Source organism: Mesoplodon densirostris, chromosome 16 (genome assembly GCF_025265405.1).
Source record: "Mesoplodon densirostris isolate mMesDen1 chromosome 16, mMesDen1 primary haplotype, whole genome shotgun sequence".
In the NCBI taxonomy this organism is placed as follows: Eukaryota; Metazoa; Chordata; class Mammalia; order Artiodactyla; family Ziphiidae; genus Mesoplodon; species Mesoplodon densirostris.
Window position 1 is genome coordinate 21140943 of NC_082676.1, and position 136805 is coordinate 21277747.

At 45.9% G+C, this 136805-nt stretch overlaps 2 protein-coding genes and 1 non-coding gene across 6 annotated transcripts; all 3 read right to left on the reverse strand.

The window, feature by feature from the left end:
- Positions 1–29673: 29673 nt before the first annotated feature.
- DHX35 (DEAH-box helicase 35) lies at positions 29674–104349 on the reverse strand. Of its 4 annotated transcripts, none has more exons than XM_060078805.1 (22): positions 104287–104349; positions 97721–97854; positions 92684–92776; positions 84675–84752; positions 79009–79113; positions 77220–77281; positions 76085–76154; positions 74103–74162; positions 67117–67229; positions 66063–66159; positions 64800–64919; positions 62060–62270; positions 57010–57134; positions 53479–53533; positions 50404–50499; positions 48262–48356; positions 46533–46610; positions 44887–45016; positions 40697–40778; positions 38069–38140; positions 36792–36903; positions 29674–31102 (listed from the first exon to the last, which is right to left on the reverse strand). In XM_060078805.1, exons 1-22 carry the CDS (start codon positions 104324–104326, stop codon positions 30983–30985), a joined length of 2148 nt encoding a protein of 715 aa, XP_059934788.1. In that variant the 5' UTR covers positions 104327–104349; the 3' UTR covers positions 29674–30982. The 4 variants fall into 4 exon arrangements, with proteins under 4 accessions (XP_059934788.1, XP_059934786.1, XP_059934789.1 ...); XM_060078803.1 differs by having other exon boundaries at positions 64800–64958; XM_060078806.1 differs by lacking the exon at positions 29674–31102 and adding an exon at positions 31657–32862 and having other exon boundaries at positions 64800–64958.
- A 6401-nt stretch (positions 104350–110750) lies between these two features.
- LOC132477189 (small nucleolar RNA U109) lies at positions 110751–110885 on the reverse strand. The gene has a single exon (XR_009530212.1). It is a non-coding gene; the product is annotated as a small nucleolar RNA U109 (small nucleolar RNA).
- A 2574-nt stretch (positions 110886–113459) lies between these two features.
- Positions 113460–130418, reverse strand: FAM83D (family with sequence similarity 83 member D). Its single transcript, XM_060079023.1, has 4 exons — positions 129917–130418; positions 121998–122165; positions 117788–117912; positions 113460–115174 (listed from the first exon to the last, which is right to left on the reverse strand). Exons 1-4 carry the CDS (start codon positions 130391–130393, stop codon positions 114265–114267), a joined length of 1680 nt encoding a protein of 559 aa, XP_059935006.1. The 5' UTR covers positions 130394–130418; the 3' UTR covers positions 113460–114264.
- Between the last annotated feature and the right edge of the window lie 6387 nt (positions 130419–136805).

Consider the following 136805-nt stretch of genomic DNA (forward strand, 5'->3'; position numbering starts at 1 on the left):
GGGACAAAAATGCCAGTTAAAAGCTAGTTGAAGGGTCTTTGTCTCAGGCCCTCTTCTCTCCTCTCTATAGAACCTCACCCCTCCCCTGCCTCTAGACAAAGGCGCCTGAAAGCTCTAGTAAGGAGAGGACTGCAAGTTCCCACACGTTTCTAGCAGGGCGGCTGCATTAAACAGCAGGGCATCATTCACGTCGAAGTCCATGAGGATGGCACACCCCGGAGGTGTGCTACTCTACACAGAGATACAGGCTAGGACATGGGGTCCTAGTGGAAGAAGGGAGGCAGGGGAGCTTAAAGTGTTTGCTGATTGGATGGCAAAGAAGAGATGATGCACATCTCGAGGGCAGACTAAAGAAACTGGACTGTCAGAGGGACAAGAGAGGCTAGTGGTTTGAGAGAGGGCTGTGAGACTAGGGAGAGACTTTTGTTAAGTTGGGAGAGTCTTGATGGGAAGGACCCAGGAGAAGCCTCAAGAAATCAGGAAGCATGAGAGAAACTAGAATCTCATCAGGATTTTATAATTTGTTGATGACTAGTTTATGAGTCAAGGTTCTCTAGAGAAACAGAGCCAATAGGTTCTATCTAAGAAGATATAGTTATATATAAAACAAGCTTTATTATAAGGAATTGGCTCACAGGATTATGGAGGCTGACAAATCCCAAGATCTGCTTGTTGGAGACCCAAGAGAGCCAATGGTATAGTTCCAGCCTGAAAACCAGGCTCAAGCCTCAAGAAGAGGCAATATTTCAGTTCAAGTCCAAAAGCAGAGGGAAAAATTATGTCCCAGTTCAAAGGCAAACAGAAGGAGTTTTCTCCTACTTGCTGTAAGGGCAAACTTTTATTCTATTCAGACCTTCAACTGATTGGATGAGGCCCACCCACACTGAGGGGGGGCAATCTCCTTCACTCAGTCTACCAATTCATGTATTAATCTCATCCAGAAGCACCCTCACAGACACACCCAGAATAATGTTTGACCATGTCTGGACACCCCATGGCCCAGTCAAGTTGACACATAAAATTAATCATCACAGTTATTATGGTTGGAAATGTTTTCCTGTGCTTCAGAGATATTTATATTCATTCTTTGATGAATTATAGGGTTTTAGCCTTTGGCCATTCTATTTATCGCCAGTGATTTTCTTTATCAACTTATAGACATTAACCTTTTGTCAGGATGGATGTCAAAAAGGTTTCTTCAGTTTGACCTTCAACCATTGCTTGGTTGATATGTCTTAAAATTCAGGCATGTAAACATTTTGCAAACTAAATCTGTCCATTGTTTTCCTTGGCGGTTCTATCCAAGGTCAAGGATAAAACCCTCCTGTTCCAGAGACCAAATAACTCTCTTTTTATTCTTTATCCTAGCCTTTTATTGTTTTATTTCTTTAACTTTCAACTGTTTCACCCATCTCTTTTTCATTTGTTGGATTCTAGAATGAGATGAAGATCTAAATTGACTGTTTTCCAAATAACCAGATTTACAGACAGCTTTACTGAATAATCCATCCCTCTTCTATTGATATGTGACCCTTCATTTCCCATGAGTTCTTATTCAGGACTATCTATTTCACTCCATCGATTTGTCCACCCAGTCTTATGCCAGTAACATACTGGTTTTATTATTGTAGCTTTATAATGCATTTTAATACTTGGTAAGGCAAGCCTTTCTCCAAATCGATTTAGGTGTTCTCATCTTGGGTTTTTTTCTCACATGCACTTTAGAATCTGTTTTTACCCTTTTTTCACTTGTCATCACAGGGATATGACTTTGACATCCATGGGAGGGGGGGGTTTGTGAGGACACCCCAACAAGCTCAGCTTCCTGAGGTCCCTAACTTAGGGGCTGTCCTCCCCAATGAGAGCAGGTGGCCTGAGGCTCACAGACTCATAGGGAAATACGGGCTATTGTGGCCAAGAAAGCAGGGGTAGACCTGTGTGTTCCTTCTCCCAACTACTTTAGTGTTTCTCCTAAATAAAAGTCCATTTTTATTCTTATAGGAGCTGAGCTGGGCGATGTTTTACACCCCAGTTCTCACCCGCCATGATCTATGTCCCTTTTACAAACTTATCTCTGGGTTTTTGCTCAGTTTATAAGCGAGGGGCAATCTTTCTTCCCTAAAGCCTCCTTCCACCACAGTCTGGAGGAACCTTGAGATTTCCTGCCGATGATTTAAAGGGCTATAACACTCGCAGGCTAGATTTGTTTTAGTGTCCATAAAACTCAAAAATTTCATAAAACAATTGGTGAAAATAAAATTACCAAAAAATGATATAGTGCCAGCAGACTGTATAATAGTTATGGGAGAAATGGAGACTGTGATTCACTGGGGGATAAAAATGACAATGTATTTATTGCAGTGCACTGACAAGAAACTAATTTGTCCCTTTTACTTTTGAGACAGGGCAAGAATTCCAATTTTTCTCTTCTTGCTCTGACTCTGACAGGGGAGCAGAAGATGGTAGCAAATGGTTCTCGGCTTCGGGGGCTGTGTGTGTGTTTGTGTGTGTGTGTGTGTTTGTGTGTGGACTAACATGAAGGGTTTCAATAAAAACAAAGCTGTGTTTCTTGCCTTACCTTGGCCTATGTCTTTCTGAGCCTCAAAAGTATTTCCTTGGGACGTCCCTGGTGGTGCAGTAGCTAAGAATTCTCCTGCCAATGCAGGGGACACGGGTTCGATCCCTGGTCCAGGAAGATCCCACATGTCACGGAGCAACTAAGCCCATGTGCCACAACTACTGAGCCTGCGCTCTAGAGCCTGCTAGCCACAACTACTGAGCCCACATGCCACAACTACTGAAGCCCACACACCTAGAGCCCGTGCTCCACAACAAGAGAAGCCACTGCAATGAGAAGGCCGTGCACCACAACAAAGAGTAGCCCCCGCTCACCACAACTAGAGAAAGCCTGCACACAGCAATGAAGAACTAACACAGCCAAATAAATAAATTAAATAAATAAATAAATTTATTAAAAAATAAAATAAAATAAGTCCTATAAGAAAAAGTTTCCTTAACCTAAAATATATGTGTGTGTAAGTTTGTGTATTGCATGTATGTGTGTGAGTGTATTGTGTATGTGTGAATACGTGGGTGTGTGTGTGTGCATGTGTTTGTGTGCACATGTTGTATGGGGCCATTATCTGCAATGGTTGAAGAAGGTAGGCGGTAGAAAAATGAATACTGTTTTACCAAGGAGATGTGTGCTCTAAAGAAAAAAGGAAAAAAGAAATATGCCAGCAAAAATAAAATAAACGAAAACTTAGGCTGAGGGAAAAGGATAGAAATCAGACCAATGGCTGTTTAATGGTGAGGGGGTATGTGGGAGGTTTATCACAAGGGAACTTGAGGGAGCCTTCCAGAGTCAATGGAAATGTTCTGTGTCTTAATTGGTGTGGGGTTCCATAGGTGTATACATTTGTCAGAAGTCATTGACCCATAAACCTAAAATGTATGGATTTTATTTGATGTAAATTATACCTCAATAAAGTTGAATTTTTTTTTAAAGTCCTTAGACTAGAAGACAGGAGTAAAGGGAAGGAAGTTGCTTCTAACCTGATGGATAATGATCACACACAGTCTGAAACATTGTGGAGCCCAGAAGGCAGTCCCTGAGTGAATGAGTGAATGAATGAATGAATGAAGGGCCAAACTTAATTCTCCCCAAAGATAGAGTCCCCTGTTCAGGATGAAGTAATCTATGGACCATGGCCTCTGGGAAGGTCTTATTACACCCACTTTACAGATGAGGCAACTGAGGCTTAGAAAGTTCACCTGACTTGGCGGGTCACGCAACTGAGAGGCAACAGAGAAAGTGACCCAGTTCAGCTCGGCCCAAATTCCTCACCCCAGTGAAGAGAGGTGGGGTTAGCTTAGGGTGACCTCTTCCAGGCCGATTGAAGCCTTCTCAGATCACAAAGTGTTGCTCACATCTGCTGGTGCCTGAGGGGTAGGGGACAGTCCACCTAGACTCTCAGGACTGGGCTACCTTCTTGCCTACCACCCCCCAGTTGGCTGTCTACAGGAAGCCCTTTCAGCACACTCCCCTGGGATTCTGAGGAGACATAATGAGGGGACTGTAGGCAGAGGTGTGGACAGGACAGAGGTGAGGGCACTGGGCGGGAGGGGGCGTTGCTGCAACTATACACCTGAGCTAACCCCAATCTCTGCACCTGAGGGGCGAGAGAAGGTAGGAACAGTGCACTGGAATGCATCCCCCCAGGAGGGCTGCCTCCATGGAAGAGGAGCATGGCTGCAGGGAGGAGCAGCGTGCAGGAGGAGGGACCCCAGCTGTCTCTCCTCCTCCCCTCCAATCCTGCTGGGGCTCCTTTAACACACACACACCCCCATTTTGGAAGCAAGAGCACAAGTAGCCTAAGAGACACAGTTCATGGGGGCAGCCTCCCAGGGCCCAGAAGAGGATGGAGTTGGATGGGTGGGAGCACAGCCCTGATGGAGCTGGGGCCTGTGCAGGGAATCTGGGAACAGGCCTTCCCTGGATCCCCCAGCTCTTCACTTAAGCCCTGATGAAAAAATAAAAGACTACTTTGGGGTGAGATACAGGCAGGCGAGCCACATAACCTACTCAGAGGTAGGCATAAAGGTCATTCAGGGCACAGAGAGGATGTCCAGTCAGGGTTCTGACTCAGCCCAGCATGCTCACCTGATAGACGGTCAGAGCTGACCTGCTTGGTACCTGCAGAACTTAATTTTATGTGTCAACTTGACTGAGACCCAGAGTGCCCAGCTATTTGGCCAAACATTTTTCTGGGCATTTCTGTGAAGGCTGTTTCTGGATGAGATGAACATTTAAATCAGTAGACTGAGTAGGGCAGATTGCCCTCCCTAATGTGGTGGGCCTTGTCCAATCAGGTGAAGACGTGAATAGAACAAAAAGGCTGACCTTCCCCCAAGTAAGAGAGAATTCCTTCTGCCCGATGACCTTTGGATTGAACATGAGCTTGTTTCCTGCCTCAGACTCAAACTGAAATACTGGTTCTTCCTGGAGCTTCAGACTGGAAAAACACCCCTGTCTCTCCTGGGTCTCCAGTTTACAGACTCACTCTGTGGATCTTGGGAGTTGTCACCTCCATAAGAGTGTGAGCTGGTTCTTTTAAATAATTCTCTTTATATATTATGTGCTTGCAACGTATGTAAATTTTACACGCACACGCACACACATCCTGTTTCTGTTTTTCTGGAGGACCCTAATACAGTGCTCCTTGGTGATGAGGATGGGAAAAGGGCTGGATAAGGTTAGGGCAAAATCTTCCACTCCAGGCAACCAAAAAAATGGTGTCAGGGCCAAACCTGAGGCTGGCTTAGTGAGCAAGCTCCCGATATTAGCAGTCAAAGAGTCAGTGAGGAGGCAGAGATGAGATGGGATCTGTGGTCCATACCTATGGGTCCTGCCTGCCCCACTTCCACTGCTCTTTACTCTGGTTCCAGCACCCGATTTTATTCTGAGCACCAGCCCTCTCTCACTCTCAGGTCATGTGGTTTGTGTGACTCAAAGCTCAGCATGAGCATGGATACATGCCAGTGAGAGAGACAGTCTTGGGATAGTTTCTGGAACTACCGTGAAAATGTCAAAGTCTTCTTAGCTCTGGGTTGTTAAACAGTGAAGGTGTAAGTCTCGGACTGGAGCAGGCATTTTGGCTGAGAGTCAAGAACACAGAAAGGAAAGGAGCACTGAAAGGTAAAGCAGAGCAGATTCCTAATGCCACTGGATCCAGCTCTCCCTGAAGGCAAACATATTTCTAGGTGTCTCAATTATACAAGTCAATAAAGTCCTGACAAACACAGAATTCAGAGCTCAAACAGAACAAGCAGAAACAGCACTAAAGCAAAGGGTAGAGGTGAGAAGCCAAGAGGAGGACGAGGGATGGTCCTGAGAGATGATCTTGAATGGGGAGGGATTTGGAGGGAAGGGGTGCAGCAGGGGCTGTCCTCCAGAGTCTCAGGAGGTCAACATCCAACTTCCCAGAGAAAGCGAGCATGCAGGAGACGTACTCTGCCCCTTTTCCTGAAAGCCGCCTCTCTGTAGCTAAGGTTCTGCTTGTCCTTCTGGAAGATCATCAGTGTGCAGGTATCATTAGCACCTTGGAGCCAGCCTCCCAACCCCAGACCGGGGATTAAAGCCACTACATTAGTTAGTCACATGCCAGGGGTGCTCATTATCTTCAATGAACCTTGCAGAAAAGATGCAGGTCTCATTTTCCCTCATTCACCCCACCCCTTACTTCCTCCTGCCCAGGCTCCCCATCCAGCCCCCAGATTTAATTCCCCTAACCTTTGTCAACTCAGCTTCCTAAGTGTCCCTCAAATCTACCTGCACTTCCCTCGGTCCCCACTGTCTCCCCTGAACCTAAGCCTCCATCATCTCTCCCTGGACCATGTCAAGAATGTCCTAACCCATCTCCCAACTGCCACTCTTCCGCCTGGCATCCTTTCTCAGCCCCAGCTCCAGGACAAGCTTTCCTAAATGAAAGCCTAAATATGGTATTCACCCACGTATAACCTCTCGAGACCCTCCACTGCTCACCGGAGAAAGTTCAGCATCTTCGATATGGCTTGTCAGTCCCCACGTGGTCTGGTCCCTTCTAATGCATCAGCTCTACCTGTCACCTTTCTCTTCTCCCTGCAGGAGCCCCAGGCATCTTGCCATCTGATTTTCTCTACTGTCTTTTTGTTCGGTTCATTTTTTTTACTCAAGAACAGTGTACACAGGGCTTCCCTGGTGGTGCAGTGGTTGAGAATCCACCTGCCAATGCAGGGGACACAGGTTCAAGCTCTGGTCGAGGAAGATCCCACATGTTGCAGAGCAACTAAGTCTGTGCGCCACAACAACTGAGCCTGCACTTTAGAGCCCACGAGCCACAACTACTGAGCCCGCATGCCACAACTACTGAAGCCTGTGTGCCTAGAGCTCATGCTCTGCAACAAGAGAAGCCACTGCAATGAGAAGTCCACGCACTGCAAGGAAGAGTAGCCCCCGCTCGCCACATCTAAAGAAAGCCCGCGCACAGCAACGAAGACCCAATGCAGCCCCAAAATAAATAAATAAAATAAATACATTTTTTAAAAAAGAATAGTGTACATACAGAAAAAGACAAATGTTGTACATGTAGAGTTTCACAAAGTGAACACATCCATGAAAGCATCACCCAGATTTTAAAGGGGAGGCAAAACATTACCAGTTCCCCAAAACCCTTCACATCCCCTTCCCGTCACTACTGGACAAGCACAAACATTTTCCCACTTTCTATCTGTAGATTACATCACCTGCTTTTAGAAATTGACATACAGACTCACACACTGTAGCATGTTTTGTTTCAGCTTGTTTGTCTCAACATTTTGTCCACCAGATTCCTTGTGTTGTATGTAACAGGACCTCATTTGCATAGCTGTGTAGTATTTCTGGTATGAATGTGTACCACAGTGTATCCATTCTACTGCTAAAAGACATTTGGATCTTTTCCAGTTTGGGTTATTATGAATAAAACTGCTATAAAACATCCATGTGTATGTGTAGGTTTTTTGATTGACATAAGCATGCATTCCTCCTGCATCCTGGCCCTGGCATAGGAGCTGAGGTCATTTTGCCTAGGAAAGAAGCTCTCCCCCTGGGTTTCTCAACAAGAGTTCCAGACAGTGTATCCTGAGCTTGAGGATAGGTTCAGGAGGCTTTGCCTGCGTGATACTGCAGCTCTAATAGTTTGATGGTGACCTCATGAAAGACCTTGAGCCCGAGGCATCCAGCTAACTCAGGCCCCGATTTCTGACCCACAGGAACTGTGAGATAAATGTCCATTGTGTTAAGCTTCCAAATTGGGGGAAAATCTTACACAACAATAGGTAATTAATAATCCTAGTATGCAGAGCTACCCATCCAATGTGTATATCTGTAGGATACGCCTTCACTGTGTGTATAGCTATCTATGTGTCCATGCAGGGCTGTTAGTTATCATCAGTTAGGTGTTGCCACAGTACAGTGCATAACAAATCACCCCAATACTCAGACATTTAAAATAACTATTATTGCTCACAGGTGTGTGGGTCAGCAGTGCCTGCTTATGTGTCTGGTCAGCTGCCAGTAAGGTAGGGCAGCTCTGCTGAGCTTGGCTGGACTCTCTCAAGTGTTTGCCAGGCATTTGGCTGTAAAATGGTCTAGCATGGCCTCAGCGGGGATTACTGGGCTCTCCTCCATCTGGTCTCTAACGTCCCTCATCCTCCAGCAGGCTAGCTCAGGCTTGTTCCTATGGCAGCTGGGCAGAGTTCTAAGACAGCTTGTGGGAACTATGAGTCATCCCGAGATCTAGGCTCAGAACAGGTTCCTTGTCCCTTCCACCTCATTCCATGGTCCAAAGCTAGTGTCAAGTGCAGTCCAGTTCAAGAACTGGAGAAATAGACTTCTCCTTGCAGTAGAGGAAATTGCAATGTCACATGCAAAGGGCATGGATTCAGGCAGAAACAAAGGAGTGGGGACCTATTTGCATCTCTCCCAGTTACCAAAATGGGTGGTATATTTATCCAAGCCCTGTCTTCATCTCAGGCATCTCTGACCTATATTGTGATTTTCATAGCAAGGTACACGTGTCCACACGCAGACATGAGCACAGCCTTCTCGAGGACAAACGCCCTGTTTGAAAACAGAATGTAGTCCATGTACACAGAGACACGTAAAGACACAAACAGGACTTCCCTGGTGGCTCAGTGGTTAAGAATCCGCCTGCCAGTGCAGGGGACATGGTTCGATCCCTGGTCCAGGAAGATTCCACATGCCACGGAGCAACTAAGCCCATGTGCCACAGCTACTGAGCCTGCGCTCTAGAGCCCGCGAGCCACAACTACTGAAGCCCGTGTGCCTAGAGCCCGTGCTCCGCAACAAGAGAAACCATCACAATGAGAAGCCCGCGCACCACAATGAAGAGTCGTCCCCCTCTTACCGCAACTAGAGAAAGCCTGCACGCAGCAACAAAACCCAACGCAGCCATAAATAAATAAATATATATATATATATATATATTAAAAAAAGATACAAACACATTTGCTAGCTATGTAGTCAATGTGCACACATGCAGACAGGCAGACACACGCAGGTATTCCTTGCTTTGTTTACAATGTGTACACCCAAGGTTATCACACGAATGCACGCAAGCAGACACACCTAAGTTAGATTGCTCGGTAGAAAAGGTGCCCACACATGCAGACATACACAGACGTGGGCACACAGCTTGGGGATCTGTATACAGTGAGCACACAGTAACCACTCACACACACACAGGTGTCCTGGCTGAGAGAGGTCTGCTTGCTGGACACGCACTGTACACTCATTCCCACACCATGAGTCTGCACGCACACACGTTCCAGGTAGGTGAGTCCCTACCAGTGTGTGAACACCCAAACAGATCCACACGGGAACGGTGGAATCGTCTCCACTGGGCGGCTTTCTGCTTCCAGAAAGATAAATGTCATCCTCTCATAGATGAGTTGCCGACCCCACAAATCACTGCTCCTCGGCTGCGGTGCCCTCCCACCCCCCGACCCTCCCCCATTACTCATCCAAAGAGGAAATGCAAAGAGTAATAATAATGAGACAAGGACAAATCACTGGGCTGGGTTGGGGATGTCTCCACTCAATAAAGGGCCGTTTCCTTGGCAACCAGGGCAGGTCCTGGGAGGCAGGGGGCTCTGGGGGCCCCCGCAATGGGTGCGTGAGGGGAGCTGCAGGCCAGGACTCCACCCCTGCACCGTGTCTAGCAGAAGTTTAGGGAGCCCTGGATCTAGGGGAGCAACCAACCTCAAGTCCAACCTCAGTCCCAGGCACACGCATAAATTCAGCTTTCAAAGCACACATGCGGTGAAACGGAGATTGATGACCATCTGTCACATCCTGTATTCTACATTAAACGGTGCAAATCTTATCTTTTTTTTTTTTTTTTGCAAAACCTTATGTTTTGCTTCTAAAGAGTTAACATTTCTAAGAAAAATATTTTAAGATATTATTACATGTGCTAGATGCTTGTTTTTCAAAATTTAAATAATAGGAAAGTATCCAAAATAAAAAGTGAAAGCCCCTCTCTTGTAAGCCCAGTCTATTCCCCAGGTAGCACTATTACTCTAGAACTTTCTATGGGCACATACAAGTATAGATACACCCAGCCGGGTAATAATCGATCTACCTCTTCCATAGCACTGACTATGTGCCAGGCACTGTTTAAGCACTTTATGTCCATTAGCTCATTTTTTTTTTTTTTTTTTTTTTGGTACGCAGGCCTCTCACTGCTGTGGCCTCTCCAGTTGACGAGCACAGGCTCCGGATGCGCAGGCTCAGCGGCCATGGCTCACGGGCCCAGCCACTCCGCGGCATGTGGGATCTTCCCGGACAGGGGCACGAACCCATGTCCCCTGCATCGGCAGGCGGAATCTCAACCACTGCGCCACCAGGGAAGCCCCCCCATTAGCTCTTTTAAGACTCCTAATAACCCCATAAAGTAAATACTATTATATCCTATTTCCGGATAAGAAAGCTGCAGCACAGAGTCCAGTGAGTAGCAGAACCAGGATTCAAACCCAGGCTCTCTGGCTTGGAATCCAAACTCTTATCTACTGCACTCTACTGCCTCTTGTAACCCCTAAGATGCTAATTTCCATCTGGGCTTTTTGACTTTCTGTGCAGACGCCTGGAGATGATAAAGCTGGAGGGTCTGGAGGGGGTAGGCTTCCAAGGCTTCTAGCAGAGAAGGGAGGCAGGGAAAGAGGGACGGGGAGCTACAACCTGGGAGGGAGGGCTGGAGGGTGCCCGGGGATGCTGGCATTGACTGCCACAACCTCAAAACCTCACAAAGGGACCTGTGCCCCGGCCTGGCATAGAGGAAGTGGAGCTGCCCATCTTCAGATAAGCGTATGGTTCCGGAATGCCAGCAGAGGCCATCTGGATGGAAAAGCAGCCTTCCTTCCCATTTTGCTGGGCCACGTCAGCCTTGGGGGCTCTCATCCATTTCCAGCGGAGGAAGCACGCCCCCACTGCGGTACCAGTAGGGGCTTTAAGCCAAGCGTGTCTGTGAGCTGCTGGTTGTCCGTGTGTAGCCACCCCCATCCATTCTCTGCCCGGCTCTGCCCCAGGAGCCGACATCAATGGACAGCACCCGCGCCCACTGGTTTCTGGAGGAGACGTGAAAGGCATCCATCCCCAGCTCCTTCTCTGCCGACCCTCGGTCTGTCTGTCCCCTCTAGTCTGTACAGTCTCAACGGGAGCGATTTTTCCCCCAAGGGGGTGACCACTGGTTCTCAGCGAATGAAAGCCTCACATATTACGATGGCTTGTGACCTTCCAAAGAGCCTCAGCACAAAACCAGATATTCAGGACATCCGTGATATCGACATTTTATGGGGCAAGGAGGGAAAAAATCTCCAAAGGCTCCTCCCCGGGAGGGGTGTATTGTTTCCCACGGTTGCCGTAACAAAGTAGCACAAACTGATGGCTTGGAACAACTAAGTTTGTTCTCTTGCAGTTCTGGAGGCAAGAAGTCTGGAATCAAGGTGTCAGTGGGACCGTGCTTCCTCTGAAGCCTCTAGGGAAGAACCCATTCTTACCTCTTCCAGCTTCACGCGGTTGCTGAGGTCCCTGGTGTACCTTGGCTTGTGGCAGCAACACTCCAATCTCTGCTCCCTTCTTCACGTGGCCCCCTTCCCTGTGTCTCTGGGTCCAAATTCCCCTCTTCTTATAATGACCAGTCACTGGGTGAGGGCTCACCCTAATCCAGCATGATCTTGTTGTGGACTGAATGTTTGTGTCCCCTCCACCCTCCGCCAAAATTCATATGTTGAAGCCTAACCTTCAATGTGATGGTATTAAGAGGTGGGGCCTTTGGGAGGTAATTAGGTCTAGATTAGGTCATGCAGGTAGGACCCTCATGATGGGAGTAGTGTCCTTATTAGGAGAAAACAGAGCAATCTCTCTCACTCTTCATGAGGAAAGGTCATATGAATGCACATCGAGAAGGCAGCCGTCCGCAAGCTAGGAAGAGAGTCCTCACCAGACACCAAATCTGCCAGCACCTTGATCCTGGTCTTCCCAGCTCCCAGAACTGTGAGAAATAAATGTCTGATGTTTAAGCCCCCTAGTCTATGGTATTTTGTTAGAGCAGCCTGAGCTACCTAAGATAGAACTCACCTTAACTTGATTACCTCTGCAAAGACCCTATTTCTAAATAAAGTCACATTCCTAAGCATTGGAGGTTAGGACTTAGGCATATCCTGGGTGGGAAACAAATCAACCTACAGTGGGACAATGATGAATAGTGGTTGAGAAGCACGGTTCTGTGCCTACAGCTCCTTTGAGGAGCCCCACTTCCTGTCCTCTCTGCTCTTCTCTCCCTGTTGTTGCTAGTGCCTGGATGCCTCCACAGCCTTTCCGGGCTCCTTTAATCCTGCCCACCCTCTCTAAATAGTCTCTCCATTAGATTCTCTTAAATTAAACCCTAGCACTGTTCTAAGCCCTTTATATACATCACTTTCTTGCCAGGACCTTGACTGATACAATTCAATTTCCAAAAATGGTGATGTGGCACTTTGGAAACTCTCAGACACGGCAAGTGGGGCTGTTCATTGGTGCAACCACTTTGGAAAATAGTCTGGCAGTATCTGGTCCAGTTGAAGATATACATGCACTGTGACCCAAATCTCCTTTCCTGGAAATTTGCCCTAGAGAAAAGGGGCCCATGGACTTCAGGAGACATGGAATAAAAATGCACCTGGCAGCATTGTTTGCAATAGCCCCAAACTGGAAATAATCCAAAAGTCTGTCAAATGGAAAATGGTTCAATTATAGCCATTGTCCTGTTATTAATAATACAGTAGAGCCATACAATGTAATAATACTCAGCCAGGAAATGAACTGCAACAACACACAAAAACACAGATGAATCAAAAAAAAGCATAACGTTAAATTTTAAAAAGTAATATGCAAAAGAATATATATGATATTATTCCACTTATATAAAATTCAAAACAGGCAAAACTAAACTATATTATTCAGGGATACATACTTAGGAGAGGAAAAGTATAAAGAAAAGCAAGGATAATGCAAAATTTCTCATCAGGACTCTTCAAAAGTTTCAAGGTGATGAAAAACAAGGAAAGATTTCCTTGTGGCAGACCCAAGGAAACTAAGGTGACATGACAACTAAATGCAATGTGGGATTCTGGACTGGCTCCTGGAACAATAACAAAAAAAAAGAACTTGAGTAGAAAAACTAGTAAAATCCAAATAAAGTCTGTAGTTTGGTTCACAGTATTGTACCAATATGACTTTCTTTGTTTGACAAACATACCACAGTTATTGAAGATGTTTTTATTAGAGGAAACTGGGTGAGACATACATAGTAACTCTTGGTATTTTTTTTGTAGTTATTTTATCCAACTTTTAAAATTGGTTTTAAAACATTTTTTTAATTGTTTAAAAATGAAAAGATTTTTTAAAGCAATAATGATTCTTGTAAAATTAAGGATAATAGTTACCTCTTGGAGGAGTTGACTGGGAAGGAGAATACGGAGGGCAGGCGCTCTTCAATTCCTTGACCTGGATGGTAGGTGCACACGTGTTTGATTTAAACTAGACATTTATGTTTTATGCATTTTTCTGTATATTCGTTATTTCTCACAACATTTTAATATTAAAAAAAGACAAAAGAATGATATCACTTCTATGTGGAATCTAAATATGATACAAATGAACTTATCTATGAAACAGAAACAGACTCACAGACATAGAGAACAGACTTGTGGCTGCCAAGGGGGAGGGAGTGGGAGAGGGAAGGATTGGGGGTTTGGGATTAGCAGATGCAAACTATTATATAGAAAATGAATAAACAACAAGGTGCTACTGTATAGCACAGGGAACTATATTCAGTAGCCTGCGATAAACCATAATGGGAAAGAATATGAAAAAGAATGCATATATACGTGTAACTGAATCACTTTGCTGTACAGCAGAAACTAACACAACCTTGTAAATCAACTATACTTCAATAAGATACATTTTTTTAAAGAGAAAAGACAGTTTTTAAAAACTACTATTAAAAAAACAAAGACAAAAGAGATTATCACTCACAGCAGAGATGTGGATTAGAAACCCACAGCTAGTGAAAGAGGAAAGAATGGTGATGAAGGCGAATAAAAACCTCTGTCTGGTAAAGAGAGAGGGAAGGGGACTTCCCTGGTGGAGCAGTGGATTAGACTCCACACTCCCAATGCAGGAGGCCCGGGTTCAATCCCTCTTCAGGGAACTAGATCCCACATGCATGCTGCAACTAAGAGTTCACGTGCCCCAACTAAGGAGCCCACCTGCTGCAACTAAGGAGCCCACCTGCTGCAACTAAGACCCGGTGCAACCAAATAAATAAATATTTTTAAAAAAAGAGAGAGAGGGAAGGAGGGAGAGCGGGAGGGAGGCAACATTGCCTTTACCACAAATGTCCAGCAAATTCACACCCACTCTATACATACAGGTGTTTTTACACAAACAGTGCAACCATGCATTATTCTGCTCCCAAGACAATACCTCATCAATATCTTCCAAGTCAGCGCATGCTCAGAACAGGGCTCATTCTTAATCCCATCCCACCTCCCATTCCCAGATGGATACTCAGGTTGTCCCCGGTGTCTCTCTGAGGCACACCAGGCTGCTACCCACCCGCCTCTGTGTACACAACCCTGTACACCTTGGCGAGGCTTTCTAGAGACTCAGTTTCCCCAGGTGGAGGGTCTGTTCAGGGTCGGAAAGCTGTTGTCAAGGATTCATCAGTATGGGACTTTTCTGCCCTGTTGCTTTTTTAAAAACTTTTTTTTTTTTTTTTTTTTTTTTTGCGGTACGCGGCCTGCTCACTGTTGTGGCCTCTCCCATTGTGGAGCACAGGCTCCGGACGCGCAGGCTCAGCGGTCATGGCTTCACGGGCCCAGCCGTTCCGCGGCATGTGGGATCTTCCCGACCGGGGCATGAACCCGTGTCCCCTGCATCGGCAGGCGGACTTTCAACCACTGTGCCACCAGGGAAGCCCAACCGTTTTTAAGTGTACAATTCAGTGGCACTGATAACTTTCACGATGCTGTGCAGCCATCACCACTTTCCACCTCCAAAGCTTTATCCCCCCAAAACTAAACTCCCATTAGCAGTAGCTCCTCCTTTCCCCCTCTCCCCAGCCCTGCTCACCTCTAGTCCACCTTCTGTCTCTAGGAATCTGCCTGTTGTAGATATTTCCTAAGAGTGAAACACAAAGGGCAAATATTATGTTAACCCTGTTGCTTTTTATCTCCCCCACCCCAGACACTCTCCCACCCAGGCACCAGCCTGCCAGAGGGGGCTGAGCAGAGGAAAACCAAGAGGGGAAATTCTGGCTTTTAGGTTCAAGAGGAAAGATGCAGAAGAGTGTCTATTGAAGGAGTATTTCTTCCTGCACCCAGGGAATTAAAACAAGGAAAATGGTCTAAAGTGGGAGGAGGGGAGGGGTCAGAGAGAGGAAGGGAAAGTTAGAAATGGATAGAGGATATGGGGAGGGGGAAGGGTAAACTGTGACAAAGCGAAAGAGAGGCATGGACATATATACACTACCAAATGTAAGGTAGATAGCTAGTGGGAAGCAGCCACATAGCACAGGGAGATCAGCTCGGTGCTATGTGACCGCCTGGAGGGGTGGGATAGGGAGGGTGGGAGGGAGATGCAAGAGGGAAGAGATATGGGAACATATGTATATGTATAACTGATTCACTTTGTTATAAAGCAGAAACTAACACACCATTGTTAAGCAATTATACTCCAATAAAGATTAAAAAAAAAAAAAAAGAAGAAGAAGTGGATGAAAGCCTCCGGGAAAGGACACACATATTGCAGACTGCTTGGGGTTAGCGCTAAGTACGGGACCCCCGGTGAGATTTGGGATCTGAAAGCAAAGGCGACCTGGGCCCCATTTCCGGTCTGCAATCCTCAGTCGCCCTAGCAGAGTTGGCAGAAGGCGACATATATCAGCCTGTATATCACTCTAAGGCCACAACTTTTCATGGCTGTGGAGTAGCGTGGAGGAACAGTCCAGTGTTTCTGTGCTTCTGAGAACAGAGCAGTGAGCTGTCAGACAGAGCGGGGGTCTCAGAGCTGAAGACAAATCCATCACTGGCCTCAGACACCGCCACAGACACCATCCTGAGGGGAGGGGTGACGACCAGCCAAAACTGACTACATAAACACCCATCAACCCCAAATACAGTGTCTCCCAAGGAAGAAGGGGGTTAGAGAAGAAATTTTAATTGGCTGAGGACCCCCTCGAGTGGTGAGTTTATCTTGAATTAACTGGAAATAATTTTCTGCCCAACTGGTTAATTTTCTGCATAATTGGGAGGGAGGGGGTGGTATTGGGACAGAAACCAGATTCAGTTACAGAATAACAAAAACTTGCATTTCTTTCCCAGCTGAGTTTTGAGGGCTAAGAAACCCAAAGCCATCGCTCAGATTTTATATCTCAATGGCATTTCTGAATTTACTCCATAAGCATTGTAACGATTTGTGCTCCCCTAACGGACATGCAAGTATCACATTTCCCTACACCCACGCCAACACACCCATTGCCAATCTGAAAGGTACATGTCAAAAAAAAAAAAAAAAGTTCACTTCTTTCTTCCCGAACAATCAGTTACATTCACCTGTCCATGGCACGATGAATCCTGTCCACACCAGCTCTTGGTGCAGAAGTGGGAAGAGAAGATCAAACCAATGTTGATGGATTTGGAACGGCAAGTTTCTGGTTGGGAAAATATCGTGGTTCCGGGAGAGGTGTTGTTCCTTTGGGGGTTGTGAAAATCATGTCCAAGGCAACAACGACATGGAGATGACTTTACTGGAAGAGAGCTGGGATGCTCTAGGACAGAGCAAGGACAGAGCCCAGGAGATGCTCCACCCGCCCAGCAGCCAAGCTCTCAGCATCCTCCTCTCCTGCAGACCCGTTTTTCTACCAAGGATCATCACCATTGATCAGGATACCTACCTGGGCACCCACTCTAGGTCCTCTGCCATCAGCCGAGACCTTTACTTCTTTCTTTGCACCAGTGCACAGACTCTCAAGGTTGGAGGAGGCTCAAGTTCAACTATGTAACAGATGCTTAAACTCCTCTGTGGCCGTATCAGTGATGGAGTGCTCCTTCCTTCCCAACACAGCCCATCCCAGCCCTGAAGCCCTGATTGTAGAAAGTCCTCGTCACTAAGAGCTGGAGGCTGGGTGTCTGTAGGTTCCACATTCTTCCAGGGACACAGAGTGAGTGGAAGCCCCTTTCACAGTCAATTCTCATTTCTTCGAGAATGGCATTCTACCCACATATATGTTATAAGATTCCTAGGGCTGGCATAGCAAAATACCACACACTTGATGGTTTAAAACAACAAGAAAGTATTGTCTCACAGTTCTGGAGGCCAGTCCAAAGTCAAGGTGTCAAGAGGATTGGTTCCTTCTGGAGGGTCTGAGGGAGAATTTGTCCCACGCCTCTCTTTGAGCTTCTGGGGGCCACTGGAAATACTTAGCGTCCCTTGGCATGAAGATATGTCACCCCAATCTCTGCCTCTGTCTTCACATCCCCTTCTCCTCTGTGTTTCTCCTCCTTTTCTTATAAGATCACAAGTAATTGGATTTAGGGCTCACCCAGGTAATCCAGAATGATCTCATCCTGAGATCCTTAATTACATCTGCAAAGGCCCTTTTTCCAAATAAGTTTATATATTAGTCTGTTTGGGCTGCTATAAGGAAATGCTACAGATAGGGTAGCTTATAAAAAACACACATTTCTTTCCCACAGTTCTGGAGGGTGGAAGTCTGAGATCAGAGTGCCAGCATGGTTGTGTGTGGGTCCTCTTCCTGATTCATAGCCATCACCTTTTCCCATGTCCTCACATGGTAGAAGGGGCTAAGGAGCTCTGTGGGATCTCTTTTATAAGGGCACTAATCCCATTCATAAGGGCTCCATCCTCATGACCTAATCACCTCCCAAAGGCTCCACCTCCAAATACCATCCATTTGGGGGGTTAGGATTTCAGCGTGAATTTGGGGGGGGGACACAAACATTCAGACCATAGCAGGTCACATTCACAAGTTCCTGGTAGACATACCATTTGGGGCTCCATCATTCAACCCAGTACACACTCCAAGCTCTTTATTCTGCCAACAGAGCAGCCTCTGTCTTCCTGCTGTTCCTCACGTTGCAAAATGTCAAGTCCATTCTAATCCCATTGGTACTGGTATGGTCCACCTAATTGCGCCATATACCAGTAGACATTTTTCTTCACTTTTTTTGTCCCTCCTCCTTGCTTTCCACATCTACATTTTTTCTCTCTGTTGTACATCTGGGTTTTTTAGATACAGTTTTCCATCTCCATTTTTCTCTCCACTCCCCCCATAATAATCATAACTGTCATTACAAATGTTGCATCTTTGGGGCTATAGGCAGAAGAAGTGGCGACATTAGTGAAAAATGCAGAAGAAAGAGTTTAACCCATAAGTACACATGCTCCTCCCTCAAATGCACACAGCGTGTGCTATTGCAGGTGCACATACATGTAGCAGATGTACGGCCACAGGTATGCACACATAAGTGCTGTAATATGCACATGTGTACATGCATGCCACGTGGCCATGATACATGCTTGGCACTTGCACATGCATGCACAAACATGCAGGATGCCTGTGTATGTATATGTGCTGCAACATGTCTGTGCATGCATGTTGTGTGGATGTTATACATGCTATAGTATTGCACATGCATGCACAAACATGCCCAGGCACATTTGTACACATATGTGCTGTAGTGCATGCATGTCTGTGCACACACATGCCATGTGTAAATGGTGTGTGCCATAGCCAGCGCTCGCGCTCACACACACACAGGCTATGTGGGCCACGGGGTTCCATGGCCCAGGCCCACATCAAGCCAAGAGATGTGGGTCAAACAGCAGCCAAGCCAGGCCTCCCCCTGGCCAGTCCTCCCTCCCACGGGTCTCAAGAAACAAAGACAGTTTAGCAAGAACTCCCCAGCTAAGCGGTTTTTTTAAGACCTTCAGCCAGCAGCTGCCTGGCTGAGCTGAACGTCTCACTTTATTAGTGAGTTTGGCCTTGGGTGTCTGGCTGTTTGATCAATCCTGCCGGGGGTCAGTGATATTTCCTCCGGGCCCCCCGCCCCCGCCCCTGCATCCCTGCACACCCAATGAACAGCGGTGCCCCTGGACCGCTGATCACCTATTGATTTTCCAGCTGGAGGCTGCATCCGCCGCCAGCTGCCATCTCCAGCCCTGTCACCGGGACCCCTTGGTGACTAACGGATCCCCCAGGCCCCTCCCCAACCCCCCCTCACTTCAGACCCAGCTCCCCTCCCCGCAGGCCCACCCTGCCCAGCTCGCTTTGTCTGTGTTCAGGCTCTGCCCTGTCTCTCAGGGCTGAGTACTAGGGCCACAGACACCAAAGTCAAGGTCTTTTCCCAGTGACTCCCTCTGACCAACTCCAGCAACATGGCTTTGAATCCCAACTGTGTGACCTTGGGCAAGTCACTTCAAGCCCCCTGTGCCTCAGTTTCCTCATCTGTAAAGCTGGGGCATATTAGGACCTACCCATCCTGTGTATAAGCCAGCAGTTTCTAAAGTATGTCCTGTGGACCTCTGGGGGTCCCCTCCCAGAATGTCCCTCATAGTTAAAACTATGTTCATAATAATACTAAGATGCTACTTATTTTTTTTTGCTCTCAATTAAAGATTTTTTTTTTACTCTCAGTGTAGTGTTCCAGTGACTACATGAAATATGATATCACAAACCTTGAAGGCAAAAGCAGGTATGAAAACCCAGCTGTTTTCTATTAAGCCTGACATTATAGAGATTTGTAAAAATGTAAAACAATGCCATTGCTTCCTTCTCCCTAAAATGTTTGTGTTGGGAAATATAGTTATTTTTCATAAAATATTTATGTTAATATGTAATGTGTTTATTATGGTGATTTTAAATAAATAATGAACAAATATTCTCAGTTTAACTCCTCGAACGGTAAATAGTGACAGATACAGCCCACATTAACAAAAGCTCTGAGATCCTCAATAATTTTTAAGAGTGTAAAGAGTTCTTGAGGCCAGAAAGTTTGAGAACTGCTGATACAAGAGGCCAGCACAGCACCTGGTCACTGCAGTATTATTAGGATTATGACTGAGTAATTATCATTGGGGGTAAATATCAAGGGGTGATTTCCCCCCCCTGAACTGGGGGTTCTCAGGGGTGTGGGATGGGGAGTGGGGGTTGCTGGAGACCCTCGTTAGGGATTTAGTCCCTGCAGCCAAATGGCAAATGTGGGTCCCCTCTTCTGGCTCCGAGAGCTCTCCATCCTCACCTGGCACTCACTGTCAACTTGGGGTGCTCGGCCCGACTGCCACGGGAAGGGAACACCTGGCTGGCCTGTGACCAGGCACCTGGTGCTGCCTGCACCACGTGCTGCAGCCGTGCTCAGAGGGTTGAAGTTGGTGCCAACAGGGCAGAGGAGGGTAATAATAATAGCTCTTCCTTGCTTAGCATCCAGGTATGTCAGGCACTGTCGTAAGCATTTTAGAAAAGTTAAGTCATTTGATCCCTGCAACAATCTTATGCGGTTGTTTTAAAATGTGCCTGGGATTTTGTTGTAATCAGGTATGCTAGCTTGACAGACAAGGAGGCAACGTCTTAAAAGAAGAGTTTACTAATCACAGTTTCCAAGAGGAGGGGGCATGTCCCACCATGCAGGGCCACATGGAGAAGCACCAGAGTCAGTCTGGAGGCAGAGGAGGGAGGGGAAAGCAGGGGCCAGAGCCTTTATCGTGGTTTGCACAGGAAGGAATGGGCGAGACAAGGTAAGCAGTTCTGGGTTGGCTGGTTTGAATAATTTAGTGGGCTCCAGGCTACAGGGGCTGTCACTAGCTGTCTGATACCTGTACCTGGCCCTGGGGTGATGGAGGGCAGGGAGAATATCAACTTGGTGCGTAAGATAAAGGAGATGATTGGGGTGTGGGCTTTGGATTGATGTACCTGCAGGTGAAAAGTGTGCTCCGGCTAGTTGTTTACTAGGAATTACCTCGACCTGGGAAAGGCAGTCCCTCCCTGGGCTGCAAGGTACCAAGATGCCAAAGCGTCATAAAACACACACACACAAAGGCATGAATAATACAGAGATGTACTATTATTATCTTCTTTTTAAATCAAGGGGCTAAGTGTCCTGCCCAAGACCCACAGCTGGGAGGCGGTGACAGCAGGTCTTGAACCCTTGCACTGTGGCTCAAAGGCCAGCACTGCTCACTGGCTGGTCTCCAACAGACCGGGACCTGGACTGGGCTGGAGCCAGGCCCCAAGAGCCCTTGGCTGTGGCCATAGCCTCAACCTCCTGGCCCTGGCAGAGACGGGCACCGTTCTGTGGTCAGGCTGTAGATCTGAGCACCATGACCTTGGGCAATGCTCCCTGGTGGGTGCTATTCCTCCTGTACTTGGGCCACTACACAGGCACTTCGGCCACTTCAGGCTGCAGGAAGGATGGCCACAATGAACAGAAATGCAGACAAGGGGGGGGGGGGCGGTGCCCTGGGATGCTCTGCACGTCCCACTGGCCCCTCAGATTTACTACTGGCCGCCTGCTCCCCATACCACGTCCCCAGGTCTGCAAGGACCCTGACGGTGGGGCAGGGGGCTCTGAGGGTGGCCACCTCCCAGAGGCGGGCCTTACACCCTTCCTCTGCCTACCCCAACTCGACTCTGAAGGATCCTGGCAGGCCCCGTCAATAATTAGAACTCCATAAAGTTTAGCTGGTACTAGTTGATTTCTGTTGTTTGTAGCATCATGAACCGTAAACTGGGGAGAGTCATGTCTTACTCCGGAAGGTGGTCAAGATTCAGGGACCTGCGCAGGGCAAGTCCAGCTCTGAGCAGAGTGGGCAGAACAGGGGACTCAGTCGTGGGCGGTGCGGGGGAGGCTCCTTCCTTTCCGAGGCGCTCAGGCCGGGACCAGGGCAGCGGGAAGTGGGCCCGGTGGGTAGGTGGCCAGAGTGGGCCAGGCAAGGACAGGGGTCTGGCCCGCTCTGGGCACTCCCCGCCTCAGGACCCAGAGCAGGACTGGCGAGTCCCTGCCGCGGAAACGCGGGGCGCCAGCCCCACCTGCCGGCGGCAGCGTGCAGCACCGGCCCGAGCGTCCCTCCGCCTCCGCCTGCGCTGGGGGCGCGCGAGGTACCCTAGGCTCAGCAACAGGGGCCGGGACTCGGGGCGGGCACAAGCCTCGCCCTGCGCAGGGACCGTGGCTCTGCAGGCTGGCCCACCGCCGAGAGCACGGGCAAGCCCGGGGAGTGGGGAGCCAGCGCGATATGCATCCGCCTTGGCCAAGGCCCCTGGCCCTTGAGCCTCAATTCTTCCTTGCAAGGAACAAAGGAGCAGGGGATTATCTTCCCCCAAGGCTGTGTCCTTGCAACCTTGTCCTTGACGGTGTCCCTGCCTTCCCTCCTGTCCAGTCCGGACCCTGCCGATCCCCGACCCCACGTGCGTGACACTTTTGTAATTCTGAATCTCAGTATGTCATTCCTCCACTTAAGACCCTTCAGACGAAATGGTTGTCACATAAAACCTTGCTTTCCTGTTAGAATAAACATGGGTCAAACAGACCCAATGTGGCAGAAAATGGAGCTGACCAGCTCAGGGCCACCAACCCCTTAGGAATCAAGGGGGCTGGAGGCCCCCAGAGCTTCAGGCTGCTTGGCCAGAAGGGGACCCATTCTCCTAAGGAAATAGCCTTACCAAGGTGGGTTCCATTTCCAGACCAGGCTTCAGAAGCCCATTTAGCCCGTCATGGTCTGGATCTAATGTGGAAGACTGTCTTGTTCTGGGGGCTGCATAAGCATCATCCCAAAACTTGGTGGCACAAAACTACCACTTTATTATGCCCACAGGTTCTGTGGGTTGGGAATCCAGACAGGGCACAGTGGGGATGTCTTGTCTCTGCTATCTGGGGCCTCAGATGAGGGTGATTCAAAAGGGGCTTGGAAGATTTGGGGCTGGAGGATCCACTTCCAAGATGATGTCTTCACGGTCATCCTGGCCCCAGACTGGGATGGCTGAGGCTGGGCTCCACCTGTGCCTGCTGGCTGCCCTCTCCAGCATCCTGGCCTCAAGTAGTCGGCCTCCTCAGGTGTCAGCTAGATTCCACCTCAGATTCAGGATATGGGTCCCATTATCCCAGCTGGAGGGAAGATGGCTGAGAAGGAATTCCCTGGACCAGTTACAGCAGCTGGGGGCCATGAGGATGGTGCCGTGGGAAGCCGTGCAGGAGACGGCTCAGAAAAACATCATGAGTTGGTTCAACTCTCACTTTTCAAATCCAGGCACTTATAGAGAATAGAGAGACATGCAGGAAATGACAAGGAGATCAGGGCACTGGGGCAGAGTTCTTCACACTGCCCTGCCCCTCCATGTTTGCTCTGCCGGGGTGAGGGAAGCAAGGTACCAAAACACATCCCTTTCCCCTCTGCCCACTTCAAGGCTGGGAACGCCAGGTCCGGGGAGTCACTGCCTCCATGTGGCCAGCAGAGGGCAGCACAGCCCCACTCTGCGGCGACAGACGCTGAGCAGATTGACAGGACCAACCGCGGGATGGAACTGAGGGCCACACTGAGGACCCTCCACATCTCTGGCCAAGGATGGGGTGCAGCCTGAATGTGCAATCATCTTCCAGCACGTGAGCTCCAGGGAGCAGAGACTTGGCTGTGTTCACTGCCATACCTCCCAGGGCCCCATCTGAAGAAGACGATCAATACGTGTTAGAATGTAGGGGTGAGTGGGGTGAGTGTGCGTGCAGGTCTGGGTGGGTCTGTCCCTGATGCCACCACTCACCTGAAGGGTCCAGCAGCCCCACACAGCTCTTGCTCACACTTGCTCCCCCTGGGAAGACCCAGGGTCCCGAGCCCCAAGGTCAGGGAGGCTCCACTCCAGGCCTCTGTGGACGCCTCACACACCCACATCCCTCCCCGCTGCTCAGACTCTGCCCATCTGGGCGGCCCTCATCACTGCAGCCCCTCCTTTCCTGGGGTGTCTTTGCACCTCTCTTATTTAATGAGATGAGGCCTCCTTGACGAGGGTGTGGGAACCTGCAGATCATGGCAGACTGGGGAGGCTAGGATAGGTATGCAGGGAGGGGGCAGCCGAAAGCCTCCTGGGACACAGTCTCCCTGAGAAGAGCAGAGGCCCCAGGCCACTGGGCAGCTCCTGGCCCGGGACCTTCCTAGAGCCCCACGATGGCGCTCACCCCAGCAGCACCACACACTTGACTGACTGATGTTCTAAGTGATTATCCTCATTGGACAGATAAGGAAACTGGGATGAAGATGGAAATTGTATCTTATCAAGGGTCACAGAGTTGTCTGATTGTGAGACTGGGAGTCTTCTCCAGACACAAATGAGTACATTTTGAATTATTCCATTTGTATGAAATTCTAGAAAAGGCTAAGCTAATTGATAGTGGCAGAAAGCAGACTAGTGATGCTTGAGGCCAGGGGGGTGGGGGTGGGGAATTATCTAGAAAAGATCAGGGGGGAAGTCTTTGGATAGAAGTGTTTATACTTGCTTTTGGTGGTCATTTGGGGTTTGTATATTTGTCAAATCTCATTGAACTATCCAAATAAAATGAGTGCCTTTATTATATGTAAATTATACTTCAGTAAAAGTTCTTCATTTTTTGTTTTTTGGGGTTTTTTTTAATTTTTTAACTTTTTTTATGGAAGTATAGTTGATTTACAATGTGTTAATTTCTGCTGTACAGCAAAGTGACTCAGTTATACAAATACATACATTCTTTTTAATATTCTTTTCCATTATGGTTTATCCCAGGATATTGAATATGGTTCCCTGTGCTATACAGTAGGACCTTGTTGTTTATCCCTTCTATATGTAATAGTTGTTTATTCTATATGTAATAGTTTGCATCTACAAACTCCCAATCCATCCCTCCGCCCCCCTGGCAACCACAACTCTGTTCTCTGTGTCTGAGTCTGTTTCTGTTTCATAGGTAGGTTCATTTGTGCCATATTTTAGATTCCACATATAAGTGATATCACATGGTATTTGACTTTCTCTGACTTACTTCCCCTAGAATGATAATCCTTAGTTGCATCCATGTCACTGCAAATGGTGTTGTTTCGTTCTTTTCTACGGCTGAGTTGTTTTCTGTTTTTAATCCAGGTCTTCTGACTCAGATTTCAGTCCACTTGCCCCCCACCACTCAGGAGACATCCAGTCGTGCTATCACACATATGTGTTGTCGTGGCCTGCAAGAGTTATTCATGGGTGTCAGAATGGCATCTGGGCACAAACCAGGAGAGCAGTCAGCAGAGTCAGCATGAAAGCAGGACCCTCTCATCCTAATTCTGGCTGGAACAGACTAATCAATTGGCAAAGATCAAATGTCAAAATTTTACACCGTGTCCCCTCAGAACTGGGCCAGGCATTGTCATAGTTCAGGATGGCTGACCTTGGTTCATAAAGCTGGGAACAGGAAACCTGCCCTGTTTCCTTGGCAGATGGGTTTCCATGACCCGACTCTACCCCCTCACCCCCCACCTCCCCACCCTGCGCCTCCACCCACCCCCGCCCCTTTGCCACCAGGACAGGTAACTCTTCCAGAATCTCAGTAATTGGGATGAGTAACCGTTCTTCCTTCTGAGTCTGCAGCCCAAGTCAGGAACACCCAGGATGGTTGATAACATCCTTTCTCCAAGCAATGAAAAGTTTAGAGTAAGACTTACATTTAATAAGTTCCCTGGTGGCCTCTTCGAATTTGCATGTTGCCTCGTTAACCGGGCCCAGATTTCTCCCCCTACAAGGCAATTCTTAGAAAACCAGGTATTAAACTGCTCATTAAACTGGTTCTAAATGTCCAGCAAGCCAATAACAAGGAGAGAGAGAGCCCCACCTCGGGGCAGCAAACACCAGCCGAAGCTCACAAGCTCCTCAGATGATCAAAGCTCATCAAAGGATTTTCAAAGCCTTGGCAGTATCCTGTTATTTTGGCCTCCAGGCTGACTCGGGCAAGAAGGCTCAAGAAGCACAGTGCCAAGAGCTGAAATGGAGGATAACAGTCCCTGTGGGCTGAGAGCATCAATTCCATCTTAAGGATGCTGATCAAAAGGAAGGACTGACAAGGATATAATCTGTCTTTGAAATATGGCTAAGCTTTGCCCAGAAAAATCCCATGAGCTACCATCCACTCTGGCGTCTGTCTATTCATAAATTTGGGGAGGGTTTTTCCGGTGAATTCATTTGCCTCTCCTGAGAGGGACCACAGGGGCTACATGACTCTCCTTCCTTGGTGGTCATCCAAGGCCCACTGCTGTTGCAGGTTTTCAGATGGCCAGTGAAAACTAACTCCACAGTGGAGGTATGTAGAGTTTTCGTTAAAAGGGTGTCACAACGAGAACAACAGCTGAGTAGGAAATCGCTGTGATGGAGAATGTAAGCATTAAGGCAGGTCATGGTGGTCCTTGGAGCATCACATCCAGGACAGAAGAGGTTCCAGCACAGATCTGAGCTGGAAGGCCAGCAGCAGGCCCACTGAGGTCAACACTGGTAAGGGTGGCCAACCCTGCATACCTGCCATCGGCCTGGGCCCTTGAATAAGAAAGGATACATGTTAGGACTTCCCTGGTGGTGCAGTGGTTAAGAATCCCCCCGCCAATGCAGGGGACACGGGTTCAAGCCCTGGTCTGGGAAGATCCCACATGCCGCGGAGCAACTAAGCCCATACGCCACAACTACTGAGCCTGCGCTCGAGAGCCTGCTAGCCACAACTACTGAGCCTGCGTGCCACAACTACTGAAGCCCATGCGCCTAGAGCCCGTGCTCTGCAACGAGAAGCCACCACAATGAGAAGCCCGCGCACCGCAACAAAGAGCAGCCCCCCTCACCGCAACTAGAGAAAGCCCGCACACAGCAACAAAGACCCAACACAGCCATAAATAAATGAAAGAAAGAGGGGGGGGAGGGAGGGAGGGAGGGAGGGAGGAAGGAAGGAAGGAAGGAAGGGATGGATACATGGCCTAAAGCCCAGGTCTCTTGCAGATGAACACATGAGGTGACTTCTTCCATCCTATCTTGCTTCATTTTGCTTTTCATTTTCTTTTGTCCCCATTCTTCACTCCCATCCTCCCCTCACCGCCCCCACAGGCAACCCTTCTAATGTGCCTCTTTTCATTTGTACAGGTTTTTGCAAACGCTGTATTGTTTCTTGTGTGCATGTATTTTCAGCGTCTGTACATGGTACTACAGCATCTGTTTCTTACTTTTCTCACTCAGCTGCTTTGAAGGTCTGTGCTATATGCTGTCTGTGGCTTGAAACGGCCCCGTATACTCCATGACTCCACGCTGTCATCCACCGAGTTTTCCCGCACGTTCTCCTGGCGATGGGCATTCCTCCACCCCACCCCACCCCCGCCATCTCCAACGCTACCGCCCTCCCACCACAACCGCCGTGGGCGAGTGTCCTTACACACGTCTCCTCATGGACCCAGGTGAGGATTCTGTTGGGAACATTTATCCAGACATGGGATTTCTGGATTGGGGGACAGGCACACACTTCATTTGATGAGTTGTGCCAGATGGTTCTCCATCGGTCCTCACATCCCTGCCAACACCTGGCATTACCCACCTTTGCAAGTTTTGCTAAACTGATGGGTGCAAAGTGATACTGGATTGTTGCTTTAGTTTTGTTTCTCTGATGATTGATTTGAACAGCTTTTCATAGGCTTGGTAGACTTTGGGGTCTGCTTCTATATTGTTCATTCCCTTTTGCCCATTTTTTCCTGTTGGGTTGTCTTTTTCTCATTGTATATTCCTTGTACATTCTTGACAGTGAATCTTTTGCTGGTTTCAACCATTGCAAACATCCTCTCTCCCACTCTCACACCTACTGTTAGGCCTTTTGCCAACCACAGACACAAATTAAGCAAACTAAGATATAAAGGAAGAAAGTAACTGAAGTAAAATGAAATGGGAAGTAAATTGTTAAGGTGAGTTTAAAACTAATAAGTTAAAATGAAAAAAATGAAAATAGTTGGAGAAAATATTTATAGAACAAAAACAAAAAAGTGAATGAGATTTTTTAACCTAAAAGTACAAAATAAAACTGAAAAACAAATAAGTAGAGTGTAAAGAAGACCAAGAAGTTAAAACAAATGTGAAGAAAAATGCTTTTTAAAACACTATAAACATGAAGCAAATCACATACATCTATATTCTTTTTTAAACTTCATGGCAAAAAGGGAAATAATGCAGAAGCCAGAGAAATAAAGGTTAAAGGGACAAAGCATACACACACATGAAAACAAAAAACAAAGAGCTAAGAGTAAACACAGTCAGGGCAGGTACTAAGAAAACCCGACTATACTTCAGAACTGAAAACAAAGCAAGTGGAAATGGAGAGAAAAAGGCTCAAAGGAACCAACTGAAGGCAGACTGGTAATTCCTTACCAGCCAAGTCCTGCCACTGGAGGCCCTGGGGTCCAGGTGCAGTGGGCCAAAAGCAGGGTCCTGGGCTGCCTTTGGATCATGTAATGGTTCTCCCCATCAGTCTGGGGCCAGGGAAAATCCTGGCCAGGACCTTTGTATTCAAAGCCACTGCCTAGACCATGGTTCATGGACAAGTCGTGGGCAGCAGCCCGTGCTGCACCTTTGCCTGGCTATGGAGATTCTGGGGCATTCTCCCCAGTGAGCCCCTCACCACCACACCAACTGCTTCGTGAATCTCCCAGCCTCTTTGGCTCACTCCCTGCCTTCAGCTGAGCCCACAAGTGAGGCTGAGGCCACACATGCCATAGGGCCAGGGAAAATGATGCCCTGGAATCTCTTTGGCAGGCAAGAAGACAGCCTGTTTGAACAAGTTCAATACCACCCAAGAACACAGAAGGCAACATCTCTGTGATTCATCAGAGGTGCCAGAACATCCCCCTGGCTTGCCAGACAGAGCAGTGGCCATGAGGATCCAGGGACAAGCCCTCTCCAGGACACCTCCACCCAGACTAGCTACTCGCCCCGAAGTGGTCAGCTTGAGTATGAAATGATTTGATTGGCTATTTCCAGTTCCAATGACAGGAAAAAATAGATTAAACAGATAGGAAATCCAGAGTTCCATCATCCTGTTTCAGCACAAGTTGCAAGGCTGAGGAAACATCCAGGTGATTCATTGGAGAATGGAAAGTATCTGATCTTATCTAAAGGTGAAGTAAGGGATCTGCAGGCTGGGGCTGCTGCCTTGAATCCTTCCAATTATGTAAAGACAGGCAGTCCTCCTGCTGCTCCAGAAGTTCACTTGCAAAATTCAGTTGCTTGGCAAGGCAGCCCATTTCCCCAGAGCTATGATGCTTGGTACTGATGTTGCCAGCTGGCCCACACAGTCCACTTAGCCCACAGTCCAGTGGTTCCTGGACTTGAGGATTTCATCAACCAGTTTTTGTTTTTATTTTGAATTGGTTTTTAATTGGGAGACTGAAGTAAGATTGTTGATGTTTTATTTTTCCAAGGAAAACATCTTTTTTAACTACCATCTAATATCACCATCATTTTCTAAAAGAAAGAACATTGTCTAAAAGAAAGAACATTTTGGCACACACACAAAAAAAACCTGAAGGATGGGACTATCTTTTATATAGAATAACTTTAAGCTTTACGAAATGCTTATTATTACATTTGTCACTTGGAGAGGGCAGTCGGGAAAACTCACCGTGGGCTGACATTGGTGCCCACCATCACAACCTGCCTGGAGTTGAATTCCAACCCCACTGATCAGAGCTTTAGGGGAACAGGCCAGTGGTCTTGGGGTGGATCCTGGTATAGGTTAGGGTACCACCTGTATAAAAACTGTCACTCAAGTCTGATGCTCCTCCTGGCTGCCCAGCTGGTGGCTCACCTCCCTCCCTGGGTTGATGTCCTCATGACTTCTGTCTGTTTTATCAGTGGTTCCCAATCCACCACATGACTAGAATCATCTGGACTGGAGCTTTTCCAACTGCAGACTCCCAGGTCCCACAGTCAGAGATCTGGTTCAACAGCTCCAGGATGGGGTCTCTCGGTCATCCGAATTTAGGCACCTCAGACCAGTGCCGCACCACTCAACCCCACGAAATGAGTGACCAGAAGCCGTCAGCACTGCGTCCTGAAAAACAGAGCTGGGAACAGGGCCAGAAGGCAAGGGAACCCAGACTGAATGGAAGCACATGGGCCACCAAGGGAAAACAGCGCTGGTGGCAGGCTGTGCTGATGCCAGAGCGTGGAGCTGGGGGACTGGGGGGACTCTCCACGTTCATTGCCAAAGTGAAAGGCTCAACTGGGAGGGGACAGACAGGGCAGCAGAACGTGAGCACGATCTGTACGTTCACAAGGAAAGGGTCTTGCTGTGGGGAGGCTTCTTTTGGATGTTGCCTGGCTTCTACCTTCCGCCGTGGCCTCTGCAATCTCTCAACACTGTCATCCTCGTCCCCTGCCTCCGTGCTGGTCCCCTCACCCAGTCACTCGTCATCAAACATCTCCACCCCCATCCCTGTGCCATGCACGCAGCCCAGGTGCTCAGCCGGCATCTGATGACTGTACTGAGATGGGCAGGAGCACTGGCTGGACCAGGGGGCTCCTAGTGATGGCTCCATCCAGCCCTCAGGAAGACCAGCTGCAAGAAAGAACCAGCGGAGTGTGAACGAGCACAGAAAGCGCCCATCCCTGCGCCTCCAGGACACCACTCCCCTCCACCGTCTCACCCGAGCAGCTGGCTTCAGGAGGACACTGCAGTACTGTGGAAATTCCACTAACAATATCTGAAAATCCATGTGGGGCTTGAGGGGACTCATTCTTGTCGAATGACTTGGGGACAAAGTCTTGTGAGCTTGCTAGGCCATCGGGCCCTGCTGGCCTCTCTCAGCCAGGCTGGGTCATTGCTCTCTGATGAGGTCACGTGGTCCTGCAGATACGCGTAAAGAAGGCCCCGGGCCAAGGCCGTGATTTCGTGGTTGCAAGCCTCTGACGGTGATGGTTCCTCTCCACACACGAGGCTGCGACGTGAAACAGGGTACAAAGCTCAGAGGCGTGCCCTGGTGTGGGTACAGGGGCACAGATGTGCTTGGGCTCAGGGACGCACAGGCAGAGGCGGCCAGTGACGCCGTGCTGGCTCCGGGCTGCACCCAGGACTGTTGTAGTTGATCTCCTGTTTTGATCTGTGGTCTCACCCACTGGAGGATGTGGATTCTGCACCTTTTCCTCCTTCCACCCCAACAGGAGCTCTTTAGGATCAGCCCTGGTCCTAAATTCAGACTTTATAAAAGTATTTCTGACCTTTCTCCACAAGGATCCCGATCGGAAACTGGGAGGAATTAGCACCTCCTTGGGACCGCATCTAAACAACATCCCATGTTTGTTCTAACAAGCTCTGGAGGGCATTTGGTCACATGATCTTGCTTTATGGGGCTTCCTGTGGCCATGTGACCCCCCAAAGCTGCTGTGTGCCAAGCATCTGGTTTCTTAGCTAATGTCAAGCTCTCAGTGGGAAGAATTAATTGGACCATCTTAAAATACAGACCACGAGAACCATGGATGGGAGGGAATACATTTACTTTAAGTATAAAGGTTTACTATTATTAACAAGTTATCACTATTATTTACATGTTTATAAAACGGAAATAAAAATGACATACACATTTGGTGCCAAAAGTGGCTCATCCAAACTAACATCAGTACAAAAATAAACTTTCGAGCTACGTGTTTTTAAAATAAATGTCATTGAAACGGTAAGGGGAAAACAATCTGTATCAGTCATGGGTTGAAATGCAAACATCATCACAGCAAAGCAGCCCGGGGGACAATGACAGCAGTGTCTGCTGGAAGAGCCCCTACCCCGGTCTGGCATTCTCGCAAGAACCCAAGGAAACAAAAGGCAAATGTACAAGTTATGTTCCTGAGCTACAGAAGCTTAGAGCCTCTAAACTGTTGTGAATTTCTGCTACAGAGGATCCGGGATGGGGTTTGAGCTGATGAGCTTTCACTAATGGCATCAGGACATGGTACCGTGCACGGAGGGGAAACTAAGCCCGCTTGTGAAGCAGAGAAACCCTGTGTTAACAAAGCACAGCACGCATGGGTCCTCTCTGTCAATCGCCAAGCCTCGCAAGTCTCCTGACCACTGACAAGTAGTGACACGGGCAGAGGGAAAACAGAAGCTGCTTGGTTTGGGGGCCCCTCTGCCCACCAGACACGCCCCTGGGTGATTCTGACAGAAATCCACCATGTTTCCAGGGTCTCAGGCCTTCATAGATACACGCTTGTTCACACCTGGCCGCGGACCTCAGTGGTCAACGGAGCCGGGACCCCAGCAGGGAAAGCAAAGCCAGCCCAGCAAACCCTCTGCCCGCCTCCACGTGGTGCTTCAGCCTGCGGCAGCCCGCTTTCCTCCTCGTTCCCCACAAAGCTGGGCCAGGACTGCGTGCCTGGTGGCAGTGGCACGCTGGGCCAGGGAGGGTGCTGGGTGAGCAAAGAGCGCGGGCCTTCCAGCCCCCGAGAGGCAGGATGCCCTCCCAGGCACAAACTCCTCTGGGATCCCAGTGAGGAATGCAGATGCTGAGGGGTGGGAAGGGGCTGTGAACGGGCTTCAGCCCACTTAAGAGCCGATGAAGGGTCCACAGGAGCCGACACCAGCTCTCCAACCCTGGGGCGGGGGGCGGCAGAGTGGAGGAGAGGGCACCAAGCAGCCCCTGCAGCGGCAGCCCAGCTCTGCTCACTGGTCCTGGACCTTGGCCCTCTTGGCTTTTAGGGACAGGTGCTACAAGAGAAGAGAAAACGTCATCGCTGGGGTTGGTCAGACAAAGGAAACAGACTTCAACGTGGTTCCCACGGAAGTGACCAAATCAAAGCTTCCATCTGGCCCACAGCTTCTCAGTAAATGCCCTGCCCCTTAGGCAATAGACGAAAAAAGCCCAAGTGACCAAAAAAGGAAACCGGCCTTCAGTAAGCCACACAGCCCAAGGTCAGGCCACCCTGGCTCAACCTGGGCCCCCGGGGCTCTGCGGGCAGCTGTCAGTGAGACGCGGCTCTCCCTCCACCCCAGGCCCCCCAGCCAGCACTGCAGCCCAATATCCGTGCTACTCTGGGGCCTGGGCTCGGGCCACCGATCGCCTCGCGTTTCCTAGAATTTCTTGAGAATGGTCAAGGGAAGGTCTTCTCCCCTTAGGAACAAAGAGGTCAGCCAACTAAAGTCAGGTACCTGAGCTCGAGGCCCTACTCTCATAGAGCCCTGCGCAAGAGTGGGGAAGACACATAGGAAAAGGACACTTCCTGGTGACACGTTTTTCTTTTAGAAATGTCACTCTCTACCAGTATAAATAACCCAGGAAGCATAACATTATAATCATGGGCATCAGATAATAGGGCTGGGGGAGACAAGTATTCTTTACACTCTAAAGTAAAGCCAAAAGCGCTAGAAATCCTAAAATATGCATTTGAGGCAGGGAGTATAAACGGAGGATTTCAATAAAGGTCCTCTGTTCACCAACTGAGGTATCCCTGATACCCCCTTAATAATCATAAACCAACAACCAGGAGATATCCCAGATGTGCTCCCCTAACATGCAGCAGGATCTTCACATGAGGAATCCCCAACCCGCCGACTGCCAGCAGAGCAGGACCGCCAACCCCAGCACACTCCGTGCCCAAACCCCATTTCTTAGTGCAACTAAAATGGCCTCAAGGCACCCATCCCCCTCGCCGACAGAGAACTGCAGGCTCTGAAAGAATGCAGGTGCAAAAGAAGATGAAGCACCCCACCAAGCACGACAGGATGAGTGGCCGAGTGAACGGGACACAGGTAAACGAGCTGCAAGAAGCCATACTTTCTAACCGCTAATGCCCAAGAAAGGACCAGTATGGATTCTTGCAAAGGCCCTGGTGAAGAGGGATTTCCCTAGATTCCAAAGGTATCTCAGAATCAGGAGAAAAAATGTAAGGACTTGAAAGGTAAATCTCTGAACAGGTCCCCCTGTCCTTCTCCTCTCCAGCTGTGGGTCTTCCTGAATTTCTCCAACTTCCCTCCTCTGTGCACTTCACCTGACGTGACCCCTCCCACTAATGGTAGACACCCACAGCCTTGGCTTGGGAATGGGGGGTGAGGTCATCATGCCTGTGGGACCATTTCTGGTGCTCATTTCTGAGGAGAATGTTGAGTATAAACAAAGCTGACTCTGGACCATTTCAGGCCTCTTTAGAGGGTGAGGGCAACACTCTGAAAAACAGTGGTAATGGAAAGTCCCCAAAGATGCCAGGAACAGAGCCGGGGAGGACCTGTGGGCTGTGCATGGTTGCGAGGTGCTACACTGCTCAACGGAGGACCATCCACCATACACGGGCAGCCACTGGAGAGCAGCAGGGCTCTTGGAGAAATCAATCCATTTTGGACAAGTTAATAGCAGAAGTGCCTTTGGACTGTTTAGTTAGGGAGGGACCAAGTTTCTTGGGGTGTGGGAAGGGTTGGGGCCCTCGCCTGTAAAATGAGGTCGTCGACCTAGGTGATTTCTGAGGTCCCGGCCTCTCTAAAAATACTCTGATCACAGGCGGTCATCAGAGTGGAGCGGAAGAGCTGAAAAACAGGCGTTTGGAGAAAAAAGACAAAGTTGGCATTGGCATTTTCTCCAAAATTCTGGGGCAATCTGCTCTTTAACTTTGTGTTCGACCGAAACTGTCATTTTGACTCCGCTTCTAGGTTAATTCTGTTCTCCAAGAGTCTAACTGAACCCGAGGCCACTTCAGAATCACCCTTCTCTAGATGCCTGATTCCTGCTACTCTAACAAGCACCCTCACGGTGCACCCTTCTCCCTAACCTCTCGTCTGCATTTCTAATGGCTGCTCTTGGACTTCTGAAGTCTGCTGCTTTCCACCTGAGTGGTTTGTTGGAAAAAGATTTTCTGTCACTTCAGGTTTATTCTTATCAGCCCAGTGCAGCAGAGACAACACACCGTGTTTTTCTCAGTCCCTGAAATTGATCTCATTTCTAGCTGAAATATCTGGATGAGGATACGTGAAGAATGATGCAGGCTTAAAAGGTTTTTCTGTCATATTGTTTAAGAGTTAAATATCATACTGTTTGAAAAGGACAATTTCCCTTAACATTGCTGGAGGGAGAGGGATGTGAAGATCCTTCCATTTATAGGATCACAACTCCCATGTTTTGAAGCGTTGAGCAAGTGAAATAAACAAGCGAGGCAGGACCTGGAGAGAGTCACTCACCCACCGCAGGCAGCCAGCCATTCCTCAGCCCCTGCTGATTGCTCCCAGGCAGTAACTCAGGCTCAGAAACTCAGCAAACTGAACATTTCTTTCAAGAGAATCTTGAAATCCATATTTAATGCGAAATCTCCCAATTTTAAAATATACCAATCAAGCCAAATTTTGGTGTGAAAACACGGTAGTCTGGTTACAGCCTTGATGAAGTAACAGGTTGTGGTTTCCCTTCTGTGGTAAACAATGGTGAAACTGGACAAAATATCTGAAGCAATCATTTTCAGGCACTGGGTAACAGCACAGGGCTGTAATCCTTGAGAGGAAGGAAACACTCGAGGTGAGCTTTATAGTCATCCCAGGTCTCTGCATGGCCCTCCAAACCTTGTCATAGGGAAGTGAACCCTAAAGAGAGAACAGTGTAGCTGGGCAGAGGGAACACAGATCAGAGTTCAGAGCTGCTGAGCCAGCTGGAATCTTCAGGACAGGGCATCAGAAAGGAGGAGTTCCAGAACCCTACATAGAGCTACCACCCTTAAGTCTTTGGCTGAAAGCTAAGCTGCACATGTGAAGGCCAAGGTTCCGTAAGGCTGGCAGAGACTAGTTACTGGGGAGTTGTGACCTGATATGGAGATTTGGAGGTTTGTACAGTGCTGGAGACACTGGAGCTCTGACCAGCCAGAGTGCAAAGGCATCAATGAATATCCTAGGCATTCAGTTGAGGCATCAAAAAGCCCATGTCTTAGGAGTAGGGCTGCTCTAGACCTGCCTGAAAAAGACTAAAATCGGGCCTTGGTGGAATTAAACTGATCTGCCAGTACTGTCTACTAGGAAAAACCTCAATATTCTATAAATACAACAAAACCAACTTTTCACAACAAAGCACCTATAATGTCCAGCATACAACAACAAATTACTAGACAAGAGAAGCAGGAAAATGTGACCCATAACGAGGTAGAAAAACAGTCTAAAAGCACAATAGATCAGAGATGACAAAGATGCTGAATTAATGTGCATGTCTGCCGTGGAAGAAGAGCATATACCATATACACAGCGATGTCGAAGCTCAGCATCTCCCACCATGTGTTTAAACTGCCTCGGGTTTAAGCTTGCACATGTGTTTACCATCTGGGCGAGGCAATCCTCATCAGAAAATATTTGTGCTGCTTCCTGTGAACACAGTCCAGTGTGACAGAACTTCTTTGGAAATGGTTTAGAAGAGCAGAGGGAGAGAGAAAGAGCTGAAGAGACATTCTCTTTTTTCGTCGTGTAAGTTGGAGGGACTTATGTTTAAATGCACTTCACCACGAGCAATGGTCTGGGACCATGCATGGTAATGGTCTTTCACCCTATGTACCATTGTGGGGTGGGGGGAGGGGACAGCAAGTTTAGGACATTAAACTGGAAAATAAATGTGTATTTAAAAATACAAAGAGGCAGGTAACAGGTGGTTCTGGGGGACAGGCTAGGATCATTCCTACCGTTCCTTGTTGATAAAAGTGAGGAGCCAGCTCCAATAACCAAGCAGATTCGATGGCGGTCACATCTCTCATGTAATACTTGGAGGTTTGGATAACTTCATTGTAGATAACCCTGAAACAAGAAGAAAACATGAGCTAATTTCCTATATCTTATGATGAGAGTCAGAACCACAACGATTAGAGATGACTAGTTTTTTCCCCTTTACCTTTAACGTGTTTCTATCTGTTCTGTGTGCCAGGCACTACACTAAACAAATGCATTCATGCTGCTCACTTAAGCCTCATGACCTGAGTGGTGGGTACCAGTGTGTCCATTTTACAGAGAAGACTCTAAGTCCTACGTGATTTCCAGGACATCTCAGTTATCAGCACAGGACCCTCTGGATCCTTATGCTTTTATTTACAGAACTCTGAACAGAGCCTAATGTATTAGAAAATGCAGAAACAGAAGCAAAGGCTCACTGATTCTGAAAGGAGCTGGGAATTAACTGTAAAGAGACACAAGGGAACTTTCTAGAGAGATGAAAGTATTCTATATCTTACTAGGAGTACGGGTTACATGGGGAACACAGTTGTCAATACTCTTCCAATCTACATAAATTATACTTCTATTAAAAAAGGCTTGCCTGAGGCTGAGGTAACAGACACCAAAGAGCCAAGAAGGTAATTTAAATCCCCAGATTTTAGGAGTGCATATATTAATATAGATATCAGTTTCCAGGGACTTCCCTGGCGGTCCAGTAGACCGCTTCCACTGCAGGGGGCATGGGTTCAATCCCTGGTTGGGGAACTAAGATCCCGCGTGCTATGCCATATGGCCAAAAAAAAAGATATCAGTTTCCAGAGCAAGTATTATCTCCTCCCTGAAGCAGCCAGCCCTGACTCGCTGGCACATGAAGTGCCAACCTCAGCCACCTATCTAATACACCCCTCTATCAAAGCCTTTCTCCCCAGGTACTGGAACCCATCTGTGTCTGTCAGGCTGTGGGCTGGGACCTGAACTCCTCTCTGCACAACTGCGCCCAGCGCAAGGACAGAGCTACTAGTCCGTGGGTGAACGTGAACGTTTGCTGAGTGGGTCAGTGAGCAGAGGAATAAGACCACTGGCTTAAAGGGACCCTTGATAGAGCAGAAATTCTACAGCCGATCACAGTAGAACAAAGTCAGCAAACGTGTACTGGGCACCTGTACTCCAGGCACTGGGGTCCCAGAGACGAACAAGAACTAGGCCTTGCCTTCAACACGCTTATGAGACAGAGGAGCAGGAGGGGGCTTACCAGCGGGGCGGCTTCTCTGCGTAGAGGACCGATGCAGGGTGGATGTGCAATTCATGATCGTCACGGATGGTCCTTGGGAAGCAGAACAATTTTGTCTCAAGTACATTTTAAACACTTACAGCAAGACCTTCCCACAGACGCGTTTAACGTCATCACAAATGCATGTAGGTTGTACTTCACACAAACAAGACTATTCTCTCCATCTTCTCTTGTGCCCTTTATGATCCCTCTCCCGCTGTCACTCTAGAAATCAAGAATAAATCACGCGGGCTTCCCTGGTGGCACAGTGGTTGAGAGTCCGCCTGCCAATGCAGGGGACATGGGTTCGAGCCCTGGTCTGGGAAGATCCCACATGCCTCGGAGCAACTAGGCCTGTGTGCCACATCTACTGAGGCTGCGTGTCTGGAGCCTGTGCTCCGCAACGAGAGGCCGTGACAGGGAGAGGCCCGTGCACTGCGATGAAGAGTGGCCCCCACTCGCTGCAACTAGAGAAAGCCCACGCACAGAAACGAAGACTCAACACAGCCAAAAAAAAAAAAAAAAAAAAAGAATAAATCACGCAAAAAAGGGAGAAGAAAAGCAACACATGGACATTCAAAAAAATAACCGAGAAATACACTGCTCTGCCTATGTTTATGTTTATCTTCTGTAGGTTCTCTTTCAAAAATTTCCTTGAGGACAGAAATAATATATACGATTATGTCTATAAACTTTTCTATTAAACAAGGTTAAATAGTAAAGACTGTCTAATGGGGGAGACTATAATAGGAGGAAAAAAAGAAAGCTCAATATTGGACTATCCACTTCTCTGAGATAATATGTCAAATTCCAACTCAGACTTGATTCAATTTAATTCAAAACAATATTTACCACGCACACAACTATTGGTAAGATGAGCTCACAAGAGAACCTTAATGGATTAGGATGCTGCTGCCCAAACCATAATTACAGAGCGCTTCTGTGGGTGCCAGGGAACTATGTGTCAGGCAAGTGCCTCAAGGCCATGACCCAGCTCATCTCTGGCGCTGAAATAAAGCCAGCGCCTGGGGTCCTGGCTGTCCTATCAGGTGATTGTCACTGAACTTTGTCTCAAAGGGACCAACCACCGCGAAGCCTATTATGTAGCCTGTATTTTTGTTGAGGACACTGGTGAAAGAATTCTGTAAATGCTAGTAGGAATTGCTAATTAATACTCTTGAGGAGAGCGGGGCAAGCAAATGACAACAAAATGACGGCGCTCACTGGAGAAGATCACAGGCCTCTCCAGGGCTGCCTCAAACAGGGACCACTCATCGCTGGGAGGGGGAGCTCATACAATGGGCAACAGAATCATGATACTGATAGGCTAGACTACTTGGCCTGGAGTAACAAACAGAACACACTAGAGACAAATGTAAAGTGCTACACTGAGGATCAAACAGTCAGCTACTAGGATGCTAGATGGAGGAGACCGAGCTGCCAAAAAAAACAAAGAAGCCCGGGCTTCCCTGGTGGCGCAGTGGTTGAGAGTCTGCCTGCCGATGCAGGAGACACGGGTTCGTGCCCCGGTCCGGGAAGATCCACGTGCCGCGGAGCGGCTGGGCCCGTGAGCCATGGCCGCTGAGCCTGTGCATCTGGAGCCTGTGCTCCGCAACGGGAGAGGCCACAACAGTGAGAGGCCCGCATACCGCAAAACAAAAAACAAAAAACAAAAAAAAAAGAAGCCCAATGCAACACTGGGCTCATTAACAAAGCCCAGTGTCCGGGACGGGACATCATGGTGACTGCAGGATCACAGGACTGTCATATGTTCTGAGAGGAAAAAGCTAATGACAATATATGGAGGAGATCCAAAGACAAGCTGGGGAGAAAGCCTTTTGACTGCTCACTTATTAAAGAAGAGATCGTCATGATCACTGTGCTTTAAACCGGCTACAATGAAGTTATGAGACTAAAACGAGCTCAGAAAAGACAGACTAAAAATAACAATTCAAAGAAATGGAATGATTCAGTTAGAGAAAAGAGGCCTAAACTATGTGTTAGCTTTTACCACATCTGAGTATACTAGAGGTTATCGGAGGGCATCAATGCTCAGTGATTTTTCTATGCCTAGAAAATGGAACTGGAAGAGACAGGCTGAAGTCTGTAGCAGTGGGAGGGGTGGCCAGCACATGAAGAAACACTTGCCAACATTCAAATGTGGCCACTATGTATCTGGGTGGCTGCAGTTCTGCAGATCTCTAAAAACAACAGGAACTGCCCAAGGGCAAAAGTAACTTCTCTAGGAAAGATCAGTTCCCTCTGGTCCTATTATTCTCTGAAAGATCATCTTTAACAGTTCCCTCTGGTCCTATTATTCTCTGATTAGAATGGAAATATTACCAGCTTCCAGACTTGTAACTGTCATCCTCCTACACCACGGAGATGGGCTGAGTATTTGAGAATCATTTCCATAAAGTTAAGACATTTCACTTAAAGCTATACAGCTAACCTCAATGCATCTTTAGAAAGAGGCATGATACAAATAAAGAAAAATGATTTAATTTCTCTACTTTCCCTGCATGTCACCTTGCTATGGGGTTTGGATTATTTTTAAGATTTCAATGCCTTAAGTGACTTCACAAATGACTTCACAAAATATCATGTTACCTATAAGCTCCAGTAGAATGAAACCTCGCAGCATTTGCAAAAAATCCGGAAACGATGCACCTCAGAACCGGATCTGGATCACCTACACAGGTAGCAAAACAGAGTAATGGATGAGACTTCTTCTGCCCTATGCTCTGTGTGCTCAGGCCTGTGCCGTGAGGCCCATCCCAGGCTGCTTCGAGCTACCTCACCACCATCTCCTGGACAGGTCCCAGCCCCACGCTTCCCAGTGCTGGACACCTGCCCTGGCACCATCTATGGAGGTCCCCACCCTCCCACAATGGCCGCTGAGGGAAATACGCTGGACTGTTCCCTTAACCTGGGGCCCCCAACCCCTCCCCGGGCCACAGACGACAAGACCAAGGCTGAGCACCAGAACCTACAGAGTACTCCACAGGCTGGCCAGTGACCTCGGAACTCCCTTTTAGGACAGCAGTTTGCAGGAATGATGTTCCTTCCATAAGACACAACCTGGGACGCTAACACTACAATATTATTTCTGTGATTATAGCTACAGTTTGTAATTCTTCAAAATTTTCAAACATCTCATTTTAATTGGTGGCTGTGTTGCTACAGTAAACATCTTCCAAGGATAAAGCCGGCCCATTTATTAGATGATTTCCACAGGATATATCCAAATTATTGTGCAAAACGATAATGTCATCTATATGGCTTATGATATATATTTCATCAATTCTAAGACCCACTCTTTTTTACACTTTAACTCACTGAAATCAGGACAGCAATTGTATTACAATTGGCAGCATTTTTTTCTTTCTTAGTGATACATAAAATAATGGTGTGTCTTACAAATGATGGTGTCTTGGATCCAATAAAATACAGTACGTTGGTAAATAGGTTCCCAAAAGGTGGTATAATTTACAAAGCCATCAACAATGTATGAGAATGTCGGTTTCACTGCATTCTTACCAGCAATGTTCTAGCAAAAAGGTACCCCTTCTTTAATTGTACATTTATTTGATTACTGTCTACATTTCTTCTTTTGTGAATTTTCCATTCCATTCCTTTGCCCATTTATCAACTTGGAAACTAGTGGGTTTTTTTTTTTTTCTTAATATGTTAAACAGGGAATTCCCTGGCGGTCCAGTGGTTAGGACTCTGTGCTTTCACTGCCAAGGGTGCGGGTTCGATCCCTGGTTGGGGAAACTAAGATCCCGCAAGCCATGCAGCACGGCCCAAAAAAAAAAAAAAAAGCTAGAACATTATTAAAAGATATGTTAAATAAACTCATTCTGTCATAAAGTTTTTAACTTTTTATCTCATATCTGCTGAAAATATTTTTCACTGTTTGCTTTCTTTAACATCTAGAAGTTTTAAATTTGCATGTAATTTATTGAATTTCCATGATTTTCTCTATTGCTCTTCAGCACAGAACTGATAAATCTCAAATCTACATTTCTAACCACAGTTTGATCCTAGATTCAGTCCCTCCTCTCCAATTGCCCAAAAGGAATTTCTATGTAGAACGTGCATTGTTATCAGGACGGTATCACTTCCAAGGGATAAAAATGGGCTCCTGAGGGGAGGGTAGTAGGGAATCTTAGATATTACAATGATTGTGGCCCTCCAGAGCTCAACCTTACCTTACAAAGTGTTATTCCTTAGTATTTAATTTCTCTCTTTAGGAAGAGTTGAAATTCAATGTAACTTTTCTCCTGGGTGAGGGGTTTAATAGGGACAGAGTAAAGGGACAAAGGAGGTGATTAAATAGTTAATCCTCCTAGGGGATTGTAAGTAGAGAAAAAGTATGGGAGACCCCTGTAAGTTAAAGATCACTCAAGAAAGCAAGTTTGCTTAACCACAAAACCAAGCCGGCTTGCTTAGCAACAAAACCGTGCAACAGAAGCATGAGGCATGCCCTAAAACAGTAAAACAATGGTGGAAGGAGACCCACATCCTGCCCAGAGAGCTCAGTACGTTACTGAGTCCTAGGACATGCTTCTCTGCGCACACTAAAAACAAAAATGTCAGGACAGGTGACATTATACTGAAACCTGAGATGATTTACCCTATTTTAGTATACGTTACCGCCTTTTTGCTCATTTCCACTGCGCCATGACAGTCCCAGTTCCACCATGTAGGGACAAGAACACTCCCCTGCCCGACGTGGAGGAGGAGCTGGTGATGGAAGCCTGACGTCTACTCGAGAATGAGGAAGAAGGTGGTCTCCTCCCCCTCCCCACTTTTCCTTTGATTATAAAACTGTAGCCCACTAAGTTCTCGGCGTGGCAGCCTCTCGCCCGCCTGCCTGTAAGCCTCACGAGCGTCCTACTCTAATAAATCACTTCTTATCATGTTGCCTCTCACTGAATTCTTTCTGCGCCGAGACATAAAGAACTGGAGCTCCTCAGAGCCTCTCAAGACACATTTCTGCTGTTTCAGGTTGACAATGAAAAACAGGTTAAGAAACAAAGATGCAGATGCATGTTGTCCTCTATCTGCTGGGCGACAGGTGCTTGACCGGCTTCTCCCCAGTTAGTTGCCCCTGTGAGCTTCCTGTTTCTATTGATGACACCAACTTTACCCAATCACCCAGGTTTCAACTCTTCCCTCTCTTGTGAGCTTGGTCATTCATCAATACTCTCTGAGCATCTTATATGCTCCTCTATCCCAGCACTTGTCTCCACAGTCCTCCCTGCCTAGCAAGCCCTTTGCCACTGGTTTCTAATTCAACCAGTAAACTCCACTGGACTTCCGCCACCACTCGCAGCCCACTGTGAGGCCTCCCAGGCCGGAGCCCCAACCTGGATTCCTTCTTCCCTGCATTCCTACTAGAGCCCCCTTTGCTGTCCGCCATGATCACTCAAACGTCTACTCCTGTAGCTTCTAAGACAACTGATAATCTCATACTGCACTAGTGGGTCTCTGTAGGAATCTCTCCCTTCACTGCCCTGTTTCCTGAGAGTAAGAACCATGTCTTTGTCATCATGTAATTAGTTGCTCTTAACATAAAGGCAAAATAAAGCTCTGGAATAAAACTGCCTGAGTTCTGATTCCACTGTACACTCACTGCATGGGACCTTCGTGCAGCAAGTCACTCGTCGCCTGAGCCCACTTTTCTCATCTGTAGAATGGGGATAACAGCATCACATTTTCACTGGAGTGTTGTGAGCACTGAATGAATTCACGTATGACAACACTGCCAGGCCTCTTACAGGTGCTTCAGAAACGTTAGTGAGCGCTAGTGGTGCTGAGAGTGCGGTTGAGGGCCTGGCACCCAGGAGGTGCTCGAAAGACAATTGCTGAATGGCTGAGCAGACACATCACCCCCTCAAAAGTCTGAGCCACACAGACCTGGCTTCGCTGGTTACCAGCTGTGTTGTCCTGAACTTAAGTTAACTTCTCCCTGGGAGCTAACAACTCCTCTGTAAAATAAGGATAACCTCACCCACACCTCAGAGTAGGAGATTAAGTAGAGAATATTAAGTAGAACCCCTGCCATGGTGTAACCTGGTGTGTCCTCAGTAGTCACTGTCACTACTAGAGGCCAAAAACTGTGTCTTACACAACACTTCCATCTTACCCCAGTGCCTGCCTAGGCTAAACACAGGGCACTTGCTTTAGTAATACCTGTAACTGAAAATAAAATGCAGTTTATGTGGAATGGCCATAAATGTTGTCCACTTAAAAGTCATTTTTCTGGGCTTCCCTGGTGGCGCAGTGGTTGAGAGTCCGCCTGCCGGTGCAGGGGAAGCGGGTTCGTGCCCCGATCCCGGAAGATCCCACATGCCGCGGAGCGGCTGGGCCCGCGAGCCATGGCCGTGGAGCCTGTGTGTCCGGAGCCTGTGCTCCACAACGGGAGAGGCCACAGCAGTGAGAGGCCCGCGTACAGCAAAAAAAAAAAAAAAAAAAAAAAAAGTCATTTTTCTTGCAAAGCCCACATGGGATAATTAACCATGTAATGTACAATGATGTGACTGTTAATGATTCTTAAGTGTTGTCAGGGCTTGTTAAATTTTTTCCCAAGAATGGCCCTCAGAAATAAAAATGGACCTCCTTGGGGGAAAACATGCTACTTTCACATGCAGCTCTTCACCAACACGGGCAATTCAAAACATGAACCCGGTGTGGGTCCAGAGTACACTGTGCCCAGCCTAAGAGTTCCAAGAATGCAACTACACAGAGCAGGGAAAGGGGCGTCACTGGTGGTGGCGGCAGTGTATCCTTACCTTCACTGGATTTCTTGGGCACTTGAAACTTGACAAGAAGCTTTTTCAATTGCTCCCTCACTGTCACGGCTCTGACGAGACCCTTGTAATTCAGGAAATACGCCTGACACCACTGGGGGTTCTTATTGTGCTACAGGACAACCCAGATAGAAGGAGAGTGAGAGGAGCACAGGAAACTTCTCAACTGAGGCTACGTGGTGGAGGCCATTCACCTCCCTGCCCCCGTCTGCTTACTCAATGGGACAAGATCTTCAGATCGTAACGGGCCCTTGTTTGCCCCATCTCTCTAAACAGACGTTGACCACCGTGCTCACCACCTGACTGCTCTCCAATCTCACTCTTTGTGCTGAAGGGCAAGTGAGAACTTAGTGACAAGCCGAATTGTTTTCAACCTTCAATACCCACGGGAGTGGCCAACTATCAGACAGAACCCCTTCCCTGCAGTTCTTTGCAAATCAACGTTCCCTCTCTGGCAGGCTTGAATTTATCACTTTGACAACAGGCAAGTAATACGACACTTGCCAATTGAGAAATAATCTGCAAATTACTATTATTTAATCCCCAAAGTATGATTTTTCTATCAACAGTACTTAGTTTTGTTCTATATTCTGAAGTATGATCATTATATCCTAAATTATTGCTGTGGGAATGTACCTCTGAAATTATAAGCGAGGGAAGAAGGTGTTTTTATGTTAAGAAAATATAATTCAAAGAGGACTTTCCCAGAAGGCAACTATAGAATAATGCACTGTAGCCCTGGACCCGCTTTCTGCTGGTAGAGGAAGCTGGAAATGGTGCACTGTTTTTGCACAAACGAATTTTAAGCGACTTAATCCACAATTAATAATCTCAAGAGATTCGGTTTTCTGAAAACTGTTCATTAACTAAATAATCTCGCTTCAAATCTCTGGGAAAACAAAAACTTAGTATTTCTCCCCTTGTAAAAGAAATTATTTAGGAAGTAAAGACAAGATACTGAATATCTGAAATGCCTCATTTCCCCCTTAACATCCTTTCCTTTATATAAGAAGTTTATATATTGTTTTCTTTTCTCATTGTTTTCATCATCATTAGATCTCTCTTTTTAGCGATTTTTATTGAGGACTTTAAGCTGTATTATTTGCTCCTAGTTTTACAGACTATTAAGAACAACAAAAATTACCATCACCATGGCTAAATCTGGGAAGGGTATGTAAGTATATGTGGATCCCCGACTAAGTGTCTTCTCACAGCTTGTCTGGCAGCTGGAGGGGTGGTGGCTGTGTGAAATCTCAAACTCACGTAGACAGCTTTGAAGATTCAAGACCACAAGTTACTCTCAGCCTCATTTATTTGCAGAAAATATATCAGAACTTCCTATTCAAATGTCGGACAGTGTTGTCCAGGAACACGGGGTGGGTGTGAGATGGAGTGAGGAAAGGGTGAGCCAAGGAAGGCCGAGCCTCTGACCCACTGCTGGGGGCCAGATCGCTATGCAGGGGAAGCAAGAAACCATCATGGATTAGAAGGTCTGGCAATAATCTAATAGGAAAACAGAGGCCTGCTGGCCATTCTTCTATAAACTACACTTCCGGAATCCTCACCCCTAGATCACTTCCAGTGGACGGGTGCGTGGAGGGGGCCTTTTGAGCGGCAGCTGTGCTTACCTTGATGAACGCTTCATACACATTGAGCATGGTAAGATGATCACCCTCCTCCACAGCAAATTTTCGGTGCATTCGAATCTGGAGAGAATAAACGCAATGTTTAGAAGTTGACTCTTCTGAGTCTCTTGTCCTGGAGGCAACATTACACGATGAATAGTTCATGGCTTGTAGGGTCAGAAAGACGTGGTGTGCACCCATCCTGACTCTGTCGTTTCCTGAAATACCTCAGATTGGTCACTTAACCTTTCTCAGCCTCAATTTCCTTATCTAGAAAATTGGAATATTAAACTTGTGTATCAAGACTGCTATGGGATTAAGATAATCCACCATAAAGTACCTGGCACAGGTGTTAGATAAATATTAGTGCTCTTGTCCCTCTCCTCCTCTATGCAGTCAATATCTTCTCTTTCAGAAGAACTCCTCCCAGCCCCTGAGAGAAGGTAAGCGAAGGGCAAGGGGCTGGCTGTTTGGAGCATGGAAGACACTCTATATTCCTAAGCCACCACGAGCTGCACAATCCTTTCAGACCCAGTCCCTAAGTTCTTCTTTCTGTGAGATCCTGGGCAATGCCATCTGCTCCCATGGGTTCAAGGAATGGCGTATCCAATATATATACAAGCACACAAATCCACTTATTGACTTCAGAATTTGCTCCTTGCATCAAATACCACGTAATTCACCTTTCTTCCATTCATTCAGTAACAGATATTTCCTGAGCACCTACTATAGGCCAGGCACTGTTCTATGCATTTGGGATATAACAGTGAATATACGACAGTGGTGGGAGAAAAACAACAAACAGGATAAATAAGCAAAATATATAGTATGGTAGGTGGTAAGAACAGCTAGAGGAGAGAAATAAAGCAGGGGCAGGGGATGGAAACAGGAGGGGTATATGTTGCAATTTTAGACACAGTGCTTAGAACTTCACTTTCCTCGTCTTGAAAATGAATTTGCCTGTCCTGAGGTAGGATTGTTAAAAAGGCTAATAGAAAAGCAAACAAACAACAGAACCATCCAGGCATGAAAACTTCGCAACCTGCAGCTATGCAACTGTCAGGGAAGATGGTAACGGTCCATAAGGAAGTTTCTCTCCTCCCTGCTACATTCAGCCCCCTGCTTCTGCTTCTTGACTCTTCCAGCAGGAACCGGCTCTGAGCTCATCTTGGGCCTCCCTCCATCAGGACGCCTCACTTCCCTGGTGCTCTTCAAGTGTAATTTCTCCTTCACAGTCTTTCCAGCATTCACCCTTCTAGTTGTCACAGATGCCTGGGCCTTTGGGAGGGCCCTGTCAGCAGCTTGACTTGCCCAGCCTGCTGTGCCCCGGCACTGACTCCTTATATCACTAACGTGCCCACCAAGGCTGCTCTCAGGGCAGCCTTTAAAAAAAAAAAAAAAAAAAAAAACTTCCCTTAGGAAGTCAGTAGGACAATGGTTAAGATTTGGGGCTTTGGACTGTGAAAGGCAACTCCATCAATTCTGGCTGTGCAACCATGCATAAGTTACCTAACTTTTCTGTGCCTCCGTCTCTAAAACTGATGATAGGAGTACCTCCCTCCCAGGTCCACGGTGAAGTTGAAATGACAGGACGCACGTAAAATGTTTGGCAGAATGTCAGGCACACAGTTAACCCTCAAAACATAAGCTGCTCTGTCACCAGCAGTTCCTGGGCAGTTTTAACGAAAGAAAGCCCAGAGTGAGCAAGACTCGAATGAACAGTCGGACTTACCGCCTGAGACTTCTGGTTTGAGGGGACCACAAAGACATTCTGGATCTGCATCATGGCGGCAATGCTTAGAATTTCCTGAGAACAGCCAAAATTTCCTATAAACCAAAAAGCATGTTTGATTTCAAACATACGATGTGTCAGTGAGAAGTAAAAGATGTTTTCTGACATTTTCCTTACACCACATTGTCAACTAAGATCATCTATTTACACGTAGCTTGATTTTTAAAGCTTGTAACATATAAACACTTCACCCTGCCAAATGGGATGTCCTATACATGGTCCAGATGGAAGGAGGCCTGGAAGGACCCCACTCCGCGGTGGCCACACCGAGGGACTCTGCCGTGAGGCTCAATGGGGGCCAGCTTGGCCCCATCACTAGGGCAGGTCAGCTCCACACCTGCTCCTTACTCAGTGTGGACACCTAGAATCCTGGCAGAAAGCCTGAGAGGGAGAGGGGGCCAGGAATACGGGGGCTGTGTCCCTCGTGCTGTCCCTCTGCTCCTGGACCCTTCTAAGAGGTGCCCTCCCTCTCGGCAGGGCTCATTTCACCCGGCAAGCTGGAGGCGTAACTAGACCAGGGAAGCACGCTGTGGGCTGCAGCTGCTGCTACCTGGACACGGAGTCTGCGGCAATCAGCCCCCCGGGGCATCAGACAGAGACCACGAACGCTGCCGCATGCTCCCCGCAGCTTCTGGCCTCGTGAGTGACCTACTTCCCCAGCCCCAAGCTTAGAATCCTGCTTCTCAGTGTAAGCCTGGTTGCTCCAAAACACAATTACAGCTAACTTTCACCATGCTTAGTCTGACATACAGCTTTGTCTATTGCCAGTGAATATAAAGTTAGACAAAAGCAAAAAACAATGAGTTTTTCCCTTCCCTAGGCTACTGGGGGGGTGGGGAGCACAGGGAAGTGTGTGACAAACCATAGTCTCTAGAGCAGCGGTCCCCAACCTTTTTGGCACCAGGGACAAGTTTCATGGAAGACAATTTTCCACGGACCGGGGAGGGCATGGGACGGCTCAGGCGGGAATGCGAGCGATGGGGGGCGGCAGATGAAGCTTCGCTCGCTTGTCTGCGCTCACCTCCTGCTGTGCGGCGCGGTTCCTAACTGGCCTCAGACGGGTACCAGTCCGTGGCCTGGGGGTTGGGGACCCCTGCTCTAGATGATTTTGACTTCTAAGTATTACAAGATCTCCAGGTTATATACTTTTATCCCTTAACTCATATTCTCACAAAAATCTGAAGGTGTCAGAGAAGCTAGGACCCTTGTGCCTTGGTGGTGGGAATACAAAATGGTGCAGCCACTGTGGAAGATGGTGCAGTGGCTCCTCAAAAAATTAAACATAGAATTATCAGATGATCCAGCAATTCCACTCTAAGTATACACCTCAAAGAAGTGAAAGCAGGGACTCAAACACATACTTGCACACCCATGTTCATAGCAACATTATTCACAATAGTCAAAAGGTGGCGGCTCCCTGGGTGTCCACCAACAGATGAATGGTCTATCCATACAATGGGATATTATTCAGCCTTTAAAAAGAAATTGTGACACATGCTACAACATAAATGAACCTTGAAGACGTTATTATACCAAGCGAAAAAGTCAGTCACAAAAGGACACATATTGTATGATTCTACTTCTAGGAGGTTCCTAGAATAGTCAAATTTCATGGAGACAGAAGGCAGAACGGTGGCTGCAGGGACTGGGGGAGGACAGATGGCGAGCTAGTGCTCAATGGGCACAGAGCTCCAGTTTGAAAAAAATGAAGACGTTCTAGAGACAGATGGTGGTGGTGGCTGAACGATAACGTGAATGTACTTCATGCTACAGAACTGTACACTCAAAAATGATTAACATGGTAAATTTTATGTTCTGTAGGTTATACCACAAATTTTTTTTAATCCCTGTTAAAAAAAAAAAATCAGGTGTCAGTACTAGACCCACAGTAAACAAACAAAAGTGTTTACTGAATTAACGACGACTGACCTTGAATCACGAGTTAGCCACATGCCCCAAACCTCAGATGAAAGCTCCATCACTGCTCAAAATGTATTGTGCTCTCTTCCCCAGGGTGCACAGAATTTGGGAAACAACTCCCAGACAAAATAAAATCAATGAGGACTGTTGGTCTCCACCTACCTGATTCAAGCAGCATTTTTGCAAACATGGGATTCAAAGGAAACTCTGCTATTCTCATGCCAAGCGGCTCAGTCAGGTGACAGTCTTTGTCCAGCCCTGCCGAAAGAACAGCAACAAAAAGCAGAAGGCATGTACCATGGTGCTGGAAGATGCACAGTTGTTGGGAGAATAAAAGATGATGTATGCTAAACAGAGGTATCCAACCTCAACCTGACCCAGAGTGCTGTTACAATACAAGAAGAAAAGATTTCCTCAGGGCTCTTGAATGCTCAGTTTTGAAAAACTGATACTTCTGATGGCCTCTATGCAAGGACTTAATTATAAGGAAATGGCCTCGCAGCCTCCTCGTGCCCCCACCCTCCCCTGGTCCCACTCCTCCCCAGAGACTGCTCTTTCCAAGGGACCGACAACCAGACAGTGCCAAACACAAAGGGCACTTTCCTTAGGGTCCCCAGCAGCCTTTGACTCTGCTGACCACAGCTCCTTGGAAACACTCTTCCCTAGCTTCCATGAGTCCCCACTCCCCTGCTTCTCTGCCACCTCTCCTGCTGTTCTCTCTGCATCACCTCTGGACCTTTTTCCATGGCCAATTTCTGAGAGGCCACAGACGTCCCAGGCCTCTCAGAAATTTGTGAGCAATTACAAAGCTGATGACTATGAGTCTAAACACACGCCCGGCTCTCTCTTTGGTGCCAACACCAGAGCTGTTTATCCAATCGCCTCCTGGGCTGAACTGGGCTGACTCCTTCAATTCCTCACATTCCTCCTTGCCCCTTTACCAACAGCCAATTTTCAGGTAGTGGATTTCCAAGATAGCGACTCTCGTTTTACTATGGTTTAGACTATTCCCAAGATGGAGGATTAGAACACCTGCTGCAGACCTCAGGGCAAGACAGAAAAGGTCATTTCTCTTCTGTTCCCATATAATCATCTCTTTGAAGGTGATAATTCAGCTTCTAAATAAATTTAAGTTGGGTGTTCCCCTCTACCTTTTCCAGCTTAGTTAGAGCAGTGAAGACATTTAAAATATTTTAAATTTCATTCTGTTTGGAGGAAAATCAGTCCAAATGAAAAACTTCTAAATAGTGGATATTCTCTCATACACATTTCAGATTATCCCAAGAGACTTTGCTTTCAAGTTCCTATCACATGCTTGAGAACAGAGGATGGAAACCTTTTCTGGCATACGCTCACTCAGGGCTGATGTGATATAGACCCTAAAGGCCTTTCAAATCATTGAAGATTTTTTTAATCAATTATTGGCTATTCCTTCACAGGAAGGTATCATAAGTATAATGAAGATGGACCCCTACCTCACCCTATAGAAAAAAAAAATTAACTCAAAATGGATCACAGACCTACTAAATGTAAGAACTGAAACTATAAAAACTCTTCAAAGAAAACCTAGGAGAGATCTTCATGCCCAAGGATTAGGAAATGATTTCTTAGGTAAGATACCAAAAGCACAAGCAATGAAAGAAAACATACGTAAACTGAACCACATAAAAACTTAAAACTTTTGTATTACCAACAATACCATCAAGAAAGTGAAAAGCCAACCCACAGAATGGGAGGAATATTTACAATCACAGATCTGATAAGAAACGTGTATCCAGTATATATAAAGAACTCCTCCAACTTGATAATAAAAAGACAACACCCCAAGTAAAAATGAACAAAGGATTTGAATAGACATTTCTCCAAAAAAGATATACAAATAGCCAATAAGCATACAAAAAAGTGTTCAGCATCATCAGTCATTAGGGAAATACAAACCAAAATGACGAGACACCACTTCATACCCACCAGGATGGCTACAGTACATAAAACAGATAATAACAAGCATTGGCAGCCCGTCATTATGTGGAGAAACTGGAACCCTCACACACTGCTGGTAGAAGGTCCACCAAAAACTTGTATGCGGACACTTACAGCAGCATTATTTATATTAGTCAAAAAGGGGAAACACTCCAAATGTTCATCAACTGATAAATGGATAAGAATAATAAGTGGTATATCGATACAATGGAATATTATTCAGCAATAAAAAGAAATGAAGTATCAATATTGCTACAATATAGATAAATCTTGAAAACATCATGCTGAATGAAAAAAGCCAATCACAAAAGACTACATACTATGTGATTCCATTTATATGAAATGTCCAGAATAGGCAAATCTATAGAGATAGGAAGTATATTAGCGGTTGCCTAGGCTGGGATGGGGAAGAGGGAATGGGGAGGGGGGGCTATTGGGTTCAGGGTTTCTTTTTTGGGTGATGAAAATGTTCTAAATGTTCTAAACTTGTAGTGATGGTTGCACAACCCTGTAAATATACTAAAAAGCACTGAACTGTACATTTTAAATGGGTAAATTATACAGCATATGAATTATACCTCAATAAAGACATTGAGAACCAAAAAAAAAAAGAGAGAGAAAGAAAGAATCTCAAAGAACAAAACCTCCACTGAAATTTAATACTGAACTGGATATTATATTCACCTGAGGCAACATTCACAGAAAAGACACAAACTTCCTGAAGAGGTAAATTCAGGCCAGTTTTCTCGATCTTAAGGTAAATACCACATTTTCAAACAAGAGAACAGAAGTTCCTCCATAACATGGTGTTTCCTTGCCCAAACAATACCACAGCCTGGTATCTACCCAGTTCTCCACAGGGAACTCCAGGAGTGGAAGGTAGGGGAGTGAGGGAGAGAACACAGAGCCAGATTTCAGAATGGGGTCGAGGGACAGAGGAAAAGGCCCAGAGACGTAACATGTGAAATACTGGTAGAGAATCTTCCAGATGTCTCTCGGAAGTGTAGCTGTGGCGATGGTTATCAATAGCCTCTGACGTACTGACAGGCTTTATAAATTCATTGTCACAACTGGACTTCATTAATCACGGTCCCACCTTCTTATTTGGATGAGCTTACGTGTCACTAAGAGGATCTCACATACAGGGAGAATCAATCCCAGCCTTGAAGATACTAAGAGCCCTAGAGTGAATACAACCTAACTAATATCACATATTAATAAACAGATAAGAAAACACAGAATAAGAGACAGGCATACCTCCCAGAGCATAGAGTAACTCCAACGCCTGAACCATCGACTGTGCTGGAGGGGGCTGTAAAAAAACATGAAAACCCTCCTAAGTTAACTTCACCAGGGAACAGCCATAATAATGTGACTTTCCTGCTCAGTCCACTCTTCTCTCTAACATGCCCCAGACTTCCCAACCTCCACGCTTCTACTCTTGAAATGTCCCTCCTCTCCCTCTCAGCACCCTTGGTACTATTTGGTCTTTAATCTCAGCTTGACTAAACATTTCCTTCGAAGCTTTCCCTCAGGCTCCCCTCCATCAGAAGCGATGGGTTCCTACCTTGAACTACCTCTTTGCTTTCCCTAAACTCTCATCAAACATTTCTAATTTTTACTTCGTGTCTCAGCCTTCTAAGAAGCCCCATGATACTGCAGTATTGGTGGATGATTCATCTTTGCATCACCCACAGCCCTGCCCCAGGCCCTGCCTATAGGGGGTAACTGACACCAGTTAAATCTGAATTCCTGAAAAGAGAATGCTAGACAATTTGAAGCTAAGCAAAGCTGATATTGTGACCTTCGGTCTGAGTCTCTGGATCCTTACTATGTTCTTTCCTTCCACGCGCCTTTACTGAGCGTCTACTAAGTACCAAGCATCATTACTATCGTCCTCTAAATTATTTCATCTATAAGCCACATAATAAAATTATGCAAACTGCATAGTTATTTTTCTCAAATGCATTCACAACAAATGTATTTTAAGTATCACGCTGTTTTAGTTCAATTTTACAGATGAGGAAAGTGAATAACAAAAAGTAAAAGACATTTGAACAAGATCCTAGAGGCAGTTGGTGGCAAAGCCAGAGACTGAATTCATTCATTCTTTCCACTCTACCCCACCCACTGACTGCCAAGGAACAAACTGTGCTTCTCAAAGTTGGGCTGACTGCACGCGCACACAGATGAGGGTAGGAACTAGACCTGATTCACTGTACACTGGGGATTCAACAAATCACTGTTGACTAAATCATGTAATTGATTCACTAGCCTTTCCTCAGTGCCCACCACATCCTATTTTACAAAGAGGCAACGTACACACAGCACCTAAATGGAGGAGCTTAACCCCTCTGGGATCTTTTATTACACTGAGATTACATGAATAATGGATAGCTCAAGCACTGAATGTGGTTCTGAATAATTACAGAACAAAACGGACAGGCTCTCTTCGACTCCTTTCAATCTTTGGCCCTGTTTCCAGTCGATCACCAAGCCCGATGAATTCTGCTCTTTGAATTCATCATCAATCAAAACGACCCACACCTTTACCCGCCCCCTTCTCCAATCACATCCAGAGTATTCTCACCTCAACACACATTTACTAGTATTTCTCTATGGCCTCATCTGATTCGGGATCATATGCAAACGCTGTTTTAATGTAGTTGGAAGGACTGTGTGTATACAATTTTAGCTTGTTTTTCTTACTGCCTGCTTTTCTGTTCCCTCTGTTTCTTGTACCCATGGACACTTCACAGCGAATACCCTGGGACAACTGCATACTATTCTGACAAGGTCATACACTGTGAAATAAGCAACTTTCTTACTACTGGGCAATTGAGTTCTTTTAGTTCGTTGCTACTGTAATCATCACTGCTAAATATACAAAATTATATGTATCCTGTGATTTCAACTGTGAAAAAACACAATTTCAGGAGGAAATAACCAGAAGGCAATAAATGAAGATGAATTTATATGTATTTTCCTCATTTTTCAGTTGTCTGAAAGTTTATGAATTTCGTTATTATATTTTTAATTTAATATAAAATGATACTATAAACATTATCCTACATGTAAGTTCTTTGTTTCTTTTGAATTATTTTTTTCAGGAGAAAATTCCCTGAGAAGAAATACCAGGCATTTCTACAGCTCATAAAATAATGTCAGAAAGTCCTCCATGAGGACTGAAACAGAATATAAAACCACTTTCCCCAAACTGTGTCAGCTTTGGATTTTATCATTTTTCTTTATGTTTGATCATTCAGTTAATGTACAGTGGTACAGCTATTTCAATTTGCATTTATCTCTCCTAGAGAAGCCAAACATGTTCTAACGTTAGTTACTATTTGTGCTGTTCCCTTTCCTTTAGCTTTTTCTTCAGTGGGTATTCGATGTATTCACAAGGACGTTTGAAAACTCTATAGTTTTTGATCTGTCCTTTTTGCCCTCATGTTTTCCTTTAATCTGAGATGTGGAGCTTTTCATAAGCTTTTGATTTGCATATACTGTTCACTTTTCTGTATAATGTCTTGTACTATATACCAACAAAGTGTATATTTTCTCCATACTTATGAGAAATAAGTATGTTTTCTTTGGGAGAGCAGATGATATTGTTACATTCTCTTTCATTTGCCTAGTTTATCATGACATGCTACATTAGGGACTTTAGCATCCAGGAATCTAGCCTTGTTACACATCACATACCAACAGAGTTGGGATATAATAAGGAGTTAAAAATGCAAGCTTTCAAATCATAAAAATTCAAGAAGAAAACACGAGTGAATATTTATTAACTGACCTAGATATGGGGAAATGATTCATAAGCACAAGAATAACAGAAGAAATCACAGAGGTAAAGATAGAAAGATATTACTAGCTTTGCTTAGAATGGCTGCACGTAAACAAACAAACAAACAATACAATACAATACAATCAGAAGAACTGTTTGCAAGAAATACTATAGACAAAGGTTAATGTGTTTAATAGTTAACGGACTCTTAATCACTAATAAACACTAATTCTAACAGATAAATGGCTTATCTGTTAGGTAAGATTACGTAGATTTCTTCTTATATATCAGAAGAAATATAAAGTGGCCAATAATTTTTTTTAATCCTATGAGAAATCAAAAAAGATAGATACAGATGATATTTTTCCTCCTTCCCCCCACCAAATCAAATTAGCAAAACTCTAAAAGAAAATAACATGGCATGATAGGGGTATAGTGAGTCGGGCATCCATGCACTGCTGGAGTTTATACCTGTAAAGGAATTTGGCCTTGTGTCAAGGATCTAAGAAATGACCATGGCCCTTTGACCCAATAATCCCACTCCTGGAAACACCTTGGGAAATCATCAGAAATGCAATCAGCCATAGGGACTTTCCCTGCAGCTCTACCAGAGCCTTCTTGGCTCCCCCAATCATGACACTTGGACACCCAGGCCTATACACACACTCCTGCCCTGGATAACTCCACCTCTCCCGACCTGCTGAGATCCCACTTGGGTTTCAGGTCTCGCCTCAGACATGACTAACTGGGCTGCGGGCCTTTCCTTTGTCTCTCAGAGCACCGGGCACAGGCACTGTCATTACCCTCTTACTTGTCTCTCTCCCCCAACAGACAAGAACAGAATTGTGTCAGCCTTGTCTGGCTGTACTCCCCTGAACCCTGCACACAACACACGAGCTAAGTGAAAAAACCCAGAGAGGCAGCATGCTCTGTATCAATGTCCTGACACTCCCCTGGGAGCACTCTGGCCTCCCAGACAGACAGAAGGCAGGACTTACCGACATGAAGTGGAACCTGAGGACGTTGTCGATCCCCAGCGCTTTCAGCTGCAGGATGACAGGGGCCAGATTGCTCCGCTGCATCTCAGGAACGGTGGATTGAGGCAGCTGGTCAAAGGCTTCCTCTGAGGATAAGAAATCAGAACAGTTTGGGATCAAATGTCACAATCAAATGCAATCATTATGCCAAAGGAACAGTTCTCCTTCTCTAACTTTAATGAGAGGCTCTAGGAGTCTAGGCTCAGGTGCATATGATATTGTGATATAAAGCTGTTTCCTATTTAGGAAAGATCCTTCTATTTTTTAAATACCTTAGATAAATATATTTGAACAATATATCTCTTTTTTTTTTTTTTTTTTTTTTTTTTGCGATACGTGGGCCTCTCACTGTTGTGGCCTCTCCCGTTGCGGAGCACAGGCTCCGGACGCGCAGGCTCAGCGGCCATGGCTCACGGGCCCAGCCGCTCCGCGGCATGTGGGATCTTCCCAGACCGGGGCACGAACCCGCTTCCCCTGCATCGGCAGGCAGACTCTCAACCACTGCGCCACCAGGGAAGCCCCCTGAACAATATATCTTTATAAAAGTTTCTTCTTTTACTTTAGAATGCTTTTTAAAATGTGCTTCTTGGACTTCCCTGGTGGCGCAGTGGTTAAGAATCCGCCTGCCTATGCAGGGGACACGGGTTCGAGCCCTGGTCTGGAAAGATCCCACATGCCGCGGAGCAACTAAGCCCATGCACCACAACTACTGAGCCAGCGCTCTAGAGCCCACGAGCCACAACTACTGAACCCGCATGCCACAACTACAGAAGCTGGCATGCCTAGAGCCCGTGCTCCGCAACAAGATAAGCCACCTCAATGAGAAGCCTGCGCACTGCAACGAAAAGTAGCCCCCACCCGCCACAACTAGAGAAAGCCCGCACGTAGCAACGAAGACCAAATGCAGCCCAAAATTAATTAATTAATAAAAATAAAATGTGCTTCTTGTTAGCAAAACATTAAATCAAAGCAATACGTATTTGCTGAATCACTATGGGTGGCCAATTCCCATTCCCTCTGCTTGGGATGGAGTAAGTCAAGCAGGCCAGAACTACACATAAAAGCAAAGAACAATTTCAAGATAAGTCACCAAATGTAACTAGAACATAACCAAAGTATCTCCAAAATATAAAAAAAAATGACCAAACCTTATAAAGAGCAAAATTTGTCCAAAGCTAACTTTCTAAATTGAGCCAGGCACACACGTCACTCCCAGAATCTGATGCTGCCCCAACAGATTAATGAATGTTTACATGCACCATCAGGAACAAAAGGTATCCTCAAACACCTTTTGAGGAAAAAGCACCGCCAGGTTCAGAGGTGCCGAGATGGGAGGGGCAGGAGAGGGGAGAGGGAGGAAAGAGACTCCGGGAAGCCTTTTTCTAAAAGCTAGATAAAAAGGGTGGGGAAAAAACAGGTAGGAAGAGATTAAATCCTTTTTGTGTATATTCAGAAAGCTTAAGGATCATATAGAGGAGGATTATATACAAAATCCTCCCACATCAGTCAACACTTTAACTGTGCACACCCTCTTTCACACAAAGGTGGCTCAACTTCCATTCAGATCATAAATCTTTAGTTAACTAGAGAAAAATCAGAACAAAACAAAAGGTGTCATGAAGAAATAGCACTAACACTGAAGGACTTCAGAAAGCTTTAATTTGAGAAAACAGACAATAAATACTCTGTGAACTGACTGATACAAATTGCCAAATGCTTGGGTCTCCTTGGAAGGTTCTGGGTAACAGGCAACAGCAGGAAGTTCCAAATGGGATATTCCCTTCAAGTGTCAAGAGTGTTGGGGGATAGCCTTTTGGTAGGATAACTGCATTTTCCAAGCACACTGCTGACCAAGGCAGAAACAAAGTTATCAGATCAGAGGACGATCCTGCTGAGAAGATGCTCACAGGAAGTAGGTGCTTCCTAAGAGTTCAGTGACACTCAATTACACTCTACTGAGAACTCAAGTACACAAGGCATTGGGCCAAGAGCTGCAGGAGCTGTAGGCCAATGACTCTTGAGAAGTTTCAGTGATTCAAAGGGGCCTACGACCAAGATGAGGAACAGGCTAGGTCCCAGTGAGGGGTCCTCCCAAAGAGGAATGGAGGCAGAGGGAAGAAGGAAGGACAGCTGGTGGGAGAAGGCATTTGAGGGCACTGACATGAGAGAGGGGATTTCAAGGATAAGGAGGATCTTTGGGCAGAGGAAACAGCCCATGGAAAGGTATCAAAGGTTTGAGAGGTGGATGTGGGAAAACAGAAGGTATGTCCAAGAAGAGTGCAGCTCAGCAGGGATGCAGTGTAGGGTGGGTGCTGGTGGACAACAGGAGAAGACAAGCTAGAAATAGTCCCGTAAGGCCCTGGGAAACTGTTAAGGGTCTGAGCAGGTAACACCCTGCTCAGAGCTGCATTTTCTGGAAGCAGGCTAGCAGAGAAAGCCTAGAGGCTGGATCTAATGTAGCCCATTACGTGGCCTCTCCTCAACCTCACCTCCACTAAAACTGCTCATGCTAAGGACTCCAGTGACCTTTTAACCAAATCCACTTGCCAATCTTTAGTCCACAGTCTACTGTTTGATTTCTTTGGAGCATAAGATGATGCTGGCCATTTCCTCTTTAAAAGTAACTTGAGTTCCTCAAGTTAAACAAAGAATTACCATATGACCCTGCAATTCCACTCCTAGGTGTATACCCAAAGGAATTAAAAACTAGTACTCAAATAAGTACACATACATGCTTGTTCATAGCAGCACTATCCACAATAGACAAAAGGTGGAAACCACCATCAACTAATGAATAAACAAATTGTGGTACATCCATACAATAGAATATTATTCAGCCACAGAAGGGAATGAAGTACTAATACAATGTAAATGAACCCGGGAAACATTACGCTGAATGAAAGAAACCAGACGCAAAACATCATATTATATGATTTAATTTATATGAAATATCCAAAACAGATACAGTCTTCCCTTGGTATCCACAGGAGACTGGTTCCAGGACACCACTCTCCCCCACTGCAGATACCAAAATCTGAGGATGCTCAAGTCCCTTATATAAAATGGTGCGGTATTTGCATATAACCTACACACAACCTCCTGAATACTTTAAATCATCTCTAGGTTACTTATAGTACCTAATACAATGTAAACGCTACGTAAACAGTTGCTGGTGTGCGGGCAAATTCAAGTTTTGCTTTCTGGAACTTTCCGGGATTTTCTTCCCAAGTATTTTCAATCTGTAGTTGGTTGAATCTACAGATACAGAGGGCCGACTGTCAATCCAGAAAGACAGAACAAAGACTGTTGGTTGGTGGTTGTCAGCGGCTGGGGGCAGGAAGAAATGGAGGAAAAACTGCTTAATGGGTTAGGAGTTTTGCTTTGGAGTGACGAAAATGTTCTGAAACTAGATACAGGTGGTGGCTGCACACTGTGAACCATAATAAATGCCACTGAACTGTTCAAGTTAAAATGGTTAATTTCGTGTTATGTCAATTTCACCTTAATATATTTTTTGTTTGTTTTCTTAAAACTTCCGTCCTCCCCGTATTTCAGTTCGTCTTTTAGCCCTGGTTCTCCTCTTTGCGCTTCCGTCATTCCTTCTTAGCATCTTCAGTAGAAGACCCTCACCTCTCTGGTTTCAGGCTCTGCCTTCCCCCTCCTTCCCATGAATCCTCCTAACCCTCTTCCTCCCCTCCAAGTACTGGTACATTCCACTCCCTCTGCCTGGTGCTCTGAAATCTAATCTCCACTGCTATCCCTTCACCTGGATTAACTACTGGGCTGCCAATAAGATTGGGCTCAATTACCGACTGTGGAGCCCTCTCCAACAGGATAACTGCCTGCTCTCTGCTTCCAAGGCTCATTCCATAGAGGTTACCCTATCACACCATAATATGCTGATCTCTGCTCATGAGCCTGTCTCCACCACCAAGCTGTAAGCCACGTGGCCACAGACCATGTCTCACCTGGCCCTAGATTTCCAAGCCTTGTCTCCATGCACGGCCCAGAGCAGGTGCTCTGTAAACGTTTGCTAAAAGAATAAATGATGTCAAGGACTGAACAAGGGTGACAGTAACAGGAAAGCAAAGAAGAGATAAGTGGTAAAACCCCACGGATCTGATACATGACTGCAGATGGACACTGGACAGAGGAGGGAATTAAATATGATTTGAAAATTAAGCCTGGATAATTGAGAGAAACCCTGATACCATCGCTCACAAAGGAGAAGTACAAAGAAGGAAAGAGCAGCTCTGGGGACATCATTTTCTGTAGGTAAGGCTGTCATCTGGCTGGAGAGAAAGCTCCTTAAGAGCTGGGACAGTCTTTATTGTCATTTCATTTTGCTCCCTCAGAGCCTAGCATGGTGCATGGCACAGAGCAGGAGTTGACCAACTAATTGCTTTCTATCAATGAGCCTCAGGAGAGATCCTGCCAGTTTAGCTCTGCAAAGATGCTCTGAACCAGAGGTAAAGATGGAACCCAGCAGCGGGTGGTGGTGGTGGTGGTGGGATGAACTGGGAGATTAGGACTGACGTGTATACAATGATGTGTATAAAATAGATGACTAATAAGAAAATAAATAAATAAACATTAAAAAAGAAAGATGGAACCCAATGCAAGGACCCACAGGATTCAAGGATCCCAGAACAAGAAAATGGCACACAAAGCTAAGGGAAAGGTAAGAAAGACAGGACCTGAGCCGCAGGGCCCAAGCTACACGTCACATGGCTACAGAGAGGCTGAGGCACGGACATTAGGTTAGAAAGGAGATGTCAAATAACTGGTGATTCGTGGTCCAGCTTTGGCCAGCAGGGAGCAGTAGCAAAGAAGTGCCACATTTGGAGTGAGGAAGGCGGTGGAGGCCAGATTACCGAGGGCCTTGTGAGGGAAGTCTGGATCTTATGCTAAGTTTTGCCTATTACGGTAGGTATCTGTAATATTCTCTGATGCCCAGGCTGAGTGTTAGAAAGTCAAAACCCTTTAAAAAAAAAAAAAAAGCCAAACTCACCTGTATAAAGGCGGTAACATTTTCCTGAGCGGCTGCGGCCACCACGTCCTGCTCGCTGGCTGGCTGATGCCTGGGACACTGGGACCACCACCAAGCACTCAATAGCTGTCCTGGGGTTGTAGGCTCGGAGTTTCACAAAGCCACAGTCAATCACATACACAATCCCGCTGATTGTGATGGAGGTTTCTGCTACATTGGTGGCCACTATCACCTAGGCTCCCCACAGGAAGGAGGGTAAGGGTAAAAGTTATTTGGTTCTTTTCACTCAGAATAAACTAATCAAAATCCTAAAAGATTTGAAGATATTTCTGACAGTGCAGAACCTGTGAGAGGCAGTTTGGTATCCTGGATAGAGCATGATGAGTTTTAGGGTCAGAGTGCCCTGGGTTTGAATTCTCCCTAAGTGTGGGACCTTGAACAACTTACTTAACCTCCTGAGCATGTTTCCTTGTCTCCATAATAATATTTACCCTCTCCCGGGGTTCTTAAGGGGATTAAATGTGAAATATACATGAAGTGATTACAGCCTGGTACCTGGAGTACTTGGCCCAGTGTAACATTCAACAAATGTTAGTTTTTACCTTTTGTACAACTTAAGTAAATCACCACCTTGTACATCTCTAGTCATTTGCTCACTCACATTCTAACTGCTCTCTGAGGGTCTGCACATTGCCAGGCACTCTTCAAGCTGCCAAGAATGTATGACGGACAAGAGTTTACATTCCAGTATGAGTGTTTGGGTAGAGAAATAATGAACATAAACAAGAGAGTGACTGGGAAGAAAATGCAACAGGGTAATACTCTAATATTATGTAGCATTCAATGTATACATCATATATTATAATATTATAATAATGGAGTATCCTACTTCAGGTTAGATGGCCAGGGAAAGCCTCTCTAAAAGATGATTTGGGGCTGAGACCTGAGTAATAAGCAGCAGCCAGTCCTACAGGGATCCAGGCAGAGGAAGCAGAAACAGCCTATGCAGCAGAGACCAGAGTAAAAAAATACAAGACGAGCTTAGGAGGGAGGCGCGGAGCAGATCATGCACAGTCTCTGCACTACGTGAGGGGTTTGCATTTTATTCTAAGGGCACTGGGCGCTGCCCCTGAAAGGTGTGAAGCAGCAGGAGACATGTACAGATAGCACTTAGAACTTTTTTCAGGCACTTTTACATTGATCATTTTATAAAAAATCTTCCTACCATTTTTACGTACTAGAGTCAGGATTTTATGCTATAAAACTATCTATCTAAAAGTTACTGTTCTTCATGCTTTACAGCTGAGAAAACTGGGCCTCAGGGTTGAGTAACTCATCCCAGGGCACACGGTAACCCAGGCCTCCGGACTAGTTGGCTGCAGGTCACGTTTGACTGGACAGACTTGAGCTGCTCCGTCCCAATGGCCAGGAGGCAGGGTGCCCTCTTGCAAGTGGCCTGAAGTTGGGAGGGGATTCTCAGACCTGTCATCCCTCACCTACTGTGTTCTCTGCCACTTGCTGATAAACAGCTACTCTAAGCTGACTTCGGGCCAGTTCTGTACCTTCCTCATCTGACGGAAGGGAAAACAGAGCAAGGCCCAGGGAGGCGATGAACAGGAAGCAGACTGGCTGCCTACTGGTTCCTTTAAATGGATGCTTCTCACCACACCCTTCCCCACCCCAATTTCAAGGCCAAGGATGTTTAAGCCACACCTTGAATTAACTGACTCAAACTTGGCTCTATAGGCAAACTGATGCTTCAAACAAATGGTTTAGAAACCATTCTGTAGAATCTAATCTAGTCTTCTTGACTGATCACGATCCAAGACAGTCCTTTAAACCAAGGTAGTATCACATGACGGGGAAAGATTAGGCAGGAAGAAAAGAAGCCAAGAGAAGTCACCTACTCTGATAATTACTAAACCTTCTGTGCGTCAGGTTTAGAAATCTTTGCAACACATTATTTATTGTGCGCTTTTAGATCTGCTGCACAGAAACATGGACTTTAAGTTCTTAAAGAGACCTTCCTATTTAGCAAATTCTACTTCAATTTAAAATAAATCTTTCCATATACCCAGACAAAACTGTAATTCAAAAAGATACATGCGCCCCTATGTTCACAGCAGCACTGTTCACAACAGCCAAAACATGGAAACAACCTAAATGTCCATCGACAGATGAATGAATAAAGAAGATGTGGTACATATATACAATGGAATACTACTCAGCCATAAAAAAGAGTGAAATAATGCCATCTGCAGTAACATGGATGCAACTTGAGATTATCATACTAAGTGAAGTCGGTCAGAAAGAGAAAGACAAATACCGTATGATATCACTTACATGTGGAATCTAAAATATGGCACAAATGAACCTATCTACAAAACAGAAACAGACTCATAGACATAGAGAACAGACTTGTCATTGCCAAGGGGGTGGTGGGAGGGAAAGGGATGGACTGGGAGTTTGGGGTTGGTAGATACAAACTATTACATTTAGAAGGGATAAACAACAAGGTCCTAATGCATAGCACAGGGAACTATATCCAGTCTCCTGGGATAAACCATAATGGAAAAGAATGTAAAAAAGAATGTATGTATGTGTGTGGCTGAGTCACTTCGCTGTACAGCAGAGACTGGCACAACATTGTAAATCAACTGTACTTCAATTAAAAAAATTTTTTTAATAAAATAAATCTTTCTAGTGGATAGCAAAGGAGCACCAACGTGATTATAGTCCTTGGTCCTCGGGTTAGTCTCACCTTTCTGACAGTGCGTGACACCCTTTCAAACACTTTCATTTGCTCAAAGGAAGGCAGTCCCGCATACATGGGGAGAACCCGGAGGTGTCTCTTCATCCCAGTCCGACCCAGTGCTCGAGCCTGCTCAATCAGCATAGACACAACAGTTTCTACCTCTTCCTAAAATCATCGAACCAGGAACCAAAGAAAATGAGATCAATTTGAAGCATGTCATTTTATCATACTGCAAGAAAATGAAAGTTGGGATGAGGATTTTATTTTTTTCTTTTTGCGGTATGCGGGCCTCTCACTGCTGTGGCCTCTCCCGTTGCGGAGCACAGGCTCCGGATGCGCAGGCCCAGCGGCCATGGCTCACGGGCCCAGCCGCTCCGCGGCATATGGGATCCTCCCAGACCGGGGCACGAACCCGTGTCCCCTGCATCGGCAGGCGGACTCTCAACCACTGCGCCACCCGGGAGGCCCTGGATGAGGATTTTAAATGTGGTCAGATTCACGACTGTCAGAGCCATCGCGTTCCACGCTGGGGTGGTAGTTAATCAAATGCTACCGAACAATGGTGCCGATGGGGGTGAAAATTTGCAACTGTCAGGTTAATCACTGAAATCTATACTATCTGCAGTCAATAGAAGAATTCCTGATATACCAAAACTACGACTTTTACTGAGTTTTTTTTTATGCTCTGTGGCAAACAGCGTGGCATACATATGGACAAGTTGTGGCATACAAAATCACTATAAGCTTTCCCTAGAAAAGATTACTGAACCATGGAAAATGTTTGACAGTGGAAATGATTACAACTAGAAGGTAGTTCTGAACAGAGCCACAACCTTGAGTGAGCATTTGGGCTTGTTCAGTTGTTTTTCCAGTGACGTGCCTACTTGTCCCCTCCAGGATGAGCTGCAAAGGTATCACTGGGACAAGGGGCTGCAGCAACAACAAGGATGCACAAAATGTACCTCATGCAGTATTCAATTCTGGTATCAAAACAGCCCATTGAACTCTCTAATTTACTCTGGAATTAGCTAATAAATTTAAAATACATTTAACCCTCTGCAGACAGAACAGGCAGGAACTAATGACTCTCTGGCAATTGAGTTAATAGATGAATGACATCAAACTAAACAATTTTTTATGCAATCAAGTAACCACAAAATACAATAAAACATGAAATCAGTGACTAAGTAAAGTAACAGGCCTCTGTATAAATTTTGGTGCTGCCTTAACATGTCTGTTCACCACAGAGAAAAAGTCCGATGGAATTACCTGGCCAGTGAGAAATGCTAATATGTCTCCATCTCCCTCTGTCTGGTGAATTTTCATCACAGTTTCTACAGTTGATTTGATATAATCTGGAACAGGACTGAAAAGATGTGTGAGATAAATTCATCACTAGAATATGCTCATTAATTATAGATCAATTACCCTAGCAATCTGGCAGTGAAGCCTCGTGAAAGTTAGTTTGGGCCTGCCCAGCAGGTAATCAATATATGAATAATTATTGATAAAATAAACATTCATTCTTTTTTTTTCTTTTTTTAAATGCGACATTCAAAAACAATCCGTAATTACATGTAAACTATGATTTTTGGCTTTATTTGCAGAGACTTAAAAGCAATAAACCCATGCAAATAGATGTCCTATCTTTAGCATGCAAGGATGCCTGGCCAGGGAAATTGGATCTATGGTCCCAGTGCTGAATCCCACACTCTTTCTATTTCCCCTCCTGACCATTGGCAGATGTCTGACAGGAGCTAATGGGTGTCCTGTCCCACTAGAATCACTCAGAAGTCAAGCCCACAACTCTCTGGATTCATCTGCCACTGGCCCAGGCTCCTGGTCTTTGTCTGTCCAGTGACTAGGGGTAGGAATTAGGATGACTCCTTCCTGTCCAAGGAGGCTCCTCCCGAAAATGTCAACCAGGCCTTCTTGCTAAGATGTAAAGAGCTGAGAACCAAATGATTCAAATCATTAATACTGCCCAAGCTGACAGACAGTCTTGTAAAGCCCAGTTCTGACAACTATAGAACCCTCCTCCCTGCGACACTGTTACCATTTTGCTCTTTCCAGCTGAGCCCAGGGACCACAGAGTCATAGAAACCTGCACATCAGTATGCAGAGTTTAAACTAAATCCAGCAGTGATACTGAGCAGGGTTCCAGAACACCCTATCAATGATGGGAGGTGCAAAACACGCCCACCCCTCCTCAGCAGTCTGGCACATCGCCCTCAGAGCCGCAAGCAGATGCAATTGCTTCTCATCCCACAGAACAGGCCTAGTTTTCTAATTGCCCTCATTAAAAATGCAAGGATCATCAAACCTTTGTAGATAAAAGATATCCACTGGAAATGTTCGCCCTTCCACCGTAAGGATCACGCACGTGTCCCTGGTTGGGTCACTGGTGTCATTTTGATTAAAGAAATCCCAAAATTTCTAAAAGAAAAAAAAAAATCAATTCTTCACTCCTCTCAAAAAAAAAAAAGGTTCATAGTAACTCATGGAAAGAAAGAAAACAATTTAAAACTGGCAGAGCAGGGGGTGGGGAGCAGGGATTGGATATATATAAAACACACTAGGGGTTACAAAATTATTATTAAAAATCACATTTTTATTATTGCAGTTTTGGAGAATCACATTTCAATGAACAGACTCTTTACTGAAGACCTGATAGAAATGATAAAAGTTAGATTTCCAAACTGCATTCAGCAGTGCATCTGAGTCAACATGCAGCTGTGCTATTGATCTTAACCCCCCACACCCGCCCCCTCAACCCCCATATTTTATTTAACAGAAAATTAGGTCAGAGGTGTAACTCAAGTTAAATATGGATTAAATCAGGTTGATGTGTAGCTCTGATCTGGAAAGCACAGCTCTGATCACACAAGTTATCAGTGTATAAAGGAAGCGTATACGTCTATGAACAGTACATGTGTCCCTGGTAGCACAGTTACAGATCTGCATGTACTCTATATGTACAGGGACAGAGTCCTCTCCATCTTTATATGCCCCACAGGAAGTAGCACAACGCTTTGTATGGGGCATGTTGGCAAGCATTCACTTCTCCGATGCTCCCACAGGACCCTGTTGAGAAGAGTGGCTCTTGGCAATTCCTCCTGAATAGGTGGTCACGTCCTCTTCAATGGCACTTGACCACCAGACCTGCAGTCTATAGGGAGGCCTGACGTGAGAGCACTGGCCAACAACGGGGGAGGGAGAATCCACCAAAGATGCCCTCTTGGGGCATGTGACCCAAGACACACAGAAGTTGACACCGAGAAGAACCGAGTGACCAAGCCGGCAGGACACAGAGTGCTGGAGGGGGGCTGCTGTCTAGCTGCAGGGACACAGACATCCTGTAAGGTGGTGCACACCATTATCTGACTCTCAGTGACCTTCCCGATCCCCTGAGGCCTGGTCCAGCATCACTTTCTCTTCTCCTAGGAGGCCTGGCCATGTGATCACAAGGCCTGTCTTCTTTAGTTCCCAGGTACCTTCCCTAAACACACCCACGCCTGCTCCTGGAAACTGGGAGCCCAGGGGTGCCCTGAGGACGTGCATTGAGCGCAATGTGAAAGGGCTTGGAGGAGCACTTCTAGAAGAGTCCACTGGATTGAACTACAAAGTAGCTGGATGCTACACGTTAACCTCAAAGCTGTGTTTGAAAAGAGTAAGCACAGGCATAAGAAAACAAGCCTCAGGCCAACAAAAGAACTGCGCTGTGCTATGAAGAACCATACGGCACCACTCTCCACGCTTCTTTCGGGTAAATTCTCTGCAAGCGACTTCAGCCTTCCTGTGTCCTGTGGTGTGCAGAGTATGGGCACGCTACGAGTGATGCACAAACAAGGGAGAAGAGACTCCATCCCGCTCCCCCAAAGAGTGAATAAGCCAGGGAGGAAGACATGCAAAGGACCAATCATAACATAAACCGAGGCCCAATGACTGGGTGAATAAGCCAGGGAGGAAGACATGCAAAGGACCAATCATAACATAAACCGAGGCCCAATGACTGGGTGACCAGAAAAGAGCTGCGAGTTACAATTCGGGGAGGAAGAAAGACCAATAATGACTGGCTGTAGGGAGGGCTTCCTGGAGGCAGCAGTATCCCCTGGCTAAGCCTGAAAGGATGAGGACGACTATTACCAGCTAGGAGGGAGAAGAGGTGCCCCCTTCCTAGGATGACAGCAGAGTGTAGACTAAGATGCAAAGGGGCCCCTGATGGAGGAGACAGCTCAAGGTCTAGGGCAGGCCCGTCTCATCTCTGAGCTGGTTGCCTCATTGACAAAATGGATGAACTGCTCTCTACACCCTGCAAGGCTGTTGCTCCTAAGAAATGTGTCTGACTGCACTTGGCACAGGTCTGGCCTAGAACAGGACTCAGTAAGTGATCGCAGTGATCATTCTGAAGTGGTGCAAATGTCATACTGCAAGGCACTTTATTAGATGGACAAGACAAGGGCAGCAAAGATGGGTGTGAGGTGATCAGACCTGTTCTGCATCCCTGACTCTGGAGGCCATTCTGGAGAAGGGTAGGGGTGATCAGAGGTTGGAGCCCAGCGACTAGTTAAGGAAGCTATTACAACAGCTCAGGGGACAAAGAATGAAAGCATGAATGGGGGCAGTGTGAAAGCAACGCATTCCAGAAGTGTGACAGGTGGGACCTGGCCATTGTGAGCATGAGGGCACACGTGCTTGCTGGGGACGATGGAATTACTTCTTACTCAATCAGGGGTAAAAACTTCCTAAAGCTAAAACACACACACACACACACACACACACACAAACACAGAAGAAGCAACTTCCTAAAGCAATGAATGTCCTGAGCCCAAATGACTACGCCAGTAAGAAAGGGGACTGCCGCAGAGCTGCTGAGAGCCACGAGTTTGTAGGAGTCGTGGGTCCATGAGTTTCATGATCTGTGGCTAGCCCGGTGCTGGCAGCCCAGGCTGGAGCGAAGGAGCCCAGTTAAGAGGCCAGAAGTGGGAGCATCCACTGAACCAGGGGCCATGCAGATGAACAGCCTGGCGAAGGAAGAGCAGCCAGCAAAGGAGCCTGGGGAAGCGGTCAAGGAGGCGGAGCGAGGGGAGAAGGTGGAGCTCCAGAGGCTGCAGGCGGAGGAGGAAGATTTTCAAAAAGGCTTGGCAGACAGGCTTTTGGGGCCAGAAAGGCAAGCAGAACAGGAGGAGGCTGAAGGCTTAACACTGGTGTGAGAGTGTAGACCGCCACACCTTCTCTCTTAAGGAGTCTGTGGTGCTGAGGGGTAAAGACAGGGAGTTGCTCTTTCAAGAAATCAAACTCGGGGCTTCCCAGGTGGCGCAGTGGTTGGGAGTCTGCCTGCCGATGCAGGGGACGCGGGTTCGTGCCCCGGTCTGGGAGGAGCCCATGTGCCGCGGAGCGGCTGGGCCCATGAGCCGTGGCCGCTGGGCCTGCGCGTCCGGAGCCTGTGCTCCGCAACGGGAGAGGCCGCGGCGGTGAGAGGCCTGCGTACCACAAAAAAAAAAGAAATCAAACTCAGCATTAAGTGAGAAGGCATGAGACTTTTATCCTTAAGATCTTTATCTTTTATCTCTACTTGGAAATATAAAATATGGATTAGAAAGCAAATAAATATAGTATCAACAGTGTACGCATCTTGAGGCAGAATGAAGGACCCGGAGGAGTGAAGTGGGTTCAACCACCTAGAAAACAAGAGTTTAAGTCAAGTTTCAAAGACACGGATCACACTGACACACACACATGGTGAGAAATGTAAAATGACACAGAGGAAGAGGCTCGTCTATGAAATGGAACGTAAACGATGTGGACGTCTGGTGCACTGCCTTCCCCGCTCACCAGCTTCCTCCCGGCAGCGGCTCTGATCTGACCCACAGGACTGGACCCCAACAGCCACGCTGACATGACCTGCCCACCCCTGGCCCATGCAGAATGGTCCCAAGTGGATTCCTGACCCCAGCAGACCCCAAATTCCTTCTTCAGGAATCTAGAAAGAGAAATTATTCTCTCTTCAAGCTGGACCTGTGACAAAAAACTGTGGGAGTTGTCAGTGATCATATTTTCTACCGTGTGAATGGAAGCCAATAAAAGAAAAACAACACCATGTGATACAGTGGTCAATAAATACTCCGTAATTATACCCGGTCATATTCTGTAATTGCTGACTTAATCAGGCTTACAAACAGCTAAACCAATCAAGGCGACTATGTGATCAGCTCCCCTCAAACTCCGCTTGCCTCTGCCTCCCAGCCGCCATCACTGGTGTCCTCACCTGCAGGCTGGGCCACCCCAGACCCTGAGCGAAACCAGAGTGGGTTTCTATCCCTCCAGGCAGTGGAGCCTGGAATGAGACTGTCGCCCACAGATCCAGCAGCTGGGGGACCGGGGATGAGCTCTGGTCCCCCTGGGCCTCTAGGGCAAAATGTTACCTGAGCTACGCCCTACCCCACTCCCACACCCACGCACTCTTCCTCTCTCATCCACTTCCTCGCTCTCTCTCACCTGGGAACACATTCCACACCCCACGTGTATCCACACCCACCTGGGTCCCCCCTCACTCACACACAGACCTCACTCCCCCTCACTGGCCGAGCCAGGAAGGGATGAAGAAAAGGACGGCCCAAGCCCACCCAAGGACCCCGTGAATGCTACTGACATCCCAGCAACCCCTGCGTCCTAGCGCACTCAAGGTGTGAGACAACTCCTACATTCCACTTTCCCACCTAAAAAAATCACTTCCAGGAAGTCCGTCTCTATCAACTACAGTAGGCAGAAAAGAAAGAAGCTATGTTTTTAAATCTCCATGCCACACCAAAGACAATGAAAGGCGAAAAAAAAGTAAGCAAGAAATAAGTATTAACAATGATTCTAAGAAAAGGCTTACATGTTATAGATTTCAAGCACAATAAAAACTATTGGGAATAATTTTTAAAAGGGGGGTGGTGACGAACCTAAGGGGTAAAATAGAGAAGATGTTCTGGGCAACTTGGTCATGGAGGAGATAACAGGAGATGAGGTCAGGTGCAGCCTTCAAAATAGCATTCCAGCCAGTATCATGGGTGAAGGGTGTAAGAATTCATTAAAGAGGGCAACAGAGAGCTTTAACCCAAGAGTTATGGTGCGCAGACCTAAGACAACAGACTCCTACAGCCCGTGAGAAGGTCCGAGAAACCAGCCAGGGCACATGCAGGCATCTCTCTCAGCCATGCTGAGTTTTTTCTCCCTCCAAGTTGTTCTGCATCCCAGAAGCCACAGGGATACCAAGAGCCAGGCCTTTTTCATCTCAGCTGCATTGCAGAACTGCCCTCCTGACTGGCATCTCCACATCTGTTCTTATCTCTTCTACACAGCACCCAGAGTGATCTTTCTAGAACCCAAATGCGATCAAGTCACTGCTATGCCTCACACTCTGCTGGGGCTCCTGACCAGCAGGGCGAGTCCTTCCTCCTTCACGTGGCCTGTAAGGCCTCCCATCATCTGACCCCTACCAGCCTCTCCATTTGAATCTCCCATCGCTTTCCATTCAACTAAGATTCATTCAACCCCAAGTCCCTGCTCTGTTGTGCCAGACACTGTTTTAGATGAAAGGGATAACATAGAGTAAGACAGGTAGAGTCCCAGTCTTCATGGTGCTTACATTTTAGTGACGGGAGACATACAATAAACAAACACCCATGGATATACATATGTTAGCTAGGGAGAAGTGCTAAACAGAAAAAATGAGGAGAGTAAGAGAATGGAGAGCGACAGGGACACTGCTTTAGACAGTGGTCAGGAAAGGCTCTCTGGGAGCTAATATCTGATCAAGACTGGAATGAAATGAGTGCAAAGCCATGAGAACGTCTGGGGTCAGAGTGCTCTGGAAAGAGGGTTCCCCCCCACCAAGAGCAGAAGCATGCCTAGGTTTTTCTGGAACAGCAAGGGGAGGCAGGAGTATAAGGAGCACTGAAGAAGGTGGAAGGAGACAGAGAGGCGACGGGGGGCACATCACCCCCCGCAGGGGACCACGGGCGAGCTATGGCTCCCACCTTATACTTGACTCACAGCCCCTTGAACACAGGCTTTCATGTCCCTGTGGTTCTGTGCATGTTTAGGATGCACTTCCCCACTTCCCCACCCCTGCCCCTCTGGTGAACTTCTGTGCATCTTTCCAACCCAGGTGGGATGCCCCTCCTCTGCAGAAGCTTCTGGACATCCTCCAGATGACTAGAGAGTGAGCACCCCCTCCTTGGCTGTCTCAGCACCTTGAACAAACTGAACCGCAAGTATCTATTTACGTGTCTGCTTCCCAGAGAAGTCAGGGAGTGTAGTGTAGTGTAGTGTAGTGTGTGTGTGTGTGTGTGTGTGTGTTTGTGAGTGTGTGTGTGTGTGTGTGTGTGTAGCAAGTGGTCAAAATTATGTGTTGAGCTGAACTGCTGTCTGAACTAAAATATTAGTCTTTAAGAGAAAAATAAGGCGGGGGGTGGTTTGAGGAGGGACGGAGTGGAAGGTTGGGGTTAGCAGATATACATTTTTATATATAGAATGGATAAACACCGCCTGCCAATGCAGGGGACACGGGTTCGAGCCCTGGTCCGGGAAGATCCCACACGATACAGAGCAACTAAGCCCGTGCACCACAACTACTGAGCCTGTGCTCTAGAGCCTGCGAGCCACAACTACTGAAACCTGCGCGCCTGGAGCCCGTGCTCTGCAACGGGGGAGGCCGCTGCAGTGAGGGGCCCACACGCCACAGCGAGGAGTGGCCCCTGCTCACCGTGGCTAGACGTGCAGCAGCGAGGACCCAATGCAGCCAAAACCAAATACAGATAAATTATTTATTTTTTAAAAATCTTTAAAAATAAAGAAATTAACACAACATTGTAAATCAATTATACTTCAATTAAATTTTTTTTTAAAAAAGAGAAAAAATAATGTAAACTTAGCCATAAAAAATTATAGCATGGAAATGATTATATGTACAGGGAAAACTTCAACTGTACCCCCAATATAAATGCTAAAGTCATAAATTCAAGAAATATAGCCTGCTACTAGAGTAATAAAAAGAAATTGCCTGTGTAGGGGAAAACGTAGTATGTAGAGAACAAGACAAATAGGTAATTATGAACTCAATTAATTACAGGCTAGTTTCCACCCACAAGCTGAAAAGGAGTTTCCTCTGATCACATGGAACCTAGGACATCAGATGGCCCCATAAGGAAGGTAGGCCATCCTGCCAAAGATAAGCTCTTGCTGCAGGTAGCTTCCCAAGGATATGTCCAACAATCCCAGTGCTAACCGGGGACAGAGGGCGAGAGGGGGAAATGTTCATACCTCTGCATCCAAGGTGGCTGAAGCCACAATCAATCGAAGATCTCCTCGCTTTTTCTGAATCTAAAAAAGAAGACATAAAAAAAGACAATGATAATTGTGCAATACTTACAGATGAGATAATCTGATATCTGAAATTTATTACAAAATAATCCAGTGTGTGTACTTTTTGCGGGGGGGTGGGGGAGCTTAAAGATGAAACAAGACCAACCACAAATTGATAACTGTTAAGTCATAGATGAAAAGGTGGCTCATTAGACTATTCTTTCTAACTGTGTAAGTGACAAAATTTTCCAAGATAAAAAGCTAAAAAAAAATTGGATAGAGTACAAAGGAGCTTTAAAACCTGAATCTGAATTTACCAGAAGTAATACCATTTTTTCCTGACACCTGCATCTCTGGATAGTCAGAATCTATGTATATACAGTTAAAGTATGAAAAAATACATCAAATGCAAACAAACAATAAATGATAACACCAAGACAGAAATATAGACAAAAGATACTAACAGTTATTCAAAGAAACAGATGATCGACAGGCATAGGAGAAATGATCAAATAAATTATAGCAAAAATGTGTAACAACAATGAGATTATTTTTTCATCCATCATATTGGCAAAGATTTATTTTCAGTGTTAGCAAAGATTCAGTGAAATAGGCCACCTTGTTATACCATTCCTCAGAAGGCAATAACTTGGTGGGATAATTCCTCATAAGTATCAAAAAGTCTAAATCTTTGGCCAAGGAATAAATTAATAATGAAAATAACAATAACAACAGCAACTAGCATATACTAAATTATGTGCTATTCCAGGGTCTCTGAGTACAGTTGTATAGTATACACACTGCACAAAGAAGCTAGGGGCCTCTGAAATCCAGCCCACCTTCCCCTCACCCAGCTGTGGACATCCTCCCAATGGGAAAGTTACCTCATAGTCTATTTGTGGCCCTGTGTCAGGCGCCATCCTAATAATTTTACATTTTTTAAGTTTAGCCTCACAACAAATTATGTCATAGGGCAGCTCTAAGAGAACACTCTTCAAAGACAGAGAGGTTCTGCCCAATGCAGTAGCCACTAGCTACATGTGGCTACAGAGCCCTTAGAATATAGCCAGTGTGACTAAAGAATTGAATTTTTTATTTTATTCTATTTCAACTAATTAAAATCTAAAGTGGCTAATGGCTATCAGATAGGAAAGTAAACCAGCACAGAGAGAGAAACTTGTATCTGCCCCATTTTAGAGATGGGTAAACTCAGCAGAGTCAGATTTGAAGCCCGGCAGTCTGACCCAGAGTCCATGCTCTATCACCTCTTTCTAGACTCCTGTGATTGGGAATTTGTCCAAAGAAAACAACCAGAAAATACAGGAAGGGAGGAGAGGATGCAGGTAAGGTTGAAACAAAATTGGCTGTGGGCTATAACTGCTGAAGCCAGATGATGGGCACATGGGGGTCATTAAATCCTTCTCTCTACCCTGGGGTATGCTTGAAATCTTTTATAATAAATAGTGAAGAATGAAAAGAAACAGAAATGCAACATATTTAACTACAAAGGTGCTCCTTGCAACATTATTTAAAATAACTTCAAACCTGGGAGCCATATAAATGCCTAACAGTAACGGATGAGTCAAATACATTATGGTAGAGACGTGATTATATAGCCACTAAAAATAATGTCTTCACAGAATATTTAACCACACAGGAAAATGAACTTGATGTAACGATAAGAAAAATATGTAAGAGACAACTTAGAACATACAATCCAATCCCCACTTTGCCAAAACAGACGCATGTACAGACACAAAAAGATGCACAAAGAAAAAAGAAGAGAAGGAAACATACCAACATTCTACCGGTGACTGTCTCTGAATGAATAGGATGATAGATGATTTTCATTTCTTTCCTCCATATTTTGTTGGATTTTCTAAATTGCTACAATGACTTTCCTAATCAAACAACAAACAAACAAAAAAGCAAAGCTATACCTTTTTCAGCAGGCCAATGGCAATGTCGGTGTACAAGGTCCTCTCGTGGGCTTCATCCAGCATGATGGCACTAGAATCAGAGGGACAATCTCAGTAAGCATCAAACCAAGCACTGCATAAGCCCATCCAGACCATCAAAGGGACTGCTGGGTATTCAGACCATCAAAGGGACTGCTGGGTATTTAGCCCCCATGCGATCACCTTGTAGCAAAAGTAACGCTAAGTAACTCCTCTTTGACAAGGAGGTAACTCTTAAGCTAATAAAAATGGTGACATCAACATATCTTGGTGAAGAAAATGGTGTATTTATTGCTACTTCTAAAGAGTATTACCACCCACGCTGGATTCCAACAGGATCTAATACATGATTTTAAATTCCAATATAACATGTAACCCCACAGAGCACATAAAAATCAGGACACAGCCCACCCACCCAAAGGCTGTTAAACTGCAGAAAACAGCATGAAGAGGCACATGGTCTCAGCTGTGCCACGTGTGTACCAGTGAGTCAAATGGGATATCTTTCCCAGAACACCACAGAGCCTGAGTGGGACCACTTTAATACCATGAGCAATGGACAGAGACACACAAGGAAAGGGGAAGTATAAATAATTATTTGGACTCTGCATATTACATTCAACAAAATGCTGCCAGGTTCTGTGCTGTGCCTCTGCAGTCACCCTCCAGCAAGATAAAAACAAGTCAACAGGGTTTCCCTGGTGGCGCAGTGGTTGGGAGTCCGCCTGCCGATGCAGGGGACGCGGGTTCGTGCCCCGGTCCGGGAAGATCCCACATGCCGCGGAGCGGCTGGGCCCGTGAGCCATGGCTGCTGAGCCTGCGCGTCCGGAGCCTGTGCTCCACAACGGGAGAGGCCACAACAGTGAGAGGCCCACATACCGCAAAAAAAAAAAAACAAGTCAACAGACTGTTCAAATAATGACAGGGATTTTAATGAGCCCAGTTTTGACTGTAAATTCTGAAAAGAACATCAAGGGTGGTAACAGCCAAAGTAAGGAGAAAAGCTTTGGGAAAGCTGAGCATGGTCGCGAATCCCATCTATTAACACAAGTGCTTCTCAATCTACTTGTGTACTTTTGAAACTTTAGGAAACTTATCACAGGAAAAACACATTTACCTGTATTTTGTTAACAATGGATCAACCATCATTTCCCTGACCAGCATTCCATCGGTCAGAAACTAAAACACAGAAACACAAAGGTTTAGAAATAATTCAGAAAGTAAGAACTAAGTAACTAACTAAAAAGTAAGTACTTTCTTACTTTCAACTAAGCCCACGCACCACAAGTACTGAGCCTGCGTTTAGAGCCTGTGAGCCACAACTACTGAAGCCCACGTGCCGCAACAGAGTAGCTCCCGCTCACCACAACTAGAGAAAGCCCGCGCCTAGTAACCAAGACCCAACACAGCCAAAAATAAAATAAACAAATAAATAAATTTATTAAAAAAGAAAGAATTTTGTAAAGACCGAAATAAATGGAAATCCAAAGGTGCAATGTCTGGTGAATATGGCGGATGAATCAGAACTTCCCAGCCAAGCTGTAACAGTTTTTGCCTGGTCATCAAAGAAACACGCAGTCTTGCAGTATCCTGATGGAAGATTATGCATTTTCTGTTGATTAATTCCAGATGCTTTTCATCGAGTGCCACTTTCAGTTGGTCTAATTGGGAGCAGTACTTGTTGGAATTAATCGTTTGGTTTTCCGGAAGGAGCTCATAATAGAGGACTCCCTTCTAGTCCCACCATATACACAATATCACCTTCTTTGGATGAAGACCGGCCTTTGTTGTGGTTGGCGGTGGTTCATTTTGCTTGCCCCATGATCTCTTCCATTCCACACTGTTGTACAATATCCACTTTTCTTTGTCTGTCACAATTTGTTTTAAAAACGCAATATTTTCATTACATTTAGGTAGAGAATCACAGGCGGAAATATGGTCAAGAAGGTTTTTTCGCTTAACTTACGTGGAACCCAAACATCAAAGCTATTCACATAACGAAGCTGGTGCAAATGATTTTCAACGCTTGATTTGGATATTTTGGGTATGTCGGCTATCTCCTGCATGGTATAACGTTGATTGTTCTCAATTACTGGTTCAATTTAACCGCTATCAACTTCGACCGGTCTACCCAACTGTGGAGCATCGTCCAGCAGGAAATCTCCAGCATGAAACTTCGCAAACCACTTTTGACACGTTCGATCGGTCACAGCACCTTCTCCATACACTGCACAAATCTTTTTTTTTACGTTTTTACCTTTCTTGAAATAATAAAGCATAATATGCCGAAAGTGCTGCTTTTTTTCTTCCATCTTCGGTATTAAAATGGCTATACAAAAATTCACCAAGTTTGATGTCTTTTTAACACACGTTGATTATGATAACTGTCACATATGATTTATCAAAATTGTCTCGAATGAAGTTAAAGACAACTAAGTGCTACTAGAGCCATCTTACGGAAAAAAAACGAACAAACCTTTCGGCCCACCCAATATTTGTTCCTGTTTTTAAGTCTTTTACGGGGGTAAGTTTCTATATTTAGTGAGCTATGTGGATTGGTGGGAAAACAATAAAACAAACATGAGAAAGGTCAGTTTTGAGCTCTGGTTCTATCACCAATGTGCACGTAGTGTCAGGTAGGTCATTCAACCTCCCAGGTCCTCAGCCTCTTCATCTGGAGAGTCAAGGGCTTAACTCGACTTCCAAGGTCCTTTCTGGGCTAAGATGCGAGGACTCGGAAGGTGCTCCGCACCTCCCAGCAGACTAACTTCCCTGAGGGCCAGGATGCTCTCATACACTTTCTGCCCCAGTATCAGTGCCTCAGTCAGCAGCGATGGCTGCATGTTTTTATCTCCCCCGGAAGAATCTTCCTTATTCACAATAGGAAAAGCAGCTCCGCACCTCACCTTAATTCTCGTAGCCAGTGGGTTGGTGCAGTCATCAAAGCGGATGCAGTAGCCCACCTCGTGGCCCAGCACTGCACCCCTTTCCTCAGCCACTCTCCCTGCAACCTTTGGGAAGAAAGATCATGCTGAAAATAGAGACACAGAAATTACTGCCCAGAGCACATACTATGGAAAATCTAAAGGTCACTTTTTTTTTTTTTTTTTTTTTAAGCTAATTGGGCCTCTCACTGTTGTGGCCTCTCCCGTTGTGGAGCACAGGATCCGGACGCGCAGGCTCAGTGGCCATGGCTCACGGGCCCAGCCGCTCCGCGGCATGTGGGATCTTCCCGGACAGGGGCACGAACCCGTGTCCCCTGCATCGGCAGGCGGACTCTCAACCACTGCGCCACCAGGTAAGCCCCACTTATTTTTTAAATAGTATGCTGAATACAGTGGGAAATGAGAAGAGAAGGGGCAGGTTATTAGAAAACTAGTGTGATAAACTTTGCAGCTATCAACTTTATGTATCTCACCTCATTCTGTAATTGACTTGAGGCAACTTATAAGAATAAAAATGGAATCATGTAAATATGTTACAGATCAGGATCAAAGAAATTACGGACAAAACTCAAAAGATCAGAGTCAATGAGAAAATTTTTAAAACACAGATATGCCTAAGTTATTTAAGTTGACCCACAAATTCAGCTCTAGATTTCCTGATGGGTGAAGCAAAAAGGGAAAAAGAAATTTCAAGATTCACCCTATTCCTAAAGCTTTCTTTGGCACACCAACTAGGGACAAATTTCACGTCTTCACACCTTGAAATAAAACAACTTCCACTGGACCATGAAGGCAAGGGAACAAGAATGATCAAATTCAATACTTGGCCATGTTCATTTCTCTTTGCGAGCGGAAGAGTAATGTTTCCAGAGCAAGATAATCTACAGTGTCCCAGCTACCAAAACTATTAAAAGGGGAAATAGAGACAAGAATGCAGGTTGAAAACTTTTCAAAAGGCAGATGAGAAGATTAACAAAGGATCCAAGTTAACGTAATAAAGTAAAAGTAGAAAACAAAATACATTATGTATTATGAAGACCATAAACTACAGATATATTTTTCACCTACCAATAGATGACAAATAAAAGGTGAGGGTAGTAAAGAGAAAAAAGAATCCAACCGCAAGATCTCCTACTACTCCAGAAGGCCATTCAAAGGCTATTAACTTATGAATAGAAAATATCCGAAATACTGAATAAACATAAAAGTGGAAGAACAATAATGCTTATAACTTAGTTTACCTTGAAAGAAAAGAAAGTTTAATGCTCATTATGTAAACTATCTAACTAATAAAGAACCAAAGGGAAACAAAATTACGGAAGTTCCCTGGGGACCCGGCCCACCAACCAACCCCCATGCATCTCGTCTCCTCCTTTCACAGGTGAGGCAACCTCCCCATGGAGTCCCTGCATCCTGAGTTTGGAACATGAGCTGACAGAGAAGGTGTCCAGAGGCAGAGCTTTCAGCTACAGCCATCGGGCCGCAGCAGCCCCAGACTCAGGAGCCCAGAGGCTCCCTGCACGCAGCTCTGCGAGCCTAGCACACTGGGCGTTATCTGACCATTGGTGTTTAAGAAACTGAAGAGCAGATGAGGATCAGAAGTGGTTCTGCCAGATGACTTGAAATTACAGATCTAAGAGGCCAAGACAGAATCAGTCATGGAGCAGCTGGTATACACCATATAGTCTTTCAAAACATCTTATGAAACCAGAAATTCATCCTACACTGCTCTACCTCTGGAGGTAATAGCTCCCAATAACCAGTGCTTCACAGGGGCAGTTTTGTTATTGTTATTGTTTCAATTTCAACCCTACAGAACATTAAACTATAAATCTTGAAAAATGGTACAAACAGCAAATGTGTGCACAGAGATACTGGAGCTTATGGGGAAAACTGGCTCATAAGAATGAGCATAAATGAACCAACCTCTCCATAAAAATGTAATCATTTTATGAAGCCAAACATATTTATTCTTATTATTTCACTATTTGTATACATTTGCTACAAAATGGATTTTAACTTCAAATTCCTTTTTAGAAATTTTATCGTGTATGATCACACCACTGGACATTTGAAAGGCCATATTCTGTTGGCTCTTTAATAGATTTTTACCTCTACTGTTTAAGTTCTAGTCCCAATAACCTCATCAATTAGACTGGATAAACATACCTTTTTAATAGAAACAAACAGATATAGGAAAAGGAGGTCAAAAGAAAAACCAGTCACCAATCACTGAGCACCTCCTATGTGCAGGTGCTGTGCTCCAAGCTTTCACAAATTTTATCTTATTAAACATGTACACAGTCCATGAGGTGGGCAAGAGACCCTCTTTTTTACAAAGAAAGAAACTGAAATAAGACAGGCTTAGAGCTTGTCCTGAATCATAGATCACGGCAGGGCCTGGTCTTGAAGTCAAACCCAGACTATATGAGTCCAATGAACATACTCATTAAGGAATTGCCTCTCGCAGAGATCAGGCAATGGCTTGTGTAATCTGTTCTTAGGCTCTGAGATTGTTTTCAGATTTTAGTCTGCACACAAAGTACTTTCTGAGATGTAGCATTTCAAACTGGACAGCTCTATTAATACTACACAGCTAATTTATATACTCTTTGTTCTTTAAGAGAAAGCATGTGGTTTCATGGAAATTATCCATGGCTACAAATTTGGAGGAAAAATGCAAATTGATTAAGAGCTGGGATTCCAAACCACAAACAAAAAGTTGTTCAAATGTTTTAAGTAACTGAATCATCTTTCATGACATAAAAGGTTACGTCTAACATTGCAATCTAGTTGCCGAACCCTTATCTCCATTTTTACACACACACAGAAGACTTGGGAAATGTTTATCAACAATGTCTAACTTTGAAGACAATTAAAATGAACTCTGGGGGAAAAGAATTACACAATAATTAAAACTCAATAAGGAGTAAAAATAACTCAAGGAAATAGAATTAATTTCTTGTCCAGGTAGAGATGGCAAAATAAAGGCATCTTTGCCCCCATTTCCCTCTCTCAGAGCTAATTTAAAACAAAAAAATAAATAAATAAAACATTACCAACCAAAACCTGCATCTCCAATGAAAGAAGGAAACTGGCACAAGCCCAAACAACAAACTAGGAAACACAGTTGCCAAATACTGTGAGGTCTGAATCTAGAAGAGAGGCCCAGGCCTCCTCACAACCAGAGCAGGCTGCTGGCTTCCTTAATGTGTCACCTCCTTAAAAGGCAGGGCTGACAAGCCTTGTATTAGGAAGACAAGAAGCAGTAGTGTGTTCAGACCCAGGAGACACAGGAAATGTCTCAGTGGAGACCCACTTTGACAGCAAAGAATCACAAAAGAGGGGGAGTTGAAGGAGACGGCAGGCAATCCGATAGCAAGTTATCAATCCCAAATCAGAGAGCCCAAAGGATCTTATCATGAGCTGCAAGAGACCTCTCAAATCACTAAGGAGTGCTGGATCAGATCTTCATCCTCATCCCCCACCAGCAAAGGACAATAAGAGATTTGGTGAGAGGCCAGACCAGAACAACCTCACAATTCTGCAGCTAGCAAATAAGCCCACTCAAAGATAAGTAGTTATCATAAAAATACCAACACAGCCCACTGCATTAAGGCCAACTAAGAAAGAAGGAAAGAAAGGAACATGAGCAAAAAAGCAGTTTAAAAAGGAAATTGCAAAAGTATTACCCAAAGAAACAGAAGTAGAATTCAGCCAAAGAAATCCAGTTTCAAAGAAATCACAAGCTTAAGCTAAAACAACTTAAAGAAGAGACAAAGTCAAAGCACAGTTGAGGAGAAACAAGGTCTCAAATGTACAGGTCAGAAACCGATCTGTGGACATCCTCCAAATCTCACAGCCTGAACATGAAAGAAGTTACAGAGAGGCTTTTCCCAAATGTGAGAATAATCCCCCAAATTTACACAATGCTACAAATGCTACAAAGTCAAAGGAGGTTCTCCACAGTATCAATGATAAAAAGCAAATCGAAATCACCCACATGCTAGAGAAACATTAAAATACTGCTCTGCTCTCTGAAGGAAGATAATGGGAAATCATTGTCAAGTGGAGAGGTGGTCAGTGGGGACAGAGCCAAAAACTGCAGGAAAAAAGATTTACAGAAATGTGTCAGTTAATTAATAAAAATACGATGCTATTTTCTGGATGTTTAAAAAATGTTTGTGGTATTATCAGCTTTTAAAATTTGTAATGTATTGTAATATCTCCACCCATTCTAAATATTCGCTTCTCTAGCTAGTAAAGAAACAAAAAAGCATTCAAAGAAGTGATTATGAGACCCAGATAAAGATACAAAGGAAGCAAAATAGAATAAATTTGACTAAAAACCATCATGAACATTGTGGACAGGCTTGAAGAAATCTCACAAAACAAACTGGAAAACAGATGATTCCAGAGAGGGTGCTAAATACTAAAAAGAGACAAAGGGGATCTAATATACACTTAATTGGTGCTCTTAGAAAGAGAAAAAAATAAATGGAACAGAAAAGTGTGCCAAGAAATAACGGATGAAAACCTGCCTGATATAATGAGGTTGAGCCTGAAGATTAAAAGTTCTTCCACATTTAAGAAAAAGTGAGATAGAACAATCAGCATCAAGACATATCCTGGTACAAAAACAAGCATGTTACAAGCATTCAAGCAGAAAAAGTAGGCCAGGAAGGTAGAGAGTGGAAAACTCCACTGGACCTCAGACTGTTTCTATACAGTGATCCTCCAGGCAAAAAGACAGTGGAGCAGTGTCTGCACAGCTCCTAGAGAGGATGAATCAAGAATTTTATATCAACAAAGACCACAAACAGACATTCTCAGGCATGTAAAATTCAGCCAATCAAGAAATAAAAGGAAATGAGCAATTCAAAGTTGGCAAAACCTTGGAAAATTATTAGTGATTATTAAACTAGAATTAAAGTTAAATACCTGTGGGAGTTATGATTACAAAAAAGAATATATATTTATAAATCTTGAAATAAAAATTATAGCACTGCATTTATCACAAATGGAGGGAGGAACGGTAGAAAGAATCAGTGCGCTAATTTACTCTTGTGATAGGCAACTACCTATAACGTAGTTCCAAAAATAAGTAACACCCTAAAGCTTTTTGTAATCCTTTTTCTTAGTTTTCAAGCTTTAATAAATTCTCTTGTAGTGAAAAATTATTTATCCAAAGTTCAGTAATTACTCCTATTTCACTGCAGTTTCCTCTTTTGTTAAATTCAACAAAAGCAAATATATGGCTATCAACCCATTTTTATAAAATCATTTCTATCCATCCAGCCAACCATTCATTTTTATGTGAACATAAAAGAGAAACTTGAAATGATGTTCACAAATGTTCAAACTATTTTTGCTGGGTGGTGAGATCTGGGTTTTGGTTTTGTTTTTTTTTTAATCGCTTTTTTTGTTTTGACTTCTGTACTTTATTACTACATAAAAATTCATAATGTACAGGTATCAATTTTACAAAAATAATCATAGTTCTTTTTCAAGTGAAGAATTAAATTCTTGAGGAGCTGCAAATCATATTCATTTGCAGCTTTTAGGAAACAAGGAAAAAGTCACCGAAATAGAAGACACAGAGTCTTTACAACAAAAGAGAAACTCACTGTAACAGCAGCCACTCTTCGGGGCTGGGTCACTCCCACCACTCTTCCTTCGGCTGTCCAGCCAGCTTCTGCGAGGTACTACAAATAAAATCACATTTCAGTATACACCTGACACCACTTCTCCAGAGACAATCTCCCCCAAGATGACCCTGGATTCTGTTAAAATCACTGAGAAAAGAATTAACAGATGGTTCTTCTCCCAGCAGAGATTTTAAAAACTATTTTGCAAATGAGGCATCTGAGGTTTTGAAATGTTAGGTCATGTGCTTAAGTTCACAACAGAGGTGATAATCAGAAGAACTAAGGCGTAAATTCAACATTCTGACTCCCCAGTCTTACAAAATTTCCCCGTACGACAGCTGTCTCAAGGAATAAAAAAACTATCCATGGGTCACTCAGAACAGTGCTAAATCTGTAGAACAAAGAATTTTAAAGTACACACAGAGACAATTCAATAAATATCAACCATACAAAATATTTTAGTCAGAGTAAATAAAAATAATTTGATTTTTTAAACAAGACCAATAAAACATTTGTTATTGCAAAAAAAAATCAGACTTTATATTCATGTATATATCCCATTAGATTTTATTAGTATACATTACATTTGATTATATTTATTATCTGATTTATTTCTGTATTTATTTGCCACATATACTTATTTCTTATGTATTTATTTGATTATATGCTTTTTAAAATCCAAAATGCATAACAGGGGTTATCAGAGTTACCTGTTTTCATAATGTCTAAATTGTTTTACAATCAATATATATTACTTCTATAACAGAAAAAGATTTAAAATGCTGTTACATACATGTATCTGCTCATGTGTTCAAAAGAAATAAAGGAAGGACAAACTAGAAACTAAAGAGAATGGTTGACTACGGAGGATTGGTAGGAAAGGGGTGGAAAAAGGGAGGAATGAAAACATGGCAGCAGGGATGAAGAGGGAGGGGCAATGCTTTGAGTAGAGCTTTTTGTGTAGCTCTGACTCTCAGAACCACAGTCATGTTGCACATACTCTTCAAGTACCCAAATAAATACACAAAACCAACCAGGATGTGGAGGGAAACCAAAAGAAATGCAAACGCTATCAAATGACCCTTTCTGTACTACAAATGAATAACTGATCACACTGAAGGGGGTGGGAGAAGAAAAGAACCAACCTAAGTAACTGAAAACAGCATCTTGACTGAAGGCCAGAGATGGAAAGAACCGTACCTAAGTGTTGTAGTCTACTTAGTAAACGTTAGGGGTATGGGTTAGGAATTCTGAAGCTACTTCATGTGTCCCTCAGAATTTAACAAATAAATAAATACATTGTAGACAATGAGGATGGAGTTTCTCACTGTTGAAGAAGAGTTACAAGTAAGGAAAGGCTAGAATGAGCCCTATGATGTGGGATTGGAATCAACGAAGTATCAGCATAAATTCAGGATTTTTAATATATATACAGATTGATACAGATATATACGTGGGATTATGTAGGGATTTAGTATTCATATATATTTCCTAAATCTGCCCACTGAGACTTATAGCAATGACACCTCAGTAACAATGAGCACCCTAGCACCCAAAGCTTGATTTTTAAACACCGTTCTCCAATAAAAGGAACCAGGGCTCCTTGGAGAAGTGGTTGATCCCAAGGCTAGTGCAGGAAAAACATAAGACAAGCCTGAAACAGTCTGTGTTATTAGGAAGTAAGGAAGTGTTCCAAAAAAATGAATGGAGGCTTTTAGAAAGAACACAGGAGCCAAACTGAAGGAGCTCCTAATGACCAAAGCTGGACCATTCTGACCAACAAAATAATGGTAGTATTGGATTTTAACCCATAGAATAAAATAAATATCCATGAATCCATACCGATACACATAAATAATTGAATACATAAATGAGGGAGAAAGGACAGTTCTTCCTTACAGAAGATTCCATTTAATAAATGTAAAAGGAAATAGGAATAGAGAAAATTATTCATTAGGGAAACACCTGAGTAACTGCTGCAGACAAGATCTACTGAAGGATGCTAAAATTAGTAGGTGATAGTTTGAAAAGCAGATTATTTGCAGTCTAAAAATATCTCCTCCAAGATATTTACCAACTACAAAGGGAAAGACAGTAACTTTACAGATGAAACCTGGCACCTTAACAAAGTGATCAAATTATCCTCACCAGTGGTAAGACCACCATGTCAACCCTCTTGATACAATGCACTAAGAAGGACACATCATTTCTATGGGATTCTTGCCAAAAATGCATCAGCTCAATCTAGTCATGAGAAAATGTCACACGAACCCAAAGTGAGGGACATTCTATAAAATAAATGCCTGGTACTCTTCAAAAATGTCAAGGTCATAAAAGATAAAGAAAGAATGGGGAACTTTCATAGACTGGAGGAGACCAGGGAGAAGGATCCTGGGTCTTCTGAGAAGGAACTTTGGTGGGGAAACTGATGAACTTTAAATAAGATCTGTAGTCTGATTACTGGTATTGTTACTGTCCTGCTTTTGATTACTGTAGTAGGGGAAGTGGGGCAAGGGGTCTAAGGGAATTCTGTATTATTTTTGCAACTTTCCCATTAGTCTAAAATTAGCTAAAAATAATTTTTAAAACGCCTGTAAGGAACAGAGTGTTTTACATAATGTAGGGTTTTTGCTATCAAAACTGTGAAATTTCTGTCTTGGACTGAATACATACACAAAATACTACCAACCACCCCAATCAACACAAATTCAGAAACAGAACTACAACAATAATGGCTAAGATTCACCAAGTACATCACTAAGTGCCAGGAACTGTCTGGTATGCATAACCCCATTTAATCCTCACAACAAATCCAATGCAGAAGGTAATAGCATCATCAGTAATTTAGAGATAAGGAAACAAAGAGGTCATATGCTTTGTCCGAGGACACAGGTAAAAATCTAACAGCGAGGATTCAAGCTCAGCAAACCAAAGCCATAAAACCAGGACACAGTTCTACCATCCAAAATAAAACACACACGCTCTCGTAGTCAATCTCTTAGTACTAGTGTTAGGGGAAAGAAAAACAATTTGCATAATAATAAGTCTGTCCATGAAGCCAGTCTCTCAATACACCTGGGATTTAGACTTCTGCCTGCTTATGGTTGCTTACAGGTGGAAATTTAAAGATGCTGCAAAAGCAGGTATAGTGTTGACATCAAGAGTCAGTGGAGGGCCTCCCTGGTGGCGCAAGTGGTTGAGAGTCCGCCTGCCGATGCAGGGGATACGGGTTCGTGCCCCGGTCTGGGAGGATCCCATATGCCGCGGAGCGGCTGGGCCCGTGAGCCATGGCCGCTGAGCCTGCGCGTCCGGAGCCTGCGCGTCCGGAGCCTGTGCTCCGCAACGGGGGAGGCCACAACAGTGAGAGGCCCGTGTACCGCAAAAAAAAAAAAAAAAAAAAAAGAGTCAGTGGATGTGGCTTCCCTGGTGGCACAGTGGTTAAGAATCTGCCTGCCAATGCAGGGGACATGGGTTCCATCCCTGGTCCGGGAAGATCCCACATGCCACGGAGCAACTAAGCCCGTGCGCCACAACTACCAAGCCTGCGCTCTAGAGCCCACGAGCCACAACTACTGAACCTGTGTGCCACAACTACTGAAGCCCGCACACCTAGAGCCCGTGCTCTGCAACAAGAGAAGTCACCACAGTGAGAAGCCTGCGCACCTCAACAAAGAGTAGCCCCCGCTTGCCACAACTAGAGAAAGCCCACACGTAGCAACGAAGACCCAACACAGCCAAAAATAAATAAATTAAATAAATATTTTTTTTTAAAAAAAGAGTAATTGTGGTGATGGTTGCACAAATCTGTGACCATACTAAAAACCAATGATGGGTGGTTTAAAAAAAAAAAAAAAAAAAAAAAAGGAGGCAGTGGATGTCACAGAGGGAGGTTATTGAATGAATTCATCTCAGTTCCCTCCGCTCTTTTTAAGGGTTACCAAATCCGGTCTTCTTGTTAGAGTGGGATTAGGAAGAACTGCACCCACTAGAAGATGGTACTAATAAAAATTGTTGTAAAGAGCTTGTTTTCACAGTCCATTGTTTTGATAGAGCTCTAGGCAAAAATATCATCTAACTTCCACATACAGTTTGTGAAATTTCAAAACAGTTTGTTGACAAAAACCTGCTCATATTCTTGCCATGATCTTTAGTTCCTCAGCCTTTCCAGTTTTCCTAGGCCATAACTCATATTTAGCTCCACAAGAAGCTGGAAACTGTGACTGTCTCAGAGAAGTGGAACTGAGTGGTAAGGAAGAGGAATAATCCTACAGGAGGGAGAGCAGATATTTGGGCCAATAATATAATCTATTTTCACCAGCAAAGCTTAGGAGATTCACTTTTTACCACTTATTCCTTTGTGCTTTTTATATTTTGTACCATGAATGTATTTCCTATTCAAAAAACACAATGCTTATTTTAAAAATACAGTTCCTTAAAAATAATTAAATTCAGGGACTTCCTTGGTGGCGCAGTGGTTAAGAATCTGCCTGCCAATGCAGGGGACACAGGTTCGTGCCCTGCTCCTGAAAGATCCCACATGCCGCGGAGTAAACTAAGCCCATGTGCCACAACTACTTAGCCTGTGCTCTGGAGCCCGCGTGCCACAACTACTGAAGCCTGCATGCCTGGAGCCCGTGCTCTGCAACAAGAGAAGCCACCGCAATGAGAAGCCCGCGCACCACAAAAAAGAGTAGCCCCCACCAGCTGCAACTAGAGAAAGCCCACGTGCAGCAACAAAGACCAATGCAGCCAAAAATAAATTAATTTTTAAAAAAAAATAATAATTAAATTCAAATGCATGTGCCCTCTGACCCAGCAACTCCATAACTACCTCATTTATTCTATAAATATACCCATACGTGTGCAAACTGAGATAGATGCAAATTGACTCACTGCATCATTGTGATAACACAAAACTGGAAACAACCTAAATGTCTACCAACTGGGAACTGGTAAAATAAATTATGTGGAATCTATGCAACTAAAAAGAGACTGATACATTAAGTGGAAAAAATAAAACAAGGTACATAAAGCATGTATAGATACTACCATTTGCATTTTTAAAAGGGGAGGAATATACATTTACATATTTCTCTATAAAACCACATTTCTGTGTAAAACCAATTAACAAATCTCTATCCAAGAAACTTGTAACATCAATTGCATCTGCATAAAGGAAATATCAGAAGATAGGGCAGAAGAGAAATCTTTCTCTTTTTATATCCTCTTGTGTCTTTTGGACTTTAAACCATGTGAATCTATTAAATTTTCCCCCAAAATTAAAAATATTAAAAAAAAACTTAAAAAAGAAAAAACCACCTGTGTTTGCTGCCATACTGCCCGGGCTGCATCCTCAGACCCTACTCCTCTCTCCCCTTCAGAACATTCTTCTCCCTGGACTCAACCCCTCAGCAGGTGCTCTCTGCTCCCTGGTAGCTAAGCTTTGCTGGGGGAAATGACCAGATCATTGTGCTATATTGTATTACTGATCCAAATATCTTCTACCCATCCCTGTGGGAAGACTGTATGCACTACCACCCTACTGCTATCAGACCTGGCCATGTAATTTGCTTTGACCAATGAATGTGAGAAGTGCCACTCCCAGTCTGCAGGTTTAAGACCCAGCTCATGACTCTGCCACCTACTACACGTCCCAGACAGGAGCTGTGCCGTCATCCTAGGTCCCAGTGATCACGTGGAACAGTCCACACCTTGGGTCATCAACCCAAGAAAAGCACACAGTATGAGGAAGAAAAACACCTTTGTGTTCTTAAGCCCTGGAGATTTTCAGGTTCTTTGTTACATAACAGAGTTTATCCTCAGCTGACTAAATAACCATACTGACTAATTCCAAAACAAACTAAACTCATCTAATCTCACATGGCCGTTTACCTCTGTTCTATATTCCCCCACCTCACCACTTTCTAGTGTCCTCATCTGTAAAATGAAGATAACAACAGTGCCTACCTCACAAGGTCACTGAGGATTAAATAGGTTAATATGTGTATCACGTCACGTAGCACTTAGTATAATTACTACTTACTGTTACTTGGTTTATTATCATTGTTGTTATTAATATCACTCTCTTGCTGATAATCTCTCAGTAATTTAACATGGCCCTTCTCCTGTGTCTCTCTTTAAGAAGTAAGTAATCTTGGGCCTCCCTGGTGGCGCAAGTGGTTGAGAGTCCGCCTGCCGATGCAGGGGATACAGGTTCGTGCCCCGGTCTGGGAGGATCCCATATGCCGCGGAGCGGCTGGGCCCGTGAGCCATGGCCGCTGAGCCTGCGCGTCCGGAGCCTGTGCTCCGCAACGGGAGAGGCCACAACAGTGAGAGGCCCGCATACCGCAAAAAAAAAAAAAAAAAAAAAAAAAAAAGAAGTAAGTAATCTGCTAGGGTCTTGACACCATCTGCACATATGTTCTCCCTCCAGGTCACCATCTCCTCTACTGTCCTTTTCCCACTGGGTCATTCCCTTCTGCCTACCTTTCCCCAGCTACACATTAGATCACCTGGGGAACTTTTAAGAAATTCCTATGTCTGGGCCCCATCCTAAATCCATTGTTGGGTTGGGCAAAAGAAGGTTTATTTTTTCTTTATAAGAGTTCAAAAATATGCAGAACTCATCTACGGTATTAGAAGACAATAAATATCACCCCTGTGTGTATGTTTGTGGGGGCAGGAAGAAAGGGTAGGAGACCATAAGGGGAGACGGGGGCTTCCGGGATTCTGGTGATGTTCTGTTCCTTGATCTGAGCACTGGTTGCACAGCTGTATTCACTTGTGAAGGTTTATCAAGCTGTACAATTATGATACAGGTACTTTCTGATATGTATTTTATACTTCAATAAAAATCTATATTAAAGGACTTCCCTGGTGGCGCAGTGGTTAAGAATCTGCCTGCTAATACAGGGGACACGGGTTCGAGCCCTGGTCTGGGAAGATCCCACATGCTGCGGAGCCACTAAGCCCGTGCGCCACAACTACTGAGCCTGTGCTCTAGAGCCCATGAGCCGCAACTACTGAGCCCGCGTGCTACAACTACTGCAGCCCGCGCGCCGAGAGCCTGTGCTCCGCAACAAGAGAAGCCACCGCAATGAGAAGCCCATGCACCACAACGAAGAGTAGCCCCTGCTCACCGCAACTAGAGAAAGCCTGCGTGCAGCAGTGAAGACCCAACACAGCCAAAAATAAATAAATAAAATTAATTTTTTTTTAAATCTATATTAAAAAAGGAAAGAAAAACTTACAAGGACTCTTATCCCTGACCACTTAAATATCATTCTTCACCCCCCAAGTCGAAGCTCTTAAGACACACTTTGACTTCACCCTATCTTTCCACTCTTGATCTTACCTGTCCACTCTGTTGAGCCCCAAGCACTTCTCCACCCCAATATCTCTAACCACAATATTCACTGGATGAGGACATCTTCCCAGCCAACTCCCACTGATCATTCAAGATCTATTTCTTTGTCTTTTTTTTCTTTTTAATATTTTTTCCCCAATTTCAAATGTCATTTCTTTTATGAGGCCTTTCCTGATCCTTTCCACTTCTATCCGCACCAGATAAAATTTTGTCCTGTAAGAGAGGTTTCTTCCATAGCTCTGCATAATTCTATAAGTCAATCTTTATTCACAACTATAGCAGCATCCATCTTACAGCACCTCTTCAACTGCAATTATCTGAGGACAAAAACTATGCATTACACCTCTTCAAATGAGTTCCCATTGTTCCTTTCAGAGTATGGCTATTCTATTATTGTTTTAGAATTATAATAAATTGAAGATGACCGTTACTTCTTCTAATCAAAGAAATTAAAAGTTTAATAAAAGTTCAAAAGTTTAATAAAAAACATCTAGTTGTGTTGACTATTTCCTCTCTGAGAGGAGATCTTAAAACTGCAAAAAAAAAATGGTAAAGAGAGTTCTCAAGTTACAAAATCCTTCCAATCAAATCTAAGTATAAAGACACATTTAAATGTACTCACTTGTGGAATCTGCGTGCTTTTCCCACATCCTGTTTCTCCAACAATCACCACTGTTTGATAGTTTTCTATCAAGTACAGTATATGATTCCTAAGCTGAAAAAGTATAACCAAACATTGTAAATAGACATACATTTTCTCAAAAGACTTAAACAAAAATATTTAAACATTATGAAATTAGCTGTTTGCCAAAGGGAAGGAAATTTTTAAAAGAACTACCAAAATATATTTCTAATATACATCAAAATACATTGCAGGTACTGTTGGTGCCAGTACAAGGTGATGCAACTGCAACTGAGTGTAATAACTTATCAAAATATATAACGCACATACCCTTTGATTCAAGATTTCCACTTATAAGAAGTTAGACTACAGACATCCTAATACAGGTGAATAAAGATGTATGTACAAGCATCTCACTGCATATTGTTTATAAGAGCCAAAAATTCAAACAGCCTAAATGTTCATCAACAGGGGAGTGGTTACACAGCTGTGAAACACTTCAATAGTGGAATAATACACAGTTGTTAAAAAGAACAAATGTCTATTTGTACTGATGTGGAATGGTCAATGAGGTCTGCTATGTAAGAAAGCAAAGTGCAGGATAGTGTGAATGATACACTACTATTTGTGTTTTTAAAGAAAGGGTAGGGACTTGCCTCGTGGTGCAATGGTTAAGAATCTGCCTGTGGTTCAGGGGACGTGGGTTCAAGCCCTGGTCTGGGATGATCCCACATGCTGCGGGGAGACTGGGTCCGTGCGCCACAACTACTGAGCCTGCGCTCTAGAGCCTGCAAGCCACAACTACTGAGCCAGCATGCCACAGCTACTGAAGCCTGCCCACCTGGAGCCCGTGCTCCGCAACAAGAGAAGCCACCACAATGAGAAGCACGCGCACCGCAATAAAGAGTAGCCTCTGCTCGCGGCAACTAGAAGAAGGCCACGCACAGCAACGAAGACCCAATGCAACCAAAAATAAATAAATTTTTTTTAAAAAAAAGAAAGAAAGGGTAAATACATATATGCTTCTTTATGTATAAGCTACTTTGAGGAAAAACAAAACAAGAAACTAGTAACTATACTGTCTCCAGTGAGCAGAAGTGGCCGGGGAGCAGGGGTGTGAAGGAGACCTTTGAATTTTGTTCAACATCCATGTCTTACTTAATTTTTTTTCATTTATTAACTTGTGAAAACAAACAAAAAGAATATGCTTTCGTCTCTACCTCTAAGGCCAAGTTCACAATAAAGCAACCATAGGTTACGTCTATATTTCATTTGGGCATTCCTTAACCCATTCATTAGGAGCAGAAACACTGATTTGGCCACTGCAAAGTCACAGATAATTCCAAGATCCCATGTACTTAGCTTCAGAATGTATTTCTGTACCCACATTTGATTACAGACACACCCGATGATCTGGAAGGTCATAAAGGTATTCCATAAATTCCTGGTTTGGAATGAAGTAAAAACCTGCCAGATTCTCCCACTCTGCTCACTGCTCAGCTCATCTGACTCCACACCAGCAATGTGTTTGGTGAAGATTGGGAGAGACAGATGCTGCCTTCCTGGCTAAATAAGGTATTGACTGTTTGGGGTTTTGAATTTAGCATTATTTAGGGTCTAAATATGTAGTTCTCAAATCTTAGTGTAAAAATCCTTTAGGATACTTGCTAAAAATGAAGATTCCTAGCCCTACCCTCAGGGTTTTTGATTCAGTAGGGCTAGGGTGAAGCCCAGGAATCTGCATTTCTACAAACACCCAAAGGAGATTCGGCTGCAGGTACTCTGGGGCTCGTCTAGATGCTTTCCTGTCGATTGCTTGGACTCTGTGCTTTCTCTTGTTTTGGGCAGAGAAAGGGGAAAGGTTTGGGTTCTTCACAGATATTTTGTAAATGATATTTTGTAGATCCATCTGCTGGATGGATGGTTGAATGGATGGATGGTTGAATGGATGGATGGATGGGTGGGTGTTCAAGGAAAACTTGAAAGAAAATTTGAATACAGAGAGAGACACACACGGTATCCCAGGAAAGGGAAATGACATAAGTAAAGAAGACGGAAATAGGCAAACTATAGGAACTCTCTTCGAGGTGCGCTAGAAAAAGCCCACGAAAGGCTCCAGGTTTGACTTGGAAATGAATTACAATAGGTGTAGTTAGAGCCGCACTGTGAAAGCCTTGAACGTCGAGCTAGCGTCTGGACTTTAGCCAGGAGGCAGTACATGCTATAAGTGTTCCGAGAAAACTGGGCAGCCATATACAAGATTGATTGAAGCATGAGGAAACTGAAGGCATTAACTCAGACTTCATGTGCTAAATACAAAGCACTGCAAGTGGAGAGTCCGACGCGTGACATTCAAGAGAGAGATGACAGAACTATTTCCAGTTTGGAGACTGGGAGAATGACGGTACCACCGACAGGCACAGGCAGGGAAATCAAGAAGAGCTGGTGCAGAGGACCAGACTGAGCTTCAGCGAGGCTGAGTTTAAGGAAGTAAGAGGATAACCTTGCACAGCAGTGTTCAGGGCCCAAAGAGAAGGCCAGCCTACAGGAGGTAGCCGAGGGGAGGGCTGCCTTGAAATGGCATTGGGGTAAAGGGGGGTGAGCCTTTGATTTACTGCTGCTTTAGTTTCAACTTCTATTTTTAAAGCTATTTTCACTGGGACTTCCCTGGCGGTCCAGTGGTTAAGACTTCGCCTTCCGATGCAGGGGGTGCGGGTTCGATCCCTGGTCAGGGAGCTAAGATCCCACATGCCTCAAACCATAAAACAGAAGCAATATTGTAACAAATTCAATAAAGACTTTAAAAATGGTCCACATCAAATAAAATCTTTAAAAAAATTTTAAAAAGGAATTTTCGGGCTTCCCTGGTGGCGCAGTGGTTGGGAGTCCGCCTGCCGATACAGGGGACATGGGTTCATGCCCCAGTCTGGGAGGATCCCACATGCCGCGGAGCGGCTGGGCCCGTGAGCCATGGCCGCTGAGGCTGCGCGTCCGGAGCCTGTGCTCCGCAACGGGAGAGGCCACAGCAGTGAGAGGCCCGCGTACCGCAAAAAAAAAAAAAAAAAAAAAAGGAATTTTCACTTTTAGTTTTAATGGGGGCAGCAGTGGTGAATGGGTAACTTTTTATCCTTTTGGTCTCCTAGCTTTATCTTTAACATTTTATGAGATTGTAACTACGCTTAAGCTCTGCTTTGATTTTTATCAATAACTTACACCCCTTTTCTTACCATTTTAATTTCAATATGTTATTAATACCTTCTTGCTTTCTTTTTTTAATGTTATTTCATTTATTATAAGTACCGTCGGAGGATGAAGAGTCAGGAAAATTAAATACTCAGTAAACAATAATTATCCTTGTACTTCCAACATTTACTACATGTCAGACATCTTACTAAATGCTCTATGTGGCTTATCTCATCTGGTCCTCATAACAATCCTATGAGGAAGGTACCATTAGTCCCGTATGACAGATAAGTAAACAGAAGCTCAGGCAGTGAAGCAAGGCCACCCAGCACACAAATGATGAAGCCTGGGTTTGAACTCTAAAGTCTAGCTCGAGTCCAGACACTTCATCACAGCTCAAACTGTGTCCCTCAATGGTGAACCTATAATCTTATCTCCTGAGGGTCAAACTGGTTTACATTCACACGTAATGGATGAGGTTAATCACCTGCAGAGGAAACCCAGCAGCTATCAGTACAGGAGTAACTAAAACGTTTGGGGCCACAGAAAAGTCTGATCGAGGTGACCTGGCGAAATTCAGAAGGCGGCTGTTTCATATCCATTTGGAGAAAGAACGTATTAATAGAAGAGGCATTATTAGCACAGTCTAGACAAAAAAACTCCCTAAGTGCAAGGACTTGGACAGCTTTCACCCAACACTGTCCGGAAGAGAGAGAGACAGGTGCTGGTGGCCCCACTTACTCGGGTCATTCCAGAGACATCATACAAGGCAGGGAGAGTTCATCACCCTTCATCAGAGGCTACAGGAAATAAATACCCTTCAACTATACCTAAACCATCTTTGGCTCTGAGCCCACTTCCTGATTACAATTTGGCTTCCCACATGGACTTGGCAACGGGGAGAAGAGTGTGTCCATGGACTGTATTATCTGTACTGGAGAACCACGGCTCACTGTAAACGAATATATTCTTAATTCTAGTTTACACTTTGGTCTCTTATGAGTATATGTCCATTTCATGAGATTAATAAAATCACGTGTCTGGATGTGCACATGGTATGTAATAACCATACCAAAATCCCATCACTATCTCAGTGGGAGTTTCAACAGAAACAACCTTGTATTTTTAATTAATCTTGGGTAAAGAAATATGCCTTTAAAAAGAAAGCTAAAATTGGCCACATGTTGGTAATTTGTTGAAGATGGATGCATAAGAGTTTGCTGTGCTGTTTTCTCTACTTTTCTGTATATTTGAACTTGTCCGTAACTGAAAGCAAAGAGGGGAAAAAAGAATGTCATTTCATTTCATCCAGTTTTTCCAATATGGAAGATCTAACCAAAAATAAAAAACTGTAAGGACTTTCCAGACATATAAAGTTAACTAACACACATATTTTGAACAGACGATTCCTTCAGATAAGGGCATCTCTGAGCTCGCTGCATTCTACAGGATCATTAAGAGTAAGAGGACATTATTCACTTCAGTGCCAAGTATAAAGCTACTGCAGGGGACTTCCTTGCTGGTGCAGTGGTTGCGAATCTGCCTGCCAATGCAGGGGACATGGGTTCGATCCCTGGTCCGGGAAGATCCCACATGCCATGGGGCAACTAAACCCGTGCGCCACAATTACTGAAGCCTGTGCACCTAGAGCCCATGCTCCACAACAAGAGAAGCCACCGCAATGAGAAGCCTGCGCGCCGCAATGAAGAGTAGCCCCCGCTCGCCACAACTAGAGAAAGCCCGCGCACAGCAACGAAGACCCAACCCAGCCAAAAAAAATAATTAATTTATTATTTTTAAAAAGCTACTGCAGCCTTCTTCAGGCCGATGACTGAACATACTTATTTAATGTACCTTGAACACCGGCAGCTTCTGCCTCTGCTGCTCTATAGAAAGGGCAGCGTAAGGATTGTAAACAACAGTCGTTGCAGAGTTTTCAGCTAGACTTTGTCTGTCTTCAGAGATGCTGACACCTGGTCCCTCTGTACCTGCAACAGAAATGTTTTTTTCAGATTCTCTGATATAAGGAACAGAAAAATGGTGTGAAAGTTACAAATTCAAAGATGAAGATATACAACAGAAGCACCGCATTTTAATCTCAAACAACCAAAAGGTACTAAACTGTAATTTCAGGAAAGCATCTAGAAAGGCGCCTACGAGACTATGGAAGAGCCTCACTGCGGTGTCAAGAACAAAGGAGATGGCAGACCCACTGGGCTCCAAACGGGCCACACGCAGCTGTACCTTACAGAGGACAATGTATGGAGTTCTGGCCACCGTGCTGCTATTATTACCAAACTCTTAATAAAAGTGGCAGAAACCTAGTAGGAATTAGCTGAGGCAAACGTTGAATCCTATCACCGTAGGATGGCAGCAAGGTTCAGGGTCAACGGGCACCAACTGGGGACTCAAATGCTGCCTGGCCTTTTTCCTTCTCTCTCTGCCCCTCTCGACAAGCTCCTCTCAGTCCCTGGGGCTGGCTTCTCTACAGGAGCTGGAATTAAGGCTGCTTCCAGGGCCAGAGCTCAGGCTCACAGTTCTCCACCACTCACTCACTCACTCATCCAGCAAGGATGGACGTGCCAGAGATACAGCAGGGAACACTACAGATGCCGGCCTTACCCTGGCGCAGCTTACTTGTTTCTCTTATTCATCCTCCCAAAGGAACATAACTTAGTGCATAAAGTGGTAATGGAGAAAGACCCAGTGAGGGGAACCGGGAGTCCCGGGTGTGTGTTGTCTGTTTGGGAGATGAGGAAGGCTCTTCTTCTCCACGGCCCTGGAGTGGGGTACAGTAAGTGGCAGCGCCTATCTGAATTACAGAACTGCAGTGGTTGGCTGGGAAGTGCTGGGCCAAGAAGCCACTGTGCTGAGCAGATTAAACACCAGATACCCACAGTGGCTTCTTGGTAAAAACAACGAAAAACTGGGCCTCAGGGTGGTGAAGAATAGGGAAGCCATATCCCCTCCCATGAAAAGTTGTTCAACATACAACTTTTAGCCTGAAAAGGATTTTTAGCCTGAAAAGGAAAATGCCTTAGGAGGAACATGGGTTCAATTTTTATCATCAGCCTCTGTAACTTTTCACACCAAATTGTTCGTGCAGCCCGAGACAGAACTCAGAGTAGTAAGTAAATGATACAGTGTTCAGAATTCAACTCAACATAAGGAAGCTATCTCTAAACGTTAGACTTGTTCAGGACAGGGGTATGCCACCTTTGTGAATCAATAACGACCCCCGCCTGAAGTTCACAGCCCTCTGTTAGGGGTGCTACAGGGATAATTACCCAATACTATCACCTCCCGGGTTTTCTGAACTCAGAATCTGTGATGCTGTGTGAAAGTACAGAGGCTTTGTGATAAGAATATTTAGCCCAGTGATTTATTTTTACATTTTTGAGGGGTCCCAGATCCCTTCGACAATCTAATAAAGGCTATGAACTCCATCTCCTGAAAAATACACCAGCATGTAATTTATCAGAACACAAAATGCTGGAGGTCCAGGGACACCCTAGAGCTAAATTTAGTATCACTGCTGTAGATCTGTGATCCCTTTTCCTTTAGTTTCTAGGAACATAGCTGTGTACCAGAGGTCCAAGGTTGCAAAAAATCAGGTAAGTGGGGCACTGCTGTATTGTTTTGCCAAAATGTGGACCTTCCTTTCAACAAGATAAAAGATAGAACAGGACCTGGAATAAAGCCTGTGCTCAAAGAGGTGAGTTTCCTTTCCTTTCTACCCTTATTATTACTACCTCTGATTAACTCCTTGTAATCTTCACCCAAGAAAACCAGAGCAAAGAAATAGCTTATCTTCATCAGCTCTGCTTTTGTCCTGAATTCCCTCCTTTTCCAAACGTTTTAAACCTTTACAGCATGTCTAGAATCTTTTATTTATTTTTTTATAATTTTTTTAAATTTATATTTATTTTTGGCTGCATTGGGTCTTCGTTGCTGCACGCGGGCTTTCTCTAGTTGCGACGAGCGGAGGCTACTCTTCGTTGCGGTGCGCGGGCTTCAGTAGTTGTGGCTCACACGCTCTAGAGTGCAGGCTCAGTAGTTGTGGCGCGTGGGCTTAGTTGCTCCGCGGCATGTGGGATCTTCCCGGACCAGGGCTCGAACCCATGTCCCCTCCATTGGCAGATGGATTCTTAACCACTGCGCCACCAGGGAAGCCCCTACAGCATGTCTAGAATCTTTTAACATTGCTCCCCCAACGTCTCTTACTTCCTCCCACACCAAGGTTTAATCCACCCAGGTGTCTTCCTGACTACCCCATCCCTCCTGTCTCTAACCTACAGCCAAGTTCACCTCAGTACATTCAGTTATGAGGTCTTTTACGAGAAGAGCTACTGTCAATCAATGAGGAGCATGTCTCCTCCACACAAAAGACTTCATTCAACCAAACCAGGCCTGCTTCCCCACTATATATACATCCCACAGCCCATTCTGGCTGCCTATAGTTTGCTTTTTCCCTTGGGAACATTCTCAGTGCTTAAGCAAGTAACAAGTTTGTAATTCTTGTAATCTTGTAAACCATTTCCCCATCTATAAAACAAGGCTGATATAAGCACTGCCCCCCACCAATCCAGCAGTCCCTCTAACCCAATCTTTCAGCTTGAGTGGTGACCCATTAATGGGTTAGGAAACTCATGTAGTGGGTCATGGCTAGCACTTTTTAAAGATGAACTAGAAGTAGAATAGAAAGTATCAGAGTGCACCCCAAGAAGCAATATTGGTTTTGTACAACTTTTTTCAGTTGTGTGTATGTGCATGCACATACATGTGTATGCATGCTGAACCACAACACAATACATTATGTGTACCCATGCTGGGTCACAACACATTTCTTACTGTATATCAGGTCAAAAATCTTCAAAGCTGTTGCTATAAAGCGTTTGCCAGGCACATTGTCAAACATTGATTTTATCATTAAATATTTGTTGAATGAAGGAAGGAAAATGGTCAGGCCCTTCTGATCCACTTGTACTAGCAAATCAAGTCAAACTTTTTGCTACAAAAACCTCAGGCAGCTCATACAAAGATCTTAAGGCAGAGATCACAAACTGGTAGAGATCACAAACTAGCTACTCAAGGACCCCAAATATGCCACTGTTAAAATGTTTGAAATCATTCATCTAAAACATGTAAAAATTTCCCATTTCTAACCTGGATATTGAGCCCATATGACACCAATTGGGTGGAACCATGTACAGCTTCCTGCTTTAGATAGCAATGTGTACGCTTCAGTGTAATCAATACTGTACACATATCACTGTACACACGCTCTAGTTTGCCACAGTTCCCACCACTCCCTATTATTCCCACCCAGCACCTTCACTTATTTAGATTGTCCCAGAGGCCCCCTGTAGCTACCTGAGCTTGTGACTCCCAGCCTATAGGACATATTCATCTAGCCTTATACCCAGTCTCACTCACTTCCCTGACCTTCACCGTGTATTTCCCACATCCTATTTTCATATCTTCAACTTCAGTTTCCTAATCTGTAAAATGAGAGTAATACCTCCATCACAAAATACTGTGACCGGGACTTCCCTGGTGGCGCAGTGGTTAAGAATCTGCCTGCCAGTGCAGGGGACACGGGTTCAATCCCTGGTCCGGGAAGATCCCACATGCCGTGGAGCAACTAAGCCCGTGCGCCACTACTACTGAGCATGCACTCTAGGGCCCACGAGACACAGCTACTGAAGCCCACACACCTAGAGCCCGTGCTCCACAACAAAAGAAGCCACCACAATGAGAACCCATGCACTGCAACGAAAAGTAGCCCCCACTCGCCGCAACTAGAGAAAGCCCACACACAGCAACGAAGACTCAACGCAGCCAAAAATAATTTAAAAAAAAATTTTTTTAAGATATTGTTACCGCTTAATAAGATGACGTAAGTAAAAGTGACTAGCATAAAGGGCCCAGTAAGTGTGCACTAAATCCATTCCCATCTCAGTGAATGACAACAGTTTACCTAGAACACTGGTTCCCAAACTTTGATGCACACTTGAATTACCTGGGGATCTTTAAAAAATACTGACGCCTGATTCCTAGCCCCTCCGAAATTCTGATTTATTACCATGGGGTATGATTGAACAGCAGGAGTTTTAAAAGCTTCCAAGTGATTCAACTATACAGCAAAATTTGAGAACCACTTACCAAGATAGTCACTGAACCCAGAAATCTGAGTCATTACCGACTTTACCTTCCCCCACATCTGCCTCTAAAATCTCTCCCATAATGTCCCTCCCTACTGCTCACATGCCAGAATTGAGGTTTCAATATCCCTTCTCGATTTTAGTAGCACCTTCTCTTAAGGGCGTCCCTGACTCTAATTTACTCCCCCAAGCATTCTGCTTACCAAGGCCAGAGTTATCTTCCAAAAATAAACCTCATCGTGTTACCTCCTGCTTAAAAACAGCGAAACCCAAATTCTTTAACTTGCATGGAGACTTCTCACAATGAGGCCCCTACTTACCTTTCTGGCTTCATCTCCTACTACGCCCCAAAATATATCCTGCCACTGAACACCACGCTACTCAATTATTTTGGTGTTTTGGACCCTGCTGGGGTACCATCCCACTTTGCCTTTGTTCATGCTACACCCTTTAGAGCTCCATTCTCCTCTCTCTCTCCAGAACAAAGCCTCATTTGTGCTTCAACGTTCACCTCAAAATATCACCGTCTTGATGAAGTATTTCTTATCCACACATTCAAACTTTCCCCCTCTTCTATACTTCCAAGTAATTATAATAGTTAATATGTATCTAGTGCTATGAGCTTGATGTGTATTCTTATTTAATCCTCAAAACAATCCTTTGGGTAGGTGTCATTCCCAATTTACAGATGGGGTAACTGTGATTTTCCCAAATCACCAAGTTAGTAAGTGGTAGTCAGGATGGTCTCTACAGTCTGACCCTAGTAGAGCTCATCTTCCTTACCACCACCTTTTTCTGCCTCACTTTAAAGTCTCTTAAAGAGGATATCCAACTTCATATTATAATTGAGAGAGAGAGAGTATAAATCTTGAGAGAAGAGCCCTAGTCATCCGTATTTGTCTCCTAACCACAAGGCGAGGTGTTCAGTAAGTATAACTTCAGTGAAGGAACTAAATAATGGAATAGAACTCTTAGAATAATCCCATGTTCTTTAACCAAAAGAGCAGCTGGTCTGATTTTCAACAATTCATTTAGGCCTTTATTGTACTTAACACTTTGACCTGTTATTAAAGGCTTGAATAAATAAAACAGAGGATATCTCATTATCTAAGGGGATCTTAGCTTTGGCTGCAAATAAAACTCAGGATGGATAATTGGCTGATGACTTAAATGCTGAATCATAAAATTACCGTTAGGGGACAAGCTACAGATTTTAAAAAAAGAATTAACACAACCCTTGCTTAGGTTTATGTTCATCATCACTGATAGGCACGGTCAGAATTTCTGGGAACCACTCTAAAATACTCTTTAAATGTTTCCCTTATATTACCTTCTCTGTCTTATTTCATTTTTGCTGCAATATACAATACTGTGCACATCCAGACCTGCAGAGGTGCAAGTGGTGGGAAAAAAACAAGCTGGTAACCCTTTAAGAAACTTTTGTTTTTCACAGGAAACTGATGGAAGAGGAGGAAGGGTCTGGCACGTAAACATTCAATAACATCCTGACTAATGAGTAAATTCAAACAAAACAAGCCAATCATTTTGCGGCTGAGAATGGTGTTAGCCTGCAATAAGGGGAGTGGGTGACAGCCAATACGAAGGGGGGTGCTCACTTTCTGGCAGACACGTGGGGCGGACAGAAACCCCAAAACAGACTAAGATACTTTCCCTTTTAATGATCATTTCCTCTACATCAAACAATGCTTCGTGCTCGTTATTCCAGCCCACAGGATAGATGTTACTATTCTGCCCATCTCACAGGTAAGAAGGCTAAGGCTAAGAAGGGTTAAATGACTTGCCCGAAGGAACTCTGCTACTCTACGGCAGAGCCGAGAATTCGAACCCAGGCAGTCTGATTTCCTAACATGAACTCCTAAAGCCCGAGCAGCAACCCCTGTCCGGCCCCAGGGTAGCCCCAGGGCGGTAACAGGACACGCGTGGGCGCTTTAGCGTTTCCCCATCGCACGGGTTGGGCAAGACAGGCATCAGGAGTGAGGAAAACGAGGCCTGTGGAGGCTGAGAGACTGGAACGAGATCACACGGTGAACTTCTGCGCTGGCGGGGGGCGGATCCCTGAATCCCTCGGGACCACTGTGGCGCCTAAGCCGCGGAGCCCACCAGCTCGGAGGCAGCGGTGGCCAGTTCGCTGAGGTCAGGCCTGCGAGCAGGGCCGCAGGCGCCAGGACGCCGGCCGCGGGGCCAAGACCGAAGTCAAGCTGCCGCATCTGGCCAGCGTTCCGCCAAGGGCCTTACCAGGTCTCCAGAACTTCACCGGTCCCACGGGCGCAGCCATGCTGGGGTGAAAGGTCCCGAGGAAGGCTCCACCCCCTCTTTGCGCACGAGGCCCCGAAGGGGCCGCGGGGCGTGGCCCGCGAGGAGCCCGGGCCCTGGAGGTTCCGCGGTGTTACGCCACGCCCCCGTGACCACCGCCCCCTCCGAGCCACGTGACGTGCGTTTCAGCCCCGCTGCGGGGCCCATGTGACCCGACCCGCCATATTGTAGAAAAGGGCGCGCTTCTTCGCCTCTGTAGCGTGAGGGACCTAGGTTTTAAGTGGCCTCCCTAGGAGCATGGAGTTCCTTGGGCAGCGGCCGCACATCTCGGAAAGGCCGAGCTTTGGGAAGGGACCGCTGGCACGAGAGTTTGTCGCCGCCTGCGTCACTCGGTGGGCAAGGAGGCAGTGTATCCCAAATTAATGTTACATTACAAGCTATCACGGCTGTACTATTTTTTTTTTCAAGGGTTGTCATATGCAAGAGTAACTAAGGGAGTTCAGCACAGCCTTAAGGGGCAGAATTAGAACCAGAGGGTGGCAACATATTTTGGAGCTGCCTCCAGCAGTGAGTTTTCTAGCTCTGCAGGTGCGTGAGCATAGGCTGCAGACTACCTCTTAGAGCACCGGAGGCAGGATTCAAGCTATGTTTGCAGAGTTAGAATAAATGTCATTTTCAAACTTGAGACACTTTTATGCTTACTAAATTTATTTTATTTATTTATTTATTTACTTATTTATTTTTGGCTGCGTTGGGTCTTTGTTTGCTGCGCGCGCGCGGGCTTTCTCTAGTGGCGAGCAGGGGCTACTCTTCGTTGAGGTACGCGGGCTTCTCATTGTCGTGGCTTCTCGTTGCGGAGCACGGGCTCTAGGTGCACAGGCTTCAGTAGTTGTGGCGCACGGGCTTAGCTGCTTCGCGGCATGTGGGATCTTCCCGGACCAGGGCTCGAACCCATGTTCCGTGCATTGGCAGGCGGATCCTTAACCACGACGCCACCAGCGAAGCCCTGTACTATTTGTTTTAGTCTCCAGATTTTCAGATTGGAGGATAATAATAGTAACTACCCTGAGGGTTTTCTAGTTCAGTAGATATTGGGCGCCTACTGTGGGCCCAGGTACTGAAGTTTCAGTCTCTTCCTTCATGGAGCTTCTGTCCAAGGCGGCGGGGTGTGGGGGGAGGATGTCGTGGGAGTAAATGAGTAAATGCTCGATAAACAGTAGTGTTTATTATTATCAGTAAATAAAACAGTGGAAACAGTATGTAAGTCTTTAGGGACCTTGAGAATAATGCTGAAAAGGGGAAGGGGGAATGGATTGAAATAAGAAACTTAGAAATGGGTAGATTTGTTAGGCTAGGACACTAGCCCAATGTTTCCTCTAGTTTGACTACTCATGATTCAAATGCTTGTGAAAAATACAGATTCTAGACCCCAATCAATCCCGAATCAGAATTTCCAGGGGCATGGCCTGGGAACCTGCATTTCGAGCCACCCCACAGATGATTCTTTCCAGCAACCAGTTTGAGAAAGATTCTATTAATCCAAATGAGAGCTAATAAGTTCGAGTAATAGGAAATGTTTAATGGATAGGAATCTAATTGGAAGGAAGTGAGAGGCTTCAGAATCTATGCACTTTAGAGCTGTGAAGAAAATTCTGCATTATTTTGAGAGAAATGGCATAGTTGTGGAAAGATCAAGGTCTTTGGAGACAAGTAGACATGATTTGGAATCCTAACTTTGCCATTTCCTAGCTCCTGGCTGTCATCCAACCTAAGTTGTAAAATGAGGTTTAAAAAGGTTGTATTAGGGCTTCCCTGGTGGCGCAGTGGTTGAGAGTCCGCCTACCGATGCAGGGGACACAGGTTCGTGATCCGGTCCGGGAAGACCCCACATGCCATGGAGCGGCTGGGCCCGTGAGCCATGGCCGCTGAGCCTGCGCGTCCGGAGCCTGTGCTCCGCAACAGGAGAGGCCACAACAGTGAGAGGCCCGCGTACCGCCAAAAAAAAAAAAAAGGTTGTATTAAATGAGAGAACACGTAAAGCCTTACTGTGTAAGACACAGCAGGCATTCAATGTTAGCTCCTGATAACTCAAATAGAGCAAATCCACCAGGGGAAAAATCAGACTTTACATACATACACCCATTTCCAAATATCCCTTTTGATTTAGTTCCATAATAATGAAAATAGGGTTCACTATTTTCAGTGATAATCATTGTGCCTAGAATTCTCCATCAATCCTTTAATATCCTTCTAAGAGTCAGCTCTAAGAAGACTTCTCTAAATTCACCATCCAACTTAAGTATTCTCCCTCTGCAGACCTGTGTGCTCACTTTTATGATTTAACACTTATTTAGCTGAACTGTAGTTAATCTGCCTGCACTATCACACTGGGAGCTTCTTGAGAACAAGCATCATGTCATATTATTATAGCCCAATAATAAAGTGACTATTGAGTAATGTATACATGAACACCATGCTTTATACTTAATTTTAATTCTTAATGACATTGATTCTTCCTTGTTTTATTTTTGTCTGATTTTCACTCAGGGCCCAAGTATACAGAACAGGGTTTATACATAAATACAAGGGAAAATGAAATAAATGCCACTTTTTACGATTCCTGTATTTTATAAATTACTTCATGACTTATATGAAGACTTCCTATTTACAAAGAGATAGTATAGTAGACATGCCCAAATTACTGGATCATAATCTTAAAGCTGGAGGAGACTTTAATTGTCTAGTCTATATTCTCTGTTTTATAGAAGAAGAAACTGAGGCCCATGGAGGTTAAAAGGACTTCATCAGAATCAATGAGCTAATTTAGTATCAGAACTGAAACTAGAATTCAGGCTTTCTAATTCCCAGGCCAGTGGTTTTCAACCACATGGACCATTTAAAACCGTTAGAGCTTAGCTCTCCTCAATGAGAATTAGTTCTTCTCCCTCAGAAAGTTCTGAGCCCAGCGGTCTCGAATGGATTGTTTTGCTTTCAAAGACTTCTACTAGGGAAAACACCTAAGTAATAACCTAGATGTTGATGCTGTGGTTTTATTGCCACAAACTAGGAATGGTCTCAATGGACTATCTTACCTTTCCTAATTAACTATTTTCAGAAAGAATGGCCTAAAATAACTACTCTAAAAATTAAAACCATTATTTCTTGAGATGGCATCCAGAATTTATTTAGCTCATTGCCAACAAGTACATGAAAGTTTGATCATTGTGTTACATTTTGCAACTTCCAAATGATAGATTTTCCACAAAGATACTCCTCAAAATGTTCCATAGGTACATTTTAGAAGTTTTTCTCTGCCTATGGTGGTTAACTGGTACTTTCTGCTTTGAAGTATTTCCCATCCAACCGTCTTGGCCATGTTTAGGAGGCATAGGATTTAGGAGTTTTCATCTTTGTACCAGTTAAGGCTTTTATGTAACAAGTAGTAAAAAACCCAATCCATTCTCTCATAGGCAAAAATAGCTCATGTAATCTGAAAAGTCCAAGTAGTTCTGACTTGAGACACAGCTGCATTGGGACACATAGGACATAATCAGGGCTTGCTTCTGATCATAGCATTCTGCCTTCTGCTGACCCAGGTGTCACATAGTAACTAGATGGCCATGTCAACTCCTGTCACATCCTCTCAGCATCAAGCCTCTTTCCAAAAATTCCCGGCAAAAGTATCTGGCTGGCCACATATCCATCCCTGAATCAATCACTAGGGCCAGGGAATATGGCGTGCTGACTAGCTTAAACCTGGGTCATACACTCCTCCCCAAATCAGGTGTGCTCAGCTTCACCAGAACCACATGGACTGAGGGCTGGAAACAGAATGGTTCCTCAGAGGGATTTCTGAGAGTGAGACTATCAGAGGTCGAATGAATGAAGCAAAAATAATAGGTAGCCATCCATGTATTCATGTACAGTAAATCCCCTACATAGGAACCTTCAAGTTGCAAACTTTCAAAGATGCGAACATGCGTTCACATATCCAATCTAAGTTAGTTCACGTGTCTGGCATACATTGTCAAGTGCACGCATCCTCTACAAGTGGTTGTGCTTTTGTGTACTTTACAGGACTGTTGCTGTGCGACCCAAGGAGCTTACTGATGAAGACCTGATGGAATTGGAGGCCCAGAGAAAAGGACGAAGAGAGACAAGAGGAAGAAGAAGTAACTGAAGAACCGAAGAGATTCACGACGCAGGAAATGGCAAGGGGATTTTATTTGAGGAGGCACTGTTAGTTCTTGAGGCACAGGACCTGAACATAGAACAGCACACAAAGGTTGCAGCGGCCGTTCAGAATGCAGTCCAGTGCTACCGTGTCATCAATGACAAGAAAAAAAGAGCTCCTACCCAGACATCACTGGATCGTTTTTCAAGAGGGTAAATAGAACTGAATCCAGCAAGGAACAACCTGTGCCATCAGCGTCAGGCGTGAGTGAAATTGCAGCTTGCCCTCTGTCTCCTGTTGCTGACGATCCTTCAGCTCTACCATCTCCCACCTCCTCTCCCTCCTCCAGTCAGTAACTCTTCTTGCCTGTTCACTCAATGCCAGCCCAGCCCCTGTATGCCAGCTGTTGTACTGTACTACCGTACTTTTCAAGGTACTGTACTGTAAGATTAAAAATGGTTTATTTTATGTATTATTTCTGTGAAAAATATTATAAACCTATTACAGTACTGTACTATATAGCCGATTGTGTTAGTTGGGTGCCTAGGTTAACTCTGTTGGACTTAAAAATTGGACTTATGAATGCGCTCTAGGAATGGAACTCGTTCGTATGTAGGGGACTTACTCTTAACTCTAGAACTCTTGGCTTCCTAAGAAAAATCCTAACTGCCCTTGGGTCTCCTCCATGAAGCCAGGTCAGAGAGAGCTAGCTATCCCCCAGCCTGAAAAGAGATAGTTCTTTGCAGAATTGCCTTTCCTGAATTGTACTACACGGGGATTTTCCACTGCATCTAAGGTGTAGCCCTCGGCAACTTGTAACATACGTAAACCTATCTAGTTTGTTCACTTGCTTACAAATGATCAGGTTCACACAAGTATTAGCATAAGCAAAAAGTGTTTACTCAGCTCCAAGGATTTGGGTACAGAGGTGTGGAGAATCCACTAGAAGAGACTCAGCTAAATACTAGGGGAGTCTCTATGATGTTGGCTTGAGGAATTTTGCTCATCTATGGAAGTGGACAAGTTGGGGAGGGCAAGGTCTGCCAGGTGCTTTCTAGATAGGATGACTGTATGCTTGCTTTATTGTTCAAATTGGGATGCTTCACAGATTGAAAGCAGGGAGTTCACGGGCATAAACTGGACCTCTGCCAGGCAAACTGGGGTATATTTCCAGGTTGTGTGGCACCAGGGAACCTAGAATAACAATGCCTCTGTGAACATACTCAACATAAGGTATGTATTCCACGCTTACGGAATACATTCAACTCCTTTATAGCTGTAGACAACTGCCCTTGTGGGGTCTGGTGTTTGGGCACACCCCAGAACATGTCACTGTGTTTATTATCTGAACACTTCACAGTATCATTTTTATGAGAATCCTTGTGAGAAATTCTTACCTGATCTTGGAATTGTTCTTCCTGTAGTTACTTTAATCTTATGGACGCTGTGGATGGTGGATCTGACCAGTTTTCTCTTTCTGCCTTGGCTACTGAGAAGCTTAAAGTGTGTGGCCTGCCCAAAGTGAGTGTGTCGGTCATGGTGGCATGCACTGATAGCCTCCTTCCTGATTCTTTTTTTCATCCCTGCCCTCTGGTTTCCTTCACGTAGCTTTTCACTTATGTGATCTTGTACCTTAGGTTTTCTTGTTAGTTGCTTGAAGTCCCATAAGTAAAAAACAGATACTCCCCAACCCAAAGGCCCACACAGGTGGGGTGGCCATCTTTTCAGTTGACGCCTTCAGTTTTTCAAGCACGTCGACCCTGCCATCTGATTGGGTTGAACTGCAAACTGTATGGCTCTCTAATTCAAACAACTCATCAGGGAGAAAATGATGAGACAGCAGAATCTGAACACTGACTATTTGATGAAATTGAGAAATTTGTATCAAAGTTGTTTAGGTGTGATGGAGGTATTGTGGTTATGTTTTGTTTTGTTTTGTTTTTTGCGGTACGCGGGCCTCTCACTGTTGTGGCCTCTCCCGTTGCGGAGCACAGGCTCCAGACGTGTAGGCTCAGCGGCCATGGCTCACGGGCCCAGCCGCTCCGCGGCATGTGGGATCTTCCCGGACCGGGGCACGAACCCGTGTCCCCTGCATCGGCAGGCGGACTCTCAACCACTGCGCCACCAGGGAAGACCCGTGGTTATGTTTTTTTATCTTTCAGACATATATACTGAAATATTTACAGCTAAGTCTGTAATGGCCGAGTCTGACATTAAACAGATATGGACATATAATTCTCTCCCAGGGAAGGGCAACACATTTTTTTTTTTTTAATGTAGGAGAAATATACTACTACTCAACCTCTACTGTAAGATTGGCAGCCCTGAGAACTCCTTTTTTAATGTAGCATGTTATGGATGTATTCCTGCTTCCAAAGGAATGAGGAGCAGACATTTCCACATGCAAGACAGTAACATATTTTTGAACCAGTCTGCCATACTCACCCTCCCCTCCCCTGGAGGAAGGGCCAATAAATCAACATTTTAAACAAGGACCCCAGCTGACTCTGATGTAGGTGGTCCTCAGATCTCACCTTGAGAAATTCCACCCTGTAATGATATTCTTTCCACACTCAAGAGCCAGAAAAGCTTTGCTTACTCTGACAGAACAGGCCATTTTCTTAGGATTCCATATACCTCTTTTTCTTATTTCTAATCGCTGGCAACGCTTTCAGAAAATAATGGCTTTGCATCCTGTTCCACAGAGAGGGCTCTGTAGTCAAGTCAGTTTTTTTTTTTTTTTTTTTTTTTGCGTACACGGGCCTCTCACCGTTGTGGCCTCTTCCATTGAGGAGCACAGGCTCCGGACGCGCAGGCTCAGCAGCCATGGCTCACGGGCCCAGCCGCTCCGCGGCATATGGGATCCTCCCAGACCGGGGCACGAACCCGTATCCCCTGCATCGGCAGGCGGACTCTCAACCACCGCGCCACCAGGGAGGTCCTCAAGTCAGTTTGTAATAGGCCATATACCTGCCCTCATCTTGAGAAAGCCAGGGTGATAATTACCTCATTCCAAAGTCTGAGTAGTCCTGCAACAAAGAATCCTGTTTAAATTTATTTGATCCATTTCCCAAACTGAACGCAGAGACTTTTTTATGAATGCCTATTAAAAGCTCCACAGAACACACTAAGTGGAAATTTCAAACGTACCTATATTTGTTAATGATCTTAAGTTTTAATGTTTTCAATTCACCATTGCATTAACTGCCATCTCTCAAGGTACACCCGGGAATCTCCTGGCGGTCCAGTGGTTACAACTCCATGCTTTCACTGCTGAGGGTGCAGGTTCAATCCCTAGTCGGGGAACTAAGATCCTACAAGCCACGTGGCATGGCCAAAAAAAGTTTGTTGTTTTTTTTTTGCAGTACGCGGGCTTCTCACTGTTGTGGCCTCTCCCGTTGCGGAGCACAGGCTCCGGACGCGCAGGCTTAGCAGCCATGGCTCACGGGCCTAGCCGCTCCACGGCATGTGGGATCTTCCCGGACTGGGGCACGAACCCGTGTCCCCTGCATTGGCAGGCGGACTCTCAACCACTGCGCCACCAGGGAAGCCCCCCCAAAAGTTTTTTAATTAAAAAAAAAAAAAGGTACGCCCTCTAATGCCTCCATACTCCCTATAGAGAAATAGTCACATCACAGAGCACTGAACTCAGAATCTGAAAACCTGTGGGTAAATGCTTGTGTCACCATTTACCAATCATGTGACCTTGAATATGCTGAGCTTCAGTTCCTTCACCTGAAAACTGAGAATAACTGCTGTCCAATCACTGCATTGATGAAAGGGTCACAGATAGCACACAGGAAATTATCTAAATCTGTAAATGGTTTCAAATAACAATATGTTTATTTGAGGCTTGGGCCAGAATTGTTTACAACCAGACAGGAACCAGTTGTACTGCCTGCTTCCCAGTCCAAATTATGGCACTAACCCAGCAAATAACCTGGTGACTGGAAGGGAATCCTGGTGCACACATGGAAACCCGCAGGCGTGCTCAGGATCTGGATGCATTAGCACGTGTCTGTGTGGCAGACAACACCCTCCCCCATTACAGACCTCTTCTGCTCCAGTCAAATCAGGAGGAAGCCATCACCTAACTCTCTTCATTCCATCTGCACACACAAAGGAGACTAGACAAAAACAGGATTCCATAGGCATACCAATCCTGATTAGCAGGGTGTAGAAACCAGTCGCATTGCCTGCCACTGGACTAGGAATCTGGGATAATTGTCAGTGCCCTCTTTCGCCCCTACTCCAGGATATTAGATTGCTAAATCATTGTCAATACACCCATCTGATGAAATTAGGCTCATGGGGCCACTACAGTTAATATCAGGGTGAATCCAGGAATGAACACTGAGGCCTCCTTCTCTGGCAGAGAAGAACAGAACTAAGGTCCTTGTCTAAATAGCTCAAGCTTTTTCTTTGAAAAAGACAAGCTAGAGCACATGAAGAAACCTGTGATTTCTGGCAAGTTTCCTCATTCAAACTATAGAGCTAGGGACATCAATATTCATATCGCTAAGGAAGGCATGACCCTGACACTTGTTTTCTGTCATCTTTTTATTATTATTATTATTTTTTTTTTAATTTATGTCTGTGTTGGGTCTTCGTTGCTGTGCGCAGGCTTTCTCTAGTTGCGGTGAGAGGGGGCTGCTCTTCGTTGCAGTGCGCGGGCTTCTCATTGTCGTGATTTCTCTTGTGGAGCACGGGCTCTAGGCACGCGGACTTCAGTAGTTGTGGCTCGTGGGCTCTAGAGCGCAGGCTCAGTAGTTGTGGTGCACGGGCTTAGTTGCTCCGCGGCATGTGGGATCTTCCCGGACCAGGGCTAGAACCCGCATCCCCTGCATTGGCAGGCGGATTCCTAACCACTGCGCCACCAGGGAAGCCCCCATCTAAACAGATATTTTCTCTTTTATAATTTGGATCACCTACTCCTCCACCCCAAGACTATTTAAAAAAAAACAAACAAAAACTGCACAAATAAATATTAGGTGCATTTACTTGTAAGACACTCCTACAGTTAAACAGAAAAGTGCCAGAGAGAAGAAAAAAACAAAAAAAGGGACATGAGCAACCACCAAACAAGAGTTGTTTACATCTGTTTAATGCTAAGAACACAGATATCCTAAAGAAGAGATAAACACTTAAGAAATAGAGTGGGGTATTTTTGTTTTGTTTTGTTTTTGCGGTACGCGGGCCTCTCACTGCTGTGGCCTCTCCCGCTGCGGAGCACAGGCTCCGGACGTGCAGGCTCAGCGGCCATGGCTCACGGGCCCAGCCGCTCCGCGGCATGTGGGATCCTCCCGAACCAGGGCACGAACCCACATCCCCTGCATCGGCAGGTGGACTCCCAACCACTGCGCCACCAGGGAAGCCCAAGAAACAGTTTTGAGTTTTTTCCTAAACAGGGTTTTGATCATGAAAACTAGCGTTCCAAACCTCGAAAACAATAGGGCTTACAAACCTAGAAAACTGCAACACATATTTTATCTCTTATCTGAATTACCTGAGAACCCTGAAACATTCTCTTGAAGAGAGATCAGTATTAAAATTGTGCAAAGAAACTGTACCCATAGTGTTGAAACCATAAAACCAAGACCTGGCTTATACATGATAAGAACAAAATAAAAATAAAGCATGTAAAATAATGTGCGGTTTACAGAATTCAAAGAAAATCAGGGTGAAAGAAAGGCAGTTAGCACAGGAGACATTCTATAAAGCGGGATGCTCCGACGATGTCTACTGCAAGCCCGGGGGAAGCCAGGCGCCCTGAACGTGTGGAGCAGTCACTGAGAGGAGGGATAAAGCGTGATTTCTCTAACAGCCAGCAAATTAGCTGATGATCTGGCAAAACTTCCAGAATTAAAACTGAGGTAGTTTTCAGTAAGGAACGTTCTCCTTGAAAGCATGGCCAGCGCGTGGTTGAGCCGGGACCTGATTCCGGCAAAGTGAAACTGCCGCTCTTCATTCAACATTCTGAATGAGTCCCTAGAGCACAGATCCAAGTGGGGGGTGCTCCAGTACTTGGGGTGTCCAGGTGTGACGACGTCATTGGCTCTGAGGGAAGTCTGGGAGCCGACGGAGCTGGCCGCAGAGCCTTGGGAGGACAGAGAGGTGGAAGACCTCACACTGGAGGATTGCGACACAGACATCTTTGATACTGCTGACCCCTCTTTAGCCTGGGTTCCCAGAAAGAGAACATTCTCATCCATGTCAGTCTGGGTGCCAGTGCACGCCGTGGCCATGCTGGCTTGTGTCTCCACGTCGCTCACGCTCACGGTGGGCATCTCCTCTCCTGGCTCCGTCTGAGTGGTGGCATCGGTCGCCCTCCCGCCCTCCTGCCTATCTCTGCGGCTGCTGAAGCAGCCCTCCTCACTGATGGTGGAGGCCTCAGAGTCCTCGCACCCGGCCTCTGCCTGGCCCTCCTCACAGCCCGGCTCAGCCTTCCTGGGGCTGCTCGAGAGCCTGGCCAGCCGTAGCCGCAGCAGGTTGCCCAGCGTGGGCTCCTTGCACAGTGGTTTCTGGTCGATGAGATGGTCAAACCTACCGCTGATCCGGAAGCTGGACAGGAGTTTGGAGCTGATGGGCTTCGACTGTGCGTACAGGATTCGGAACTCCAGGTCAAAATGTTCAACCACTTGGCCGGACAGAATGACCAGGTTGCTGCTGTTTAATTTGCCATCCATCCACGTAAAACTTGAGGATTAAAAACAAACAGAAGCTGGTAAGGATGAGCGATCTTCATTTACTTACTGTCAACCTGAATATAAAGCCCAGATATCCTGAGACATAAGTCACAACTCTGGTGACAACACACCTACCATGTAGTGTGAATGCAAGTTGCCTTAACACAGTACATAACCTAGGAATGCGTTAACACAAGAGTAAAAAGGCTAAAGTTTACGCTCCTCAGCCTCAGAGTTGCTAAAAACTAGAAAGGGCTCCTAAAGCACTTAGGCCAGCGCCCTTACCAGGAGAAGCAAGGAAGGTGCCTAGCGACATCACATGGGGAAGCTAGTGGCAGAGCCTAGACTGGGCCCCGGTCCCCGCTCCATGCTGCCGTTTTCACAAAGGGAGACAGGACTGTCATTCTAACGATGACACTGTTGCTCCACACATGTTTAGAGCTGACAAGTGGCCATGCGCCCCCACCTGTCCAGCGTACCTCCTCCTTCCCAGGGTAACGTAACCCTGCCCCCTCCCAGCCCAGATAGCTTCATGTATGCACCCTCTCCAGTCACGACAGGGGTGGGCAGGTGAGCCAGGCTGGCCGGAGTATCCTATCCCCTGGGATGCGGGGACCTAGGCAGGGTGGGCATGTGAGCTAGCGAGAGCCAGGGAATTTTGCAAGGACTGATACCAGTGCAGAGAGAAAGAAAGTCTCCCTCTTTGAGAAACAGCTACTGAAGGCCACGTGGGGAAGCCTGGATCTTTGCCTGCAAATGGAGAGCCTGACAGAGAATAAAGATCAACTAGAGAAAAGCAGAACCAGGAGACAGTGTTCTGATGAATGCATGGCCCCTACGTCAAGGTGAGCTGAAAACAAACGGTTCCTTTCTACACTTTCAAGTTACGTGAGCCAGTAAATTCCGTTTTGCATACAGTAGTTTGAGTTAGCTTTCTGCACTTGAAGTCACCGCACTGATACAGAAATTCGTATCAGGAGTAGGGTGTTTTACATAAGAAATCATGAAACATAGTAGCAACTCTGTCTCTTGCAACCAAGAACCTACGCTAATGCAAATTCACCTTGACAGCTGCCTTCAGAGCCTGAGAAGAAAGAAACCCTCAGTGAAATCACGTAAACAGGACACCTAACACCAGGATTTTACAATGTCCTCAACAAATAGAAGCCATCCTCATCCTCATCCTCATCCTCAATGGTAGCATATTTCATTTGTAGGGGGTAATTTTTATATTTTATATTTTAGAACAGCCAAAAACCCATTTGGAGTAAGTCTGGGTAATACAGATAAACCCTACTTTGGGTGAAAATCTAGTTTCCTTCTGTTATTCCCAAACATCTTATGAAAGAAAGTCTCCAAGAAGAGTTCAAATTTTGTTCCAAGCAATGACAGTACTGTTGGAAAAGAAAGACACCAAGAGTTCCTTGATCTGCTGGCCTCATCTTGCACAAGCCTTTGCACACCCACCTTTACCCAGGGCTGACACATAGTTATCACTCAGGGATGGGTGCTTCTTCAAAAATAGGTTTTTCTGGGGCTTCCCTGGTGGCGCAGTGGTTGAGAGTCCGCCTGCCGATGCAGGGGACACAGGTTCGTGCCCCAGTCCGGGAAGATCCCACATGCCGCACAGTGGCTGGGCCTGTGAGCCATGGCCGCTGAGCCTGTGCGTCCGGAGCCTGTGCTCCGCAACAGGAGAACCCAGGGCTGACACATAGTTCTCACTCAGGGATGCGTGCTTCTTCAAAAATACGTTTTTCTATCCCTCTTTTTTGCGGGGGCGGGGGGGCCGTGCAGCATGCAGGATCTTAGCTCCCCAACCAGGGATCAAACCCATGATCCCTGCAGGGGAAGTGTGGAGTCTTAACCACTGGACCGCCAGGGAAGTCCCCGTTTTTCTTTTTTAAACTGTAGAGACACACTTCACGTATAACCTCAGAGTCTAACACAGAGGTGGCAGAACACACCACCATCAGAGAGACCTAAGTAAAAATGGTGTATCTTAACCTCTGGAGATTGATGTTTACCACTCTTTGTCTCCACCCTCCATTCAACTTCCCTACTCTCTACCCTCAGATGCCGTGCCAACGTTGAGACTTCAAAGGTGGAGCCAGAAGCATGGATCAGTACTCTCTAGACTAAAGCACCAAATCACAAGGCTTGAAGCAAGGTGAAGGATTAAAGTAAGGGGGCAGCTTCAGCCGTGCCCTCTGCCCTGAGGCTGATGCCTGCAACTGCCCTTCCCTTCACGTGGGCAGGGACGAGGGGGGTCAAAGGCCCCAAGGAACAGGAGTTGAGACGGTTCCTGTCTCTCTTAACCCCCAATTCATCCACTGCAGTCCTGGCTGAGCCCTGAATCTAGGACTCCCTCACTGTTGGGTCTCCAGGCAAGTTTCAACCTCTGTACTTTAGGTTTGTGCACCACGAGGCAGAGGAGGGGATCCCAGCCCGACCACCTTCCAGAGGAGGAGGCTTTGATTAACAGGCTCACATACACAGATGCACACATAGCAGAAGGCTTGCCCATAAGGGCTCACATGGAGAGGAAAAAGCAGCTTTTACCTTTATATAGCACACTTCCTCTGAGAAGTTTAGGTTAATAAGCATGGACGAGTCAGAAGCTCACCTGTAGGAGCCTGTAGCCACACGAACGCCATCAATCAGTGTGAACTTCTCATGAACCTTCCCGACAATTTTAGTTCCTGACCTTGCATAGTAAATGTTTCCTGTAATCGTCCGAACTGTCATCAGCTGTTGGTGAGGGAAGTGGGAGAAGAAGAAATGAATGATCCAGTGAGCACATGATTAAAGAAGCCTTAGTTTACAGTTTCCAAACAAACAAGCTTACTAGCAGATCAGTGGTTCACGGTCACCATTCGGTAACAACACCCACAGCACACAAGCCAGATGATTCTCAGGACTCAGGTAATGCTACTTAACATTTAGTTCATCTTCTTGCATGCTTTTTTATGCATGCATACTTATTTTTGAGACCTTTGGTTCATGTGGACACATACTCTATAAGATTCAGTTTTTGGAGACACTAAACAATAGAATCCAAGAAATGACTTTGAAACAAAATGTGGGGGGATAAAATCATCAAAGAAAACATGCCAGTGATAGATAACATTTTCACAAAGGTTTAAAGAAGCTAAGCTGATGTTTCTCCTCCTGTTTAGTTTAATAGCATTGCTAATAAATAATAGCCCAGGACTCCCCTGGTGGAGCAGTGGTTAAGAATCCGCCTGTCAATGCAGGGGACATGGGTTCGGTCCCTGGTCCAGGAAGATCCTACATGCTGCGGAGCAACTTAGCCCGTGCGCCACAACTACTGAGCCCGCACACCTAGAGCTGGTGCTCCGCAACAAGAGAAGCCACCGCGGTGAGAAGTGCACACACCGCAACGAAGAGTAGCCCTCGCTTTCTGCAACTAGAGAAAGCCCATGTGCAGCAACAAAGATCCAATGCAGCCAAAAATAAATAAATAAATAAATAAATATTTTTTAAAAGTAATGATTAAACACTATAGCAAGACATAACAACATCCAAAGAAGTGAAAACCTACATCTACACAAAACCCTGTACACAAATATTCATAGCAACTTTATTCATAACAGTAAAAAACTGGAAACTACCCTAATGTCCTTCAGTGGGTGAATGGTTAAACAAACTATGGTTCAACCATACCACATGATACAGTTCAGCAATGAAAAGGAACAATCTGTTGATACACACAGTTTGGACAGATCTCAAGGGCGTGAAAAAAAGCCAGCCTCTAAAGCTCACACACTGCATAATTGCATTTACATAACATTCTCTAAATGACAAAATTACAGAGATGGGGAACAAATTAGTGGTTGCAAGGGGTGAAAGATGCAGAGGAGGGCACGGAGAGGGGAGTGGATGTGACTATAAAGATGTAGCATGAGGGAGATCTTTGTGGTGACTGAATAGCTCTGTATTCTGCTGGCAGTGGTGGGTACACATATGTATACATGTGATAAAATGGCACGAAACAATAGACACACATGGTACCCATGTCAATTTCCAGGTTCTGATACTGTGCTGTAAGTTACATAAGGTATAACTATTGGGGGAAACTGGATGAAGGATACATGGAAACCTCTATGTACTATCTTTGCAACTTCTGTGAATCTATCGTTACTTCAAAAGAAAAACAAAAGGCAAAACAAAAAAATTAGGGCATAGCATAACATTGTTTCTGCAATATTCTTACCAAAATGCGTAATATGAATTTAACCATGGGGAAACATCAGGTAAACCCAAATTCTACAGAAAACTGGCTAGTATTCTTCAAAAGCATCAAGACTCTAAAAGACAAAGAAAGAGAGGAACAGCTCCAGATGAGAGGAAGCTAAGGAGAAATGACAACCAAATGCAAGATATGGTCCCAGATTGGATCTTGGATAAGAAAATCAGCATTCATGGAATGATGAGTGAAATTTATCATGTCTACAGAGTAGATAATAGTACTATATCAAGTTTATTTCCTGATTTTGAAATTTGTACTGAGGTTTGTAAGATGTAAACATTTAGAAAATTTGGGCAAAGAGTATTCAGGGATGCCTTATATTATTTTTCTAATTCCTTTGTATATCAAATTATTTCAAAATGAAAATTAAAACAAACAGACAAAAAACCTAGAACCTTCCATAGAGGTGCACATGGAGCTGGCAGGGGAGGGCTTCCCGGGCGATCCCTGAGCAGAGCTTCAAAGGGTCAACATATAATAACAAGCATAAAGAATATCACTGTGGGCAGATTTCAGTGTGGTTTTGTGCATCTTTCCCTTTGGAACTTACCTGAATGCTATGTAGGCCTCTGTGATTGTGGTCAAAGCACTTTTTTTTTTAATTTAAAAAAATTTTTATTTTACATTGGAGTATAGTTGATTTACAATCAAAGCACTTTTGAGTGCCTGCACACAAATGTGTGACCAAGCTCCTGCAGGCAGGACACCCAACATTCTGGACCAGCCACAGCACCAGGGCAGAAGAAGTCACCCCCACTTCTTCCGGTGAGGGGCAGATTCACCAGCACACACAGGCCCTGGTGAGAGAAGCCACTGGCAAAGTGGTGCTTCCCGAAGAAGAAGTTAAGACATGATGAACATGGGTGAGGCCAAAAAGACAGATCTCCTTTTGACCCTTCCTAGAGGATCCAGACACCCACGAAGGCAGCAACCAACTCAGCAGGCAACTGAGTCAGCAAATACTCCTAGATTTCTGCTGAGTGGATGAATCAGAGCCAGTCACTGGATCAAAGGCGTGGCCGGGCTATTCTGTGATCTTCCTGCTGCCCACACACAGCCTCCATTACAGCAAGAGCACCTTGAAATTAAACATCGACACCTTCAATTTCTTCACCAGGCTCTGCGGCAGAGCAGGCATGGACTAAACACCTGGTTAGATGACGATGCGCTTTCCAGGCCTGACTTGCATTTCCCTTGGGTCCACCTGACACATTTTTAAATTGACTGTCAGGTCACAGGGCTGACTGTTTCATTCCGTCTCCAAGCTCCAAGCCTTACCTCCCTATGGATTTGCTTTGAAGCACTAGTGACAAGTTAGTAGCTACCTAATTAAACCCAATCCTGTTTCCTCTTGAGGGAGAACAACAAACAAGGGCTCTCAAGAGAAGTTAAACAGTCAAAATTGTGTAAACCAAATTGCTTGATAATAACAAGGCAGTAAGTTCATGTCCCCTACGCGGTAGCCTATAGAACCAAAGTCCAACCTCTTCATTCACTTTGCTCACCGCTTTGTTTCCAGTACCTGGAACAATGAGTAGCTCAGAGTAGGTGCTCACATAGGTGAGAAACTAAGCTGATGAATTAAGGTGATGAACCAAGTTGATGAATTAAGTTCTGAAGCTCTTAAGTTGCTTAACTTTTAAGAAGTGAATGGTGTAATAAATGACTATTTTTCTTGCCTCTTTCTACTAAAGAGAACAAACTTGCTAAGTTACATAACCTTACATTTAAATACTTAAGCTCAAATTACTTTCATGCTCAGAGCAAAGGACATAAAAAGTCTAATTTTATAATAATGAGAAACGAGAGGCAGCATGTGACAGTGACTTAAGAACACTGGGGCTGCAGGCAGGCCGACAGATGGGGAAACTCCATCCCACTACTTTCTAGCTGTAGACACTGGGCTCTCGGTGTCACCACTTCCCAATATGAAACACAGGTATAACGCCACTCACCTGATGGGGCTGCTGTGAGGGTTTAAGTTGCGTAACATTGTCAAGAGCCTAGGACAGTGCCAAGGACACAGCAGGGCTCCGTAAACAGTGGTCCTTACAATTAAAATTGGAGCCTACCAGTGCTGCAGTCAAAAGCAGCAGCTTCCAAGGCAGCATCTTGCCATCAACAGGCAAGCTCCCCATTAAGAGGCAGTGTGGGGCTTCCCTGGTGGCGCAGTGGTTGAGAGTCCGCCTGCCGATGCAGGGGACACGGGATCGTGCCCCGGTCTGGGAAGATCCCACATGCCGCGGAGCGGCTGGGCCCGTGAGCCATGGTCGCTAAGCCTGCGCGTTCGGAGCCTGTGCTCCACAACAGGAGAGGCCACAACAGTGAGAGGCCCGTGTACCGCAAAAAAAAAAAAAAAAAAAAGAGGCAGCGTGATGTGAGGGAGAGGCCAAGGTCTGAACCTGACTCTGTCTTTCTTTCCTGTGAGGCTTCAGGCAAAAGACTTTTCTCACGGCCTCAGGTCCCTCCCTTACAACGGGGAGACCACCACCAACGGGGAGATCACGGATGCTCAGTCATTATTTGCTGATTGTGGTGAAACTAGAAACAGTGTAACACAAACCTTTTCCTCTTCAGGATGAACTTTCATATCCATGCACATATCCAAAAACTGAGAGAGCAGGGCCTGGTCCAGAAGGATGTAGACAGCAACTCCCTGTTTCCGACAGATTTCCTGCAGGTCTCGGAAGATGTCGATGTCCGTGAAAACATCCATAACCACTGCAATCACCTAGGGCGTGGGGCAGAGAGAAGAGCCAGCGGTCAACCCACAAGGACACCACCTTACAGCTCGTTGTCCGGACTGTGGACCCCGTCTCAGAGCTGGGAAAGGATCCCTGTCCTACAATACCCTTCCTTCCTTCTCCTTCTGCGGTATTAGTTTTCTTCTCACCGTGGACCTCTTGTCCGTCTCCAAAGACGCTCAGGCCACTGTATGCTACAAATCTGGACTTGACCCAGCCACCCTCCTCCACACTGCAAATTTCTCAAAACTATAGATCCATCCACTACTTTGATCTCCTATGAACTTGTTCCATTCAACTCTCTTCCTTTACTAAAACCCCCGTCTCACAAGCTCAGCTCAGACCAGCAAGATATCTAGGTTCTGCGGCTAACCCACCATCATTTTAGACACGTGACTTGTTGCCTATGTCTGTAAGACAGGTATGTAAACACCTAGAGTCTCTCTGAGGTCCCCCTTCTGGGTATACCAGACTCCAAGTCTGATTTTATTGTCTGATTTTGGATCATAATATGGTTTTCTGTTATCATCTAGAAAGGGCCACCTCATCCACCACCAACTCACGGCTTGAAACTGACTGAGCCAGGCAAGTCGATCCTCCCACCTCCTGCCTCTGTCACTGCACATCACCTCTTCATGCCGTCTGCTCCGTCCACCTGTCAGGATCTAACCAAACGGCTTCAGAGCGCCAGCCCCTCCTCTGTAAAAGGTGGTCTCTGAAGTTCTCTGGTATCTGTCCGCAGCGCAAGCCCGCAACAAGAGCACGGAAGTATGTCCTAAGGATGCTGCCCTGCAGCTTGGACCAGTCCTTTCTGCTCCCCAACGACCTGGCTCCATTTGTGCCTCCTAATCAATTTTCCCCACTCAGCACAGACCACAGTGAAGGGCCACCTCAGCCACGTGGCCTTGGGTAGATTACAGCTGCTTTGAAAGTCTGTTTCCTTTGCTGCAAAATAGATTTGTCGTGAGCATTAAATGACTATGCCACATCAAGTGCCCAGTACAAGAGATCCCTCTGGTATCTGTTCATTGATTCGCTTGACCAGTCCAGAGCTTAAGCCATCCAGACAGTTCAGCACAGGGAAACATCTCCCAGCTCCTGGCTTTCCTGCTCAAAGAGAGGCCGCTCCAGCAGCAAAGCCTCTAATCACACCCTCCGCAGGTTTGAAAGCATGGCCGTCAGCTAATTCCTGGCAGGTCTGCGGGGGAACCAAAACATGCGGGTCTCGTACAAGCCCCTGCCTCAGGTCAGAGCCAGGACTGTCACCTTAGGAAACCGCTCCCCGAAGCCAAGGTTTGGAGCTGCAATGTACCGCCCTCCTCGTAACCTCATCAGGAAAAACATGAGTCTCTTCCAATCACAGTAACTCCTTTCCTGAACGTTAAGGTGACTGACTTACAGGTCTATGAGAGCAGAGGCCCCTCAACGGGACTGACTCATCTCTGTGGGCCCAGAGGACTCAGGCCAGTACCCGAGAGTCATTACCCCTTAAGTATTTGGGTATCAGAGAAGTGCAGAGGGGCTTCCCTGGTGGCGCAGTGGTTAAGAACCCGCCTGCCAGTGCAGGGGATACGGGTTCGAGCCCTGGTCCGGGAAGATCCCACATGCCGTGGAGCACCTGGGCCCGTGCACCACAACTACGGAGCCTGCGCTCTAGAGCCCGCAAGCCACAACTACTGAGCCCGTGAGCCACAACTTCTGAGCCCGCATGCCACAACTACTGAGGTCCGCGCACCTAGAGCCCGTGCTCCACAAGAGAAGCCACCGCAATGAGAAGCCCGTGCACTGCAGCCAAGAGTAGTCCCCGCTCGCCGCAACTAGAGAAAGCCCGCGTGCAGCAACAAAGACCCAACGCAGCCAAATATAAATAAATAAATAAATTTATTTTTAAAATTAAAATAAAGTAAAATCTTTCAATAACGATCTTGATGTCACCTTCAGGGTTTAAAGACAAAAAGAATGTCAATTTCCACAGCGAAACCTAAATTCATTCGTGCGTGTTGTTTTCTCTAAGTTTCATGGGCTGTTATAAAATTAGCAATTTAAGTATCAGATTAAATTGCCGATGGAGCCTCTATCTGCAGAGAGTGGCCTGGGGCCCCTCTGGGAAGTCAGGGGTGGGTAAACCAATTTTTCAATGGCCCCAGGGGTGCAGGGACCAGCCACATACAGCAACATTTCCTCTGCACTATTCCAGCATGAAGTACACAGGCGGGCTGGGCTTTTTCAAAGGGAGGGGAAAGCATCAAGAGGCGTTTTGCGGGGGGAAGGGGCTTATCATCGTGAGTTATTTTTTTATATATAATTATGTAAAACATCTGCCTGGCTCCCAAGTCCAATCGACAAAACAAGCTACATCCAGAGACACCTAGCTTCCATCCTTGTCCCTTCCCTTCTGCCCTCCCCACAAAGATAACTTCAACTAGTTTTTGGTTTCTCCCACTTTTTAAAAAATATAAATAAGTATGCATGTGTACACATGTTCATTTATGTGACTAACTGCGTACGCATATGTGTGTATGTGTGTATACGTATGTATATGTATATGCTCATATCCCCCCGTAGGTAAAAGGCAGAGTGTATGATACGCGCTGTTCTAGACCAGTGCTGTCCCAGCAGAACCTTCTTAGACGGTGGAGGTTCTGTATCTGCGCTGTCCAACATGGCCGCCACTAGCCATAAGCAGTGATTAAATACTCGAAATATGACTAGTGCAATAGAGGAAATGAGTTTTTTAATGTATTTCCTTTTAAGTCACATAAATTTAAATAGCCACAGGTGGCCAACGGCTGCCGCATTGGTCACTGCAGTTCTAGCCACTTAATCATAGGAAACAGAGCTAGTGCTCATCCCTTTTCAGAGCTGCTAGGCCCTCCACTGTGCAGAAGGATCCGTCATCAATCTGCCACTGACGGATGTTTGAGCCCTTCCAGCCTTTTGCTGTTATAATCAGTGCTGCAACAAATAGCCAACTGCATAGGCCTATTCAGATTTTTCGCCAGTGGATCTTTGGGACAGATACACAGACATGGAATTGCTAGGTCAATGGGGAAATACAACTGAAATTTTGCTGAATATTGCCAGATTCCCCTCCAGAGGTTCTATCATTTGCATCCGGACTTTTAAAAAGCCAGTAGGCCTACTACTTTTCTTCCTGAGAGAACTTATCCTTTATCCATAAAGGAACCAGAGAATAATTCTGCAGCTTCTCTACTGCCCAATGGATGCCAGGTGAAAAGAATAAAGAAATGAAAAGGCAGACAGAAAACAGAACAGTGGTTGCTGGGCGCTGAGAGGAGGAGGGAATGGGGAGTTACTGTTCAGTGGGAACAGAGGTTCCTCTTGGGAAGATGAACAAGTTCTGGACCTGGATGGTGGTGACGGTTGCATGTGGTGATGGTGAATGTCCTTAATCCACTGATCTGTACACTTTAAAAAAGTGCTAAATTTTGTTACATATATTTTACCACAATTAAAAAGAAGAAAGAAATGAAATGGCGAAAGACTCCGAAATCCTTAACCTGACACATAGAACCAAAAGGAAGGGATAAAAAGCAGCCACACTTAGTCTAGTGGGCAGCATCTCACGCATCAGTGAGATTTCTTAGGACAGTGGTTCTCAACCAAGGGCAATTTTGCCCCTCAGAGGACATTTGGCAACGTCTGGGGACACTTTTTAAAACTGTAAAATATATAACATGTATAATATTGCCATCTTAACAATTCCTAAGCATAGAATTCAGTGGCCTTAATTACATTTGCAATGTCGTCAGCCCTCACCACTATCTGTTTCCAAAACATTTTTATCACCCCCAACTGAAACTCTAACCATTAAAGCAGTAACTCCTTCTTCCCCTGACCCCCTCCCCAGGGGAGACAGTTTTGAATGTGATGACTGTTTTTTGGCGGGGGCCAGTGCTTCTGGCATCCCCTGGGTGGAGGCCAGGGATACCACTCTGCATCCTACAATGCACAGGACAACCCCTCAGAACAAAGCGCGTTATCCTGCCCGAAACGTCAATAGTGATGAGGTTGAGAAAGCCCTCCCTGGGTCCCGAATAGGAACTGCTCACACTGCACAGGTTCAACTGCAACTCAGAGGAGGATTGTGCAAGACCAGGAGGGCCTTAACTTGGATACATCCACGCGCACACCAGGGGCCTCCAACAGATTCCTCAGGTGTTACTCCTCCTAGGAGGCGGGACTCTTTGCCAACACAATGACAGCTTTTTACAAATGCTCAGGTTATCAAAAGGATGCCCAAGGGTCAGGTCATAGCAAAAGTGCCCCTTTGGAACAAAAGCTCGTGGGCAATGGGCAGCTGGTAAGAGCGATGCCTCTGGAGAGTGCAGGACCTCCTAACAGGGAGGGTGAGCTTTGTCTGTGAGCTCCCATCCGGACACTAGGAATATCCCAAGAGCCTCGGCAACAGCACATCACCAAGTGAGGGCACACAGCACTTCCAGGCAAGGTCTCCACTCCCACTCGATCTGTGGGGGCCAGAGCCCAGCCCAGCGCTGATTCACATGGCAACAGAGACACAGAAATGAATGACTCATCAACAAATACAGTAGTACAGGGATAGCTTCTAGAGTACGTGCGTAAGGGGGAAATCCTGTGTAGCTCAAAAGTCTCCTAAGAGCCAACATCTCAGCTCTCAAGAAGTCCAAAGGGGAAGAAAAAACAAAAAAAGTCCAAAACAGTACTTCCTCCAGCTTTGGTGAAGCTCAACTGAGCACCAAGTCAGCTTGTATTCAGAAGCCACGCTGTACATAAATCGTGTGTTTCTAGGTGCTGTACCTCACTCAACGCAGCAGACCCACGCTTTGAAAGGTGCCCAGCAACTGAGCCAACGGCGGAAGTGGCAGGTTCACAGCCCTGGTCCCACCTACCCTGGGACAAGTCCTTGCTGAGCAGATAGGCAGGCAAACTCACTTGCTAAATGATCAGAGGTGCACGTGAGAGGTCTCCGCTGTACCTACCGAGCACTATTCGGTGCCAGAGGCCCTACAAGCCTAAACGGCTCAAACAGCAACATGAGTCCTGGATGAGGACCCATCCCAGAACCATCCATTGAGGCCGCAGAGCCAGGATCAGACACCACCATTTACCAAGTGAGCCTGGCCTCTTGTGCCTGTACCCTGACCAGTCCAGTCTCCTTCCTGCCAAGGGGAGATCTAGTCCTGTCATCATCATTTTCCTTTTTCTTCAATATGCAACATGGAAATTAAAAGTTCAAATCTTAAGAAACCCTTAAAAAAAACCCAGCTTATTGAAAACTACCAAAGCACCAACCCTCCCTCATGGCAGGGGGCCCTGTGGAGTGGTGAGTGGTCGAGAGCCCGGGCTCAGGGGCCAGGCAGACGGGCTCGTGCCCAGCTCTGTCCCACACTAACTGTATCTTGAGGAAGCTACTTACCGTCTCTGTGTCTGGTCTCTTCTTAATTGTGGCCTCCTCTTAGGCTGGGGAGGGTTAACTGAGAGAGTCCAGGTAAAGGGCTTAGCACAGAAACTGACCCTTTAAAAGTGCTCCATCACACCGTCAAGAGCTTTCGCCATCTGAACACAGACGCAGAACAGCTTCTCATCTCATCCGGAAACAGCCTGAGACCTACATCTCCACAGTCCTCACCGTCATAGGTACTGGACTTCAAAGGATGTATTCGGAGTGACACAGCCACTCCTGTGTACACAACCCACAACTCTACCTGGAGCAGCAGCACTGGACCAGCCACCAGATTAGCTCTCTAACACCTGTCTCCTCCATAGATCTCTGTCCACCTGGGGACAGTGACGCCTCCTTACCTCCACATGGCACAAGGCCGAGCGTGGTGGCTGACAGTGGTTATGAGATGCTGTGCCTCGGTTTGAGTCCTGGCTCTGTCATTCCCTGGCTGTGTGACCTCGGGGCAACTTAACTTCTCTATGCCTCAATTTCATCAGCCGCACAATGGAGCGAATAATCGCACCTACCTTAGGGTTACTTGGAACAGTGCCTGGCAGAGAAAGCATTATTATGTTTTGGGGGTTTGTTTTTTTACATAAAAGAGATGGTGTCTGAGACCTCAAGTTTAGCGTGTCTCAAATCCCACTCATCTCCCCATCCCTACCCTCAGCCTCATTCTTCTCCTGTATTCTAATTTTGTAGCATCACCACTCACCCAAGCTAAAAAAACTCAATTCTTCCTCTACCTTCTCCTTGGCCTTGCCTACTTTCCTGCCCTCTCCCTCACTACCCTTCCGGTCCATCGAATGATGGACTCCCTTCTAAGACCAGCATGAGTTGATGGACAGTCTTCCCTCTGGTCTTAGCTCCAGTGCCCCTCCACTACCACTAAAAATTGGATGTAAGCAAGAGGACAGGGCAATTCCTCTCTCTTTCATGGAGACCCGTTCATTACTTTTCTCAAATTCCAAGTGCCCAAGTTCTCCCCCTAGACGTGATCGTTGGGAACGCACACCTATCCTAAAATGGTGTCTTTTTCCATCTTTTCAGTCTTCCCGCTGAACCCACAAGTGTCTGTTGCATCAAAAGGATCCTCAGCACACCCAAAGCACCGCAGGACTGATAATAGCCTAGCTGGAGCCCACACCTACTTCCACAAAGGCAAGGCACTAGCCTACTGTACCCCCTACCCATTGCAACCCACCATCAGGCAAAGAGCACCCGGCGCAGGGACACTGGTAAGTCAGGGCTTGTCCCTTCTTGGCTACTTCAACTGCCTTGATGCACAGATATCATAACCACAGTCAGATACACTCAGGTACGAGCCCTACCAAGTCTTACCGTGGCCTGGGGCTTTACCTGCCATGTCTCTGGCACAGGCAGACAGCCAGGAAGCTGGGCACTGCCAGTCAGCAAGCGAGGTGGCAGTTGATCATGGCTCTGGAGGAATGTATCTGCTGCCACACCCTACCCGCCCTTCCCATCTTCTGGGCCGCATTATTCCTCCCAGACCCCTAGTACCCAGCACCCTGCTGCAGTCTCATCCTGGCTGATAGAGAGACAAAACCTCCCACTGCACCCCAATACCTTGTCACACTGAGAGTCAGACAACTGCATCAAAACCCACTGTGAAGAGAGAGATGACTTAATGCAGGGGTATCTGCATTTTTTTTTTTGTTGTTTTCCAGCTTATGGAAACGCAAACTCCCTTCCCCACCCATTCACTGAAGGAGCAACTTCCCCTCCAGGCCGGCAGGAGGAAAAAGGGTCGGGGCTCACTTTGCCACTCTAGTATGCATCTGCCTTCTACAACAAAAGACACGTGCAGGTGACTAGCAATGACAGATTCCTAATGCCCCGCAGTTGTCTCTGGGGACAACTTTCAGGAATTTTCCCCTAGGTTATGCGCTTCTTAGGTATTGCATCTCCTAAGAAGCTCCTGAAAGTGGGATCTAGAGTTGGCTGACAGCCAGTCTGACAAGTGGTTTTAACTGAAAGCTGGAACTAGCAGGATTTCTGATCACCCTCCCACGGAATGTGAATGTTAGGAGTTGGAACTTGGGCACAATCCGCATTCTTGGGGACCGAGACTCCTCCCACTCTCCCCTGCCACGAGGAGCGGCCAGGGAGGAGATCGGGGATCCGAGGGGATACACGCAGAGTGGGGCGAGTGGGGGACCCCGGGACCACCCGGCTCGCGCACCTAGCAGACCTCAGTTTCCCATTTTTGAAGGGAGTGTCCCGCCCGACCGGGGACCGAGGTGACCCGAGGAGCCGGGCCGCGGCGCTCACCTCTCGCGCCGAGCGGAGCTGCTGGCGCAGCGCGTCCTTGCAGCCATAGGGGCCGCGGGCGCCCGTGCCGCGGGGCTGGAAGTGCGCCTCGACGCGCGTGGCCCCGCGGTAGGCGCCCTTATAGAAGGAGGGCCAGCCGAGCTCCAGCAGCGGCGGCTCCAGGTCCGACTGCTCGGGGAAGTAGGTGCCGGAGGAGCAGTCGTGCGACGAGCCGAAGGAGTCCTCGGCCCCCGCTGCCGCGCCCTCCTCGCCGGGCCGCTCGACCGCGCCTAGGATGGCGCGCACCTCTTCGGGGTTTAGGAAGCGGCCGAGGCGCTCGCGTCGCAGGAAGGCCGCGAAAGCGTCGGGGCCACCCGCCACCAGCTCCTCGAGCGCCAAGCGCCGCTCCTCGCTGTACAGCTCGCCCGGGTTGGGCGGCCCGCACGGTGACAGGCAGGCTGCGGGCAGTTCGTCCAGGCCATCGGGCCGCAGAGCCATGGCAACGCTCGGACACAAGCCGGCTCGGGCCAGTACGGGAGTGCAGGACGCTTTATAGGCACCTTTGAATCTAACCGGCCCGCGCCATTGGCCGCGCCGCCCCTCCCCGGCTCTCCCATTGGCTGCCTTGTTGTAACGGCAGAGTCCGGAAGCAGTGCACGCCTCTATGACTCCGCCCCCTGAAGTGCTATTGGCTGCCCCGCGGCCCGGCCCCGCCCCGCCCCGCAGCCCTGCCCCACCCAGCGCCTCCGCAGAGGCGCGGGGCTGCGGCCGGGACCACGTTGTTGCTTAGCGGAATTTAGTCTTGGCTACTACGTTCCTGTTCCGAGGTAGCGTTCCTGCTCTGGTCCTGCGGGGAGCCGAGTTCATCAAGATCAACTAGAGAGCGGATGTCATGCCTGAGTGGCCGTGGTACCCGGGGCGGTGGGGCAGGCTGGGAGCCCGAACTGAAGCCAGAGAGCCCGACCACAGCCATCCTCGCGCTCCCCCTGCCGGCCGCCCCTCAGCGCGGCCCTGCAAGGCCCAGGGAGGTCAGGAATGTGAACTGGGAGGAGAGGCTGGGACCTGCTCGGGGCACACTGACCCACTGACCGTGCTTCTCCGGGTCTCTCAGAGCTTGGGTGAGGCCAGCCACTCCCCAGCATTGAAATCATTCATTCGTTCGTTCAAAAATACCGGTCTGTCATAATAGCCACTCCTTTGATTACACCTTCAGGTAGCTTTCTCTTCTCTCCCCTGATCGTTTTCTTTTGTTTTTAAGATTTTTTTTTTTTTTTTGGATGTGGACCTTTTTTTTCTTTTTTACGCGGGTCTCTCACTGTTGTGGCTTCTCCCGTTGCGGAGCACAGGCTCCGGATGCGCAGGCTCAGCGGCCACGGCTCATGGGCCCAGCCGCTCCGCGGCATGTGGGATCTTCCCAGACCGGGGCACGAACCTGCGTCCCCTGCATCAGCAGGCAGACTCTCAACCACTGCGCCACCAGGGAAGCCCTAATAGCCAATTTTTAGGCCTCATTTTCTTTGTGTAAATGAGAAGACATATATACAACTGTAAAGTGCCTCGTAAATGTGAGACATTACCATTATCATGTATCAATATACTTTTTTAAAATAAGTTTATTTTTTTAATTTTTGGCTGCGTTGGGTCTTCGTTGCTGCATGCGGGCTTTCTCTAGTTGCGGTAAGTAGGGGCTACTCTTCGTTGCAGTGCACGGGCTTCTCATTGCAGTGGCTTCTCGTTGCAGAGCACAGGCTCTAAGCACGTGGCCTTCAGTAGTTGTGGCACGTGGGCTCCGTAGTTGTGGCTCACGGGCTCTAGAGCACAGGCTCAGTAGTTGTGGTGCACGGGCTTAGTTGCTCCGTGCATGTGGGATCTTCACGGACCAGGGCTCCAACCTGTGTCCCCTGCATTGGCAGGTGGATTCTTAACCACTGCGCCACCAGGGAAGTCCTCAATATACTTTTTTAAATGGATGAATGTACGCTGCTACAAAGATACTTCCTTTCTTCCCCTCTCTCCCCATACCCAGCCTGTTTATGAAATTTTTCAAGCCCAGGTGTGGAGATTTCTATGTGTCCCTGCTCTGGCAGCCAGCATCCAGAAGGGTCCAAGACAGCATCCTTTTTCATCCTCTTCCAAGACACCAACCAACTTCTTTAGGTGATGAAAACAATGACCACTGTCTGGGACTGTGCAATCCTAGAGTTTGTCAATCTCTCCATTGCCTAAGGTCAGAAGTGAGAATAACCACGGTCTCACCTGCTGAATTGTTATAATAATGGGAAGTAGTATGTAGTATTTTACTTCCCCACTATAAACTGTATGAGGAGAAGGACTGGGGTGGAGTTGGGGAAGAGGATAGGACAGGTCAGTGCACTCCAAGAAGAGAACAGAAGAGAAGGGCAGCCCTGTTACATAAAAATGTGTCATCAGACAACCATTTGAAAGTGTGGGGAAAAATGTTATATGAGCTATTATAGGGCTCCATGTTAATTTCAAAAGAAGCATTTGACAGAGTGAAGCTCATTTTCAACCACCCTTCTTTTCTTGACTTCACCAGGTTTCACCTTCTTGCAGTCTAGAAAGATACCTCTCTGTATTTGAGCCCTCAGAGCTCCCTCTGATTCAAGGGCCAACTGGGAGAGCCCTCTGTTGTGGGATCAGGGACCTGGAGCCCTCCCCTGCCCTTTATCCCAGGCACTACCGTTTTGTGAATTCAAATCATTAGGGTTCAAGCGAGCTCATAGCAATGACCACAGCCACACTAAACAGGTGTTATTAAAAGGAATTTAATAATCTTAATTAAAAACTCTTAACAGCGAATTCTGTCACAGGCCTTGGCAGCTGGAAGCAACTCCAGGGGGGCGCCCCTCTGGGATGTGGTCGAGCCACACTCTTGAACACGGGGCTCACCACTGCCGCATGGCGTGGTGCTACCTGGATGTTACTTCAATACAATATCAAAGATCCACAAGGATTTTTTTTAAAAAAAGTTTTAAATATATTAGACTCTCTTGATTGCCATTTTTACACAAAGCTGCTGATACAGTATACAGAGTTTTCACTTTTTTTTCACATAAAATACATTTTTCTTAAATGTTCTCTGTACATCAGTGGCTTCTGGTCTGGTGAATTATTGCGGAGGGCTGTGGGTCTGTAGACTTTTCCTGGGTGCACAGAGCCAGGCCCCGCACTGTGGCACTTGCAATGCCCATGGGAAGCAGGCCCTCCGGCCAACTGGCCAACAAGAGACTGTCGAGGAAAGCTTCTAGCAGAGGCGGTCACTTCTGTGGAGTCACCCACTGACTACATGACTCTTTGCTCTTATGTGCCCTGGGGGAGGGGAGGCTGTCCCCAAGCCACAATAGCAAGAGTTAAATACAGTCCTTCTGGGCATCCTGTAAGGAGCGCCCTTCTGGAAAGTGTCCCAGTATTCTGCTCTGGGAAAGCAAGTGGGAGGGAGAACTCAAGATCAAAAGATATCTGACACCAAGAACCAAAATGGTCTCATGTTATTACAAGGCCAGCAAACTGGTGGGTAGGACAGGGGACACAGCTTTGTTAACTTTTCTAAGCCTATTGAAATTGATCAAACAGTACAGAGCAGTTTCACCAATGCTGCATATTTGATGGAGAACTACATCCTGAAGTCTTCAGAAGACCTGGGCTGAGGGTGCACTCAACTTCCTGGAGCTACTCTCAGGCCAGAAACTCACTCTCTGGTGATAGCCGCCAATTTTCAGTTGTTTGGGGCATAAGGTGGGAGCAAGGGCCAGAGCTCACAGGGAGCCACGTGGCACATGCTTTAGAAGTAGCCTCCTTTAATCTGCCAGGAACTGCTACCAGACCTGGGTCTAAGCGGGAGCTGGGCATCTGGTCGACCTTGCCAGCTTTCTCCCTGCTCCTTGATCCACACCTGCCAGGAATAGAGGCAGACTCATGAGGAAAGCTTTCGATATTAAAGGAGAAGCTCCTTTTCCTCCCAATATCTGTTGGTGGGGCAGGACTAGGTAATAAATGAGCAAAAATGAGGAAGAGACAATGAGCTTAAGAACCTGAGATGCATTTGGCAACAAATTCCAGACTCCTTGTTCTTCTAGACACTGACTTCAAACTGGTATTCTACAGTGGCTGAAAGATGCTGGCCTAAAGGCAGTTATCCTTGAAAGTCCCAGGTGGACTTGGGATGGTATCTGCCTGGAACCCAAGATCCAGCATCTCCATTTAGTGGCAAATGTTATCCAGGGGTGGCGATGTCAGCAGCTTCCCAGCTAAAGGAATTCATACGCTAGGGATTCTAGGAGTAGAAAAGCAAAGGGTTGCTGGACTAGGATGCAGACCTTCTGTCTCAGGTGAGCTGAGCGGGGCTGCTGATGCTTATGGTCCTCAAAGGATGAGAACTGTAAAGAGCACTCTCCTCGCTCTCTCATTCCTCCTTTATCCCTGGAACCTAATACAGTGCCTGGTGAGTCACAGCTACTCAATAAACTACATGAGTGAATAAATGAATGACCTTGGCCCCAGCTTGTCCCTCGACACCGAGGAGACCCACAGGGAAAGTTCCCCCAGGTACCTGAAGGGAATGGTTTATCCCCGACTGAAAACATGAGCTAAAGCCCAAGAGTCTGCCGTTGGCTCCTGTTAGGGGATCAGCTGGGATTCCCAGCCTTCTGGGTGGGAGAGGAATGGCCCAGGAGGCAGGAAGCAAAGGAGGAAGGAGGGAGTAGCCAGAAGGGCTCAGAGCGGGCAATAAATACCTTCAGTCTCTGGCCCCTGAGCAAACAGATCTGAAAACGTACACAGCTCTCTCCTAGGAGCGTGTGTCTTCCCTCAGCACCTCCCAGCTTGCAGCTCAAGTGGGCTCAAGAGGAATTTCAGTGTCCGTCTGATCTGAACACTAGTTTAAAGCCTAAAAGGTATGTGTGTTTTGAATCATCCCTGCCCTGCTCCAGCCATAGGATGAGATGATGGAGAGTCAGCCCCAGACCCCAGGGATGTGGCAGGTATCACCCACACCTGTCTGCAGTCGCCTGGCCTGCCTTTCCACCCTGGGCTGGATCTGTCCTGGAGCTGGGGTGGGAGTTGCCTGGTGCTGTGACTCTCCCTGCATCCAGGAGCACTGTTCTCTGACCCAGCTGCCCTGCTCCTGGTAAAGCATCAGCAAGGCCCTTGGGATCCAGCTCTGCCTCTGGGCTATGGGAGCCATGGCGGCCACAGTGGAGGACCGGGACAAACATTACTAGGACTGTGGCACAGGGGGGCTCCTGCAGCCCCAGCCTCTGGCCCAGATGTCCCTCGGTGAGAATTTCTCATAAGCTCAGAAAGAAAAGGGTTAAAGGAAACCCAGATTTGTCCCCCAAATTCCAGAATCTGGACCTCAGAGGCCCCTTCAGAGCTCTAAAGAGGTAGTTTTAGACAAGTAAAGGGTGCACAGAGCAGGAAACAAACCTGCAGTTCGTTAGTTATACCAGAAGGTTTTGGCTGAGCCCACAGACAGCGCCCAACTCATGGGCAACAATTTCAAAGGGGCTCGTGAGAGAATGCAGTGGAGAGGTGGCAGGCAGCCTGTCCCTCATAGGCTTCCCTCCCCAGCATCAGAAAGATTGGGGCTATGAAATAGTAGAGCTGGGGCAAGACGCAACTACAGCCCCACCACCGCTCTCCTGAATGCAGCGCAGGGTGTTGGACCATGTGCACCTTGGATTTTCAGCCTTGGGCTTTCACCACTCTGGCAGGAGCAGGATGGGAGGCCCCGGGCCAGACAGGAACTCACAAGGGCCAACTGGCAAACCCGTTCCACCAAGCATTCCAGAAAAAGCAAAGCTGGGCTGGGAGTGCTGTGCATTCACTCTGGGAGAGGTAGGGGCCCCAGCAGCCCCCCAACTGCTCACTCTGATGGCTTAGTCTGAGGAGGGCAGGCTGAGACAGGCTGGACTGAAATCAGCCGAATATTCACAAAGGTTGGCCAGAGCGCTGGGCTCTGTCATGGTTACCAGAGATGTCTGCAGAAATTAACAACATGAATTCACCTCTCTCCCTGGAAAAGCCCTTCCAACTGAAGTTTCTCGCTTAGCTTCATTTGTCCAATACCAGTCAGTAAAACCTAGTGATTGTGATACTGCTCAGGAAAGAAAGCTAATTCAGTGGATCCCCTTCCCAACCTGGAGCTTTGTAGCCTAAAAGAATTCTTTCATCAAATGCACTTTTGGAAACACTACCTTTGTTCTCTCTCCCCTCCTTTTTTTTTTTTTTTTTGTGGTACGCGGGCCTCTCACTGTTGTGGCCTCTCCCATTGCGGAGCACAGGCTCCGGACGCGCAGGCCCAGTGGCCATGGCTCACGTGCCCAGCCGCTCCACGGCATGTGGGATCTTCCCGGACCGGGGCACGAACCCGTGTCCCCTGCATCGGCAGGCGGACTCTCAACCACTGCGCCACCAGGGAAGCCCCCTCTCCTCCATTTTTTGATGCTTCCACCCAAGAGCAAAATATGATTTGGATTATTCCAGGATTGGAATAGCCAGGTTTTCCACCTTGGCCCCTGGGCACTCACACAGCTGGCACTTGGCACGAGCAAGGCTGTGGGGAGCAGGCCTACGCCCGCGTCATCCACCCCACATGGGCGCATAGTTCCCTCTGGACGCAGAGAGGACCTCCTGTTCCTGCCGGATGTGGATGACGATACCAAACCCTGGTAGGGCTCTGGGCAGGCTGACAGGTATCAGCTTAGCAGGCCTCCTCCCCTGCTAAAGCCATGTTGGCAGTGGCGACAAAACTCTGAGTCTTAACTTCAGTCCTCTTGGGAAGAGCCCACAAATCCTCAGTCCCACCTGCTTCCCATGAGCCCAGCTGTGTCATCCCTACACATGTTGATTGTGTGTGCGTGTGTGTGTGTGTACTGATATGTCACAGGTG

Bases quoted from the DNA above. Each gene is read 5' to 3' on its own strand.
- FAM83D (XM_060079023.1), bottom strand. From the start codon at position 130,393: ATGGCTCTGCGGCCCGATGGCCTGGACGAACTGCCCGCAGCCTGCCTG. The intron at 122,166-129,916 runs GTGAGCGCCGCG...CCCACGCCCTAG, and splicing joins AGCTCCGCTCGGCGCGAGAG to GTGATTGCAGTGGTTATGGA. The intron at 117,913-121,997 runs GTTTGTGTTACA...CCTCACCAACAG, and splicing joins TTCATCCTGAAGAGGAAAAG to CTGATGACAGTTCGGACGAT.
- DHX35 (XM_060078803.1), bottom strand. From the start codon at position 104,326: ATGGCTGCGCCCGTGGGACCGGTGAAGTTCTGGAGACCTG. The intron at 97,855-104,286 runs GTAAGGCCCTTG...TTTCTGTTGCAG, and splicing joins GGTGAAGTTCTGGAGACCTG to GTACAGAGGGACCAGGTGTC. The intron at 67,230-74,102 runs GTATGAACATTT...TTTTTCTTTTAG, and splicing joins CAGCCACCTTGGATGCAGAG to AAATTTTGGGATTTCTTTAA.